The following is a 144,179-nucleotide window of genomic DNA, read 5'->3' as shown; positions in this document are numbered from 1 at the left end:
AGGTCTATCAACAAAATCAAATACGATTAACTCCCTAATGAGATTTCGGAGCCAAATAGCCTAAGTAGCAGCTGAAAAGCATGCTATAAACTCCGCTTGCATGGTAGAAGATGATACCGTTTTATGTTTCTCAAATTTCCATGATACTGCACCACCTGCTAGCATAATGATGTACCCTATTGTTGATCTCATGTCATCCTGATAGCCAGCATAATATGAATTTGAATACCCTATTTGTTGCAAGTTTTAAACATATTTATAAATTAGCATATAGTCTATAGTCCTCTTTAAGTACCTCAAAACTTTCTTGGCAACAACCCAATAATTATGTCCTAGATTTGACTGATATCTGCCGATAAGTCCTATTGCAAAAACAATGTCCGGCCTAGTACAAACTTGTGCATACATGATACTACCAAGTGCACTAGCATAAGGTACATTCTTCGTCTGTACTTTCTTAATATTTGAATGAGGACATTATGAAAGATTCAATTTATCACCTTTGCGGACAGGAGTAATTCCTGATTTGCATTGTTGCATATTGAATCTCTTTAAAATGCGATCAACGTATGCCCTTTGAGATAAGCCCAATATTCGGCGAGAACGATCGCTATGGATCTCAATGCCAAGAACAAAAGACACATTAGCAAGATCCTTCATATCAAAATTTTATAACAACATTCTCTTTGTTTCATGCAGTAATTCTATATCGCTTCTAGCAAGCAAGATGTTATTAACATAAAGAACGAGAAAAAGAAATTTCCTCCCACCGACCTTGCAGTAAATACACTGATCTAACTTGTTCTCAATGAATCCAAATGAAGTAACAACACTATGAAACTTCAAATACCACTGTCTAGAAGCTTGCTTCAAACCATAGATAGACTTTTTCAATCTACAAACCAGATTACATGTGTCATTTGTTGCAAAATCTTCAGGTTGTGCCATATAAACCTGTTCATCATGGTCTCCGTTCAAAAAAGCAGTTTTAACATCTATCCGATGAAGCTCAATGTCAAAATAAGTTACTAAAGCCATGATCACTCTAAAAGAGTCTTTAGAAGAGACTAGAGAAAAGGTTGCCTCATAGTCTACTCGTTCTCTCCGAATGAATCCCTTAGCTATCATTCTAGCTTTAAATTTTTCAATCTTTCCTGTGAAATTTTTCTTCGTCTTAAACACCCACTTACAACCGATGGGTTTATATCCTTCAGATAATTCAACAAGCTCACAAACATCATCATGTTTCATAGACAACATCTCATCATTCATCGTGTCTAACCATAAATCAAACTGTGGATAAGGAATAACTTTTGCATAAGTCACTGGATCAACAACAAAATCGATATCATAATCCTACTCTCCTAAATAAACTATGTAGTCTGGTGATATAGTCGATTGTCTCTGTCTAACAGATCTACTTAGAGGGGCATTTTCAACCTCATTCTGTTTTTTAGAGGCTTAAGGAACTTCATCAAGAACTGTTTCAATAACGGGTTCTTGAGCCTTAACGGATTCAGTCCGTGGAGTAGGAATTTCCACAATTGTCTTTATAGGTATAGAAAACGACATAGAAGTACTCACCGTATCGTTATCTTCAATAGTCTGCGAACAATCACCTTTTTTCTACCACATCAAGCTCTAGAAACTTTTCTGTTTGTGAATCCACAATTCTTATTCCTCCATTGGGATTATAAAATCGATATCCTTTTGAATGATCTGGATAAGACACAAAATAACATAGAGTGATTTTGGAGTCTAACTTACTCAAAGTTAGTTTATACAATTTTACTTCAGCAGGGCATCCCCAAACCTTCGGGTGATTCAAGCTAGGTTTCCGTCCAGTCCACAACTCAAAAGGAGTAAGAGGTGCAGATTTCGTAGGAACACGATTCAAAATATAAAGCGCCGTTTTTAAATCTTCACCCCACAAAAAACAAGTAGATTAGTTTTGCTTATCATACTTCTCACCATTTCCATAAGGGTATGATTACGTCTTTCTGCTACACCGTTTTATTTAGAACTACCGGGTATAGTAAACTGAGCCACAATCCCATAATCATCTAAGTACTTGCTGTCCAACATCGCCATGCCGTCTATAATACTCATCAACGATGTTAGATCCGACAATTTTTATGACTTTTCCCAACTGTTTCTCGACTTCAGTATGGAAAATCTTGAACTTGTTAAGAGATTCAGAATTATCCTTAATCAAGTACAAATAACCATATCGAGAATAATCTACAAATGTGATGAAATAAAAATTTCTACACGACGTTACTATATAGGGTCCACTTATATTTGTATATATGATCTCTAACAAATGAGAATTATGGATTGTAGTTTTCTTCTTTATTTTAGTCATCTTACCTCTACGAGAGTCTACGCATGCGTCTACTTTTGAGAGTGGATAAAATGTTTACCTTTATCAATCTTTCCACTCTTTTCTTGGAGATGTAACCAAGACGTTTATGCCATAATGCGTAAGAATGTTCCTTAGGTAGAGGTCTTTCGTAAACAATATTTTCAACTGTATAAGCGAAGTATATTTCGTTGGGAGACAAACATAATTTGTACAATCCATTGGACATAGTGCAATATCCAATTTTATTTGAATTAAAAGAAATAGAAATTGTATTGTTTGAAATCTCAAAAGAGTAACCACACATGTCCAAACTTGATATGGAAATTAAATTCCGTTTAAAGGAAGATACATAAAATGTATTCCTTAATATCAAATTAAAACCATAATTTAGAATTAAAATGACATCTCCCATGAACTCGACGTCGGCTTTATAGTTGTTTCCTATGGTGAGCTTTGATTTTTCCTTATTTGGCTTTCTCCGGTTTATGAATCCCTACGTGGTAAACGCAACATGATTAGTTGCACTGCTATCTAACCACCGCGAACTGGATGGGCCTTCTGATAGATTAGATTCACAAACCAGTGTCAAAGAATTATTACCTTTAAGTTCACGCTTAGACAACCAATTTTTATACTTAGCGCAGTCTTTCTTTACATGTCCTCCCTTCTTACGGAAGAAACAGAGACCATTCTTACTAGCATTATCGCCCTTTTTAAAGATCGGTTTCATTGAACCCAAGTTGTCAAATGTACCAGCAAATGAATGAGTTCCTTTGTGAGCACGAGTTTTATGCCCCTTACCCTTATTAACACCAGAACTAGAAACAACATATATAGCAATATATGCTTTACTTTTCTTCAGTTTAGTCTCCTTTGACACCACCCTTGCAATCAAGTCATTGATTGTTCATGATTGATCGGCGGTATTATACTGTGTTTGGATAATACCAAATTCAAGTGGAAGAGAGTTGAGTGCAAAATGCACAATTCAAGCATCAATGATAGGAACATTAAGCCCCTTAAGCTTTGATTGCAGATTAACCATCCTTAGGAGATAATTCCTAACACCAACGGAACCATCATACTTCAAACTGAATAACCCCGACATATGTGTCCCAACTTCAGCATTAGGAGAGTCGCGATTTCTAGCCACAAAGGCCTCCATCATCTGCCTAGTAGTAATATCAACAGTAAAATCACTTCTAAGATGTTTCTGTATAGATCACTTCATCGACAGTAAGCAAATCCTATTGCTCTTTTTCCAAACAGCAAACCGTGCTTTTCCGGGCATCTGTACTAGCATTAGTGGGAGCTATCAATCTATCCTCCTTAAGAGCAATATGAACATCCGCTAGATCCATACCAAATAGAAAATCCTCTCTCAACTTCTTAAAATTAGAATCAGTAAGAATCTCAATAGCTATGGAGTTGCCGTTCGCAGAAACGGTGACTAAAAAAATCAATATTTATAATTAGCATAATGTGAAAATTTACCCTAAGAGTTACATACATCATTATATAATCACTTTTGGGTAGAAGACATGATATGCGGTTGTATACTCTCTGCATTGCACCGGCTATAAGAGTTTATTTTAATCTTTGTTAATCACCACCTTTAGGTGTATGAAAGCACTTAGACCAATCAATTCTCAACCATATGCTGTACATGCAATCCTCCATGCAATAATATGCAATTACCTCCTTTGGGAGTATAACTACGCATTAAAGCAGGAGACATCTCAATACTTTATAAATCATTATTTATTAAATCCAACTAAGTATGCCACTTTGGCAGTTATAACCCAATTGGATTTTCTGAAATTGGGATATAAACTTTATATTTCACATTTACCGTATGCATGTAATTTCAGAAACTATGGGCAATTATCTACAAAATTACATGCCGTGCTAATTCACTCAACAATACATGTTAAACCATATACATGTAATTGATAAATTATGCTCTACATATCTATATGTGGTACTTACATGTGAGATTGGACCTATATTTCATGAAACCATATAGAAATACATACGCCAAAAATACCCCAAACAATACACGTATTTAGAGTTCCATAGGCATTTTCCATCTATAAATGCATTAAACATGTAAAATAAATATACCACCTTGTAGAGCATGAGCATACAAGCACGTCGGTACCTGGAACACCTCAATCCGACCTTTCACGCTCCCTCACGCACCACCCGAAGCTTCAGCACGTGAAACCCACACGCTAACACATGTGGGGCACGTGTTCTGCTTCTCGGCCTATTCTGAAATCAGTCCAACCGGTTTATCCGGTCCGACCACTCACCTAATCGAACCGGCAAATCCAGTCGAGCTTAACCAGATCCGACCGGTCAACAACCGGTTCAACCCGAAAGTTTGAGTCAACGGTCAACCGGAGCGAGTCGGGTCACGAATCGGGTTGAGTCCCGAGTTAGGTCGGATCTACACCTCGCCAAGATGACATCAGCCTTGCACGTACCGAGCATGTACGGGGCCCTAGTCGGTGCATGGCACGCTCAATTGGTGTGTGGCCACCACACGCCCTATGGGCAACTGCGCATGGCCGCACGTGGCGGCGCGTCCATCGTCCTCCAAGAGCGAATTTTATATGGTTTTGCTCATCTCGTTGTGTAGGTTGCGAATGTATAATTTTCTTTCAATTTTGATGAAAATAAAATTTCAAAAAAAAAAATACTAGAACGTGATTTGAGATCTAGAACGCGTTGGCTCTGATACCACATGTTAGCTGCGATTAATACTCTTGATGCAGCGACCCTAGATAATCACGTTTAGATACACGAATCACATATACATAAGATAGAGGAATTAACGTACCTTGTTTCGGATCCATTGTTCTTAATGCGAAATTATGACAATCCGATGCTTAAGAGCTTCTCATCTGTGAATCTCTTTTATCACTGTCTTCAATGAGACGGCCCCTCACGTATCGCTCTTGACGACCCTTTATGTGAAGTTATATGGACATTAGAGTTTAGAAGAGAGACTTGAGCTTTATTTATAAAGATTGAAACATTATCCCTCATTATAGATAAGGCTTATCTCAGCCCATACTATCTAATCTCATATCCAATTAGAATTAGGAAATCTTTTATCTATGTTTATTAGACCAATTAATATTTGCAATAACAATTAATAAAGCCCACATTGAATTTTAAAAAATATATTCTAACAAAAAGAAATCGTGAATCTCTTCTTTGTTTGGGTCGTAACCTTTGCGAATTCTAAGCAACCTCCTTTTTGTGATGAAGTTCAACCAACTAGCAAGAAGGAAATGGGTTTAAGACTTTACAGTATTAGACTATTTAAATATTACACTACGCTTTCATCTAATAGCTTGAATTGTTAGTTGGACTTTCTAACATGCATAACTCCCTCCTCTCCTTCACTAATTTCCTTCCTGCACTCAAATTCATTAGATAAGGTGAAGCACAACTGCTGGTTTTATAAATGTCTCGTTGATTCCACGTGTAAGTCTCACAAAATCGATGATTGCGATTCACTTGGTTTATTAGACCTAGATTCAGGGGTATAAAATTTGCCCTTTTCGCCTAGCGAAAAAAAAGGATTTTCTACCGTTATCAAGTACAACTAATTTTGGCAGGCCTTAGATCACTACATGCGCTTCACTTACGTGCCGCAAACATGTGAGCTACTCTCATACATTCGTGGGCGCTGGTCATGCGAAAGCCTTAAAAGGACTTACCGGTCTTTTTATTTTTATTTTTCCCAAGTTCGTTGTTAGACTTTCATTAACCACCACGATAAGCACAAACTATTTTTTTAGCCACGTCATACACATGCTAAAATTTATGTGCTAGATTCGGCGACAATTAATCTCAACTAATTCCTAGGTGCAAATTCAGCGACATACACAGCTGCAACCTAAATACTCTAATCTAATCTCAATTAGAAAAAAGAAAAGAAAAGAGTAAGCTCCGTTTGTTTCGCAAAAAATGAGTGATTTGAAAATTATTTTTTCAAAAAATAATCGCTTATAAAAATGAGTGAACACAAAATTTTTTATCATCTAAGCCAATGTTTAGACATGAATTGTTGTTGGTAATGAAAATATTTTTCATTTACTAATGTTTCAAGCGACACATGCAATTATTTTTTAGGAAAATATTTTTTTTAAATCATTCATTTTTTGCAAAACAAATGAAGCTTAAAAGATGGAGTGGAAGTATAAAGTATTTTAAGACATCTCCCGTTTTTAACTTATTTCTTTTGCCAAACATATTTAACTTATGAACACCGACACAATGAAGACAGATGAAATCAAGGAGAGGAAATGAAAGAAGGCAACGGTCCATCCAGAGACTTGGAAAAGTTACCAAAAAAGTTCTAAACCTATTACAATTGTACCAATTCAGTACTAGACTTTTTTTTTTTTTGGCCAATTGAGTCCTAAAAATTGTACACTTGTGCCTATTCAATCCTTTTGGCCAACCAGCACTAACCGGTGCCGCCGGCATTGACATAGATAATTTTAATAATATTTTAATATTTTTTAAAAAAAATTATTAATTTTGAAGGTTCCTTTTTTCCTTTTCTGTTTTCTTTTCCTTCCACCTTTTTTGTTTTTGTAAGCCATTGTCATTGGTGAGGGTTCACCCAGCCTCGCCCAAGTAGGGACCACTCATACGCTGCCACGGATGAAGGTGGCCTCGCCCGTGGCTGGCGAGGCCATGGCCGTCCTAACGAGGCTAGCCTCGCTCGCGACCACGCCATGGGTGGTCCGGGTTTGTGGCGCAGCCTCGCCTACCGTGAGCAAAGGCAGCCGACGAGCTGGCCTTTCCTAGATTTGGGCAAGGTCAAGCGAGGGCCTCAACCCTTGCTTGCCAAGTGGGAAGAAAAAAAAAGAAATAGAAAAAAAGGGGAAAAGGGAAATAAAAAAATCCAAAGATATTAAAAATTTTAATTATACGCGTCAATGCCGAAAGGTTTAGGAGTGAATTTACATAATTACAATAGGTTTAGAACTGTTGTCAATTTTCGCGAAAGTTTGAGCCTCTAGCCCTTACAAACTTCAAAATTTATGAAGTCTAAATTTATTTTTCACTGTAAATAATTTCCACACTCCAATTTTAGGTCGAGTCTTGGCCAATATTATGCCTGAGAGAGTGCTTGAACATTAGATGTATCTATGGTTATTACTTTGATTGGTATAATTGATGGAAAATTAATAATGAAGAGCTAAGCAATTTGACTTTGAGGATTAAGAAAATAGAAACAAATGAGATTGATTAATGAGTAGAATGTGAATTAACATAGAAAAGGACTTTCTGGTCTTTGTTTATTCCACAAATTTCCGATCTGACCGCTGCCACGTTATTAGGCTTTGATGAACCACCACGATGAGGACAACCTCTTAATTTATATATCCTTTGTCACTAATTTCCACACTCCAATTTTATGTCGAATCTTGGCTGCTATTATGCCTGAGAGAGTGCTTGCATATCAAACATATCTAAGGTTGCTAGTTCGATTAGTAGGATGGATGAACAATTTATGGCGAACAGCTAAGCAATTGACTCTGAGCACCAAGAAAATATAAAAACACAAACGAGAATGATTAAATGGTTATTCTTTATGAATAGAATATGAATTGATCTAGAAATGGACTTTCTGCCTTCCCTTATTCCAAGATTCCTGAGAATGATCCAAAGATTCCGAGTGCTGACCTTTGGTGCGTTACTAGGCTTTCAGGGGCCACCTCGATGGGGACAAACTATTTCTTGAGCCACTTCATACATACATTGAAAATTTCTGTATGAAATTTGAGGACAGTTAAACGATGAATTAGAAAAAAAAAAATTATTTCTAGCAAAAGCGTACACATATGAGGTGTGTGCGAGAAAAGTTAACATTTAAAAAATGTGCAAAATAATATTTTCTCGGAATATTAGAATTATTAGTTCATGGAACGAACATTTTAATGTAATCGAAGTAATTGCACACGTGAAATATCTTAACCTTTCGGTTTGGTCGTTTATAATATAAATTTAAAATGGAAATACGTTTGAGATGAGATAAATTTATTATTAAATTGATAGAATATTAGCAAAATCACTCATGGAGGATATTTTTGGAAGAAAAACATTATGGCCCAGCAAAAATAAGAGATCTCCTATATTCCATATATTATTATTATTATTATTATTATTATTATTATTATTATTATTATGCTTTCAAAGACATAATTGACTTGCCCGCGGCGTAAACAATTGGCAAATAGGTGATGGGTTTAGAAGTTTGGATGACTCCCTCCTCTCCTTCAATATTTTCTTCTTTTGGGACTCGAATTCATTGGACAGGTCACTTCACTATTCGGCTTAAAAATAAGAGATATCCCATATAAGTTTACCTCTCTCCTTATCAAAAGAAGCATTTTTCCCGTTGTGGACTATAATCAATTTTGGCGTGTCTCGGACCTTTAAGAAAGGAATGATTCATCTCTGTGTCATTCTTAATTTATCACCTAGCAGAAAAAAGTAGTATTAGTTCGAGTTCGAAGCTTAACCACCTAAAATGGATGTGAAGGGTTGGTGCATTTGCTAGTTAGGTGAGGGGAGTTTGTCACTGTCAACTACAACGATTCCTTCTGGTTCTTTTCCCACCGAATTAAGTTATATGAGAATGATATTACAATAATTACGTGAGTGGGCAAGTCAACTCTACAATATAAATAATCTTTCGAAGCGGTGTGACAGTCGTTATGATGTGAAATCCATTTTAGGTGAACACAGATGGTATAGACACATGATTGGATTTGTAAATGTGGAATTTCAATATGTAAATTATGTGGGGGCAATTGCTTTTGTTTTTTCTTTTGGATAATCTCAATCCACTAGTCGTCCTCCAATTATAAATCACACTCCTAAGGAAGTGTGATTTGCTACTGGTGTTGAGAAATTTTATTAAATTTTGAATTTAACAAAATAGTTGCTCTTTATGAATATATCATAATGCTTTATATATTTAATCTACTAAATGCTTATATACTGATAGAAGTAGGTTTCACGGACAAAAGTAGATTTTCAAGACAGTCTCGATCATTTGTGGCCGGTATATTCTGAATCTTAATGCGTTGTTCAAAGTTTTTATAAACTCAATCTGAATTATTTTTCATGGTAAAATTTCCATCACCAACGGCTATTGATCTGGTTGGTACTTCTTTTTTTAAGTTGTATTAATTGACTAGCAATCTTAAAGATCGTCTTATAACTTTTCATATGAGAAATTTGGATTGATTGGCAATCACCCCTAAGATAATTTCCTTTCTTAGACCTTGATTTTTTGTGTTCAAGAATTTGATTGTATGGCCGAGTAAATCTTCTCAAATCTCTGATCTTTCAACCTCAATGGCTAGGTGATCTTTGTTCATCAATCCATTGACAGGTAGTTTGGAGATTGATCCACGAAGTGATGTTGAGGAGTTTATAAGGAGCACAGGGCACTGTAGAGCATGAGAGATCAAAAATTCATCGTCCATATTTCGATAGAGCTAGACATATTCTAAATTATCTTCTTTAAGCTTATTATTGAGATCTTTTGAGAGGTGTTCTACGGAGCTCAAAAGTGTGTATAGTGGGAAAGCTTTGCGTAGAAGCAGCACTCGCTTCCGTTGAAGTGCTTGAACATTAGCCATCACATTTTTCTATAATCTCTCATTTGATTATTTAGTGGAATTCACCCAATAAGTTGTTAGTGTGTGAGGGTAGACGTAGGATTATCAAAAATTCAAACCACTATAAACATTTGCGCATTGCTTTATGTTCTCTTACTTGCATTTATTTACAGTCCGATAAAAGCATTGCATTGTTCTGTTCTTTCCGCTCCCATCAAAATTGGAGTCTTTATTTTCGCATTATATTATCAAGTTTGATTATAATCATCTATTCACCCCCTCTAGGTGATAATGTTAGCAAATAACATTTGGTATCAGAGCCTAAAGCTTGCTACTTGAGGAGTTTATTTCTGAGCTAACGATCTTTAATGGCTAGCACACTTGGAGCAAGAATTATAGAAGGTCAAAGTAACACTAGACCTCCATACTTGGATGGAAAGGACTATGATATTTGAAAAAAATAAGGTGAAGGCTTTCATCAGATCAATTGATCCCTTGATGGGGGACATTGTGTTAAAAGAAGCAAACCCTACAGCTACAGCCTCAGCATCAAGGAAAGAAGTTACTGAATAACAGACGCCTCAAACAATCAATCCCGTGGACTTGACTAAGGGAGAAGCAATTAGACGCACAAAAGTAAAAGAAAGAAAGAAAAAAGTAAAAGAAAGGGTATAGGCCTTTTAAATGGGTTGTCTTAAGTATGTTGTAAATTGATTCACAATGAACTCCTTTATAACTCACTTATTTTGTAAACCCATTATACTGGCCTACTAAGTTTGTTATGACATATTTAAATGCATGTGGGTCATTAAATGAGTTTTGGATCCATTTTGACATGTCTACAGGCAAGTACATGAAAGTGCTGAGTGACTATTGAGAAGTGGATTAGGAAAATATTCTAGTCAAGGAAGCCGCAAAATTTGAACACGAAAAAAAAGGAAGTTGCAAAGAATCCCTGAAAAATAATTCAAGAAAAGAAGTGAAACGATAAAGTGTAGACTATATTTTTTGTCATAAGATAATGACTAGCGCACGATAAAATAAATTAGGATAAAAATGAGCGGAACTATTACGATATATTTTTTTGGTTAAACATTGGATATTATATCCAATAAAAGATCTCTGAATAACATCCTAAAACATGAAAAAAAAAAATAGAAGAGAAAATTATGGATGGCTTACCATAGCGACCTACTGTTGTTCCGATGATTAGACGGATGGTGGTGGTCGCATTTGTCTCGATGGTTTTCTCGGACGACAGCCTATTAATATAATCACCCGTCACTCACTTACGTGTATATAAAATGAATTATAATCACATTATTAATATAATCACCCATCACTTACATACATGTGTATAAAATAAATTATAATCACATATATAAGTCATACGTGATTATATTTATATTAACATTGCCCACTCCATTTTTTTATATAAAAAAATCAGATACTTGAGTTGTCATTTCTCTAAGAAAATGTCATGTGATTAAGATGCAATTCTTTTTTAACATTGCGAAATCTGACTTTTTGTCTAAGTAAAGACAAAATGTCCTACCAAAACCATAATATGCAGAATTCATTTATTCCATACAAATGTCTACAACCAGCTGCATTGTAAAGTTAACTGATAATTTTTTTTTTTCCTCGTATGGAGTTGCATCTCATAGATGTGCTTCTTAGAAAACGTTAATTTCTTTGGGATCTGGAAAAACAAGACATCCATTTCTCAAGAAAAAATATGAGACTAATGACGGTCCGTTATTCTCTAAAACCCGGCGGTTTGTGTTGTCGTCGATCAAATTTCAACATGTTTTGTGTTTGCACAATACTATAAAAAATTCAACTTGGTGGTTCTTCTGTTTGCCTAGATATTTTATGTTTGTAGTCGTCACCGGTGTTCTCCTTTACTAAAAAGCCGAAGAACAACTTTCGGTAAAATATATTTTGTCGCAGCAAAAATTCTGGCAAAATAAAAATATATAGATTAGCTTACGAATGCAAAAAGAATAGACAAAAAAAAGAAGAAAATTGTCACTACATTCATTATATCCATATCTACATTCATAACATGACTTTTGGGATGAACTTCGATATCATCTGTATTTGAAGCTGTTGAAATCTAAATTTTGACTATTCATCTAAGATTAAGCTGTGTTTTCGTCTCTTCTTATCAAAAGAAGCATTCGTGGTTGTCAAGTACAATTAACTTTGACGTGTCGGGAACTTCTACGCATGCTTCATATAGAGCATGAGGTCTCGCTCCGCTTCCTTTTGAGGAGATGAAAACGAGTCCGACAAATATACCTTGTATGGGTTGGTTCGGTGGGGCACGTTAACAAACATACTAAAGCATTGACGAGCCTTCACTCCATCTCCTTTAATAAATATAGCATGTGCAAAACGATAAATACTCTATTAGGTGTTCAGTTGAATAATCCTGATTATTATCCATATAACCAACCGCTTTGATGACGAAATCGAAGTGACCTCATAAGGGCTAGGCTACAATCTTATAAAGCTCGTTTTGAATCTCCATGTTGGAAAATTATCTTCTTTGTTCCAATATCCCTAGACATTAGAATCTCTCCTTTTGTTTTGCTCGGACCGACTCTTCGCGAGAGATGGCTTACCCTGTTTTGTAGGCAAAAACCCTGAAGCTGTTAAGTCCTGCTCGATCACCACAGATCGATCTTAAGTTTGTTGATCGACGCTTACCCGAACCTCTTTGGACGAGTTTGCCCAGAAGTTAGTGGCTGAAAATCCCTTCCCCGCAAGGTTATTTTCGGAATTTGGCATTTCAGAAGTCCAGTTGTTCTTATTGTTGGGAGCGCACACAACTGACACGTGCATCGGTTTGCTCCCCTTAATGCAAGTATCTTTCCGTGTCAATTTATCTTAACTTGAATCTCAAAGTCATTGGCTCTATACCATTTGTTGCGGAATGCATAGCAAAAGCCCAATACCTTCACTCGAGGAGATCGTCAAGACCAATATCTTCACTTATGGAGATTGCCAAGTGGGAGCCTAAATCGGAGCACATTACTATATCTAGTTGGAACTATATTTACTCAAAATTTTAAGCCAATGAGTTTTAGGCCAACAAGGATATATTAATTAATGAACACGACATCAATTCTCCGATATGGAACTTCTCCGACACAACTCACACGTGCACCCTAACATTTATTATAAATGAGCAATGTCGTATAAAACATTTAATTACAAAAGTCATGTAAATTTTGGGTCGGAATTTCTCGTCGGTGGCAATAAAGTGATCGATTTTTCTTTGATTTGATACTTAAATGAGCTGACGAAAACTCTTGAAACCGTTATAAATGATGTGGATGTATCACCTTCCATCCTTCCCTCTTCCAATGTATGTTACAAATACATTGATTGCATTGAATGATATGAATGTATTGCCTTCCACATACCATGGGCAGCTTTATACATTCACTCTCTAGCCTATAAATAGAGAGTTTTGTTAATGCGTTCTAATTGGTTCATGGTTTTTGTGTCCGGCAATCCCTTGTCTTTTGGCTCTTTGGAAAGTTATATACATACTTGCTTTACAAAAAAAAAAAAAATAGAGAGAGTTTTGTAAACTTATTGAAGTATGAAAAAAGAGTTAACTTTTGCTCCCACTTCTCTCGGGATAAGTATAATACAAGTGCCATAACTTTTGTATGGTATTTACTTGAGTGACATAACTTTCAAAACGCCCACTTGAATGCCATATCAGAGCAAAATCGCTCACTTGAGTGCTATTTTTGCCGGAAAATCTGACGTGGACTTTTGCTACTATTTTTTTAATTTCTCATTGCCACATGGATTTTCTTAACATTTTTTTAATAATTTATGAAACTTTTTTTTTATTTTTTATTCATTTTGATGTTTTTATTTTTATTTTTTAATTATTTAATATTTTTTTAAAAAAAAAAGAGAAACCCTTAGGTTTCTCGGTGGTGGCCGGCGAGGTCACCGGCTAGGCTCTTGTCGGCCACCACCGGCTAGCCCGGGGGCCGGGATCGGCTTGCCCGGGGCCGGTGAGGCCATGACGGCCCTAGCCCAAAGCTGCTGGGCCTCGACGACCATAGGCAAGGGTGTGAAGCCATTGCTAGATTTGGGTGAGGGCCTCGCACCCCTGCCGGCCACCACCAGCCGATCTAGGGGCTAGGGTCTACTCGCCTTGCGCTAGCGAGACCGTGACGGCCGCAATGGCCTCGACAGTTTGGGCTGCAACGGCCACGGCCTAGGGCAAACTAAGCCTAGCCCTTGGGCTAGCCAGTGGTGGCCGGCGACACCCTTATAGACTACTACAAAGAAATCAAGGGTTTGGCCTTTTTTTTTTTTTTAATTTCAATAATTAAACAAACCAGAAAAATAAAACCTGCAAAAAAAAGAATTAATGAAAATTTCCAAGTGTACATTAAATATTAAAAAAAAATTAGTTCGCGAGTGCCACATCGGCTTTTTCGGCGTCCACGTCAACGATGGTACTCTAGTGAATGATTTTTGAAAGTTATGACACTTAAGTGAACGTTTTAAAAGTTATGGCACTCAAGTAAACGCCGTACAAAAGTTATGGGCTTAAGTACACTACAAGTACTAAAACTTGCGTACGTCGATCACTTTATTGTCAAAACTTTCAAAACAATCACTTAAGTGCGAAATTTTTTTACAAACAATCACTTCAATGCCTAAACTTTCAAAACGATCAATTAAGTGCCAATTTTTTTTAAAAATGATAATTTAAGTGCCACTTTTTTTAAAAAACAATCACTTCAGTGTCAACTTCATCGAACTATGTCAGCTTAAATATTAATAAAAAATAGCACGTGTTGGATTTTAGGCAAGTCACGTCAGCTCAAATTGAAATTGGCACCGAAATGATCATTTTAAAAAGAAGTTGGCACTTAAGTGATTGTTTTTTAAAAAAATTGGCACTTAAATGATCGTTTTGAAAGTTTTGGCACTAAAGTAAGCGCCGTACACAAGTTTTGAAACTTCTAGTGTGCTTTAGCCAAAGTTATGGCACTTGTATTGTACTTATCTCACTTCGCTCTTATCTTCTTCTCTCATATTATATTTCAAGTTGATTTTATTTTTCTGAGTTGATTCAAAAGATCACCGTTTACCTTTACAACACGTTATCAGCACAAGCCGGTTGGAATCATGGATACACTCAAAATAACACATCTTTACCTCTCCATTATCTAATATCTATACAATTTCTTTTTAAGTATGTCAAATGTTACCAAGAGAGAGTTTGCAACGTTAGATATTACCGGAAGTAATTGTCTAACATGAGTTTTTTATGTCAAGATACACTTAGCATCATTAGATCTCAGTCGATCTATTCTCCTAAAATCTAATTATACTCCAGCTTAAAAGGCTAAGGTTCTTATCTTCATCCGCCACCATTTACATGAAGATTTAAAAGCTTAGAATCTGATTGAGGAAGACTACGAAGTTCTATGGCAATCCTTGAAGGATCATTTTGATCATCAACAAGAAGTGGTCATTCTTCATGCCAGGTTTCAATGGATCAACTTACGCTTTCAAGATTTTAAGTTCGAATCAGAATATAATTCTGCTACTCAACAAATGGTATCACAATTAAGACTCTGTGGCCAGGAAATCATAAAGACTGAAATGTTGAAAAAAACATTATCCACCTTTCATGCCAATAACCTTGTACTCCAACAGCAGTATGGAGCAAAGAATTACTCCAAGCATTAGGAATTAATTTCTGCACTACTTATAGTTGAAAAGCACAACCAATTGTTGATGCAAAACCATAATTCTCATTCTACTTGATCTGCACCTGTGCTTGAAGCACATGTCGCACGTCATAAAAACAAGAGCCACGGACGTTGGAAGGATAAAGGGCGTAACTTAAAAAATCAGCTTATAAGAGCTAAAATAGAGGTTCACAAGGGCCTAAACGTGGTCCTCAAAGAAAAGAAAGTCCAGAATAAAGAGAAGTACCTAATCGGGTTAGCGCCAATGTTTTTCATAGATGTGGTTCTATAGGCCATTAGTCTCGCACTTGTCGCACTCCAAAGCACCTAATTGAGCTCTATCAAAGAGAACAAGGTGAGAGAAAAAGAGAAGCCAACGTTGCAACCAAGCCCTCAATAAAGAATAAAGAATCATCTCTTGACAATACATCTCTTGATATTGATCTTTTTTTTATATTTAGATTAAGCAATATATATATATATATATATATATATATATATATAAGTTTATATTAATGTTTATTCGCATGTATTCTCTTAGTTTTGAATAATATTCATGTTTAATATTATAATTTCATTTCTTATTTTTTTTATGTTAGTCATCAATGATGCTAAGCAATTATCTCGAGAAGAACAATGGTATTTTTTGTCTTGTAGACAGTGGTACTACACACACTATCCTCTAGCGGAGGAAGTTCTTTGAGACATTGAAAAAATGCGAAGGGAATATTACCACTATTTCAGGTGATAGTAACATAATTACAAGCTCTGGAAGAGCTCTTGTAATACTACCAATAGGCATAGAAATTTTCATTAATAATACTTTATTTTGCCCACGGTCTAAAAGGAGCCTACTTAGCTTTAAAGATATTCGTTCCAATAAGTTTCACATTGAAACCAAGATTGAAGACGATAAAGAATACTTATATCTAACCCGGATGAGTGGATGTAGAAAACAAATTATGAAAAAGTTACCATCATTATCCTCTGGGTTATACTATAATTACCTACATGTGAGTAATAAACATGTTGCAATGAACCTGAAGTTTACAAACCTAGAAGGTTTTCAATTATGGCATGGCTGTTTGGGCACCTAGGCTAAATATGATATGCCGAATATTAACACATTCAGTTGGACATTCATTAACAAATCGTGGGCTCCCTTCACCCACCGATTATGTATACAATGCGTGCACCGAGAGTAAATTAATTATACGGCCGTCTCATTCTAAAGTAAGGGTGGAATCTCCTATATTTTTTTCATAGAATTCAAGGAGATATCTAGAGGCCTATCCACCCTGCATGTGGACCTTTCAGGTACTTCATGGTCCTAATTGATACTTCAATGCAATGGACATACGTTGACCTGTTGTCAACACGTAATATAGCCTTCACAAAATTACTCACTCAGCTAATTAAATTACGTGCACAATTCCCTAATTACCTAATCCAGAAAATCCGGTTAGATAATGCTGGTGAGTTTATATCTAAGGCTTTTGATAACTATTGTATGACCAGTAGGATAGACGTAGAGCATCCTGTGTCATATACTCACACATAGAATGACCTAGCAGAATCTTTAATTAAACGCCTGAAAATGATTACTAGACCGTTGCTGTTGAGAGCCAAATTACCTTTTAGTTTATGGGGACATGCAATATTACACACTACAGCACTGATTAGAATTCGACCTATTGCATATCATGAGTACTCCCCGATTCAACTTGTACGTGGATGTGAACTTGACATTTCCCATCTACGAATATTTGGTTGTGCTGTATATGTTCCTATACCACCTCCACAGCGTTCCAAAATGGGGCATCAACGTTAACTTGGCATTTATGTGGGATATGGGTTTTCATTTATTATAAAATACTTGGAGCACCATACGGGCAACTTGTTTACTGCTCGGTTCACTGATTGTATATTTGATGAGGCACATTTCCTAACATTAGGGAGAGAAAGCCTAAAACTTAAAGAATGCCGTGAAATTTCATAGAAAGAAGATCAATTGAATTACCTTAATCCACGTACAAGCATGACTGAACTTGAAGTTTAGAAAATTATTAACTTGCAACATTTAGCAAGTAAATTGCCGGATGCATTAATTAATCATAAAGGGGTGATTAAGTCCCATATGAGAAAAGTACACTAGAAGTGCTATAACTTGCGTACGGCATTAACTTGAGTGCCATAACTTTCAAAACGTTTACTTAAGTGCCATAACTTTTAAAAATCATTCACTTAAGTGCTACGTCGGAGCAAAATTGTTTACTTGAGTGCTATAGTAACTTTTCCGACGTGCCACGTCGGCTTTCCGGCATGCTACAGTAACTTTTCCGGCGTGCCACATCAGCTTTCCGGTCGTCACGTTAGCTTTTCCGGCGTCCACATCAACATAGCATTCAAGTGAACGATTTTTGAAAGTTATGACACTTAAATAAATGTTTTGAAAGTTATGGTATTCAAGTGAACGCCGTATAAAAGTTATGGCACTTCTAATGTACTTTTCCCGTCCCATATTCTTGTAGAAAACACACCCCCTAGAGTGGAGACCCTCTTGGGACCAAAAATGTCTGATGAGTTTAGTCAACGTCAAAAGTATGGACGACCCACAGGGGCTAAATACATAAATCCGCGGAAAGGAAAAAACATTCAGTCACTCAATGCCCCTCTTGCAGAGGAAAGCAATTCCGGTGAAATTAGTGCAGTTGCCCCAAATAACAATCCCGAGAATACGAAATGGTCAAATCCTATTGATCTAGGAAACGATAAGGATTTGGTTGATGCTAACATAGAAGTTGCCGTAAATTATATGAATACATGAGTAAGATATGATAGAATTACAACTGTCGTTGATGATTCCTTTACCTCCTCAGCAGCGCTTACTATCTCAAAAGATAATCTGGATCCAAAACCAAAATCCATTCTTGAATACTAGAAGTGTTTAGATTGAAATAAATGGAAGGAGGTGATTAAGGCGTAACTAGACTCTCTTAATAAACGTTATGTTTTTGGACTCGTTGTCCGAACACCCAAAGATGTTATCTCTGTTGGATATAAATGGGTGTTTGTAAGAAAATGCAATGAAAAGATTGAGGTGGTGAGATATAAAGCGAGACTAGTTGCCCGAGGATTTTTGCAGAAACTCGGTATAGATTTTGATGTCACTTATTCTCCCGTAATGGACAATATTACATTCTGTTATTTGATCAGTATGGCAATAAATATGAATCTAGATATATATTTAATGGATGTTGTGACTACATATTTATATGAGTCATTTGATACTGATATATATATGTATATATATATATATATATGAAAGTCCCTAAAGGATTTCTAATTTCCTAGATGGGAAAGAATGAAAATCGCAACATGTACAGTGTTAAATTGCAAAGATCATTATATGATCTTAAACAATTCAATTGCATGTGGTACAACCAGTTAAGTGATTACCTCTTGAAGTAGGAATATGTAAACAATGTAATATGTCCTTATATGTTCATAAAAAAGGTCACCAAATGGATTTGCCATCATATCGGTATATGTTTATGATATGAATATAATTGGAACTCCAAAAGAGCTCGAAGAAGCTCATTCCCGCCCGAAAAAGGAATTTCAAATGAAAGGCTTGGGTCAAGTCAATTATTGTCTCGGCTCATGGATCGAGCACCTCCCAGAAGGAGTTTTATTGCACTAGTCTAATTATACAAAAATGATATTGAAGTCATTTTTTATGGATAAATCTCATCCTCTCAGCACACCAATGATGGTCCGTTCACTTGAAGTGGACAAAGACTCATTTAGACCTAAAGAGGAAAACAAGAATAGGTTAGGACCTGAAGTTCATTATCTTAGCGCCATAGGAGCACTGTTATATCTTGCAAATTGCACCAGGCCCGATATTGCATTTATAGTAAATGTTCTAGCTCGACACAGTGCCAATACAATCCGAATACATTGGAATGGCGTTAAACATATCTTACGTTACCTTCAAGAAACTGTTGGTCTTGGCTTATTTTACCAAAGAAACAAAGATTTAACATTGGTGGGATATTCAGATGCTGGCTACATGTCTAATCCTCATAATGCCAAGTTACAAACTGATTATGTGTTTTTCTATGGAAACACGACAATTTCATGAAAGTCGGTAAAACAAAGTGTAGTTGCTACTTCCTCAAATCATTATGAGATTATTGCATTATTTGAAACTGTACAAGGATGTGTTTGGTTAAGAACTTTGATACACCACATTCAATATTCATGTGGCTTATCCTCAATTCATGATGCCCCCATTATACTTTTTGAGGATAATGCAGCTTGCATTGTACAAATGCGTGACGGATTTGTCAAAAGTGATATAACTAAACATATTTCACCGAAGTTAGTTTACCCGCATGAGCTCCAAGAAAAGGGTGAAATAGATATTCATAAAATTCGCTCTAGTAACAATCTTGCAGATTTGTTCACTAAATCCCTACCTACTTCCACATTTGAAAAACTTGTATATGAAAGAGGAATGCGTCGGCTTGGGCAACTACTTCAATCAGGGGGAGCGAATTAACCATCCATGAAGAATGGAACCCAGAAGGTTTATGGCTATACTCTTTTTTCCTTTGTGAGTTTTTGTTTTTTTTTTCCACAGGGTTTTTACTTGCCAAAAGTTTTTAATGAGGCAGCTTACGTGCAAGGACTATTAAAATGAGGGGGAGTATTATACGCACTGTACTATTTTTCCCTTTGCCAAGTTTTTTTATCCCATTGGGTATTTCTCGGCAAAGTTTTTAATGAGGTAATTTAAACAACATATAATAAAAGGTGAACATTCAAGGGGGAGTGTTACAAATGATGTGAATGTATCACCTTCCATCCTTCCCTCTTCCAATGTATGTTACAAATACATTGATTGCATTGAATGATATGAATGTATTACCTTCCACATTCCAGGGACAGTTTTATACATTCCCTCTCTTATTGAATGTACTCTCTAGCCTATAAATAGAGGCTTTTGTAAACTTGTTGGAGTAAGAAAAAAGAGTTAACTTTTGCTTCCACTTCTCTCTTATCTTCTTCTCTCATATTACATTTCAAGTTGATTTTATTGTTCTGAGTTGATTCCAAAGATCACCATTTACCTTTACAACAGACACTTCTAGTATTCTCATGCCCCAATTGCAACATTCAAGACATGCATTTACTCAAAGAAATCGATGAGCAATTTCACCAATTAATAATCAAGATACTCGAAGTCAGCTTGGCTAATTTGATTTCAATCATGTTGGCTGATTATGTTTTAATTTAATTGACTAACCTAACAAAGTTCAAATTAATTGATTTCTCGCGGCAAATGAAAGTTTTAAGGAGTGTAGTTTAATATTCATTCAAGTGATTAACAGAATTGCAGGGAAAAGTACACTAGAAGTGCGATAACTTTTGTACGGCGTTCACTTGAGTGCCATAACTTTCAAAACGTTCACTTAAATGCCATATTAGAGCAAAAACGTTCACTTGAGTGTTATTTTTGTCGAAAAAGCTGACGTGGAAATTTTACTATTATTTTATTAATTTATCAATGCCACGTGGATTTTCTTTACATTTTTAAATATTTTCTGAAACTTTCTTTGATTTTTTATTCATTTTAATGTTTTTATTTTAATTTTACTTATTAAAATTTCAAAAAAAAGTGAAAATCCTAATTTCTCGGTGGTGGCCGGCGAGGGTCGCCGCTAGCCACCATCGGCCGGCCCCGGGGCCAAGGTCGGCTCGCCCTGGGCCGACGAGGCCACAATGGCCCTAAGCGACGGCCGTCGCGGCCTCGGCTACCGCGGGCGAGGAGGCGAAACCCTCGCCGGATCCGGGTGAAGGCCTCGTGCCCCCGCCGGCCAAAGGCCCCCCAAGGTGAACCAACCCCGGGCCGGTGAGGCTGCGATGACCGGCTACCGCGAGGGGCCTTTGGGCAACGGGGGCGCAAGGCCCTTGCCCAAATCTGGAGAGGGCTTCACGCCCTCACCTGCGGTAGCCGAGGCCACGACGGCCGTCGCAGCCTCGCCGATCCGTGGCGAGCCTTCCCTAGCCCCTAGGCCGAATGGTGGTGGCCAACGCTGAACCCTCGTCGACCACACAAGGGTTTTGCCCCTTTTTTTTTAAATATTCAATAATTAAAAAAATCCAAAAATATAAAATCTGTAAAAAAAAATAAAAACTAATGAAAATTTCCACATGTACATTAAAATATTCAAAAAATTGGTTCGCCGGTACCACGTTAGCTTTTCCGGCGCCCACGTCGGCTTTTCAGGCGTCAACATAAGCGTTGGCACTCAAGTGAACGATTTTTAAAAGTTATGGTACTCAAGTGAACGTTTTGAAAGTTATGGCACTCAAGTGAACGCCGTACAAAAGTTATGACACTTCTAGTGTACTTTTCCCTAGAATTGTGAGACAAATTACCCGTATTTATCAAAGCCCACGGGCCACCATCTCTGATTGACAAGGTAGGTCCAACGTTCATCCAAATCAAGTGGGTTTAATTTAATTCTCTACTCTTGGACTACGATTTGTGCTGATTGAAAGTAAGAAAAGATTAACCCATATAATTCATGTGGGCTTCCTACTATTAAAATGCTCAATGAAAATGCAGTTAATAATATTTGTATCTAAGAGTCGGGGTTGATCCCTAATTTTCTGTTTGATAAATAACTAAATGGATCGCTAAAATTTAGGTGTTGACAACTTATTTAGAATTTGCTAATGCATTCAACTTGCACATTTACTAATAGAAGGGGGGCTAATTTTTAAAGGGGAGAAAACTGAAAAATTTCCCCATTTCTCTTCTCAAACAAGTGTTAAATTCTTCTCCAATTTTCCATACTCACATGCCATTTTTTTCACCTTCCAAACAAAGTCTAGATGAGATATGATCAGGTCACTAAGTGAATATGTTCGTTGATCAATCAAATAAACAACGATTCACGTGGATAGTTTAATTCTTGGTTTGGTGGATAAAAGGTAGTGTCCCCAGACATGAATGATCTCATGAAATTTTCTTCAATAGTCACACGTCATGCCACTTAGTAAATAAGATTTAGGCATGCTACATACATTACTCAATGATCATGTACCCAAAGTACACTTGATTTCGGCTCCATGTACGGACAATTTCTGCAATAGTGTTTTATTTGTTTGTAATAAACTAGCATGAAAAATATGGGGAAAATATTAAAAAATAAAGTGTCCATGAAACAAAATTACTAATTTGATATTCCAATGAGAAGAAAAAAATATAAGTAAAATATTGAAGAAAATATTGCGATGTCATTAAAAATTGTCTAGTTCTGGTCGTGCAATGTAGGACGGTTCGCGTCCTTGTTAGCAATTCCCAGCCAAATTGCAATAAATTTAGCATTAAATTTGCATAATTGCAACAAATTTAGAACATTTTTTTTTATAATTCTCTCTAAAAAATACATATGAATGTCCTTCTTTGGGTACTCAAAGAGCCCCGGCGTAATATTGATAAGAAATTACGAATTTATCTTTCTAGTGAGAAGAGATATTACATAAATATAACAGTAAAAATTTGTCGAAAGGGTAATCAATCCTATAAATTGACCAAAATTCATCTACAAATCATTCTCTTTAATACTACAATGTCACAATCTGAATAATTAAAAAAAAAAACATGAAGCTACCAAGGTATATCGATAGTTAAGTGAGGGTCACCATGAATTAACATAACTTAGCTAGTCTCCGAGGACAAAACAGGAGTCGCTATCGTGACCGCAAGATCGAAGATCTACTACACAACATATAAACAATTAAATGCTCACCACGGAGGCCTAAGCGGGCTCTGCCCCGAGCTTGGTCTCGAGTTAATGAGTTTATTTTTTTATTTTTTTCGAATCGAACCAATGAGTTTACCTATGAGTTTTATTTTACTTTTCTCTATCGTATTAGAATTTTTTCTTCTGTTAGTGTCCTTAAATAATTGAACTGACAAAATATATTTATAACCTCTTTTTCGGTAATATATGTGGTTGGCCGGGCCAGGCCGGTTTAGATTTTTGTCTAGATCTGCCCAGCGGGTCTAAAATGTTCGGTCAATCACGCTCAGTTTATGAGCTGCCTGCGAGCCCACCTTGGTGCCCGAAAAATCAAGCATTCAAAAATTGCACATCATGTAAGAAGGTAACCTCCTACATTTGCAGTCTCCTTGGTTGAATGAGATTATGATTTGTTAGCTATTGCATTTGTAATGTGGTAGAGTCGAAAAAACTATCATTTTATCTAGTTTAATTAATTCAAGACTCATTCGATCGATTGGTTTTATGAATGATGTATCTAATAAGAAGCGAATAGCGTTAAAGTTCTTAAAATATCCCTAAAACCAGAATGAGAGAGAACATAACAGAAATCACTTCAATTGTCAATCATGATCATGATTTTAATGCCCCGTATATGTTATTCACGATATCTGATAGTAATTATGCTCCAATAATTTTCTATATCATAGGTTAAGCATATAACATATTGAGAGTACACGAGGCAAGGGTCACAACATTATTCAGGAAGAGACTATTAGGGTGCATTTGTTTCATGGAAAATGTCATCTTGGAATTAGCTTTCCGAACTTCCCCCGTTTGGTTCGCCAAAAATAACTTAGTCAACGAAAAGCATTTCTAGTCACCAGAAAATTATGATTAAGAAAGTGAATTCCTAGATCTAAAGAGGTGCAAACACTTTTCGGATTTGTTCTTCTTGATTTTAATTATATATTTTTTGAGATTTGAATATTTTGTTTTTATTTTTACTTTTTCTTTCTTTCTTTTACTTTTCTTCTTACTCCACTGTGACGGCCGGCAGCAGCCACGGATGAGCTCGAACTCGCCTTTCGCATGCAAGCTCGAGCAACCTCGTGAATTTTGATGTTTTTTTTCCCTAAGATAAAGTCATGAGATTTAAATCATTTTTCAAATGAGAACCAAACACTATAACAACCTTGCCACATATTACCAAACAAAGGAAAACAAACCGTTTTCCTGAAAATGAGTTCCCAGAAATCAGTTTCCTTTTTCATGGTATTTTTCGTGAAACAAATGCACCATAAATTGCAAAGTAAATATAGCTTCTGCAAACCTTCCTTTGCAACCCTTCCAGTTTAATGTGGAGAGTGGCGTCCCGCATTCAAAGTTTTTTCGAGATTTGCAAAGTTATTTAACACAAACTTCGGTTCATTGTGGTTTTGACGTCCGACGAAGTGCTCCGATTCCGTCCTTTATCGACTGCTAAGAGGAAAACCACATTTTGCCCTTTTGGGAGCAAGGGGTTCGGGTTAAATTTTATGCTCTTTTTCGGTTGCCAATCGATTTGTGAACTTCAATGCGTCCCAATTCTTTCAACTAGGCGTGACATATAACTTGTGTCTTGGATTTAAAGCGTTTTGGATACAATTAATATCGTATCGCCACATCATGCCCTTGCCGCCAGCTCGCCATTAACGCACTCAGGTTTTGCCGGTTTTGCTCAAAAAAATTTGCTAAAAATGATTTGAGTAGTGTATCCCACCAAAAAGGTGAGATAAATGTGAATAAAACTTTTTATATTCATAATATTAACAAACTTATTAAAATTAAAAGGATAAGAATAATATTTGAATATAATTAATATTTGGATTATCATATAAAAATGAAATTCAAAATAACAACCAGTTTCGTTTTTATTTATTCATATTAATTGTATGTTTGAATTTCATTCTATCTTGTAATGAATATTATGTATGTAGTTTATTACAAGATTTAGGTATTTGGGTATTTTAGGTAAATCAATATAGTTTACTTGTTAATAAAATTCTATCAGACAATGATGAAAGGGTAAAAAGAAATCAAAAAGGAAAGGGAAAAAACAAAAAATATGCAAAGTAAATTTCATTAGAGAATTATGGAAGGGAAAAAAGAAATAAAAAAGAAAAGGAAAAAATACAAAATAAGCAAATTAAAAATGAAGTAGGCAAGAGTGGTGAAAAAGTCTTATCATCTCCGTTTGTGTAATTTTTAGGCTCATTTACACTAATATGCCGTTCATATTAAACAACGTACATAATTGGATGTGAAAAAATCTGATTTTATTACTGGGATGTGCCAAATAGCGTATAGGTTATAACATAATCCTTAGATTTCGTATTCTATCATGTCAAATCTTATTCTAGCTAAAAATTCGAATGACCAAATGTAATCTAACATCTTTCCTCGAAGGGTTAATATCACGAAAAATCCCAAACTGGTACACTTGTGACAAATTTACCCCAAACTATTTTTTTTACCATGAAAAACCATCAATTGGTATACCTGTGACAAATTTACCCCAAACTATTTGTTTGACCAACAAAAATCCTAAACCAAGACATCCGTGATAAATTTACCTTAAAATATTTTGTTTTACCACGAAAAATCTCAAACTGATACAAATGTGACACATTTACCCTTCATCAAATTGGATTAATACCACGAAAAATCTCAAATTGATACACCCGTAATAAATAGAGGGTAAAAACCCTAAATTGGTACACCTATGAACCGCCATGTGCCATCTAACTAAGCAATTTGACGGTTAAATTTAACGAAAACTAACAAAGGGTAAATTTATCATAGGTGTACCAATTTGGGATAAATTTGTCACAAGTGTACAATTTTGAGATTTTTTGTGGTCAAAAAAATAATTTGAGATAAATTTATTACAAGTGTACCAGTTCAGGATTTTTCATGATATTAACCCTTCCTCAAATGATGTAGAAGTATATTTCGATAAAGACAGTTTTTAGGTATCATAGGGGGCTATATCTAATTGTAACACACTCTCCGTCTTATTACCATTACTGTTTTGCTAGGCTAAAAGGAACCCGTGAATCTCTCCTTCTTTGGGTGGTAACCTCTGCCAACTCTGAGCAGCCTCTTTTTTGTGATGTAGTTCAAGCAATTGGCACAAAGGTAATGGGTTTAAGATTTTGCAGTGTTAAACTACCTAAATATTAAACCACACCTTCATCTAATAACTTGAAATGTTGGTTGCACTTTCTAACATACATGACTTCTTCCTCTCCTTCACCAATTTCCTTTCTAGACTCGGATTCGGGGAAAATTACACTAGAAGTGTCATAACTTTTGTACGGCGTTCACTTGAGTGCCATAACTTTCAAAATGTTCACTTAAGTGCCATAACTTTTAAAAATCGTTCACTTGAGTATCATGTTGACGTGGCAACCGGAAAATCTGATGTGGCAGCCGAGAAAGTTACTGTAGACTCCGGGAAAGTTACTGTAGCACGCCGGAAAAATTACCGTAGACGCCGGAAAAATGACGTGGCATGCCGGAAAGCCGACGTGACACGCCGGAAAAGTTACTGTAGCACTCAAGCGAACGATTTTGCTCCGGCGTGGCACTCAAGTGAACGATTTTTGAAAGTTATGGCACTTAAGTGAAAGTTTTGAAAGTTATGACACTTAAGTGAATGCCGTACACAAGTTATGGCACTTCTAGTGTACTTTTCCCCTCAGATTCATTAGATAAGGTGAAGCACAACTATTAATTTCATAAACCTCATATTGGTTCCACATTTAAGTCTCACAAAATCAATAATTGTGATTCAATTGATTTATTGGACCTAGATTCACGGGGTAGAAAATTTTCCATTTCGCCTAGTCAAAAAAGGGATTTTCCACCGTTTAATTTGGGGTGCCTTAGGCCTCTACGTGCGCTTCACTTTTGTACCTCAAACTTGTGAGCTACTCCCATACATTCGTATGTGCAGGTCAAGCGGAAATCTTAAAAAGACTTACTGGTCTTTTTTCTATTCCAAGTTCGTTGTCACACTTCCATTAACCACCACGACAAGGACAAACTATTTCTTGAGCCACGTCATACACATGCTAAAATTTATATGCAAGATCCGAGGACAATTAATCTCAACCAACTCTTAGGTGCAAATTCAGGGACACACACAGCTACAACCTAATTACTCTAATCTAATTTCAATAAGAAAAAAGGAAAAAGAGTACACGATAGAGTGGAAGTATAAAATATTCTAAGACATCTAACATTTTTAACTTATTTCTTTTGCCAAACATATTTAACTTATTGAACATTGACACAATGAAAACAGATGAAATCAAGGAGAGGAAATGAAAGAAGGCAACGGTTCCAGCTAATGTTGAAGTTTGTCTTGGACAAAAAAAAAATGTTGAAGTTTGTCTGCAAATCCGACCAAAAAAAAAAGTCTATTTGCAAAACAAACAAAAATGTATTTTCTGTTGTCTCACATAGGAGAGATGAGAGAGTGCAAGTCACTTTATAAGTTAAAAGGCACTTGTAGCATTCTAAATAGAGAAATAGGCAAGTGGGTTTGATCCAACTATACTCGCGTGCTGGTGCGCGATTTTGACGCACTTAGCACTTAGCATGCTTGCGCGGTCGCGGGTAATAATTAGAACTGGACAACAATCATATTTTTTTTCGAAATTAAAATAATAATTTAACCGTAATGTTGTGACATCCTCAAATTCGACCCTATTCAAGATGTAATAAAGTGGCGATTTTAATGGATACACTGTTATTAAATCTCGCTTTGAATTGATCATTCATGAGAGGCTAACCAAAAGGAAAAAGGCTATTAAGAATATAAGTACGCTTAACCTGATAACTCAACCATGGACTCTCGGTTCGACCTTAAAGATTGACGAGGGACAATTCTGAGTCATTAAAAACCGATCAATAAATGGCTATAGAACGTTTTGACAATAATATACAATCGGATCGCAATCGGTTACGCTTGACCGATGTATGGATTGCGAATGATCCTAAACTAATTCCCGATGATCAAGTAAATTGGAACTAGTGATTGACCCCTCGCAGTTACATGACAACCGAGGTCGTCTATAGTTTGAGACAGCTAAAACGTAGATTGATATTGAATCAACTATAGGTCGAATGCACATAACTCCTAAAGCCGTCTGTTAGCTCGAGATGAACTATAGTTGCGATCGATCGATTTTAACCATGAGTTAAAATCCAAATATGGGTATCGAATCTTCGAGAATCTCTTGACTAAACTTTTGGATGTCGCCTTATTGAGATGCCAATTGATCGATTTTCTCAAGAATCTCGATTTAAGGATCAACAAGTTGAGATTTGGAACTTACGAGGAAGCGGGCCGGACGAGGACACATTGGGTCTCAAGTCCAACTAGGGTTCGGCCATTGGGTCCAAGGCAGGCCCAATAAGCTTTCCGAAGCCCAATAAACCATTTTAAAGCCCAAACTCTATTCATTTGAGCCCAATTTCAATTTATATGAATTAGTACAAAATACTAGCTCCGATGTGCGTATACTACTTCATACTATACTTTGTGAAATTACCAAAATACTCTTACCTTGTGAAATGACCAAATTGCCCTTCTTACATTATTAACCAAAGTCAAGAAACCATCATGATGGAAGACTTTTGAGGCAAGTCATTATGAGGGGTTCTTATCTTGAAGATAGGCTTGTTCAATAAGCCATTTGAAGATAATCTCTATTTCCTTCGCTCTTCTCTCTCTCTCTCGATTTTCTGCACGCGCCCGAGAAGAAATCTCTCGTTTGACCTTGTTTAGAGGGCGAATTGAGCTCCGTTTTCTCCTACGCGACCATAAGATCAAGGGAAACTTAGATCCGAAGGCTATTTGTCAAAGAAACTGTTGGATTTTAGTGGGTTGAGCAAACCAGAAGCTGGTCGATGCGGACCCAGTTCATTCGGCCATCCAACGTTGTTCCATGTTGATTTCGAACCAAGCTACGCGTAGCCCTCACCTCCGCCGATGTGCTGGTGCTTGCAGATTCTAAATCAAGTGAGTTATCACTCTAATCCCTTGATTAGTATGTTAAACTGGATTAGAATGTATTTAGATTAGTCTAAATATACTTAGTACTAATCTAATTGACGATGGTTGGGTTGGTTAACCATAATTCGGTTAGTTGACCATGGTTGAGTTAGTTAATCATGTTTAGGTTAATTAACCATAGTTACTTTTGTTAACTATGGTTTGGTTAGTTAACATTAGTCGATAAGCTATAATGATAAGTGATACGTGAACTTCATAAGTTGTCAAAAATGTGATAAACTATTGCATATTTTAATGATAAGTTATCGAGGTTTGGATGATAAGCTATCAAGGTTTGGATGATAAGTCGTCGATACTTTGATGATAAGCTATTTCTAGTTTTCCGATAAATTGATTGGCAATGTACAAGGATGGTGATTGAATTGCGTGTATTTGGTCATGTGTAATTTATTTACTGAGTATTTGAACACGTGCAATTTATTTACTAAGTATGTGGTCACGTACAATTTATTTACTAAGTATTTGGTCACATACAATATATTTGCTGCGTACATAACATGAGAGTTGAGTTAATATGAGAATACTCGAATGAGTTGGAAGACCCCCGTAGGAAGATGGGCATGCCCTCAATCGGCCGTGATTGATCGAAAAGATAAATACCCGAATGAGTCGGAAGACCCTCGTAAGAAGACGAGCGTGCCCTCAATCAACCGTGATTGATCAAATGGATAAATCCCCGATATAGTCATAATACCCCCGTAGTAAGACGGGCGTGCCATCGATTGGCCGTGATTGATCGAATGAATAAATAATCGATAGAGCTTAAAGATCTCCGTGTGAGAACGAACGTGTCATGAGTGGTCGTAGTAATAAGAGTATGCTTGAGTGCATTGTGCACGAGAAAGTGACATATGTTCTGATCATGCACTTATTTATTGCAATATGTTGCTTATAATGAGTTATAACGTGCAAGGCGCGTGCTAAGGCAATAAAGGTTGCCTATGATCATGTGATGGCATACTCGTATATATATACTTTGTTGCATTGCGGGCTCTAAATGCATCCGAGCTGAGTTGACCTACTAATCGAGGCTTAGGCTGTTAAATTACTGAGATTTTATATCTCATCCGTTGTCATTAATCATTTTTCACGCCCTTAGCTTGGGAGAGTAGCTCTGAGTTGACCTACTAATCGAGGCTTAAGTCGTTAAATTACTGATATTTTATATCTCATCCGTTGTCATTAATCATTTTTCGGGCCCTTAGCTTGGGAGAGCAGCTCTGGCATTGAGAAGGACATGGATCTATTTTGGAGTAGCTGGGAGTAGTGTTAACCCCTAACCTTGATTTGGTACTTCTAAGAGTTATAGGAAGTATCCCCGAAATGGGACTTATGTGTAAAACGTACTTCCCAAGGTTAACGAATAAATATTAATAAAATAGAATTTTACTGATGTGGATTGATTGGATGTCCTGCTGTCTATCCCTATTATTATGTTTGTTTGGGGAAGTGAATCGCTTCCGCGTGCATTTAATTGAAACATAAAATTTTAAATGGGTCGATGACGCATTATGGGAGGTCACAACTTAACAACCGAGAAGGGATGTTAACGTGCTCGATGGGTATGGGGCCCGACATCCTAGTTTAAGTGGTATCAGAGCAAGGTCACTTGAACCATTTTATCGTGGCCTGGAGTGATAAGATGTGCTAGGAATTAGGATAGTTAGTAGGATCAAACCTCGTGCTTGTGATTGTTGAGTGACCTTTGGGTCATTATTCTTGAGATCTCTTGGGGTTTTGACTTTGCTCAAGCAGAGTTCCGTATGGTTCCTACAAGTTGAGTAATCATAAATCGAGAGTGCCTAGAGGAAGGGCAACTCGGGAGGATCCTAGAGTGAACGGGATTCTATAAGCATTGGAAGCCTTGGGAGATATAGTAGGGCAGCAAGTGAGGAGCCAAGCTGAATTTCACCGAACTGTCGAAGTATACACTAAGGATGGTTAAGGAACCTATGGATAGGACAAGGAGATTTCGGGATGGACTGAAACTCGAGATTAAGGATCGGGTGATGCCACTAAATCTCAAAGATTATGGGCTTGAACTTTTGTTATATTCTAATGATTTTAATATCAACTTTAATTGATGATCCCGAGTGGTGATATGATTGAGATTCGCAAGGAAGCAAACAAGAATCGGGAAGTTTTAAGCATAGATTTGAGCTAGTAAATGTACTTGAGGTTTAGTGAATTGCTTATGAACAAAGGGCCAGTTAGACTATATGATTGTGGTCCTAGATTGTCAATGATCGGACATGAGGTTATAGATTGATTTTAGGCAATTGATCTTTGAGGTGTGATAGTAGCTTGTAGAATTAGAAAGTTTCGATTGATAAAGATTGATGTGGAAATGAGTATTATGTGATGAGTAGCGAGGAGATCATGCATTGCACATGTTTGTTGTATTAAAACGAAAATTGAGAAATGTGCATGCATGAGCATATCATTATTTTGTCAAACTTGATAAACCGTCGCTTGGTATGGGACAAGCTGTATGGGATGCCTACAAACCGTAATGAGATGTGGTATGGGACATGTCGAATGGACCTTCTTAATAGGTGCCTAACTTGGGGACGAACTAGACGAAAGCTGGTGGGCTCGTAACAACCCGATCTAATGAGGGCGGGATGTAACGCCGGGGCCAGAATGGCTTGAGCAAGGAGCAACTTCCGGCAAGCTTCTAAGATGGCGATGGGGGCAGGAATGAACCAAGTTACACATTGAAATGTGGGTCTAGGCACTGTGCTAAGTTGAACCTTTATTAAAAGATACATTACATTAAAGTTGATTCTCAAAGTGAAAACTATTTTTTCGAAAATGCATAGCACTGCATTTCAATAATCGGAGTGGTGAATGAGAGAACGATGAGTGGATTGAAGTGCCATGAACAAGGATGTGGAAATGCCTGGACTGCCTGGTGGGAAGTTGGTGAAAGTCTATCGTGATACCTCCGAGGTTATTACCCGAGAAAATCCCGTTTGTGTGAGGGATGTATTGTTTGTATGTGCCTGCAGTGAAGTATCCTGCAGAGGTCTAGATTGCATCACGGAATGACTGGAGATTGATTCCCAAAGATCCGAGGATTGCATCAGACTTGTTTGAAATTGTGTTTTGTATGAGGACTATAACCAACAAAACCACAAGCGGGTATGTGGAACGAAGAGTTGTGGAGACGAACATAAAAGGTTCGTAATGGCAAGTTATGAGTGAATGATATGGTGCGGTTTGCCAAATGAATCCATGAGTTACAAAGGTCGGTGATGACCTATAATAAGATTAAGATTGCAAGATGTGACGATTGAGGAAAATAAGTTATTAGAGTGTGCAAAGGAAGTGTAGTGGAAAGATTGATGAATTCTACGCATTTCATCGCAAGGCGAACAAATTTCGCTTTGGATGGATGTGCAGAGTTGTATGTGTGACATATAACACATCTTCATGGGGTGCCAGTGATGATCACATTGGATCGTGATTCCAAATTCATTGTCACATTTTGAAAAAGCTTGCAGATTGCGTTGGGAACGAAGCTGCAGTTTAGTACAACTTATCAACCACAGACGAATGGCCGGTTAGAAAGGACAATTCAAACACTAAGGGGCATGTTGCAAAATGCGTTTGTGTTTGGTAAGGGAGATAGTAAAAACCTCTATTGTTTGATAATTAAGAAGTTACTGATCGCTAAGTAGGGAGTGCTGATTTACGTGGTTAATTGTGATTACAATACAGCGATCAACAATTGGAGTGGATAGCAAGTTCATATGGTGACAATTTCGGTTTGAATCATTGAAGTTGGACGACTTAGCCTATTTAAATGGATTAGGGATATGGAATTGTGAAGGATTGGTATTTGAAAATTGTAAGCTTGAATCTGACTTGTGTATTGATAGTCGATTCGTGGTTTTAATATGCTAAGCTAAGATAACGATTAATATGAAGTGAGTGTTTATGTTAAGCAGCGAGAAACGTCGCGATTTGGCAAGAAAAGGGAAGTTAAACCCGAGATATGTTGGACCGTTTGAAATTTTGGAGAGGATTGGAATTTTGGCCTATCTTCTGACTTTGCCGCCAAAGTCGGCATAAATACATGACGTCTCCCACGTGTCCATGCTAAGAAAATATGAGCCCGACCCAACCTACGTGTTGAATTATACGGAAATATACATGGACGCCGTGGTGTTGTAAGTGGAAAGACCAATACGAATTGGAGATAGAAAAGACCAAATATTGCAAAACAAGATGATCCCTATGGTCATGGTGATTTGGCAACACCTTGAAAAGGAGGGAACCGCTTGGGAAAGTGAGGAAATAATAAGACGACAGCATCCCCATCATTTTGAGTATTATAGCTGTTCTAAATTTCGAGGATGAAATTTCTTTAATGGGGGAAGAGTTGTGACATCCTCAAATTCGACCCTATTCAGGATGTAATGAAGTGACGATTTTAATAAATGCACTGTTAGTAAATCTCGCTCTAAATTGATTACTCATGATAGGCTAACCAAAAGGGAAAGGCTATTAAGGATATAGGTACACTCGACCTGATAACTCAATCATGGACTGACAGTTCAACCATAAGGATTGACGAGGGACAATTATGAGCCATTAAAGACCAATTAAGGAACGACTATAGAACGTTTTGACAATAATATACAATCGGATCGCGGGTGGTTCCGTTTGACCGAGGTATGGATTGCGAACGATCCCAAACTAATTCTTGATGATCGAGTAAATTGGAACTAGTGATTGACCCCTCGCAGTTATATAACAATCGATGTCGTCCATGGTTGAGACAGCTTAAGCGTAGATTGATATTGAATCAACTACGGGTCGAATACGTGTAACTCCTAGAAGCCACCTGTTAGCTCGAGATGAACTATAGTTGCGATCGATCGATTTTGACCATGAGTTAGAATTCAAAAATGGGTATCGAATTTTCGAGAATCTCATGACTAACCTTTTGAACATCGCCTTATTGAGATGCTAATTGATCGATTTTCTCAAGAATCTTGATTTAAGGATCAAAGGGACGAGATTTGGAGCCTACGAGGAAGCGGGCTGGACGAAGGCACATTCAGCCTCAAGCCTTATTAGGGTTTGGCCATTGGGCCCAAGGCAAGCCCAATAAGCTCTCTAAAGCACATTATGTCATTCTAAAGCCCAAACTCTATTCATTTGAGCCCAATTTCAATTTATATGAATTCGTACAAAATACTAGCTTTGATGCACGTATACTACTTCATACTATACTTTGTGAAATTACCAAAATATCTTTACATTGTGAAATGACTAAATTGCCCTTCTTGCATTATTAACCAAAGTCAAGAAACCATCATGATGGAAGACTTTTGAGGCAAGTTATTATGAGGGGTTCTTATCTTGAAGATAGGCTTGTTCAAGAAGCCATTTGAAGATAATCTCTCTCTCCATCTCTCTTCTCTCTCTCTCACCATTCGGCCACCTTTCTCTCTCGATTTTCTATACGCGCCCCGAGAAGAAATCGCTCGTTTGGGCTCGTCCGGAGGGCGAATTGAGCTCCGTTTTCTCCTATTCGACTATAACATCAAGGGCAACTCAGATCTGAAGGTTGTTTGTTGAAGAAACCTTTGGATTTTAGGGAATTGAGCAAACTAGAAGCTGGTTGGTGGAGACCCAGTTTGTTCAGCCATCCGACGTTGTTCCGTGTTGATTTCATACCAAGGTATGCATAGCTTTCACCGTTGCCAATGCGCCGGTGCTTCCAGATTTGAAATCGAGTGAGTTATCGCCCTAAACCCTTGATTAATATGTTAAACTTGATTAGGATGTGTTTAGATTAGTCTAAATATACTTAGTACTAATCTAATTTACCATGGTTGGGTTAGTTAATCATAGTTAGGTTAGTTGACCATGGTTGAGTTAGTTAACCTTGGTTAGGTTAATTAACCATAGTTACTTTTATTAACCATGGTTGGGTTAGTTAACCTTGGTCAATAAGCTCTCATGATAAGTGATAAATAGACTTGATAAGTTATCAAAAATGTGATAAGCTATCGCATATTTTAATGATAAGCTATCGAGGTTTTGATGATAAGCTATCAAGTATTTTATAATAAGCTATCGGCATTTTGATGATAAGCTATTTCTAATTTTCGGATAAATTGATTGGCAATGTACAAGGATGGTGATTGAATTGCGTGCATTTGATCACGTACAATTTATTTACTGAGTATTTAGTTACATGCAATTTATTTACTAAATATGTGGTCACGTGCAGTTTATTTACTAAGTATTTGATCACGTACAATTTATTTGTTAAGTATTTAGTCACGTGCAATTTATTTACTGTGTACATGACATGAGAGTTGAGTTAATATGAGAATACCCGAATGAGTCAAAAGACCCCCGTAGGAAGATGCTCGTGCCCATGATCAACCCCGATTGATCGTAAGGATAAATACCCGAATGAGTCGGAAGACCCCATAGGAAGACGGGCGTGCCCTCGATCGGCCATGATTGATTGAATGGATAAATCCCCGGTACAGCCGGAAGACCCCCGTAGGAAGACGGGCGTGCCCTCCATCGGTCATGATTGATCGAACGAATAAATAATTGGCGTAGCTGAAAGATCTCTTTGTGAGAACGGACGTACCATGAGTAACCGTAATGATGAGAGTACGCTTGAACGCATTGTGCACGAGAAAGTGACATATGTTCCGATTATGCATTTATTTATTGCAATATGTTGCTTACAAGGAGTTGTAATATATAAGGCGTGTACCAAGGCCAGAAAGGTTTCCTATGATCATGTGGTAGGATTACTCGTATATATATACTGTGTTGCATTGCGGGCTCTAAATGCATCCGAGCTAAGTTGACCTCCTAATCGAGACTTAGACCGTTAACTTATTAAGATTTTATATCTCACCCATTGTCATTTACCATTTTTCAGGCCCTTAGCTTGGGAGAGCAATTCTGGCATTGAGAAGGACATGGATCTCTTTTGGAGTAGCTGGGAGTAGTGTTAACCCCTAACCCCGATATGGTACTTCTGAGGGTTATAGGAAGTATCCTTGAAGTGGGGTTTATGTGTATAACGTACTTCCCAAGGTTAACGAATAACTATTAATCAAATAGACTTTTGCTAATGTGGATTGATGGGATGTCTTACTGTCTATCCCTTTTGTTTTGTTTGACTCGGGAAGTGAATCGCTTTCACGTGCATTTAATTAAAACATAAAATTTAAAATGGGTCAATGACGCGTCCCGGGACATCACAACTTAACAACCGAGAAGGGATATTAACGTGCCCGATGGGTGCGGGGCCCGACAAATGTCCTAGCAAAATAGTGTGACTGTTCACTTAGGAGTTGCGGTTATTTTTTTAAATATAAATTTCGAATTTTGATTGATTAATTTTGTCCAAGGGGTTGCAGCTCTTCAACCTTGATAGTTTCGGACATGAAGAGTTGCTTTCGTCCCGGGTAGTAGTTTTTTAATACTAAAAGATGCAATCTTTCAGACATAAACTATTTTTTGGACAAAGAAAATGCACGATCGAATAAACTATTTTTGAACATGCAGAGTTGCATGAGAATTAACTACTTTTCAGACGCAAAAAGGAGTGTTCCTTTCTCATTATATATTCAACTATTCTATTCATTTTCATACTTCAATTCTTCAATTTTTCAGATTTATGTTTATTTTCAAAAGAGATACATGCTTCTTTTCTAATTGTTTTATAGAGAGTTCTTGGAGAAATATTAGAATTGCTGTCTAATATTCTCCCTTGAGACCTTGTTTTATCTTCAAGGATTTTTGTTAGTAATCATAAGCAAAATTGTGGGGCAAATAGTTTTTTAAAGAAAGTGCTATCACGCCTCAAATTATGATTTCATTGTTCATCCCATTTGCTATATTTTCTCAACATTTAAGACTTGGGGAAATTACAAAAAAAAAAATATTAAACCTAGTGCAATTGTGTCAATTCAACCCTTTTAGCCGGTCATCGCTAAGTGGATAATATTTAATAATATTTTAACATTTTTTTGTATTTTTTTGTATTTTTTTTCCTTTACCTTACTCCTTTTCTTCTTTTGTAACTAACTGTTATCGGCGAGGGTTGCAAGAGGTCGTGAGCCACTAGGTGAGGGTCGCGACCCTCTCTTAGAAGTGGGCGAGGCGCGCGCGGCCAAGGGGGAAGGTGGCCTCTCCTGTAGCCGGCAAGGCCATGACCACCTTCGCTGGTAGCCAGCGAGGCCGGCCTCACTAATATCCGAGTTAGGTGGTCTCGCCTGCAGCCTCAGCCCGCATTGGTCTTAGTTCGCGAGGTACCACCGTTAGGCAAAGGTGGCTTCGCCAGGGCCTCACCAATCGTTGGCAAAGGTGGCCATGGCCCCGCAGCAGCGAGCAAGGCCGCCTTCGTAAGCGAGGGACCCCACCCTAACCAGCCAATGGAAAAAAAAAAAAGAAAGAGAAAGAAAGAAAAGAAAAAGAAACAATAAAAATACAAAAATATTTAAATATTATAAAAAAAAATTATCCAAGTCAATGTCAACCGGCTAAAAGGACTAAATTGACACAAATGCAAGAGGTTTGGGACTCAAATGGGAAAAACAAAAAAGTTTATGACTCTTTTTGTAATTTTTCCAAAAGTTTAAGCATGTAGACGTTATAACCTTCAAAATTTATAACGTCTATATTTAATTGTCACTCAAAATGATTTCCACACTCCAAGTTTAGGTCAAGTCTTGGCTACTATTATGCATGAGAGAGTGCTTGAGCATTAGAGGCATCGTAGGTTGTTAGTTTGATTAGTATAATGGATGGACAACTAATAATGAAGAGCTTAGCAATTTGACTTTGAACATTAAGAAAAAAGAAGCAAACGAGATTGATTAATTGCTCATTGTTCATGAATAGAAAATGAATCAACCTAGAAAAAAGACTTTCTGGTCTTTGTTTATTCCACAAAATTCCAAGCTCTGACCGCTGCCATGTTATTAGACTTTGATGAACCACCACGAGGAGGATAAACTATGACATGAGCCACATCATTCGTATGCTGAAATTCATGTGCGAGATTCTAGGACATTTAATCTCAATCTAACTTTTTTTGTAATTTTTCCAAAAGTTCAAGCCTATAGCCCTTATAACTTTCAAAATTTATAAAGTCTATATTTGATTTTCACTCAAAATAATTTCCACACTCCAATTTTAGGTCAAGTCTTGGCTACTATTATGCATGAGAGAGTGCTTGAGCATTAGAGGCATCGTAGGTTGTTAGTTTGATTAGTATAATAGACGGACAACTAATAATGAAGAGCTTAGCAATTTGACTTTGAGCATTAAGAAAAAAGAAGCAAACGAGATTAATTAATTGCTCATAAGAAAATGAATCAACCTAGAAAAAAGACTTTCTGGTCTTTGTTTATTCCACGAATTTGCAAGTTCTGACCGCTGCCATGTTATTAGGCTTTGATGAACCACCACGAGGAGGACAAACTATGACATGAGCCACATCATTCGTATGCTGAAATTCTTGTGCGAGATTCTAGGACAATTAATCTCAATCTAACTCTTAGGTGCAAATTAAGCTAAATATGTTTCTAAAACTTAATTTCCCTTATTGAATTTAAGAGAGAAAAAGGAGTAAAAGATAGAGTGAAAGTAAAAAAAAAAAGTTAAGACTTCTCATATTTTCAACTAATTTCTTTTGCCAAACATAGTTAACTCTATAAACGTTTTGAAAAATAAAGAGATGAAATCAAGGATGGAAAATTAAACAAGGCAACAATGTGCTTTAAAAGTTTAAGCCATCAGACGTTCTAATGAAGAGAGATTATGTTGAGGAGAGGATATTAAGGAGGGCAAAGATTTTATTCTAAAATTTTAAGCCGTTAGATCTTCAAATGTTCAATTTTGTTTTTTGAACTCTTTATTATGTATCGTTTTGTTACTAATTTCCACTCCCCAATTTCATGACGAATCTTGGCTGCTATTATGCTTGAGTGCGCTTGCATACTAAACATATCTAAGGTTGCTAGTTTTTCGACAAAAAAAAAAAAGGTTGCTTGTTTGATTAGTACAATGGGCGAACAATTTATAAGGAACAGCTAAGCAATTGGCATCGAGCGTCAGGAAAACATAAAAACATAAATGAGATTAATTAAATTTTTTTTGGTCAGAAGTTTAATTAATTGTTTATTCTTTATGAATAGAGTAAGAATTGATCTAGAAGACGACTTTCTTTCCTGCCTTTATTCCAAGATTCCTGGGAATGATCCAAGATTCCGACTGCTGACCTTTGGTGCATTATTAGGCTTTCAGGAGCCACCGCAACGAGGACAAACTACTTCTTGAGCCACTTCGTGCATATGTTGAAAAATTTCTGTGTGAATTCAAGGACAATTAAAGAATGAATTAGCAAAAGAGATGTTATTACTAGCAAAAGCGTTCACACACAAGGTGTGTGCGAGAAAAGTTAACATTCGAAAAAAGTGCAAAATCATCTTTTCGCTAAATGTTAGAATTATTAGTTAATAGAACAAATATTTTAATGTAATCGAAGTAATTGCACACGTAAAATATCTTAACATTTTGGTTTGGTATTTTATAAGACAAATTTAAAATTGAAATATCTTTGAGATGAGACAAATTTATTATTAATTGATAGAATATTAGCAAAATCACTCATGGAGGATATTTTTGGAAGAAAAAAATTATGGTCCAGTAAAAATAAGAGAATACTATATTCCACATATATTATTATTGTTATTATTATTATTATTATTATTATTATTATTATTATTTGCTTTCAAAGACATAATTGTCTTGCCCGCGGTGTAAACAATGCCACGTGAATCGTCCACTCATTTGACTAAGCCGCGGCCTCCTTTTTGTGATGAAGTTCAAACAACTGGCAAAAAGGTGATGGGTTTAAAAATGGAATCACATGTCGATCCCACACGATCAACAGCTGCGATTCACTTGATCCGGTGTCGACTAGAATCAATTTTGGCGTGTCTCGGACGTCTAAGAAAAGAATGCTTCATCTCTGTGTCATTCATAATTTATCACCTAGCAGAAAAAAGTACTATTAGTTTGAGTTCGAAGCTTAACCACCTAAAATGGATGTGAAGGGGGCATTTCCTAGTTAGGTGAGGGGAGTTTGTCACTTTCAACTACACCGATTCCTTCTGGTTCTTTTCCCACCGAATTAAGCCGAACAAAACTTCATTCCATCTCCTTACATTAGAACGATATTAGAATAATTACATGAGTGGGCGAGTCAGCTCTACAAGATAAATAATCTTTCGAAGCACTGTGGCGTAAAATCAGCTTTAGGTGAACACAGATAGTGTAGACACATGATCGGATATGTAAATGTGGAATCTCAATAAGTAAATTAAGTGGGAGCAATTGCTTTTGTTCTTTCTTTTGGATAATCTCGATCCACCAGTCATCCTCCATTTATAAATCACGCTGCTAATGAAGTGTGATTAGTTATTGTTGTTGAAAAACTTTATTATATTTTGAAGTTGACAAAATAGCTAGGCAAAGGGAGACTTAGAGTGTCAATAATTGTGTACGGTACTCACTTTAGTGCCAATATTTTTTTTAGATCACTTAGGTGCCAAATCGAAGAAAAAACGAACACTTAAGTGCCAATTTCGGCCAAACAATACACATAATATTTTTTATTAATTTTTTAATATTATGTGGAATTTTTTAAAAAGAGTCAATCCACATCGCAATTTTTTTTTTTTAAAATTAGTCCATGTAGACGCCACATGTAATGTCTTTTTACAAAACAAGCTAAAATATTTTTCATAAATTAGCTAAATAACTAAAAAAAAAATTGATTTGTTGCAGCGGCGAGGGTTTCGCCACCGCCAAGTGGCCGGTGACCCCCGCCTCGAGCAGGTGAGGCCGCGCCAAGGTCGGCGAGGTCGGCCTCACCCAACCATGGCGGGCGAGACCTCGCAGAACCGAGTGAGGTTGAGCCTCGCCTAGATTTACAATGGTGAGGCCCCGTCGATAATGGGGAGGCCTAACCTGTGGCCGGTGGGGGTCGCTGGCCACTCGATGACCCCCACCGGCCATCCCCCCCCCCCCTCACCGGCCATTGTTGGCGATGGTGGGCTACGGCGGTGAGGGCTTCCAAGCCCTAGACGTTGAAACACGAGTTTTTCTTTATATATATATATATATATATATATATATATATATATATTTAGTTTTTTAGCTTTTTTTTAGTTTTTTAATTTTTAAAATGTTTGGCTTTTTTTTTTATTGCTGACTTGGAAGCTCCTACAAGCCACATAGATGCCACATCAGATTTACAGGAAAGCTCACTAGAGTTGGCATTAAAACAACTGTTTTTTTAGAAAAAGTAGCACTTAAGGCAACTATTATGATTTGAAAAAGTGATTCTGATTAAAATGACTTTTTCTAATTCCGTTCCCTGGATGAGTTTTGGAGGATCAGAACGCGTTTGGTAACTGAATAAAATTTTTGTTCCCGGAACGAAAACACATTTGGTAATCGCATGTAATTTCTCTTCCCGAGAATAATTGTTTTTCTCAATTTTTGTCATTTAAGTCAAATAATTACGTAATTACTCTATGAAATTTCATCCTACATTTCAAATTAACTGAATATTAATTCATATTGATTCTTTTATGTAACATATTGCATATTGAAATATAAAAGTAAATATCAAGAATCATCACGAATCATTTTCGCCATTTATTGTTGGATTTCATCCAAATCTTTTGAGCGAGTGGGCAATCGATACAAGCAACACCTTCATTTCTACAAGAAAAATGCACTGCACCGCACTATATTTGTGTGCTTTTTTGGTTTTAGAAAATCAAATCTCAGTCTTGATTCATCCAAAACTTAAGAACGAGAGCTTGCTAAGTGTTCATGCTAGTTATTTCCATCATTTTCCAAAATTTTTCAAAACTAAACTATGTCTAAAGCACATAAACATAGACAAATCACAATCAACAAAATCAAGTACACAACCAAGGAATCGTGGCATTGATAAATTGCATCACAAAACCCTAATGAAGCCATAAGGGCTTAGAGAAATGTGGTTCGAGTTTAATTTCAAAGGTGTTTATGATTTTCCTAAAAAAGAACAAAATCTATGAAATCTAGAAAATCTAAGCCCAAATTTAAGAAAATAAGGTCAATCTACCCTAATCTAATCTTCTTCTAGTTTTAGGGATTTTCTAAAAATTTTCTGATCTTTTAGAATTTTTCCAATTTTTTTCAAATTTTTTTATTTTTTATTTTAATTTTAATTTTATTATCTCGTATATTTTTCTTTGAAAATGAGATCTCATTCTATTTTAGGTCTAGCAAAAAGTGAGAATTGTGAGATTTCATTCTCTTTTGTGATTCTCAAAAGTGATTCTTTTTTCCGGAACCAATTTTTTTTTTGTTCTTGTTTTTGCTTCAAAACTATTTCTAAAAACAGAATCGGAATCAATTACGTTACCAAAGAGGATTCTCATCTTTTTTGTTCCGGAGATCAAAATCAGAGAATCAAAATGGTAATCATACAAGTCCTAAGTGATCCAAAAAAAAAAATTGCGGTTAACACCATGAAAAGCCATCAACTAGTACAACTATGACAAATTTATCCCAAACTATTTCTTTTACCACAAAAAAATCCTAAACTGGTACAATTCTGACAATTTTACCCTAAAACGGTACACCACAGACAAATTTACCCTCCAATAATTTTCGTTTAATCTAACCATCAAAATTTTTGAGTTGGATAGCATGTAACAGTTGACGAGTGTACCAATTTGAGTTTTTACCCTTTGTTTGTCAAAAGTGTATTAATTTGAAACTTTTCGTGGTATTAACCCAATTTAACGAAAGTTAATGTGTCACAAGTGTATCAATTTGGGATTTTTGGTGGTCAAAAAAATAATTTTGGATAAATTTGCCATGGATATACCAGTTTAGGATTTTTCGTGATATTAATCTAAAAAATATTGGTACTAAAGTGACATCGATACACAAATATTGACACTCCTAATGTCCTTCTACCAAATAAATGCGTTGAAAAAATTTTGTGTAGTACTTTGAGGACTCTTTATGAATATATCATTATGCCTTACATATAATCTACTAAATGCTTATGTACTGATAGAAATAGTTTCATGAGCAAAAACATATTGTCAAGACACTCTCGATCATTTGTGACAAGTATATTCTGAATCTTCATGTGTTGCTCAAAGTTTTTATAAATTCAATCTGAATTATTTTTTATGGTAAAATTTCCATCACCAACAGTTAATGATCTAGTTGGTACTTCTTTTTTTAAGTTGTATTAATTGACCAGCAATCTTAACGATCATCTTGTAACTTTCCATATGAGAAATTTGGATTGATTGGTAATCACCCCTAAGATAATTTCCTTTCTTAGAACCTTGATTTTTGGGTTCAAGACTTTGATTGTATGGGCGAGCAAATCCTCTCAAATCTCTAATCTTTCAACCTCAACTGCTACATGATCTTTGTTCATCAATCAATTAACCCGTCATTGATAGCTATTCTTCGAATGCTCCTCTAACCCTACATCAACACTTTCCCCAACCAGTGAGCGGCTAGTTTGGAGATTGATTCTCGAAGTGATTCTATCCAACGGGGCGCTTGGATGTTGAGGAGTTTATAAGGAGCACAAGGCACTATAGATCTTGAGAGATCAAAAGTCCATCATCCATACTTTGAGAGAGCTATACATATTCTAAATTGTCTTCTTTGAGCTTATTATTGAGATTATTTGATAGGTGTTCTATAGAGTTCGAAAGTGTATAGAGTGGGAAAGCTTTGGGTAAAAGTAGCACTTGCTTTTGTTGAAGTGCTTGAGTATTAGCCATTACATTTTCTATAATCTGTCATTTGATTACTTAGTAGAATCCAGCCAGTAGGTTGTTAGTGTGTGAGAGTGGACGTATGTTTTTTAAAAATCCGAATTACTATAAACATTTGTGCATTGCTCTATATTCTCTAACTCGCATTTATTTACAATCCAATAGAAGCACTACATTGTTCTGTTCTTTCCGCTCCCATCAAACTTGGAGGTTTTTTTTTTTTTTGAATTATTTTATCAAGTTTGATTGTAATCATCTATTCTCCCCCTCTAGGTAATAGTGTTAGCAAACAACAATTGGTATTATAGCCTAAAGCTTGCTATTTGAAGTGTTTATTTTTTACATACAATTTTCAATGGCTAGCACTCTTGGAGCAGGAATTATAGAAAGTCAAAGTAACACTAGACCTCCATACTTGGGTGGAAAGGACTGCGATATTTGGAAAAATAAGATGAACGCTTTCATCAGATCAACTGATCCCTTGATGTGGGATGTTGTGTAAAAAAAAATAAACCCTATAGCTACAGCCTCAGCATCAAAGAAAGAAGTCACTGAAGAACAGACGCCTCAAACAACGAATCCCACAGACTTGACTAAGAGAGAAGCATTAGATGCAGAAAAGGAAAAAAATTAAAAGAAAATGCATAAGCCTCTTAAATGGGTTGTTTTAAGTGTCTTGTAAATGCATTCACAATGAACTCATTTATAACTCACTTATTTTGGCCTCTTTATTTTATAGACCTATTATGCTGGCCTGCTAAGTTTGTTATGACACATTTAAATGCTTGTGGGTCATTAAATGAGGTTTGGACCCATTTTGACATATCTACAGGCAACTACAGGCAAGTTCATAAAGTGTTGAGGCTGCGTTTAGTGGTCAAGATAAAAATTAAGACATGATAGAATTTATTATATCATGTGTTTGGCTACCGCCTAGAACTAGATAAAGTGGGATATAAAGAGGATATAGCCTGGATAAAATTATCCCATGGGGGAGGTGGGATAAAGGTGGATAGAATTTCTTATGTTCGTGATATAAAAGCTGTTTTTTCTACTTAAAAAAATAATAATTAAGAATATGAATTATATTTTAATTATAATATTAAAATTAAAATTAAAAATAATTTTTTATTCTCATATATATAAATTTTAGTTTCTTTCTACTTTACAATATATATTATGTGCACATATCTATATACACTTCATATCTATGTCATTATGAATTGAAGGATTTTTTATTGGGTAAGTTTTTTTTTTTTTTTGCAAACATTATTGGGTAAGTATAAAGAAGGATTTTTTTGGTACTATAGTTATTATTTAATAAAAAATTTATGAGGAAATGCTGGAACAGAATAAAAATAACAAAAAAAGTGATATAAAAATAAAAAATAAGTAAATAAAAATGAAGTATAAGAACCCAAATTTTAAATGAACAAATTCGAACTTGAAAATGATCTTTTGAATTCTTCAAGAATGTGGGGCAATGAAATTTTAAAAAAAAAAAACTAGAAATCTCCTTCTTCTATGTATCTTTGATTCATGTTGAAATTTCACTACTTCGTTGTAATTTTTTAGTTCACATCAAAATTATACAAAAAAAGCGAGAGAGTTGAAACTTCTTCTCCTTCGTAGGTTTCTGGTCCACGTAAAAGGTCTATGAAAGGAGAAAGAGAGTCAAAACTCATTCTCCTCTGTAGCTTTGTAGTTCATGTTGAAATTTAACGAAAGTAGCAAGAGAGTCGAAACTTTTCATAGTTAAAAATGCAAATGATCATATTTTCTCTCTTACTAAAGATGGCAGTAAACTATGAGAGATTATTATAGTCTCCATTTGTGCATTTTCGTGTTCATTTACATCAATATATATAAATTCCAAACAACAACCGTAATTGGATATGAATATAATCGGCTTTATTACTATGATTCACCAAATAGTGGATAAGATATAGCAAAATCCCTGAATTTCATATTATATCATATCCAATCCTATCTTGACTAGAAATCCTGACGACCAAACGCAGCCTTATTGACTATTAAGAAGTGGATTAGGAAAATATTCTAGTCAAGGAAGCTGCAAAATTTGAATACAAAAAAAAAAAAAAGGAAGCTACAAAGAATCCCTGAAAAATAATTCAAGAAAAGAAGTGAAACGATAAAGTGTGTAGACTGTATTTTTTTTGTCGCAAAATAATGACTACGGCACGATGAAATAAATGAGGATAAAAATGTACGGAATTATTACAATATATTTTTTTGGGAAAACATCGGATATTGTTATCCGATAAAAGATTTCTTGATAACATCCTAAAAAATGAAATACAAAAAAAAAATTAGAAGAGAAAATTGCGGATGGCTTGCCAGACAGCCAGAGCGACCTACTCTTGTCCCAATGATTAGACTAATGGTGGTGGTCGGATTTGTCTCGATTTCCTCGGGCTACAGCCTATTAATATAATGACCCATCACACATTATTAATATAATCACCCATCACTTACATACATGTATATAAAATGAATTACAATCACATGTATAAGTCATACGTGATTATATTAACAACATTGCCCATTCCATTTTTAAAAAAAAATCAGATATTTGAGGTGTCATTTCTCTAAGACTCCGCTTGTTTCACGAAAAACAGCTTCCCGAAAAATGTTTTCCAGATTTTCTAGCGATTGGCTCACAAAAAAATAAACTAGTCTAGGAAAACATTTTCTAACCATGAGAAAAAAAATTTCAAAAGTGAGGAAAATATTTTCCTCTTTTTGAGGAGAGGTAAACATTTTCCTCATCTTTCCTTCCTCCTCTTTTTCACACTTCATTTCTTGATAACTATTTTTTTTTTTTACTTTCTTTTAATTTTTTTATTTTTAAAAATTCAAAAAATTATTTTTTTCTCTTTTAATTTTTATTCTTTTTCTTTTTTTTTTCTTTTCTCCTTCTTCCTCCTCCTTCTTCCTCCTCCTTCTTGCTTCCACCATTGCCACTCCTTCCTCCTTCCTTCTCCGATCGCGGACCTTGGCGACGACTAGCCACCCGGCAAACAGCCATGACGTGGGCCGGTGAGCTCCAGGCTCGTCCGATCCCAACAAGCCATGTGAATGCCAGCCAAGTGAGCTCGAGCTCGCCCAAGGCCGGTGAGCGTGAACTCGCCACGTCATTTTTTCTGACTTCTGCTATAACAGGACGATGGCATGATGTCGTACAACAGTTTGAGGCATAAATTATTATATGTACTTTTGTCATCTGATTTTGTTTTCAAATTTTTTTGTCATGCACAAACCATGTATATCCCTTTTCTAGCTGCTCTGATCTATTTTCTTCGCATACATTCGCAGTTCCCACTCTTGTCCATGAGCTATATCGCATGCAGAAATTAGTGCTGAAGGCTAACGAGGAGAATTCTGAAGAAATCAATTGGGTTAATTTTCCTGGAGGACCAAAAGCTTTAGAGATTTGTGCAAAATTCTGTAATGGGAGATGGTTACTCTTAGCTAGATTTGGCGAGCCCGAGATTGTAGAGACCAGCAGAGCCTCGCGCCTGCTTGTGGTCAGCGACCGACCAAAACTAGAAGGAAAAAATAAAAAAACAAAAGAGAAAAAAGATAAAGATAAAGAATTAAAAATTCGAATTTTCTAAGAAAAATAAAAACTGAAAAGAAAAAACAGAAAAATAAAATATCATTAAAGGATTTTTTGGTGGAAAATCAAATTCGATAATTCATACCAAACGACGGAAAAAAATTTTCGGGTCATTTTCATAGTTTAGTCAAACACCGGAAAACATTATCATTTTCCTGGAAAAAAACTTTCCGGATAATATTTTTCGAAAACCTCACACTTTCCGCGAAACAAACAGAGCTTAAGAAAATGTCATGTAATCAGGATGGAATTATTTGTTAATAGTATGAAATCTGACTTTTTGTCTAAGTAAAGGCAAAATGTCAAACCAAAACCATAATGCGCAGAATTTATTTATTCCATACAAATGTCTACAACCAGCTTCATTGTAAAGGCAACTGAGAATTTTTTTTCCTTATATGGAGTTGCATCTCATAGATGTGCTTCTTAGAAAACAATTTCTTTGGGATCTGGAAAAACAGGACATCCGGTTCTCAAGACAAAATATGAGGCTAACGACGGTCCTTTATTCTCCAAAACCCGGCAGTTTGTGTTGTCGTCGATTATATTTCGACACTGTTTGTGTTCGTACAATACAATCAAAAATTCAAGTTGGTGATTCTGCTGTTAGCCTAGATAGTTTATGCCTGCAGTCGCCACAATTGCTGTTTTCCTCTACTAAAAAGCTGAAGAACAACTTTCGGTAAAATATATTTCGTCGCGGGAAAAATTCTGGCGAAATAGAGACATATAGATTAGATTACATATGCAAAAAGAAAAGAAAAAAAGAAGAAGAAAATTGTCACTACATCCACGTCTACATCCATAACATGACTTTTAGAATGAACTTCGATATCATCTGTATTTGAAGCTGCTGAAACCTAAATTTTGACCATTCATTTAAGATTACGCTGTATTTCCTCTCTTCTTATCAAAAGAATCATTCATGGTTGTCAAGTACAATTAACTTTGACGTGTCACAAACCTCTACATATGCTTTAGATAGAGCATGAGGTCTCGCTCCGCTTCGTTTCGGGCAGATGAAAGCCAGTCCGACAACTCTACCTTGTATGGGTTAGGTGGGGCATGTGAACAAATATACTAAGCTTTGACGAGCCTTCACTCCATCTGCTTTAATAAATATAGCATGTGCAAAACGATAAATACTCTATTAGGTCTTCAGTTGAATAATCATGATTATTATCCGTATAAACAACCCTTTTGATGACGAACTCGACGTGACCTCATAAGGGCTACCATGTTATAAAGCCCGTTATGAATCTCCATGTTGGAAAATTGTCTTCTTTGTTCCAATATCCCTAGACATTAGAATCTCTCCTTTTGTTTTGCTTAGACCGATTCTTCGCGAGAGATGGCTTTCATACGTAACATGTTGCGCGTCAATCTTCGCAAGGTCAGAATAGCGGTATCAGTACGCAGGAAGAAGTCACCCTCCAATGCGCCCGCAGAGTTAATAGCTCACCACCACCGACAGCAACAACAGCCTCGGGACAACCGGGTCCACAACCTACAGCAAGAACCTTGCGAGGCTCTCAGGACCGTGGTCGAGAACAACGGGGGCAAAAACGTCCCCGAAGATGAGCCGAGGTCGCCGGAGCCCCAGTGGGTCGTCTCTATCAAAGAGAAGCTTGAGCAAGCTCGCCAGAACGATGTTGGGTGCTCATGGGAGAAGCTCTCCATTCACCGGATCCCGCACTATCTCAAGGATGGCAAGGGCAAGGACAAGGCCTACGTCCCTCAGATTGTCTCCCTGGGGCCGTATCACCACGGTAAGGAGCGCCTACGCCAGATGGAGCAGCACAAGTGGCGCTGCCTCCACCGCGTCCTCATGCGTACCAATCATCGGATAGGCTTCTATCTAGACTCAGTGATGGAGGTCGAGGAGAGAGCTCGCACCTGCTACGAGGGGCCGATATCCATGAGCAGCACCGAGTTCGTGGAGATGATGGTTCTTGACGGGTGCTTTGTGATCGAGCTGTTTCAGGGAGTCGCCGAGGGGTTCGAAACACTCGGCTACCCTCCCCATGACCCTGTCTTCTCGATGCGAGGACCCGTGAACGCAATCCAGCGGGACATGATCCTGCTGGAGAATCAGATCCCTTTCCTCATACTCAACCGGCTGTACGGCCTCCAGCACGGCCACCTGGACCAGGAGGGGGTCTTGGCCAACCTGGCACTGCAGTTTTTCGACCCTATGAAGCCGACGGAGCCGACGGATGAGCATTTGACCATTAGCAGCAACAGGCTGGAGTCCAACCCGTTACCCGACCATGGTGAGCTCCATTGCCTCGAATTGTTTCGGCGAAGCCTCCTGCACCCGGGCCCGAGCCCGGTGGATACCAAGGAGTTGTCACACAAGCGGCAACAGCTCATCCACTGCGTGACGGAGCTTCGGCAAGCTGGGATCAAGTTCAGCAAGGGGAAGACGGACAGATTCTGGGACATCCAGTTCGAAGGCGGGAGCCTCCAGATTCCCCAGCTTGTGATCCACGATGGGACTAAGTCGCTCTTCCACAACTTGATAGCCTTCGAGCAGTGTCACTCAAATTGCACCAAGGACATTACCTCCTACGTAATCTTCATGGACAACTTGATCAACTCCCCCAAGGACATCGGGCACCTCCACGATCGCGGGATCATCGAGCACTGGCTTGGGAGCAACGCCGAGGTTGCTGACCTCTTCAACCAGCTCTGCCAAGAGGTGGTCTTCGACGTCAGCGACAGTTATCTTTCGACACTGTCTCAGCAGGTCAACGAATACTCCAGCCACAGTTGGTATCGCTGGCTGTTCCTTCTCAAGAACGAGTACTTCGGCAATCCCTGGTCAATCACTTCCTTCATTGCTGCTGTCGTTTTGCTGGGACTTACTTTCGCACAGACCTTCTATGCAGTCTACGGCTACTACAGGCCAGGTTCCTGATTTCTCTTATAGTGAAACTTGTCTGATTAAGGCTTAACGAGTGAGTGATAACATTCTAGTGAAAATCTGGGAATTAAGATTGTGGCTAATTGACTATAACCAGCCAATTTGCAGACGAATGCTCGAGACTGTTAGCAATTAAACCAATTTCATAGATGTTGCTGATTACTATAGTAGTTGATGTCGATATTCTAGAAATGATGGCGATGTCAATCACCGTTCGACTTCTAAGACTGGTTCGAGAATCAACAATTCTTATTGTAGAGTCATAATTTGGTTTATTTCTGAAGAGTTTGTTTGTATTTCTATGTCTAATAAATGTCTTGCAAATGCATCGCAGCTGTTCATGTTTTTAGGAGTCTATCTCCTTTGAATGTTAGATATATTTATGAGTCATTTAAGAGTAAGTTTAAGAGTCATGTAATAAGCCTATATAAAGGCAAGTATTGTAATCATTTTGATATGGGAAACGCTTACATGACAGTCTCATAGTGTCGATCGTTTCTGACCATAGATCTACATACCATCACCTTGTGTTTTGCATAAAATACTCATCAATCGAAAAATCGTAGTGCCAAGAATAATGATAGTATTATCATGCTGTCATGGTAGCAAAGCTGATATGGGTGAATGAAGGTGAGAATACAAAAAGTTTATTCATCTCCTTCGTTGGTTATATGAGTTGTGAGCATTTCACCTTCGCCTTATCACAGATGTGGTGGCCTGACCTCTTGGAAAAAGGAAAATGTCATGGTCAAACTCAAACCGCAAAAAATATATTTGTCCCGCAATTTCGAGTTCAACGTGGCAATACATTTCACGAAAACCATCTTGTAAATTTTACATGTCAAACCACAACTTTCCACTCATTAATCTCCCGATACTTTTCTGCTTTTATCGAGGCTCCATTTGTTTCATAAAAAATACTTAATTTGAAACACATTTTCTAAAAAAACGATCTCTTCTATCGGTTGAAATAATAGTCAATAAATAAATGTTTTAACTATCGATAGCAATTTATATCTAAACATTTCCATGGATGATGGAAATATTTAGCGTTTATTCATTTTTTTAAGCGGTACGAAAGATTATTTAGAGAAAAATATTTTTCAAATCATTCACTTTCTACGATAAAAACAGAGCTTAAATATTCAAATTACGTAGCAAATCTGAAATTGAGGGAAAATTCTAAAGCACTCTTTGAGAAGGTGATAAAAAAAAGGCTATGAAAAAAGAGAAAGAGAACTTACAAAACAAAAAGAACCTCTAAACCTCTCCTTTTACGGCGGCAACGCATGCGTACGTCGAGCAACCTCCTCTTTGTGGTGAAGTTCAAACGATTGGCAATGAGGTGATGGGTTTTAGAAGTTTGCAGGACCTCCTCGTCTTCTTCACCAACTTCTTCATCGGACCTGGGTGCATTACTCATTGGATAGGCTAAATCACAATAATTGATTTTATGGGCCTTACATTATCAACGACTGTGATTCACTTAACCCATTGAACCTGGGTCCTGACAAGAATTTCTCCTTGTCATTTTCAAAAGAAGCATTTTTTGGAAAGGTTAAGTACTATTAATTTTGGCGTGCCTTGGACCTCAAATTGCCCTTCACCCAGTGCTTTTTAGGCCTGTGAGCTGCTGTCACTAATTCTCTGAGATTTATTCCTGATTTATCACTAATTCCAAAAATTGCTTTCAATCAGATCGCTAACCAGGCAATTCTTGTATTCTTGGCGAGTGCAAAGTGTAGCAAGAGTTTCCAAAGTTAATAAATTCAATTTTATCTTTCATTATAAAGAGGCCGTAGCTTGAGAAAGTTATTCTAGTTGCATTTGTTCTAGCTAATTTGTTTCCACAAATCATTAGCTATATATTGTACTTTTTTCTTCCTTTAGATACATGTAAGGAATAGGGTGAAGCTTTTTCCACTCCCATTATCGCTAAAATTCTCCCTAGTATATTATTTTGACGATATTAACCTTTGTGGGTCCCATCTTTTTTAAGCATTTCATTTGCTTTTCTTCTTTTTCGCTTTTGTGTCACTTTCTCTGTTCTCATTTACTTCTTTGTTCTCTGTTTCTAAAACACACCTCTCATGCCAATAATAAACAAGTTTTTGACAGCCCAACGTCCTTCATTGGCAAAAAAAAATAATGTTCGCAATTGATGTAATTGAACCCCATATTTGCAAAAACATATTCCTCACTCAACTAGTCGTCTTCCATATACACTTCTTCAATTCAAAGCTCAGTTGTATGTAAAAAACGCATCTCATATCTCTTCACTGTTCACCCTCATTCCCCCTTTCACTCAATGTGTTATTCGTTTTCTCATTTTGCATCAAACACTTCGATTAATCGATCATGAAAATAAGAAAAACCCCCACTGAATATTCAAATCTAAGAGTTGAAGCACCGTCTAAATATTCAAGATCATCGGTAATGTTTGCTTCTTCATCTTCATCTTCTTGGTCTTGATCATGTCGTCATCGCTGATTCGCCATGGCTCAAATTTTCCCCTGCCCTCACTAAGTTGTTTACACAAACTGAAAATGTCGTCTTCGGGAACAACAACCCTCTAGACCGGCCAGGATTAGCCCTCCTCGCCCTACGATCTCTCCTACTTCCGTGTCATTCTCGATCGCTGAGTTTCCACCACGGGCAATTAAGAGGGTTGAAGAGGTTATTGCAAACTCAGCCCTCATGTGACATCCCGAAATTTTGAGGTTCGTAATAAAATAAATTCGATAGATTTTGGTCTCGAATTTCAGCCTGGTGAATGAGATTGGATTTTTGATATTTAAGGGACAATGGTTGGGCGCAATTGTAATTGATCCGAAAAGGGATTTGAATGATCCAGTGGGATCGATCGGAGAAAATCAAGCCCGGATAGTCGAACCGTCGAACTAAAGTGTCGAGATTATTCGCGCGCGAGGGTAGTCCTGGTCTAATGTTAGAAGTGAATTTACCATTTTGCCCTTAAAGGTAAATTTACTATTTTACCCTTTTACCTTGAAATGACCATTCCACCCCTTTGCAAAATTACCATTTTACATTTAATGTTAAATTACCAAAGTACCCTCAATCATTTGTGCCAAATGACTAACCCGTCCTTGCTTGTAAAATTACCAAATTACCCCTAAATATTGTTCATAAAAGAAGAAACTCATTGATGTGGATTTCACTTGTGGGCCACACATTTTTCTTCTTCCTCAAGCTAGTCGTGACCCTCTCTTTCTCTCCTCTCTTCCCTTTCAATTTTTGTAAAAAACCTTTCCCCATCCCGAGCTCCCTCTCTCTCTCCATTTTACGTGCATGCTCGAGAAGAAATCGCTCGTTTGAGCTCGTCCGAAGGGCAAATTGAGCTCTGTTTTCTCCTAAGCGACCGTAACATCGAAGGCAACTCGGATCCGAGGGCTGATTGTCAAAGAAATGGTTGAATTTTCATGAATTCATGATAGACAGAGGCTGGTTGGTGGAGATCCGGTTCGTTCGGCGTCGATTCAAGTTCTGATGTTCGTCATTCGTTGCCGCACGGCCACGGGTTATCGTCACCACGAACCTCGCCCACCTCTGCGCCCGTGTCTTGCTCAAATCATAGCCGCTGATCGTTCGTCATTGCTGGCCGTTGAGTTTGTGAGTTAACTCCTAAACTCTGATTAGGACATTAATTACGTTTAGAGAATAGATTAATTAGTGTTAATGACGGATTAGTTTAGTTAACCGTGGTTGGGTTAGATTAGAGGTGTGACGCCACAGGGAATCCGATCTTTTTTGGTAATAGAATATAGTTCATGAATCGTCTGTGAATTCTAGTTTGTTGCTTGAGAGTGAATTGCTGAAAATTAGATAATAGAAATTGAGAATTTCCTGAATCACCGATCGAATTAGTTTATAGTTCAATCGATTGATCGTTTCATGTTAAGATTGAAATTCCTGAACCTAGGCTTTGTTCTAACCAAACTACATTGAGTTTGGACGAGAATATCCTCCCTAGAATTGCTAATTGCCTAAACTACCCTTAGAATGACAAAAAAACCAAAACGCCCTTCATATTTTGAGAAATGATGATTTTGCTCATAGGGTTAATGAACTAAGAGACAAAGCATTGATGACGATGGGCCTTACCTTATCTCTCTCTCCCTCTTTGGTCAAAAAGGGCCACCGCCCTTATCTCTCTTTTATTCCCCCTCATCTCATCCAACCGACCCCCCTCTCCTATATATATATATATATATATATATATATATATATATATATATATATCGGTTTCTATCCGGTTGAGCACCCGCAGCCACCGCTTCACCCTCTCCCTAACCTCTTCAGCTTCCGTCGACCACCACAGGACTACCGCACATCGCCGAGATAAGCTCTAACCTCCATAAACAACCCCGACTCCCGGTTCTGCCTCCACCATCATTGCTGCTGCTCCTTCGGTCCTTACAGCTGCTACTGCTGTTCTCGACGTGTACCAACCACCAACAACCACCCACGACCCTCACCGACCTTCCTCCGACGCCTCTAGCCACAACGATCACCGGAGAGCCCCGGAATAGCCCCGGAAAGTTACTTATGTCGCTGTCCCGCTCTGCTACATCGCCATCTGTTCCACCTTTGTACAGCCACCTTAGCCGCTACCCCCACTTCCTCCAACCACCTAAGCTTTCCTTTGACCCCCAACTACCAGCATCGACCACCGGTTACAACCACAGAATCATTGGACGGACCGAAATAGCTAACGACCTCCCCTACCCTATTTTGGTCTTACATTATGTTCTACCATTGCTTTTGTTTATGGCTGCCCGCTACTATTATGACCACCACCAGTCACCTCAAGATTTTCCCAAGCTCTCCGCTATCGCCGCTACCTTGCTTGCCGCCGAACGAGCCACCACGGCCTGGATTACCCCCGCTTGTTGCCTATCCTATTTTGGCCAATTCTGCTTAGGCCTCTTTGGTGGGCCAACAAATTGGGCAGAGGCCCAATCTATTCCGGGTTATGAAGTTGGGCCTGGTCTCGAGCCCGTGGGCCTATTGGGCAGAAAGTTTGTGCCCATTGTTGGTGGTCTTGGGCCGCAATCCAATAAAGTTCAATGTTCGCGCCTAAAGTTATCAAGAACCGCCGTTGCACTCGCCTCGCCAAATTAAATATGAGTTAACCCATAATCCATGGTTAAGTAGCTAATTACGTTTGGAATTAGTGTGATTAGACTATTTAGATATTTAGGTAGATCGATTGGGGTCGGTTTAGGTTAAGAACCGAAATTAGGCTAAATGGTCCTAATTGAGGAGGTTAGTCGATTCCAATTCCTTAAGACTTGATTGCTTGGTTCCGAGACCCCTTTTATAAGAATGAAGTTGGTTCTCAAAGTGTGTATATTTGCTATCGAGTTGGCTATTCATGTCAATCATGTGATAGGGTGATTTGATTTATTGGTAGCTGAAATGGATGGACAGTTGTAACTACTTGCCCTGTATTTACCTAGAAAGTAATGGGGGTAGCATGGCGCATTCGGATGACCTCGTGTGACTCAAGATGCATGTTTTAGCATGAAAATGGCCGAGGGCTGAGTCTTGAGCATGTTAGATGAGCATCCGACCACAATTAAAGATAAGAACCGGCTATTTGTCGAATGAAATGAATGGTCATATGATGGAATGATGATGTGACACCTAATAAGTCTATGCCATGCTTACAACATGAAATCACACGACTTGTTAGATGCCGGACTCTCTAGGTACGGTACACACCTGGTATGGAGTATGGATAGATTGTCGGATGCCGATTGTAGCTTGTAAAGGGCCGATACTCCTTTGGGAATGCCTACTCACTGTGTTTAGAGTGCCACGTGCATGGGGTCACCACTTGTAGATGTCATTGCTGATAGGTTATGGGACAATGCCTTGTTTACGTGAAGACACCGTTAAGGGCGGTATAGGTTTCATTAATTGTCCCGGATCATTAATTAATAAATGGACCTCGTATGGTGTCCAATGTCCGATCGATGCTCGGATGCATTACGATTATTTAACCGATTATTGCTTTGATTTGACACGATTATATGTTGCATTCACGTTGCATTATGCATGATATCTCAATGGGTAAGTTGCACGTGATTGATATACCTATCTGGTGCCAAGTAATTGATTGATAGGACGTTCTAGATGAATTAACGCCTTAGTAGGGCTTAGGCGTTGACTCACTAAGATTATATCTTACTCCATTATGGGAACATCTTTCGGGTCCAAGGTAAGATGTCGGATCCGCAATGTCTAGTTAGGTATCGGATTCCATCTCACATTGGAATTCGGGTTACCCGTCACCCAGTCCCCGGCATGAATAAGATCCGAAAAGAATGTATCACAACAATCTACGTAGAGGAAGGCTTTGATGATTTGGTGCCTCATCCCTTTAGGGCATGGGTTCTTCATGATAGCAATCAAGCCTTTGGTCCTCGCGAAGATCATTCCGGTTTTATGGGTAACCTCGATAGCAAGATAGTAGATCCCGACCCTAAACCTAACTCGAGTGATGATGACATAGTGGAAGTTTCTTCTGACCATAACCCCTAAGGTTGACTTTTGGAGTTCATAGTCTTTGGAGCTATATCTTTTGGAGTAGATAAACGACTAACCCTACCCGACCTTTTTTGCCTCTTTTTGATGGTCTTAGAGAGCCACCCCGAAGTGTGGGGTTGTACTTAACGTAGGCTGTATAGGGTTACTATGATATACTTTTGATATTGTATTGATTGCAACGTGTTTTGACATCCTACTATTACGAGTGTTTATATTTAACTATCAATGTTGTTTTATGTATTTGGGAGTTATACATTTCCGTATGTGCATTATGGTATCATGGGTCGATAACGTATATAGGACGTTATCATTATGACCTAAGGCGAATTGGTAGGGATAGTGCGTTCTCGAGGATCGGGACGTGACATCCCCGCCCAAGGTGGTATCAGAGCAAGATCGGCCTATTCACCGGGTTATGAATCCGGAGTGATAAGGAGCTTTGGAAAATAGGATAGTTAGTCGGATTATACGATTCATGCATGTGATTGCTGCTTATATTCTAATGCTTTTGAGTTGCCTTCTTATCGCGCTTTGCTATGGGGTAAGCGGGATTCAATATAATACCTACATAATGAGCAAGCGCGATGGAAGAGCACCCCAAAGTAGGCCTGCCTAGTAGAATCCAAGGGTCAATGAAACCTTGGGAGGTGAAGGAACATCTCATGGACTTCCTAAAAGGGATCCGAGAATGATCGATAACATCCTAAAAGGACTAAGATATTTGGTAGAACAACGGACGAGAAATCAGAATGCCGCCGTCGCTGAGGTACCCCAAGTAGGTCCTTTAGCCGTGAACATCAATGAAGGCATGCAAATGCACAAGTTAGTGGAATCAATTTTGAAGTTGAAGCCACCTAAGTTTGCGGGAGAAGGAGACCCTAAAGCTGCTACCCAGTGGATTAAGGAACTTGAGAAGGTGTTTGCCTTGCTAAGGTTCATTGATGAGAACAAGATTACTCTAGCCGTCTATCGGATGCGGGGTAATGCAAGCAATTGGTGGGAGGCATTCAAAGGACAAATCTTTCCTAAAGGCGCAATTTTGAGGTGGGATACATTTGTGGAAGCCTTTTATGGCAAGTATTTTTTAGATTGCGCTCGGGAACGGAAGTTGAATGAATTCATGCATCCGCGTCAAAATCGGATGACGATGGACCAATATGAGGCAAGATTTACAGTGTTGTCTCGATATGCTCCAAGAATGGTTGAGAATCTTAAGGATAAAGCTAAGAGATTTCGGGATGGTTTGGGACCCAAGATAAAGGATGTATTGGTGCCCTTTAACCTAAAGGACTATATTGAGCTATATCAGAGCCCAATTGGTAGAAACGAATTTGATGGAAAGGGCTGCCACTACTTCTAGTTCATGTTTTGCCCGTTCGAACATGAGAGATGTTCGATAAGGAAAGAAACCGATGTCTAGTAGCAAGACTCATATTCTGCCGAATAGGGCAAGTGCGATTAACAAGCCGACATATTGCCAAGGCGAGGAGTGTCGTATGTACATTCGGAGGCATGGACCGGGATAGCGTCCAATGAAGACTGGAGCATGTTACGAGTGTGGTCGGTTTGGTCACCAAGTGAGGAATTGCCCTCAATGCTAAGGAACATTCCGAATCGATCTCCGGCACAAGGAATGGTGTTTGTGGTCACCCAAGATGAGGTGAAGGATTCGCCAACCGTAACAAGTACGGTTCTCTTACGTGACCAAGTTGCCTATGATCTGCTTAATCCTGGTGCTACACATTCATTCATGGCTGAACAATTTGTTAAACTCGTTGGTTTGAGTCTAAAACCATTGGGCACTATGTTTAGAATTTCTACACCCCTAAAGGATAGCATAATAGCTGTTGTAGGTAGCCCCGATTACGGACTTGTTGTGGGTGGTCATAAGGATAAGGTAGATTTGATTATGTTAGAAATATATGACTTTGATGTGATAGTTAGAATGGACTAGCTAAAGAAGCAAAGAGCTACAATGGATTGTTATCATAAGGTGATTCAGTTTAGTCCATTGAATGGTGCTAGCTTTGAATTTGTGGGTAGTCAAGGAGGAACCTCGACGATGATGATCTCATCACTTGAGGTGACTCGTTTACTAGAGAATGGTTGCCAAGGTTATGCAGCGTCCGTGGTTGATGTTTCTATTGAGGAACCTAAGTTGGCGGACATTCCAATCGTGCGAGAATTTCTCGATGTCTTTCCTAAGGAATTGCCCGGTTTACCACCAAAAAGGGAAATTGAGTTTGCGATTGAATTGATCCCTGGAATGGAGCCAATTTCTAAGGCACCAAACAGGATATTGTTATCCGAGCTCAAGGTTCGGATGCAAGAGTTATTGGAAAAAGGATTTATCCGTCCTAATGCATCGCCTTGGGGAGCACCTGTATTGTTCGTGAAAAAGAAAGACGGATCATTGCGATTATGCATTGACTTGAGACAACCGAATCGGGTAACGATCAAGAACAAGTACCCTTTGCCAAGGATCGATAATTTGTTCAATCAATTGCAAGGGGCTTTAGTATTCTCTAAGATAGATCTGCGAATGGGATATCGTCAATTGCGGATCGGGAAAGAGAATATTCTCAAAACTACATTAGGATGCATTATGGGCATTATGAGTTTACGATAATGCCGTTCAGATTGACAAATGCTCCCGCTGCTTTTATGGATTTAATGAATAGAGTATTCAAGGATTACTTTGATCGTTTTGTGATCGTGTTCATAGATGACATTCTAGTGTACTCGAGGAATCCTGAAGATCATGAACAACATTTGAGGAGAGTGTTGAAAACTCTTAGAATGAGTCAATTGTATGCCAATTTTAGTAAATGCTAGTTAGCTCACGTGGCATCCTCTAGCTATGTAGTATCTAGAGAGGGTATTGCCGTCGATTCATCAAAGATTGAAGTAGTTATAAACCGGCCAAGGCCAACGACAGTGACTAAGATTAGAAGTTTCTTCGAGTTAGCGAGCTATTACAGACGATTGTAAAAAGATTATCAACTATAGCCTCGCCTTTGACGCAATTACTCAAGAAGGACGTAAAGTTTGAATGAATGGAGAAATTCGAGCGGAATTTCAAGAGCTTAAGCATAAACTAACTACAGCTCCTGTTTTGAATATTCTGTCTAGTTCTTGAGGATTTGAGATCTACGGCGACGCCTTGCTCAAAGATTTAGGTTGCATCTTAATACAACACGAAAGAGTGGTCACCTATGCTTTTCGCCAATTAAGACCCCACGAGATGAACTATCCAACACATGATTTGGAATTGGCTGCGATTGTATTTGCCTTCAAGATTTGACGACATTATCTAATTAGAGAGAGATTTCAGGTGTATATCGTTCATCAAAGCTTAAAGTATTTATTCTCGTAAAAGGAATTGAACATGAGGCAACATCGATGGATGGAGTTGCTTTAGGATTACGATTGTGAGATTTTATACCATCCGGGTAAGGCGAATAGGGTCGTGGATGCCTTGAGTAGAAAATCAATAATTGCTCAATTACAGTTCGATGAATGGCATTTACTAGAGGAAGTTAGAGACTCTGACTTCAAGTTGGAAGTTAGTCACTTATCAAGTTTAATTGCGACCTTGAGGATTGAGCCAAAAGTACGGGTAAGGATTAAGACCTTGCGATCGACGGACCCCACCGTCCAAAAGATCCTTCAAGATAGCTCAGCCAAGAAAAGCGCCGATTTCCAAGTAACTAACGACAAAACTCTAAAGTTCCGAGGACGTTTAGTCGTACTCGACAACGAGAAGTTAAAGAAGGATATCTTGTCAAGAGCGTATTGTAGCAACTATAGTATTTACCCGGGAAGTACAAAGATGTACCGGAACCTAAAACAACATTATTAGTGGAGTAGCATGAAAGCCAACATAGCTAAACATGTGGCAAAGTGCTTGATATGTTAGCAGGTTAAGGCGCATACTGTAAATCTGAAGGATTGCTACAAACCTTAGAAATCCCGGAATGAAAATGGGAACACATCACTATGGACTTCATGATGGGCTTACCGAGAAGTCAGAAAGGACATGATTCAATCTAGATCATAGTCGAAAGATTGACAAAGTCGGTACATTTCATTCTCGTTAGAAAGGATTTTGCCTTAGATAGGTATGCAGACTTGTATGTGAGACATATCATAAGATTACATGGAGTTCCAATGATCCTAAATTCACTACAATGTTTTGGAAAAGCTTACAAAATGCCACGGGAACAAAATTGCAGTTCGGTATGGCTTCTCATCCGTAGATGGATGGTTAGTCCGAAAGGACGATTCAAACACTCGAGGATATGTTGCGAGCTTGTGTCTTGGATTTCAAAGGTAACTAGGAGGAACAATTACACATAGTTGAATTCGCTTACAATAATAGTTATCAACGTAGTATTCGGATGGCACCATTCAAGGCTCTGTATGGTAGACTTTGCGGGACACCATTTTGTTGGGTTGAAGTTAGAGAAAAGAAGATTACGGGTCCCGATTTAATACCACAATCGATAGAAGCCATCAAGATCATTACGGATAAATTTAAGGCGGCCCAAAATCGTCAAAAAAGCTATGCTGACAAGAGATGTAGGCCTTTGGAATTTCAAGTTGGGGATCATGTGTTTCTAAAGGTATCACCTATAAAAGGAACATCCCGATTTGGCGAAAAAGGGAAAATTGAGTCCAAGATACGTTGGATCGTTCGAGATTTTGGAACTAATTAGGATTATGACATATCGTCTTGCATTTCCACCCAAGCTTGCTCAAGTTCATAATGTATTTCACGTCTCGATGTTGAGGAAGTACGAGCCTAACCCCGCTCATATACCAAGCTACAAAGAGATCGAATTGAATGAGCGAGCGTTGTATGTAGAACACCCAATCGGGATCGTGGATTGGAAAGAACAAGTGCTCCGTAACAAGACGATTCCCTTGGTCAAGGTGATCCGGCAACACCATGGGACGAAAGGAGCCACACGGGAAAGTGAAGAAATTATGAGACGTACTTATCCCGATCTTTTTTAAGACAATTAGTAGCAGTGTAAATTTCGGGGGCGAAATTTCCCAAGGTAGAGAGAGTTGTGACACCTTGGAAATCCGATCACTTTTTGGTAATAGAATATAGTTCATAAATTGTCCGTGAAATCCAGTTTGTTGCTTGAGAGTGAATTCCTAAGAATTAGACAATGGAAATCGAGAATTTCCTGAATCGACGATCAAATTAGTTTAGGGTTTGATCGATTGATCGTTTTGTGTTAGGATTGAAATTCTTGAACCTAGGCTTCGTTTTAACCAAACTAGATTGAATTTGGACTAGAATACCCTTCTTAGAATTGCTAATTGCCTAAACTATCCTTAGAATGACAAAAGACCAAAACGCCCTGGATATTTTGAGAAATGACGATTTTGCCCCATAGGGTTTATGAACTAGGAGACAAAGCATTGATGAGGGTAGGCCCTACCTTATCTCTCTCTCTCTCTCTCTCTCTCTCTCTCTCTCTCTCTCTCTCTCTCTCTCTCTCCAATCGAGCACCCCTAGCCACCGCTTCACCCTCTCCCCAACCTCCTTAGCTTCCGTCGACCACCACACGACCACCACACACCATGGGGATAGCCCCGAACTACAATAAATAGCCCCAAGCCTAGTTATGCCTCCACCGCCATTCTTGCTACTCCTTTGGTCCCGGCAGCTGCTGCTGCTGTTCCTGGTATATACCGAGCACCACCAACCACCCACGACCCTCACCCGCCTTCCTCCGATGCCTCTAGCCACTACTAACCACCGGAGAGCCACGAAACAACCTTAGGAAGCCACTTCTGTCGCTGTCCCGCCCTGCCCTTCTACGTTGCTTGCTGTTCCACCTTTGTGAGGCTACCTTAGCCACCACCCCCACTTCCTCCAACACCTAATCTTTTCTCCGACCCCCACTACCAACCCCGACCACCGAAGCAACCAGCAACCCCCTGCCCTATTTCAATTCTCTATTCTATTATGCCACTGCTTCTATTTGTGATTGACGGCCACTATTCTAACCACCATGAGCCATCACCGACTACCACCATTCACCTCAAGATTTCCCCAAGCCGTCTACTGCTCGCCACCATCTTGCCGCTCGTCGGACGAGCCACCATAGCTCGAATTACCCTGTCTTGTTGCCTATCCAGTTTTAGCCGATTTTGCTTGGGCTTGTTTGGTGGGCCAGCAAATTAGACCGAGGCCCAATCTATTCCGGGCTGTGAAGTTGGGCTTAATCTCAAGCTCGTGGGCCCATTGGGCCGAAAGTTTGTGCCCATTGTTGGTGGTCTTAGGCCGCGATCCAATAAAGTTCGACGTTCGCACCTAAAGTTATCAAGGACCGCCGTTGCACTCGCCTCGCCCAATTAAATGTGAGTTAACCCCTAATCCATGGTTAAGTAGCTAATTACGTTTAGAATTAGTGTGATTAGACTATTTAGATATTTAGGTAGATCGATTGGGGTCGGTTTAGGTTAAAAACTGAAATTCGGCTAAATGGCCTTAATCAAGGAGGTTAGTCGATTCCAATTGCTTGAGACTTGATTACTTGGTTCCGAGACCCCTTTTATAAGAATGAAGTTGGTTCTCAATGTGTGCATGTTTGCTATCGAGTTGGCTATTCATATCAATCATATGATGGGCTGATTTGATTTATTGGTGGTTGAAATGGATGGACGATTATGACTACTTGCCCCGTATTTACCTACAAAGTAGTGCGGGTAGCATGGCGCATTCGGATGACCTCGTGTGACTCAAGATGCATGTTTTAGAATGAAAATAGCCGAGCCGAGTCTTGAGCATGTTACATGAGCATCGGACCATAATTAAAGATAAGAATCAGTTGTTTGTCGAATGAAATGAATGGTCATATAATGGAAAGATCATGCGACGCCTAATAAGTTCATACTGTACTTACAACACGAAATCACACGACTTATTAGATGTCCGACTCTTTAGGTACGGTGCACAGCCGGTATGGAGTATGGATAGTTTGTCGGATGCCGATTGTAGCCTGTGAAGGACCGATGCTCCTTTGGGAATGCCTACTTGCTGTGCCCGGAGTGCCACGTGCATGGGGTCACCACTTGTAGATGCCGTCGCCGATAGGATATAAGACGATGACTAGTTTTGTCACGCCCGCGTACCCTAGTGCTCGCCACATCCCTTTACGATCGTCATACTCCAGGATCCGAACGATGATAAAACTCAAATTAGATGTACACGCGGAACTAAATAAATAACCACGACAAACAAAAGGTACATCGAGGTACCCCACACATAATTAACATATGCATCAAAGTCTTACAGGAAGGTCGGGTCAAAATACAACGGACATCCACTTGGTCTCGTCAAAAGTCTCTAGCAAAAGACAACCAAAATCCCGGAGAAATAACACCACTACACTGAACTATCGGTCTCATCCTCATCCTCGTCTTGGTCCGCTCTGGGGTCGTAATCAGAAGAACTGTCAGATCGTACCTCAATGGCATTCTCCTCCTCCTCCTCCTTCTTCGAGTCAGAAATCTCGATCACTTCTATGTCCTCCTCGGCTTTATGAGTACTCTCTAGGATGTTCGTCGATCCAACCATACTAATTTCCAGCTCTACGTCATCTCGGATAGGGTGACACCGGTTGGGCACTACTCCTCTAGGGACTTACGTTGGCTTTAGTGGACCTGTTGTAATGTTCCTAACTCGACGATACCACGCCTCATAACGATGAGGTACTAACTGTTCCTTTCCTTCATCCACCCGGACGGCAGTACACTTCCTAATGTATATAAACCCTCTACCATCGGGAAATTCATCAAAAGTGGAGGTCATCTCCTTGGGATCTCCCGTGCGAACCGGTAGCATCTTCGAGTGCAGGGGTCTAAAAAAAAGGATCCCACGACGGGGTGAGAATAAATCTCGAGAAATCAACCCTAACCCTAGACTAAGCCACTAGTACCTCCAAACTACTTCTCAAATCAAAGACGTCCGAAGACGTCAATAAAATCAGTATAGATATGATGCGAGTGCAGACATAGACATTGGCAATTTAAACAATCACAATAACCAGGCATTCGGTGGTTCAGAACCAAGCTCTACGTCTTGGTATAGTAATCTTTTTTTTTTTTTTTAATAACAAGATCCGCGTAATAACGCATCGGGCTATCTTGAGGTACTTGGCAAGACCCGCGTAATAACGCATCGGGTTATATATATATTTGCCGGGACCCGCGTAATAACGCATCAGGTCAAATCCCGCGTTTAACGCCTCGGGATAATGTCAAAACCCCGCGTTATAACGCATCAGGGTACAAATAATCTCATAACCCGCGTCATAACGCCTCGGGTTACCATAGTCCATGACTTTGCAATCCAATCGATCAGACTCAAATTCAGTCAAAACCTTCCCATTGGCCAAAGGTTCACAAATACAATTCTCATTTTGTAGACTTCATGATCGAGTATAGCTCGACTTAGCGAACAATTAATCTATCACACGAGAATACTCACGGCCACATTACACTAGGCCCGGCACAAATTGCACCACTATGCAATCAAGTTAACAAGTATAAGTCCCGCCAATTCAAGCATAATTTATTCTCGTATCATACAGATGATTAAATACCATATAATCATTCAATGCAATCGATCATGCATAACTTGCCTCATAATTCACCCAATTGGATCACAAATTGGTCCCTTAGTACCCTAATGTCTTAATAAAGGGTTAAGGGCAATTTACCTTTTTAATTGAGCTAGCCACAACCGCTCAGTCAAACGTCCAAGTCCAAAATCAATTCTATCCAAAACAGGGCAGAGTACGATTTAGGTTCATTCGCGCCGTTTAGCCACAAAACTACCCCTAATCGTCAATCCACTGCATATACTCCTCAATAACACATGCATATACGTCGTAGCATGTCTAAACAAAAAATTCAAGCCAAGGCGACACCAATTCCAGCCTTGAACAGAATCGGACAGCACCCTCCCAGAACAGAGCAGAAACCGGTTCTGCTTATACCATTTACAACAGTCCTTAATTTCATCCTACGCTCCAAATTAATGCGAAATCAACTTGCTAAAACCTTATTCTGTATGTCTCATGAGTTCACCGAAAATTTGAAGTCAAAATAAAACTTTGAAGATCTCCAATTCATCCAATTCTCTCAGACATGCAAACAGGCAGTTTCTGCTCCTCAAAAATCATCTCCATTCAGCCATGATTACTCATCAATACTCAACTAAATTTGAGATCCTAACTCAGCCAAATCAAGTACTATATGTCTAGAACATCCCACAAAAATTTTGAAGCAAAAATGAGTTCTTAAAACCATTGTAAGCGAGCTCTCTCTCAAACCGGGTCAGATTCAATCCCGACTGGACCTTTGTCCATTCAATCGGACCTACAGGAAAATCTACTGGGCCAAATTTTACTCATAATATGTTCCTAGAAAGATAAGACGATAAGCTTTCAAATGGAGGTGATCTCACCTTAAACCGATGTCGGAAGAAGAAGTTATGGCCGAAATAGTAAAGGGAATCGGGGCTTGTCGGGCTGAGCAACTTTCTGTGGAAGTGCAGAAAGTGAAAGAACAGCAAGGCAGGAACGTGAAGAGCAAGAGTGGCTGGTCAACTGAAGTCAAAGAGTGTGTGAGAAGCTTGGTCTCCATTATTGGTTTGGTCCAAACAAAATAATAGAGCACATGGGTCAAATGAAGTCCAAATATCTTGGTTAACTCTTATCCATAAATTTTCTCTAGAAGCTTTGACTTCCATTGACCCCTTTCTCATCCAATTTTCGGTAGCCAAGGGGAAAGAAAGACCAAAATTGGAATTCTTCATTTCCATTTTCCCCATTTCGAGAATTCATTTCCTAATTCATTTTCCTTCGAACGTAATTTCAGTTCATCTCAACCTGACGGGCGGCTTTTGCAGCGACCTTACACTTATTGACTCAATGATTTTCATCACTCTTAGGCTTACTCAAGTCATGACCATATTGGTTGTCATGAAATTGCGAAATTTTATTACTAGTCCCTTAGGTCACGATCGTCAAGATCCAATTTAGGAAAATGTCGCAAATTATACATTGGTTAAGCAGAATCACCCGCGCTCCAATCGTATAACGCTAGTAATGGATTTCATAATCGTCCTTAGATCGACCTTTACTAGCTCTAAATATTCCCTCAGCAATTCTTATGGTCAAAATGTCAATTCTCATTCGAGTTTCCTAGGTCCACGTACATTGTCGTGCCTTAGCCTTTCCCTTTTTGGTCGGTATAAACGGGATTGATCGGATCCCTGAGAAATGAAAATGAAGTACATCGGTAGATAATCTTCATTCAATAGTCTCAAAATGGTACGAAATTCAGAATGTCACAAGTTTACGTAAGACACCGTTAAGGGGTAGTGTAGATTTTAATATTTGTCGCGGATTATCAATTAATAAATGGGCCTCAAGTAGTGTACAATGTCTAATCGATGCTCGGATGCATTATGATTATTTGAATGATTATTGCTTTGATTTAACCTGATCATATGTTGCATTCACATTGCATTATGCATGATATCTCGATAGGTAAGTTGCTTGTGATTGATATACCTATCTAGTGCCAAGTAATTGATTGATAAGACTATTTGGACGAATCAACGCCTTAGTCGGGCTTAGGCGTTAACTCACCGAGATTATATCTCACCCTATTATGGTAACATTTTTCAGGTCCAAGGTAAGATGTCAAATCAGCAATGTCCGATTAAGTTTGGCATTCCATCTCACACTAGGTTTCGGGTTACCCGTCACCCGGTCCCCGGCACGAATAAGGTCTAGGAAAAACGCATCACGACTATCTGCGTAGAGGAATGCTTTGATGATTTGGTGCCTCATCCCTTTAGGGCGTAGGTTCTTCGTGATGGCGATCGAGCCTTTGGTCCCTACCGGGATCATTCCGATTTTGTGGGTAACCGCGATGGCGAGATAGTGGATCCCGACCCCGAATCTGACTCAGGTAATGATGACATAGTTGAAGTTTCTTCCGACCATGACCCCTCGGCTTGACTTTTGGAGTTTATAGTCTTTGAAGCTATAACTTTTGGAGTAGATAAACAACTGACCATGCTTGACCTTTTTGGTCTTTTTAATGGTCCGAAAGAGCCGCCCTAAAGTGTGGGGTTGTACTTGGCTATGGCTCTATAGGGTTACTGTGATATACTTTTGATATTGTATTGATAGCGGGATGGTTTGACTTCCTACTGTTACGGGTGTTTGTATTCAACTATCCATGTTGTTTTATGCGTTTGGGAGTTATACGTTTCCACATGCATGTGATGGTATCGTAGGTCGATAGAGTACCTAAGATGTTATCATTATGACCCGAGGCAAATTGGTAAGGATATTGCGTTCCCGAGGATTGGGACGTGACAAGAGGCTATGGTTAAGTTAGTTGGCCACGATTAGTTTAAGTCAACTCTAGTTAGTTAAAGTAACCATAGTTATTTTTAGTTAACTATAGTTACTTTTCATTAACCGTATTTACTTTTAATTAACTATAGTTACTTTTCGTTAACCGCAGTTACTTTTAATGAACTGTAGTTGCTTTATGTTAACCATAGTTTCTTTTGTTAACCATGATCGGGTTAGTTAAATTTGGTTGATAAGTATTAGTAATTTGGACAATAAGCTGTCGAGATTTGAGCTATAAGCTATTGAGATTTTGATGATAAATTATTGAGAATTTTATGATAAGCAATCGATATTTTTACGACAAGCTATAGATATTTTTATAATAAGCTGTCAATAATATTGTGATAAGTTATCAATATTTTTACGATAAACTACCAATATTTGCATGATAAGCTGTTGATATTTATGTGATAAGCTATCGAGAATTTTATGATAAGCTATCGATATTTGCATGATAAGCTATCGGTTGTTGAGTACTAAGCTATCACTATTTTGGTGATGAGCTTTCATTAATTAGTGATAAGTTATCGCTATTTAGGCGATAAGCTATAGGTTTATTTGACATATTAAATTGTGATTATTTATAGTTGAATTGTGATGTCGATATTAGGATTACCCATATAAATTAGCTTATATAACTAAATAAATTGATCGGCAATTCTCAAGGATGTTTTGATAGAAAGCATGTCGAGTCCGTGGTTGAATTGTATGTATGTAATCATGGGGGATTTATTCAGTACTTATTTAGCATGAGAGTTGCATTAATTCGAGAAATACCCGAATGAGTCGGAAGACCCCCGTATGAAGACGGACGTGTCCTTGATCGGCTGTAATTAATCGAAAGGATAAATACGCAAATGACTTGGACGACCCCCTTCGGAAGACGGCGTGCCCTCAATCGGCCGTAATTGATCGAAAGGATAAATATTCGAATGAATCGGAAGACCTCCTACGAAGACGGGCGTGCCCTTGATCAGTCGTAATTGATCGAACTAATAAATACCCGGTACAGCCGGAAGACCACTATGAAGACAGTCGTGCCCTCGATCGGCCGTAATTCATCGAATGAATAAATACCCGGTATAGTCAGAAGGCCCCCGTAGGAAGGCGGACGTACCTCGATCGGCCATAATTGATCAACTAAGTAAATGCCCGATAGAGCCGAAAGACCTTCGTGTGAGAACGGGCATGCCATGAGTAACCATAATAATGAGAATATGCTTGAGCGCACCGTATACGAGAAGTTTACAGATGTTCTAATTATATTAGTTATTTATTACATTGCATTGTATACATTAGTTGTTGTAATGTCTCAAAATTTCAAGGCCCGTAAGAAAATAAATTCGATGGATTTTAGCGACAAAGTTCGGTATGGTGAATAATATTGGATTTTCCGAGGAATTAAGAGACAATAGATGATAATTGGTTAGTCCTAAGACGTTGATTAGAGAAAGTCAAACTTGAATAGTCGAGCCGTTAAGTCATAGTACTAAGATACTTTGCACTATAGCTTAGCCCCGACCGAACCCTAGTTGTGAGGTTATTTTACCTTCAGTGCGCCAAATTACCTTTTTATCCCTAGATATTAATCATATAAGATGAAAACATTAATGGGGTTTGACCCGTGGGCCCCACCCCCATTAATGCTCTATCACCTCAAATCTCTCTTTTCTCTCTCTACCCTCTTTTCGCCTTTCCTTTCCCTCATAGCCGACCCTTCCCCTTCGTCCTCTCTCTCTCTCTCATTTTTGCGCCACCCCACCTTCTCCTCCTCCATCCGTTTTCATCATCAACCGTCCCTCACCATCGATCACTGCTATGCCGTCCATTGTCGCCGTGTAGAACTACCACGAGTCGAGCCGAGCCAAACCGCCGCTGTCTTGCCCAAAATTCCCCCACGCTCGAGAGCCCGTCTTCTTAGTTTTTTGCGCATGTCCAAGAAGAAATCGCTCGGTTGAGCTCTTTTAGAAGGCAAATTGAACTTCATTTTCTCCTATGTAACCGTAAGATTGAGGGCAACTCGGATCCGAGGGCCGATTATCGAAGAAATTGTTGAATTTTCATAGATTTGAGTAGGACGAGAGGCGATAGTTACAAACTCGGTTCGTTCGGCATCAATTCAAGCTCTGCCATTCATCGTCGTGCCGTTGCGGGTTGTCACCGCCGAGGACTGCCGTTTTCGCCCCCGTGCCCGCGAGCCTCGTGCCGTCCACTACGCCTGTTCGTGGATCGTTGTTGTGCCCACGAGTCACTCCCGCGGTCATAATTGAGTCGTTGCCGGCCATTGAGTTTGTGAGTTAATCCCTAAACTCTGATTAAGATGTTAATTATATTTACGAAATAGATTAATTAGTATTAATGATGGATTAGTTTGGTTAGATTAGAGATTATGGTTAAGTTAGTTGACCACGGTTAGTTTAAGTCAATATCGGTTAGTCAAAGTAACCGTAGTTACTTTTAGTTAACTATAGTTACTTTTCGTTAACCTTATTTACTATTAGATAATTGTAATTACTTTATGTTAGTCATAGTTACTTTTGTTAATCATGATTGGGTTAGTTAACATTGGTCGATAAGCTATCGATAATTTTAACGATAAGTTATCGAGATTTGGACGATAAGCTATCCAAGATTTGATGATAAGCTATCGAAAATTTTATGATAAGCTATCAATATTTTGTGATAAACTATTGATATTTGCATGATAAGTTATCGCTATTTATGTGATAAACTATCGATATTTGCATAATAAGCTATCGGTTGTTGAGTACTAAACTATCGATATTTGCATAATAAGCTATTGGTTGTTGAGTACTAAGCTATCGCTATTTAGATGATAAGCTTTCATCATTAATGATAAGTTATCGCTATTTAGGGGATAAGCTATCGGATTATTTGATATATTAAATTATGATTGTTTATACTTGAATTATGATGTCAATATATATATAAATTGGCTTATATAACTAAATTGATCGGCAATTCCTCAAAGATGTTTGGATAGGGAAGCATGCCGAGTTGGTGGTTGAATTATGCATATGTAATCATGTGCAATTTATTTGCTACTTATTTGGCATGAGAGTTGCATTAATTCAAAAAATACCCGAATAAGTCGGAAGACTCCCGTAGGAAGATGGGCATGCTCTCGATCGGCCGTAATTGATCGAAAGGATAAATACCCCAATGAGTCGGACGACCCCGTAGGAAGACGAGCGTACCCTTGATCGGCTATAATTAAACGAAAGGATAAATACCCGAATGAGCCGGAAGACCCCCGTATGAAGACGGGTGTGCCCTCAATCAGCCGTAATTGATCGAATGGATAAATACCCGATACAACCTGAAGACCCACATAGAAAGACAGGCGTGCCCTCGATCAACCGAAATTGATTGAATGAATAAATATCCGGTAGAGCTGGAAGACCCCCGCATGAGGACGGGCTTGCCATGAGTGGCCGTAATAATGAGAGTATGCTTAAGCGCACTATGCACGAGAAGGTTGACATGTGTTCTGATTACATTATTCATTTAATTACATTGTACAATTGTTCATAATGTGCAAGGTGCGTGCCAAGGCAAAGTAAGATTGCCTATGATTGCAAGTTGGCATACTCGTGTATATAGTATTGCATTGCACATGAAAGTTGTAATAAGGTTTCTTCCTGGGTACCTTGGTTATATGCAATTGATTGCACGTTATACATATACTGTTCTTTGTGTGGACCAAAGCGGGGTAAAATTGCATGTCATTGAGGTTTGACTGTTGGGTTGTGTCCGATCTTGTGGTGGATAAAGCGTAGCGATAGTCGTACGCTATTGGTCCGTTGTCAATAGTTGTCCTGTGTGTTTAGGCCATCCTAGCTCGTTGCTTGGATTTAGGAGTTGATCGACGAAAATTTTATATCTCACCCATTGTTGTTGATTAGTTTTTAGGTCCTTAGCTATGGAGTAGCGTGATGTTGGATCTGAGTGGAGAACATGGACATTGGTCTCTTTTTTTTTTTTTTAGAATAGCTTAAAGTAGTGTTAACCCCAACCCTAACCCCAACTTGATATTTCCAATGGTTGTAGGAAGCCGTCCTAAGGTAGGGCTTGTGTATGCATATAAACTTCCTAGGGTTAATGAGAAAAATAAATAAAAGTAATCTTTTCCGAATGTTGATTGACTTGATTGCCCGCTAGTCTATCCCTATTATGTGTGTGTGTGTGTGTGTGTGTGTGTGTGTGTGTGTGTGTGTGTGTGTGTGTGTGTGTGTGTGTGTGTGTGTGTGTGTGTGTGTATTGTCTAGGAAAGTAGCACGTTTCGCATGCGCTTAATCAAAGATAAAAAAAAAAAATGAATAGGTCGATAACGTGTCCCGGGACATCACGACTTAACGACCGTAAAGGGATGTTGGTGTACCCGATGAGTGCGGGGCGTGATAGTTGTAATGTGTAAAGCCCGTGCCAAGGCAAAGTAAGGTTGCCTATGATTGTGTGTTGGCACACTAATGTATATTGTGACGCATTGTGTATGAAAGTTGTGATTACTGTTCTGGTTATGAGCATTGATTTATGTGTGGTTGAATGCCATGTTGAGTACTATATAATATGTGAGCTAAGGCGAGGTAAGCGAGAGCGAGAGCGTTGCGAGAGTCACGCGCGTTATTGGTCTGTTATCGACATTGGCATGTGATTAATGGTTAACTGTTGAGTTGTACGTAATCATGTGGTAACTAGAGCGTTGCGAGAGTCGCGCACTATTAGTCCGTTATCAATAGTGACCCGCATGTTTAAGCTGCCCCGAGTGAATCAATGTCCCGCTTGGACTTAGGCGTTGACTCATAGAGATTTTATATCTCACCCGTTGTTGTTAACTATTTTGCGGGACCCTAGTGATGAAGAGCTTGTTCTGAGATGGACATGGACATTGATCTCTCTTTGGAGTAGTTTTAACCCTAACCCTAAACCGGTATCTTTCGTGTAGTTATAGGAAGTGGCCCGAGGTGGGGATTGTGTGTATATATACTTCTCAAGATTAACGATATAAATAAATAAAAGTAATCTTTTGATAATGTTGATGTGATGTCTTACTATTCTATCCCCGTTGTATATTTATTGTTTAGGAAGTGGCACGTTTCACATGCGGTTTATTAAAAGATAAAATGAATAGGTCGGTGACGCATCCTAGGACGTCACAACTTAACGACCGAGAAGGGATGTTGGCATGCTCGATAGGTGCGGGCATGACATCCCCGTTTAAGTAGTATCAGAGCAAGGTCAGCCTGAACCATTTGGTCATACCCTAGAGTGATAAGGTGCGTTGTGTTTTGGGATAATTAGTACGATTGAAACCCCGTGCTTGTGATTGTTGAGTGATCTTTGGGTTACTATTCTTGAGTTCTCTTGGCGTATCGACTTTGGTCGAGCGGGGTTCGAGAAAGTTCCCGCAAATTGAGCAATCATATTACGAAAGTGCCTAGAGGAATGGCAACTCAAGAGGATCCTAGAGTGGACAGGATTCTAGAGGCATTGGAAACCTTAAGAGATATAGTAGGGCAGCAAGTGAGGAACCAATCTGCATTTTGCCTAACGATCGAAGTATGCACCAAGGATGGCCGAGGACCCCTTGGCCGGAAACAGGAATGGAGTTCAACCGATTCATAAGTTGGTGAAGTAGTTTCTAGAGCTTAAGCCCTCGAAGTTTTTGGGAGCTAGTGATCCAAAGGCTACAACCTTGTGAATCTAAGATTTAGAGAAAGCCTTTGCCCCGTTGAGATGCTTTGAGGAAAATAAAGTGACATTGGCTGCTTACCAACCGCAAGGTATCACTAGCATTTGGTGGGAAGCCTCTCGAGGAAGTATTTTTTCGGAAGATACGGTCCCGGTGTGGGATGTCTTCATGGAAGCTTTTAGTGGGAAGTACTTCTCAGACTGCACAAGGGAACAGAAGATGGTAGAGTTTCTGGTTCTACGTCAAAATCAATTGTCTATGGATCAAGACGATGCCAAGTTTGCAGAGATGTCGTGATATGCCCCAAGATTGGTGGAAGACCCTATGGATTGGGCAAGGAGATTTCGGGATGGACTGAAACCCGAGATTAAGGATCAGCTCATCCTACTGAACCTTAAAGATTACAGGCTTGAACTTGTATTGTATTCTAATGGTTTTAGTTATAGATTGTCAATAATGGCCTAAGTGGTGAAATAATTGAAATTTGCAAGGAAGCTAACTAGAACCGGAAAGTTTTAAGCGTGGATTTGAGCTGGTGAATATGCTTGAGGTTTAATTCATTGTTTATAAACGAAGGGCCAATAGGAGTATATGATTGTGATTTTTGATTGCCAACGACCAAACTTGAGGATATAGTGTAGTGATTGATAGGTGAACTAGATGACAAATTCGAAAGGTGAAGATTTAGATTTGAATTGTTGGAGTTTGGCGGATAGCCTATTTGGAACAATTATGGATATGGAATTGTGATGATTGATAATTTTGGATCATAGGTCTGAATTTGTGTGGCACTTTGATGGTTTAAGTTATTGGTTTTTATTAACGGCCATGATTGATGAAAAAAGGATTCGCAAGAAAGTGAACAACAAACGTTTGGACTAAAATGCCAATGCGATTGAATGTATATGAGTTTTGTCCGGACAGCAATCAGACATAAAGTTATAGATCGATCCGAGGCAATTGATCTTTGAGATGTGATGATTGCTTATAGAATTAGAAATTTTTTACTGATAAGAATTGATGTGGAAATGAGTGATATGTGACGAGTAGTGAGGACGATCGTGCATTGCACGTGTTTATTGCATTAAAATGAAATTTGAGGAACGTGCACGCATGAGCATATTATATTTTGTCAAACTTCATAAACCTCGCTTAGTATGGGACAAGCTGTACAGGATGCCCATAAACCATAATGATATATGGAATGGGACATGTCGAACAAGACCCTCTTAGTTGGTGCCTAACTTAGGGACGAACCGGGTAAAGGCCGATAGACCCGTAACAACTCGGTCCGATGAGGGCGGGAAGTGACGTTGAGCAGAATGGCTTAAGCAATGAGTGGCTTCGAGCAGGCTTCTAAGATGGAGATAGGGGCAGGAATGAACCAAGTTACGCATTGAAAGGTGGATCTAAGCGTTGTGCTAAGCCCGACATTTATTAAAAGAGACATTGCATTAAAGTTAGTTCTCAAAGTGATTTTTTTTTTTTAAATGCATAGCATTGCATCTCTAGGATCGGAGTGGTGAATGACAGAACAATGAGTGGATTGAAGTACCATGGACAAAGATGTGAAAATGCCCGGGCTGCCTAATGGAAAATTGGTGAAAGTCTCTTATGTACCTCCGAGGTTGTTGACGGAGAAGATCTTGTCTGTGTGAGGGATGTGTTGTTTGTATGTGTCTACAGTGACGTGTTCTGCAGAGGTCTAGGTTGCATCATAGAATGCTTGGAGGTTGATTCCCAAAGATCCGAGGATTGCGTCAGATTTGTTTGAAATTGTACTTTGTGCGAAGACCGTAACCAATAAAACCACAGGCAAGCATGTTGATCAAAGAATTATGGAAATAAACATGAAAGGTTCATAATGGCACACATATTGTGGTTTGTTAGTTAAATCTATAAGTTACTAAGGTCGGTGATGACTCAAAATAAGGTTAAAATTATGAGATATGGCAATTAAGAAAAATAAGTAATCGTAGTGCGTAACGAAAGCGTAGTAAGGCATCATAGTTTAGTGAAATGATGCTTATAAGGGTTTTGCATTTGATAAGGAAAGAGTTTAAATGTCAATTTTCGAGAATAAAATTTCCTAAAAAGGGGAGATTGTGACATCCCAAAATTTTGAGTTCTATGAATAAGATGGGATTTTTTATATTTAAGGGACAATGGTTGGATGCAATTGTAATTGATTTGAAAAGGAATTTAGAAAATTCAGTAGCATCGATTAGAGAAAATTAAACCCAAATAGTCGAACCATCGAACTAAAGTATCAAGGTCATTCACGCCCGAGCCTAGTTCTGGCCGAACGTTAGAAGTGAATTTACCATTTTGCCCTTAAGGGTAAATTTACTGTTTTACCCTTTTGCCTTAAAATAACCATTTTACCCCTTTGCAAAATTGCCATTTTATTCTTGATGATAAATTACCAAAGTACTCTTAATCATTTATGCCAAATGACTAACCTACCCTTACTTGTGAAATTACCAAATTCCCTTTGGATATTGTTCATAAAAGACAAAACTCATTGAAGGAGATTTGACTTGTGGGCCCCATCTTTTTCTTCTTCCCCAAGCCAGCTGTGACCCTCTCTTTCTCTCCTCTCTTCCCCCTCAATTTTTGTGAAAAACCTTTCCCCATCTCGAGCTCCCTCTCTCTCTCTCTCGCTTTTCTTTGCGTGCTCAAGAAAAAATCGCTCGTTTGAGCTTGTCCGGAGGGCAAATTGAGCTCTGTTTTCTCCTACAAGATCGTAAGATTGAGGGTAACTCAGATCTGCGGGCTGATTGTCAAAGAAACCATTGGATTTTCATGAATACATGATGGACAAAGGCTGATTAGTGGAGACCTAGTTTGTTTGGCGTTGATTCAAGTTCCGCCGCTCATCGTTCACCGCCATGCCGCCGCGGGTTGTCGTCGCCGCCGACCTTGCCCACCGCAATGCCTCTAGGCCACTAGAGTCGTCGCCGCAAATCATTCGTCGTCGTCGACCGTTGTGTTTGTGAATTAACCCCTAAACTCTTCTTAGGACATTAATTACATTTAGAGAATAGATTAATTAGTGTTAATGACAAATTAGTTTAGTTAACTATGGTGAGGTTAAATTAGAGACTATGGTTAAGTTAGTTGAACACGGTTAATTTAAGTCAACCCTGGTTAATTAAAGTAACCGCAGTTACTTTTAGTTAACTATAGTTACTTTTCGTTAACCGTAGTTACTTTTAGTTAAATATAGCTACTTTTTGTTAACCGTAGTTACTTTTAATTAACTGTAGTTGCTTTATGTTAACCATAGTTACGTTTGTTAACCATGATTGGGTTAGTTAACTTTGGTCTATAAGCTATCGGTAATTTTGATGTTGAGCTATCAAGATTTGGACAATAGGCTATCAAGGATTTGATGTTAAGTTATCGAGAATTTTATGGTAAGCTATCGATATTTTTATAATAAACTATCAAAAATTTTATGATAAATTATCGATCTTTGTATGATAAGCTATCGATATTTTTATAATAAGCTATCAATAATTTTATGATAAGCTATCAATATTTGCATGATAAGATATCGATATTTATATGATAAGCTATCGAAAATTTTATGATAAGCTATCGATATTTATATGATAAGCTATCGGTTGTTGAGTACAAAGCTATCACTATTTAGGTGCTAAGGATTTATTAATTAGTAATAAGTTATTGCTATTTAGGCGATAAGCTATCGGATTATTTGATATATTAAATTGTGATTGTTTATGCTTGAATTGTGATGTTGATATTAGAAATAGCCATATAAATTGGCTTATATAACTAAATAAATTGATCGGCAATCCTCAAGGATGTTTGGATAGGGAAGCATGCCGAGTTGGGGGTTGAATTGCGTGTATCTAATCACGCGCGATTTATTTACTGCTTATTTAGCATAAGAGTTGCATTAATTCGAGAAATACCTAAATGAGTCGGAAGACCCCCATATAAAAACGAGAGTGCCCTCAATCGACCGTAATTGATCGAAAGGATAAATATCCGAATGAGTCGGAAGACTCCCGTAGGAAGACCGGCGTGCCCGCGATCGGCCGTAATTGATTGAAAGGATAAATACCCGAATGAGTTGGAAGACCCTTGTAGGAAGACGGGCGTACCCTCGATCGGCCATAATTGATTAAAAGGATAAATACCCAATACAGGTGGAAGACCCCCGTATGAAGACCGTCATGCTCTCGATCGGCCGTAATTGATCGAATGGATAAATACCTAGTACAGCCGGAAAACCTCCGTAGGAAGACGGGTGTGCCCTCGACCGAGTAAATGCACGACAGAGCTGGAAGATCCTCGTATGAGAACAGGCGCATCATGAGTGGCCGTAATAACAAGAGTATACTTAAGTGCACTGTGCACAAGAAGGTTGACAGTGTGTTCGATTATATTAGTTATTTATTGCATTGTATTGTATACGGTAGTTGTAACGTGCAAGGCACGTGCCAAGGCAAAGTTAGGTTGCTTATAATTATGTGTTGGCATACTCGTGTATATTGTAACGCATTGTGCATGAAAGTTGTGATCAGTATTCTGGTCATGAGACTTGATTTATGTGTGGTTGAATGCCATATTGAGTATTGTATAATATGTAAGCTAAGGCGAGGGAAGCTGGCATGTGATTGATGGTTAACTGTTGAGTTGCGCTTGATCACGTGGTAGCTATATAGTTGCAAGAGTTGCACATTACTGGTCCGTTATCGACATTGACTTGCATGTTCAAGCCGCCTTGAGCGAATCAATGTCTTGCTCGGACTTAGGCGTTGACTCATAGAGATTTTATACCTCATCTATTGTTGTTAACCAATTTTTAGGACCCTAGCGATGAAGAGCTTGTTCTGAGATGGACGTAGACATTGGTCTCTTTTTGAAGTAGTGTTAACCCCGACCTTAAATTGGTATCTTTTGTGTGGTTGTAGGAGGTGGCCCCGAGGTAGGACTTGTGTGTAAATATACTTCTTAAGGTTAACGATATAAATAAATAAAATTGATCTTTTGCTAATATTGATGTGATGTCCTTCTATTCTACCCCTATTGTATAGTTGTTGTCTGGGGAGTAGCACGTTTCACATGTGCTTAATTAAAAGATAAAATGAATAGATCCATGACCCATCTTAGGACATCACAACTTAACGATCGTGATGGGATGTTGGCATGCTCGATGGGTGGAGGGCGTGACACCTCAAGTACAAGCCCTTATACAATGAGGAGGCTTTGTTGCCTATCAATTATCCGAATTCCCACGTTCTAATTGCCATTAAGAAGTTCAATACGATAGTCTTTAGGTCTATTGTGATCATGGATATCAAACTCCGGCTAAAGATTCAAAAACCAGAGAGTGCGGCGTGGTCTGGACGAAGTGATAGAGGAAGACCACGAAGGAGAGTATTCTTCTTTTTTTTCCACAGGTACTACCATAGCTTGAAACATGATTAGATTAAGAAAGAACATATTAAAGTAAAAAAGAAAGGAGAAAAATGGGACCCACGAGAAAAGACGAAGAAAACAAACGGGACATCACAAGCAAACAAAAATGATGCTTAAAAGAGATGAGACCCACAAGGGCTAATATTGTCAAAATACTGTAATTAGGAGTATTTTAGCTATAGTGGGAGTGAAAAAAGCGACACCTAAGAAAAACAGTAAAGTGCTTCTTGTCCAAACCGTCCATGATAGGTGAACGATGTTAGATTAATTTTGTGGGTGGATGAGTCATCACTACATGTTAAATGATCATTCAAAGCATTGTGAAATTTGTTGAATTGGCTAGGTATATTAATTGTTTGACAAAAAAAAAAAGTCATATACCGAGTCACACCAAAATTAATACCTAGCCAATTAAAAAAAAACTAATCATAAATCCCTAACAAAGAAGAAAAATAAACTCATTACTGATATTTTTGTATATACATAATAACTTTTCATGTATAAATAAAAATATACATTTAATATAAAACATGTCCCAACGTGTCAGAGTTCCTCATTTTTTGAGAAATCACATGTTGGCATGTCGTGTCGTGTCGTGTCGTGTCGCGTGTCACATGTTATGTTCGTGCTACATAGGGTTGGGCCTTCACCTTCAATCGTACCAAAGATATGCTTAAGTGTCCCTGTGGATGTTTGAAAGTTTCCTTTTTTGGCTTTGAATTTGGCTACCGCTGGTAAGTGTTTTTCTTCTTTTTTCCCGGTCCGTCACCGTTGGTAAGTGTTGAAAAGTGACATTTTTGTTGTGTTTTGAGTTTGATAGACTTTTCGTTCCGATTCATGCCTAATAAATTGAAATGAAGTCAGAGTAGTGAAATAATGCGGACACATGAATTGAGATTTTCCTTCTAGGATCTCAAGATGTTGCCCTTCTTTATGGTGATTTCGTTCAAAAGTCCGCCTTAGCTCGCACCGTCATTGTGGACCTATGTGTCGGTCCCAATCTTGTGGAACGTCTCGAGAGCAGGGATTGTTTGTACAATTATGAATTGGCCTGACTAGATTGTGAATTGGTGAAGATAATGATCTCGTTCCTAAGTCCAAAAATAAACTAGTCAATGCCTCCTTTCTTCTTCTTCTTCTTCTTTTTTTGTTTCGGGGGATTGGGGTGGAGGTAATTCTCTTGTTGTTCTTGTTCTGATGCTAGGAATCATGTTGCAAATTACAATTCATGCTCAGAGAGTCTGCCTCTTGTTGGATGGACACTAAAAATGTTTTATGTGGTTTAAAAACGTTTTCAGTGTTATGGGATGTCTCGAGAGGAGTGACATTAAGTGGGAGATGAAGCTGGTTGGTGATATAAGGTCTAGTTTTAGGTAAAACAAATTAGGATACAAATATCACGAGCTAACAGATTATTGGCGTCAAAATAGCCCATACGATGCCCGATGAGTCCAGAGTTTTTTCCCTTGGTTCTATATTCTTGGGTTTTCTTTTGTCTCTCTGCAAAAATGAATAAAGAGAAGCTTTTGTGAGGGAATTTGTATGTGTGTGTGTGTGTGTGTGTGTGTGTGTGTGTGTGTGTGTGTGTGTGAGAGAGAGAGAGAGAGAGAGAGAAACAAATCTGTTGGTGACGATCAGAGCCGCGTGCTTCAACGAATTTAATTTTCCCTTGAGAGACCAAAGAGAGAAATGGAGAAGGGAGAGAGAAACCCGGGCCTTTCACTTCTCTCTGGACCTTGAGATTCCGGGCCAAGATGAATTTCCAATTCAACTTAGCTTGTGAGCCTTTCACTTCTCTCTGGGCCTTGGTTGTGCGAATTCCATTAGGCTCAAGAAATCAGGTTAAGCATTTCCAGTTGACCGAATTAGATCCCTTTTTCTTCTTAGGATTAATACCAAGAAAAAATCTCAAAATTGGTACATCTGTGAAATATTCACTTCAAATTTTTAAAAACCCCAAAACCGGTACATCTATGAAATATTCACTTCAAATTTTTTTTTACAACAAAAATTAGTACACCTTTGATAAATTTACCCAAAGTTATTTTTTTGACCAAAAAAAAACCTTAAACCGATATATCTATAATAAATTTACTTCAAATTAATTATTTTGACAATAAAAAAATTCAAACTAGTACACATATGACAAATTTACCCTCAATGTCATCCAACTTAATAGTTTTCTAATAAAATTTAATAAAAACTAACAAAGAGTAAATTTGTCACATGTGTATCAGTTTGGGGTAAATTTATTAAATGTGTATTAGTTTATGATTTTTTGTGATAAAAAAAATAGTTTGGGGTTTTTACCAAAAAAGAAAAATAGTTTGGAGTAAATTTGTCATAGATGTACCAGTGTAGAGTTTTTCGTGGTATAACCATTTTTCTTCTTTTTATTCTCTCATTCTTTTACTCTTCCACTGTTATCACTATTTGTTGATACCTAAATTTCAACTGCCATTTTCATTCATAAAAATCAATGATTATTTACTAATGAGAATAATTGGATCATTTTTAATATTTAATTTAGCATTAATGCACTATTTGTTGACACCTAAATTTGGGCTTTTTTCCAAATTAGGTGTAAAAAAAAATAATTACTGAATCAATTACAAAAATATATATATTTACCGGACCAGGTGCCGCTCGGCAGCCTTACCGCCGAGCGGGAGCTAATGCGAGAGTCCTACTACCGTGGGGGCCACCGCGAAGTCCGCTCAACAGTTTGGGTGCCGAGCGAACCACCACTCGGCGTTCTAGGTGCGAGCAACTCCCGGCCATAACTGGTTAATTTTTTTTAATATCATATGCTTTTTACATTTTTATATAAAGTTTATTTTATTTATAATTTTGTTCTTTTGAAGTTCATTTTTATAATATAATTATTAATATTTAATTACTTAAGATATGTAATTATAACATTATGATAAATTCGCATATGTAATGTAGACATCGAACGGAAGAACTCAAGAAATATCGCGAAATTGAGATATTGTAATATTACAAAAAATTCACACATCTACTATAAAATTCATGAAAAAATTATTTTAATAAATATGATTGTTAAACGATATTATAACATTACAAAAGTTTCATCAAACTATTCTACATAATTGATATAATTATGATCTATTCTCGAGCCGATCCGTGCGCACATTTTTGCTTATTCCGCCTTGATTTTCCAAGTTTGTACAATGATTACACGAATCGCTACCGCTCGGAGTTCTCCAGTCCATCTCATTACGTATCCAAGATGCACGAGGCCTTGCTAACACAGCTTGGGTTTGGCACTAATGGTAACTCATCGGGTTTATCCCAATAATCATGATGCCATAACAGATGAAACATGTATTGATAGCACTAAAGGTTTTGTCCAACATATAGCATTCATGTACAAACCTATTGTAATCAATTGCATGTACTTGACATACTACAATTACGTGGAAACAAGGAATTTTCAGCTGTTCAAATTTTCCACATGTGCATGTTTGCATGTCTAGGTACACTATATGTTTGTTATCCTCAAATCCTTTGGTTCTATCACGTCCAGTTTTCACTTTGTAGACCCTTCTTTCAGAGTCGAAACATCTCACTTGATGCTTATTTGCTTTTCACTATTTTTCAGGAGTGTTTCACCTGCAAGTTGCATATATACCCATCTGTTGGCCTTCTGCATTGTGTACATCGTTCTCCTCGTGTCGAAATAGTAGAATAACTGGTAAAATATATTCTCGATCATGGCTGTTATTGATAGACCACGAACGGGTTTCAGCATCCCGTTGATCGATTTAACTAAATTTGTGTTCATTGATCCATATCTCATCATTTTATCATAAGCATTTGTCCATTTCTTTCTTGGAATCTAATCACATCATGCGCTTATGGGTGGATCGAACTCCCTAATTCGGTTGATCATAAAATCGAACTTCCGCTGTTGATTCGCGTAAGCTGTACATTACAATAATAATTAGTACACTATTGTAAAATTTATGAACACGTATTTTCTTGGAATTTATGAATTTCACTGTTTACCCGCCATCTCAACATGTCTTACGCCATCGTCATTTTTCAAATATTTTTTATAGTTGATGACAATGTGACAAATGTAATATCTATTATGGGCATGTGGAGGACGCCGCCGTGCTATCTCCATTGCTTGTTGAATCCTAAAATGCAAGTCCGATATTACACAAATATCATCCCTTCAGGTGACATATCTCAGCAACATATTCATAAACCACAGCCAATTGTCGGCATTTTCCCGATCGACCACAGCAAATGCCAACAGGAAATTATGATTGTTGCCATCAAGTGAGGCCGCACAAAAGAGCGTTCCCCGGTATTTCCCGTACAAGAAAGTACCATCAATAAATATCACAGGACGACAACTTTTGAAACCTTCAATCATTTGCTTGAAAGTCCAAAACATCCGGTCGAAAACCTTTAATCGTCTATAACACTCATGAATGGCGCTGCAGCCGCCTACCCCTCACAGGCGTTGCGGCGGTACAAGGGGGCGGGCCCCCGCTCAGCGATCATATTATTGAGCGGAGCATGGGAGCCTCGCCCCCAACACCATTATTGGCACCGCAGGGTACGACAATAGGAGGGGCCCCGCTCGGCAGTGTGACCGCCGAGCGGGGCCCCCCTCCCGCAACGCCTTCAATGGGCTGTAGAGAGCCCTTCGGCTCTGCTTTTTTAAATAGTGCCGAAGGCTCTCATCCCTTACCCTCAACTCTCCTCCCTCGGTTACTCACTCAACTTTCGCGCTCTCCCTCGATCACTCACTAAAGTCACGAAATTTTATCGATTTCTCACAATTCTATTGATATGGCACGGAGGAGTCACATTCAGCTGGGGCATGAGCATGGTTCATTACTTATTGGGCGGGCCCGACATAGATCACAAGCCGTATGGGATGCTAAGATAACTAAGGAATTTAGCAGGTGAACTGTCATTTGTAACGACATTATGAAAATTGTCACTAATAGTTCATGTGACATTTCACAAATGCCTGCGATTGCGGTCTTTAGATGTCAACGAGCGGCGCTATACATAAGTGAACTTGATCCGTGCATAGTCCATTATCTGCAAGATTTAGGATTTTACGGTGTTTATAAGATAGGATTTGTCCGGCTTGATTGACATTTGATTACAGCATTGATTGAGCGATGGAGGCACGAGACCTACACCTTCCATATGTCGAAAGGTGAAGTTACGATTACGCTGCAAGATATTACGATGATCACAGGGCTTCCCATCAATGGGCTTGCGATTACTGGCCCTACCGATTGGAATTGGGGCACTCTCTGTGAAGAACTGTTTGGTGTTCACCCAGCTCAATTGCATGGCACGCAGATAAATTTAAGATGGTTGAGTGAAAACTTTCATCATCCTCCGCAATATGCCGATGACATCACTGTATTGCACCATGCTAAGGCATTCATTCTCCGCCTGATTGAGAATCTATTTCTCGGACAAATCAGGTGCCCCGGTTAGTTTGTTGTTTCTCCAATTATTGGCGAACATCGAGGCACCTACGCCATGTGATTGTATCGAGAGCTATGCCATGCAACCGATCCGGATGAGAAGCAAATGAGTAGTGCCCTATATGTATTGCAGATGTGGACGTGGGAGCGTTTCAAATGTGTCTCCCTTAGTCCGACTTCCGATGCTCCTTTTCCAAATGCACCTTTCGATGCTCGGTATGTGATATATTGTCTTTTCGGTTCGTGCATCATTAATTCTTTGCATTGCGTATAATACATGAAAATCTAAAGTTTTATGTTTGTGCAAATGGAATCGAGGCCGAACTACAATTGATGTCCCCACATATACTGTGAAACATCTGCATTACCAACTTAATCGAAAGGGATCCGAATATGTAAATAATGATAGCAACGAGCGAGTTCAATTTCATGTTACTTTTTAAATTAATTTTTCATTTAATTTGATATGTTTCACTACGATAACGGTTTACTTGAGAGCCTTATGATAGCATTGAAGAGGATGTACCATATTACTGCCTACATGGACAACACTATTTGAGGGCGAAAGTCCCACTCATCCGTCACTGGATAGTTTAGTGGCACTATCCGGACCGAGTACTTCGATAGTTTGGTTTACACCAGCCAATACCTAAGGATCCCTACAATCATACTGCCTTACATGATATTGATAACACACCACCTAGAATGGATTGGGTGAATAAGCACAGACGGTGGATCGATTTGTGGAACAGGCGTGTCGAACGTATAGTCCATGATATAAATACAACAGAAGTACTCCACTTTCATTCAAGATATATGGAGTGGTTCCGTCAACATACACGAAAGTGGATTTCAGTTGCGGGAACCGCAATGGGTTCAACGGTTCGTACAAACAGTTTCAATTTAATTCATTACTTATTTTTAAGTAACATAACTTATTGGCATTCGATAACTTTTGTTAATTTTGATATCATTACTAAGGTAATGGCGTCGAACGGATCGTACATATCATAGATTCGGTCAGTCCATCTCCCGAGGCTTGGACAGAAGTGAAGACGATAGCTAGGGCAATGCTATATGCCTAAAATGAGGAGAGGCGGTTAACAATGGTACCGGTAACTACAGAAGCACCCGTTGGGCCGAACAAGAAGAATGACCCCCTAAGACTGTTCGGCTGACCCAAAGGACTCATCGAACTCATCAAGATGATGATGTCATCCCCTATTCCATGAAATACCATAGGACGAATTTTGCTCCCGAGTTCACTCGGGGGTTCAACCAACATTTCTATACATGGTCCACCCAGTTTGCTAGAACATTTAACGATCCAAATCCGCATCCTTTGTCTAGTTCTTCTTCAGAATATGGACCCGATTTCTCTTATTTTTATCTAGTCCCTCCTACAATAGGATATGGCATATTTTCCCAAAATATGCCTTCGTCATCAACACATCCTACTCAACTGGATCCTCGTTCTCGTCAGCACACTACTAGACCTCCCGATCAACCGAGAAAACTTCATTTGCTGAAAATGAGGTCATGTAGGAAGACGACATCATTAGTATATGTAATTGCAATTAACTTGTTGTCTATTAAGAAGATCCCATGTTTTTTTATATATCTTAAGTAATTAAATATTGCTAATTACATTACAAAAATGAGCTTCAAAAGAACAAAATTATAAGTCAAAAAAATATAAACATAAAAAACATATGAAGTTAAAATGAAAAAGAATCAAATAAACAAGATTCTAAGTGTGGGGGGCGGACACCCCGCTCGGCAAGTAGAATGCCGAGCGGGAGCCCAATCGGCACTCGAACCGCCGAGCGAGCCCCCCGCCGGTCCCCTCGGCGGTGTGACTATCGAATCATCTCCCGCTCGGCAGCAAGACTACCGAGTGACACATGATTCGATAAATAAAAAAATTTCACACCTGATTTGATAATGACATTTTTTTCCACTTGGTTTGGAAAAAAGCCCCCTAAATTTCACCTACCCCACCATTGCTGCAACAGCCTCCACCGATCCCTACCGTTGCCGTTTCGCTCGGACGGTCTTGTCTTGCCCCTGTCCGGCCGAGACTCAAGAAGCAGGTCCGAAACTTTCAACACTGCTCCTGCCTTTCCCTCTGTTCGAAGTCACTGCTGGTGGTTGAAGATCCAAAGGGTCGTAAGTCCGAGTCACGGGCTGAGAAGCTACCAACGCCTCGGTTTTGCCGTCGGCACGGGTTTTGGATTTCTTGCTAGCACTGGACCGAAGCTGCTATTGCTATTGCACTACTTGTTGCTGATTTTACAGGTCTAAATTGTTGTTTCCCTCCTTGTCCAACCCGTATTGCGAGTTGATGAATTGTTGTCCACATAGGTGATCCGTCACCGAATCGCTAGCGATACTTCACCAAACGTGAATTGTGAATTTAGATCCATGAGAAATATCAAGTCGGCTTCGATTTAGTTCGAGTTTGGCAATCAAATTCGTCGAATTAGGTAACATTTCTCACCTTTAAAATATTCGAAAATTATGTTGCCTAAATTAATTGAGTTGAATTCTGAGCATATTTTATTGAATAATTGCATATATTGTGAAATATCTTTGTGAATTGCATATTTTTTAAGATGTGATTGCTTGTGGATAGGGCAAGATTGCCCTTTAAAATTCAGCACCCCCAATTTTAAGTCAACCGAATTTTTTAAGCATTATCTTATCTTATTTTTTAACTCAAATAATTTACAATTCATGCTCCCTTACGCCTAAAGTCTAGATGAATATATGCAATAGGATGGCTATTCAACTTCAACTTAGAAGTACGATATCATCCACACATTGAAATTGGTCATCAAATCCAATGCCCTTTGGATCGGATCGACAATTTCATGAAATTGAATTTCACTATCCAACCCATAACATTTGGATACAACTTTAATACAATACTTTAATTCACCATCCAACCTAATCCCCTGGTACGATCGAATACAATTCCCAATCCAACCCGAACCATTGGGTATGAGGCGAATTGAATTTGAAAATTTAGATATAAAGGTGTATTATGCTCAAGCCATATTATTTGTTTATTTGATTTGCAATTTTTATTTTAAAAAAAAAACATCAATCATGGTCTAGAATGGAATTTTCATGGAATTGAATGTTAAGAAGACCCTTAATTCAAAACTAGACTTTGAGGAATCAATTTCTTAACTTATATTAATCGTTATCAATCTTTAGACGAACTTTCATTTTAGTAATTAATTTATCTCGAAAATTCATCCAAAAATTCAAAAGAAAAATGACATTCATATGCATATAGGATAGAATACATTCTTGTACGTCACGTGCCATGTTTTTCTTGTCATTCATGCATGATTTTCCACATCATATAATTTCACCGCTCCTTGTCGCATGTCCTTTAAATTAGAATTCATGTCGTATTCATCATAACCACCGTATGAGCAGAAACGCAAAGCGCATATTCACGCGCGACAGGGAGATGGTGACTTTGACGGGCACAGAGATATTGTTTTTTTTATACTTTCAATGGTTAATATTACGGAAAACCCTTAATTGTTACAACGGTGACAAATTTATCTCAAATTATTTTTTTGACCACAAAAAACTCTAAACCGGTACACTTGTGATGAATTTACCACAAGCTGGTACATCTATGACAAACTTACAATCCATTCATCAAATCCCGAGTTGGATAACACGTAACAATTGATAGTGTACTAATTTGAGATTTTACCTACTGTGTTGTCACAAATGTATCAATTTGAGATTTTGCATGGCATTAACACAATTTAATGAAAGGTAAATTTGTCACAGGTGTATCGATTTATTATTTTTCGTGGTCAAAAAAATTAATTTATGGTAAAATTATCAGATATGTACCAGTTTAAAGCTTTTGATGGTCAAAAAAATAATTTGGGATAAATTTATCACAGATATACCGGTTTAGGATTTTTCGTTGTAAAAAAAATAATTTAAAATAAATTTATCATAATGGTACCAATTTGAACTTTTTTGTGATATTAACCCTACTTTCAATTGGGTGCTGATGAGGGATGGATGACTCAAGAAATGCAGATGTGGGTGGGGAACTTATGCCAGAAAAGGTAGTAACATTACCTAGAAGTTTCAACACAGATCATTCTTTATGCTATTGCGGGGTGGTCCACATGACCTCTCCTCCGCCCAATTGATAAGCTTCACCTAAAATAATCAATAAAGAAGAATACATGAAGCTCCTTTTGGATCTCGTCGCGGGAAAAAACTCTCCTTTGTTCCAGCTTCCCTGGACATGGACCAATACCACTCCTCCTGCTTCTTTTCTTTCTTTTTTACTTTTGCGTGCGTGTTGAGAAAGCTATCAGTTCAAAGATCAAAAACCAAGAAAGGCAAAGGCAGAGAAACATAGGCAAGAGAAATGGTTGCTGTTTACAACAAGGAGCTCTTGAGTTGGTATTTGATCACCCTCAAGCTCAGAGAAACCGTGGAATCTGGACTCCCCAAGAAATCAGCCACCAATGCATCCACAGAATTGATACTTCGCCACCACCAGCAACAACAGGAGCAGCCTCAGGACCAACATGTTCGCAAGCTACAGCAAGAACCATCCGAGGCTCTCCGGATCGTGGCCGAGAACAGCGGAGCCGAAAACGTCTCCAAAGACGAGCCGGGCCCTCCTGAGTCCGAATGGGTCATCTCCATCAGAGACAAGCTCGAGCAAGCTTGCCAGGACGACGAGGCCTGCTCATGGGCGAAGCTCTCCATTTATCGGATCCCGCACTATCTCAAGGATGGCGAGGACAAGGCCTACATCCCCCAGATTGTTTCCGTCGGGCCGTACCACCACGGGAAGAAGCGCCTCCGCCAGATGGACCGGCACAAGTGGCGCTGCCTCCACCGCATCCTCAGGCGCACTGGTCACGAGATATGCCTCTATCTAGACTCGGTGAAGGAGGTCGAGGAGAAAGCTCGTGCCTGCTACGAGGGGACGATATCCATGAGCAGCAACGAGTTCATGGAGATGATGGTTCTCGACGGGTGCTTTGTGATCGAGCTGTTCCGGGGTGTCACCGAGGGGTTCAAGGAACTTGGCTACCCTCGCAATGACCCCGTCTTCTCGATGCGGGGATCGATGCACACACTTCAGCGAGATATGATCATGCTCGAGAATCAGATCCCTCTTTTCATACTCGACCAGCTGCTCGGCCTCCAGCTCGGCAACCCCGACCAGAAGGGGCTCGTGGCCAAGCTAGCGCTCCGGTTCTTCGACCCTCTGATGCCGACGGATGAGCCTTTGACCAAGCTTAGCCGCAACAGGTTGAAGTCTCTCGGCTACGCCACCACCTTCGACCCATTATCAGACCAGAGCGAGCTCCATTGCCTCGAAGTGTTCCGGCAGAGCCTCCTCCGGTCGGGCCCAAAGCCAGAGCCGAGGGCGTGGATGAAGCGATGGTCGCACTCCAACCGGGTTGCCGACAAGAGGCGGCAGCAGCTCATCCACTGCGTGACGGAGCTCCGGGAAGCCGGGATCAAGTTCAAAAAGAGGAAGACGGACAGATTCTGGGACATCCAGTTCAAGGACGGGATCCTCCAGATCCCGCGACTTCTGATACACGATGGGACAAGGTCACTCTTCCTCAACTTGATAGCCTTCGAGCAGTCTCACTTCGATTGCAGCAATGATATCACCTCGTACGTAATCTTCATGGACAACTTGATCAACTCCCCCGAGGACGTCGGGTACCTACACTACTGCGGGATCATCGAGCACTGGCTTGGGAGCGACGCCGAGGTCGCTGACCTCTTCAACCGGCTTTGCCAGGAGGTGGTCTTCGACATCAACGACAGTTACCTCTCTACGCTGTCTGTGGAGATGAACAGATACTACAACCACAGGTGGAATGCCTGGAGAGCCAGCCTCAAGCACAATTACTTTAGCAGTCCCTGGGCGATCATTTCCGTCATCGCTGCTTTCGTTTTGCTAGTGCTTACTTTGACACAGACCTTCTATGGAGTCTATGGCTACTACAGGCCGGCTTCTTGATTTCTGCAGTTTTTCGGATTACTTCTCTCTCGGTTTTCCTCCCAGGGAAAATGCCCCTCAAAGATTTTACACAGAAAATTTCATTCAAAGTCTGTTGATTTTTCTTCTATTTTTTCCCTTGGATTGAAATAGATTCAGTAAGCTGCACAAAGGGAAACAGCTAATATGTAGTTTGTCCAGTTTTGGCTTAGATGCGAGTGCTGTCGGAATGTCAAAACGGTTTGTATGCAAATATGTTTGTTTTACCAATGCCTAGAAGCCTTGTGCCATTTTACCCAAAAAAAAAAGCCTTGTGCCATTAGAACAAACCTCAAAGCTTCCTAACAACTCCACAAGCATCTTTAAAGCAGCTTTCTGGTAACCCCTCCCATCTTACATAAGAACAAATCACAGCTGACCGTGTATATGACATGTGAACTCATGAAAGGCAAACAAGAGAGGGACTCTTGAGCTGGCCAAGGCTCACAATTTCATTGTCTATACGAGAGCAGAAGCAATCTTAGCTTCCAGCAAGATGCCGTCGTCTAAAACAACACCATTACCAATTAATGATGCGGAATCCTCACTCAATGAACCTGCAAGTACAGACATCCGACACTGATAATCCTCCTCTTATCCGATAAATAGTGTTTGACTACAGATATCATGGGGATATCAAAGCTAATCCATGTTACAACAGCACGTCCTCTCGGTAAATCGGTCATGCAACCAAAATGGGCAAGGGACAGTCAATAAAAGACGAAGAGAAAAACACAAATTAGGTAATAACAAGGGAACTAAGAACTTCAGCTATATTAAAATGACAGCAGTACAAAAAATGCCATGTCTGAAGAACAAATTGGGACTACCCCTTACTAAAGCTAAGATGGAAATAGTACAATACTTCACTCCTCTTGAGAAGTTTCCATGACAGTTTATGGAGGCTTATCTATAAGATCTCTGTCAGAAAGGTGCGAGTATCAGGCAACAAGCCAAAATAGTCTTTTAGCCAGTCTTTTGCTGTTAGAAGGCTCCACCATCTGGCATGACACCGGGGATAAGAGAAGCCTACTCGAGACCTATAGATAGATCATACTCGAAATATTTAATCACTCTGAAGGCTCGCACTATCAGTTGAGGATGCTCTCTTTTTATCGTAGCGCTGATGAACAAGAAATAGAGTCAGAAGGCAAAATAAGCATACATACTAAAGAATTGGAGAAGCAGAGATGTAGAAAAAGAAAGAAAATAAGGTTCGGCATACCCGTTTGCCGAAAGAAAATGGAACATATTTGTATTTGACCATGAGCATTATCTGCCTCCTCATTGTAAGCGTAAACAACATGACCCAGTAGAAAAGGAGTACTGGCCAGAAGACAGGTACGTCAAACACGCTGAAGAATGTCATCATGAAAGCAATCACAAATGCCCATGTGATTTGCAACCTTCCATTGACAGACGAGAAGAATATGTTCAATAAGCAACCAACAATTTAAGAAGGAAGTCAATTTTTTATCCAAAGCTATCTTAAAGGAACCAAAGTAATCAGTGGATCAAAATTTCAATCTTCAAAAGCATAAGCATTAGACCTATCTATAGACACTGATGAGTCAGAACAATTATTGTGTGACATTCTCGATTTCGTGCGAAAGATCGGTTGGTTTTGAATCAATTAAATGACAAGAATATTGCCATCAAAGATTGTTTAAGGAAAGGCTATACATCTGAAAGGACATAAAAGACTAGACATCTGAAAGGACACAACAAGGAAAACATATGATCGCAAGGAGAATCTCAGCTTCTCACTTCACTCCTGTAGTTAACTTTACATTGTCTGTTTCAAACGCCCCTCATGAATAAACTCAAGCATCCTAGTGTAAATGGAAAGAGAGTCCGTATACAGAAGCAGATCAAGAATGCTGGAGACAGTAAAATATTATGAAAGAGGTATTTTAACATCATGGCAAGAATTTTTAAAACCAGTCTCAAGTTGAACAAGTGACTGCTCCGTGATAACAAAATGCAAACACGAAACCAAGACAACATGATGCTTCCACACTATTCAACTTCTTCAGTTGCAAGATTTTGAATCTAGTCATGAGACCTCCAGCGCCTCTTTTTCACCCCAAGCCCAGCAAAAAAACATCACATTATTAAAACTTAATAAACGCCAATTTCACCGATCCCTCACAGATTCAAAACTCTTCCATTTCCTCCAAGAAATCCATATTGAAGGCAAAAATCATCAAAGCCAATCGAATCATGCCACTCAAAGTCAGAATACCTAGAACACACAATTCCATCTTTCTCCTCCAAAATGAAGCAGATCATTTCCACCAAATCCCAATCAATAGCAAATCGTAACAACCAATACCAAAGTGCCCCCAAAATCAACTTCCACTGAGAAAAACTAGGATCAGTTTTCGATTGAAAAGCATCACAAAACACTCCCTGAACGTTAAAAACGCGAACTTTACCAATCCCTCACAAATTCAATCTATACGGTCTGCCTCCAAGTTATCCAATCTTAAAGGCACAAATCATCGAAGTACAACGAGTCTTTCCACCCCAAAAATACCTCGTCTTCAGAATACCAGGAACACGCAATTCCATCTTTCGCCCCCGAAATGACGCAGATCAAATCCACCAAATCCAATTGAAAGCTAATTGCATCTACCAACCGAAAATATAATGCGAAGCGATCCCAACCGCAAACCTACCAACACTTGAACTCGGGGAGGCGGCGGACGAAGGGCCTGAACTCGTCGGAGCCGCGGGTGGGGAGGGATGGGCCGCCGCCGTCAGCGAGTTCCTGGAGCTCCGGGTCGACCTGAGGGGAGAGGAAGCCGATGAGCAGGTTCAGCATGTAGATGCCCAGCGCGTACGTCACGATGTAGAAGCCCTCCACGAAGTAGACCCGGACGAGGTACACGCACGCCACCGCCAGCGTCGCGATCCATCGCCGCGACACGTGCGGCACCGACTTGTCCAGCAGGTGCTGGTACCGCTGCAGGACGGTGCTCGTCCACCGCGACGGGGCGGAGGAGGCGGGGTTGGAGGAGAGTCCGTCGGCGGAGGTGGAGGTCCCCGGATCCATCATGGTTGTAATTTTTTTGTCCCCTAGTGGGTCAACGTGATTGACGGTCCCTTGTTTTTCTCGTGCGTGCTTTTGATGGGAGCGGTGTAAAGGTTTTGAGCGTTTCGAGGATCTCTCTTTCTTTTATGTCGGGGTCTGGCGTCTGTGCATCGCAGATTCTCCACGGTCCTGGTTTGGAGCGGGTATGGACGATGCAGCCCGATTGTTTAACCCACGGGTTCGGGTCGTGGATCTGGGCCGGTTTCATCACTTGTTTCTCCCCATACCGTGTAGCATTACTATTTTCTTAGGTAACGAAAGAATAAGATTTCTTCAATAAAAAGAATTAAGTATTAAGTGCATTAGAAGTGTTAGAAGTTATCGCGAAAGTGCAATTGAATCATAAAATTTTAAGAAAAATAATCAAGTTCTAACACTTATCAAATTAATACAATCAAATTCTTTCGTTAATATTGTCAATTTTTCTAATGGAATATCTTGACGTGACATTTTATAATTAATTTCTCTCTCCTACGTAGCATTTTTGCATTATGTTCTTCTTTAAATCCTATTTAAATAAAATTAATAAAAGGCTTAAACGTAATTTTAATAAACTATGAAGAATAAAACAAGAGTAAGGCACGGCCGCCACTGCCGCCGCCCATCATTGGAGGGACCGGTAGCCTGGGAAGGGCAGGCATTGCCTAGATCTTGGTGAGCCTCGCTTGAGCCTAGCAAGGGTCACTAGCCCTCCAATGATGGACAATGGCAACCACCCCTCCCCAACAAGGCCCTGCCATGCCCTTCTTCTTCTTCTTCTTCTTCTTCTTCTTCTTCTTTTCTAGTTTTAGCTTTTTAAAATTAAACTCTAGCCTTTTTAACTTTTCTAATGTAATTTAAATAAGATTTGGAAAAAGAAAATGATAAAAAAAGTCACGTATGAGAGAGAAATTAGTTTAAAAATGTCATATCAACATATTCCGTTAAATAAATTAATGATATTAATAGAATGACTTAATTGCAACAATTCGACAAGTTTTTAAGATTTAATTTCACTTTTTGAAAGTTTTAATACTCAATTACATTTTCACGATAAGTTTTAAAACTTCTAATGCACTTATCCCAAAAATTAAATATAAGTCGTATGATGAAGTCAAAAGGGAATATAAACTACTGCTCAAATTGAGAATAGCAATTTTTTCAAACTTGTCGAAGCTTGATTAGCACATTCTATATGGGCAAAAACCATTATAACTAGATGGAAATGCACAATTGGGTCTCTAAATTTATTCTATATTTCTAATTTGACCCTTAAAATTGTGATTTGGACAGTTGAGTTCTTCAACTTACAAGTCGTTTTTGGTTGCCCCACAAGAGGTAGACTAAGCAATTCCGTCTCTTAATGGGGTCACCTTTCCTCGTTTCTTGAGAAAAAAATATTTTGATTCAATATTTAAAAATATAACATAAATATACTACTCGACAATACAAAACTAATACTTCGAAATTATAGCAAGAAATTATAACGAATAAGGAAAACACTAATACTAAATTATAATCTAAGCCATAATTAAAAAGTATTAATCATTATACCGTTACATTGTAAACGATAATCAATAACTCAAACATTTTAGCTAAGAAATATCGATTAATATACCATCCACTTATTATTATAGTTATATTTTGCCTAGCATCGATACTGTGTCGGTTTCAATTTGCCGTAATCACAAGCTAAAGGATTTTATTGGAAGAATTTTGGAAAAATTATCAGTTCAATGACTATATTTAGAAAAAAAAAAAAAAGAATGCAAGTTCAAAGATGAACATGCTCTTTCTCAATCTTCAATTAAAGGATTGCAACTAAGAATGTGCATTGTTCATATTTTCAATTAAATATTGGCTACGATCTGTGTTTTTTTTTTTTTTTTTAAGTATAAACTTTTGGCGTCAATTGTTTTCCTTTAATTAAAAAAAAAAGGAATTCCCGGGAAAATGGCTTAAACTGGGAGTGACCAGACTTGAAGTTCGCCATTTCTTCGTGCCTGCATCTCCTCGGGAAAGAGAAAGCTCTCTCGCTCGCTCTCGCTCTCGCTCTTTCTTTGTCTCAGTGGATCTCAGCATTTCTTGTCAAGCAATCTGCTCGTAAGTATCGTTCTTGTTTCTCCATATCCACACGCATTTTCGAAAATGCGTGTCGATTCTTGATCTGTGTGGGTTGATGTATGTGCCCTTTAGCCTTCTTGTCCAGATCTCTCTTCCTCTCTGTTTTGTTCGTCTCTGTGGACCGTCGATAAACAAGCTTTTAATGCTTCGCAAGATCAACTTGGTTGGGCTTGGCCTCAACCAAAGAAATGGTGTTTAACGTGTTTATGCGGACATCATTACTTTATGTTCTTGATAATTTGCCCGAGAGATCCCCCAAGATTTGTTGTTCCTCATGCCCTGATTATCGAATGCTTGTTAGTCAATGAGGAAGGGCCTCTTTTAACTGTGTTGATGTATGCTACTTGAGAATTGGGTGCTTCAAGGATAAGGGCTACACAAGTTAAGTTAATCTGAATACCCACAAATGAAGTTTCAATTTTAACAAAGATTGGTCGTTTGTTCTTTATTATTGTTTGGAAAGAGCTGTTTATAATTTGTGAATAGGAAGGCTAGATCTCTGGTGACATAATCTTATCAGGGAATTGCTTGTGATGCGATGCACCGACCACAGAATGGAAATTTATCGCACGTGTCACTGCACATTTTACTTTGGAGCAATCTTGTGGTCGAGCTGCCTATGAGCATCACTTCTCATTAATTTCCTTGAATGCTGACTAATACATCCACAATGTTATGTCGGCTCTGAGGAGTAGGTGCTCATTGCTGATAGTGATGTAAGCCTAGTTTCCTTTCTCTTCGATTATCTCTATGTGTTGTTCAATGTGACTAGCTATTAGCCATCTTGACTTATGGTAGTGACCGTTCTTTTTCTCCAAAATATTTTTTTTGCCTCTTATATTCGAAGGTGTTTAGGTAGGATGATGGTGGTATGCCCTAAGAGTAGCTTGTTGGATGCAAACTGTACATGCTTCAAATTGCTAGTGTAACTTGGATGAGTTGCAGCTTTTGATCATTGCATTTGGGTGGCAAGATGGATGCCAAACCAGTGGATTCATCATCTCAATCTCCTTCCACTTCTTCTGAAGATAAACCCACTGTCCCTAGCGTTTCCCGGACAGAGACCCCTTCCTTGCCATCTTTCTTCTCCGCCTCCAGCATATCATCTTGGACACAGAATTTGAAACTTCCGCAGCAGGCAGCATCTTCACAGGACAGTTCACAGAGTCCAAATTCAGGGATTGCAACACTATCAAGATTTGCCAATGGCATGAGATTTCGATTGCCTGCAGGAACCCCAACAACAAATGAGGCTGTTCAGGGCACCTCAGAAAATGCTCAATCTGGTGTCCTTGGATCAGTTGCAAAAGGGTTGCTTGATTCGTCCCGCAATGCTGTGAAGGCTGTGCAGGTCAAGGCACGTCATGTTGTCTCACAAAATAAGAGGAGATACCAGGTAAGATGAATATGTTTTGTGGATCATTTCAAAGTCATCCTAGCCTTGAAGGAAATAAACAGAAGTACGACATGGTGGAAAGTTACAAATAGGGGTCTTGCATTTTGGTCGAATTCCAGGCAAACCCTGTCCAAGAAACCTAGGCACTGGCCCCAATGTTAGGTGTTTATATAGCAATGTTTGTATTTCATGGATGCAAATTAAATCTTTAATCTTAGTATCTAAAGGAATGAGTTGAGTCAATACTAGCCAACTGTACAGAAATATGCATTTGAGAACGCAAAAGTTGGGTAGTAATCACCTTTCAGAAGAGGGGTGAAGGTATTTTGAATGGAGGTCTTGTGTAAATTCTCACATAGAACTGGTGGAGAAGAGCTACGGATACTCCTATACTTATGCTCATTATTCTCTGTTACGAATTCATAATTTATCTACAGCATTTTGGCAGTCGCTTTATTGAACGTAACTTCATGTTATTTTCGCTTTGATGCTGTCACGTACATTCTTTTTCTCTCTTTACACACCTATTTGTCTGGTAATAACTCTTATATATGCACATTCAGTGGTATGTTTAGTCTTTCTATTGTGCTAATCATGCCATGTACTTAATAGGAAGGAGGATTCGATTTGGATATGACTTATATCACTGAGAATGTAATTGCAATGGGATTCCCAGCTGGAGATATAAGCTCAGGTCTATTTGGGTATTTTGAGGTGAAAAGCTCAGCCAGAATTTACTATATGTTCGACCCCAGACTTTCTGACAATGTAGTAACTGAAGCTTTTTTCCCAGGGCTTTTATCGTAATCATATGGAAGAGGTGATTACTTTTTTTGAGACGCATCACCAGGTAGTGTTATCTTTCCAACAACCCATTTCTATGAGTTATTTTTTTACTTTTTTTTTTTTTTTGTCGTGCTCTTTTCCCCCCTATATGACACAGTTCTAGTAATCGGTATGTTGATCTACGCTGGGATCTGTAAATCTTCATATAGTTCATGGTAAGACATGTTATTGAGGAGTCAGATGAGTTAGATAACGTTTGCTGAGTTTGCAGATAGTTCTATTGCCATCCTTTGAAATTAGCTGCTGTGTAACAAAGCTTATATGTGAACATAGGTTTGTTCTGTTACATCAGACATTTTCTTTCTAACGAATTGAGATGGTATCTAGAAATGAGATGATGGCCCCGAAATTTGTCCGTTAGTTAAGCAACTACTTTTTTTAGCTTCAATATCTAACAAGGAAAAGAACAGATAGGCTGTCACTTTCCATTGTTTGAACTTCTTATCCATGACCTAGTCTGCTTCTTTTTCCAAGATGTGAGGAATTGCGTAATTTCATCTTAATGGTAGATATAGTAGATCCACTCCATTTCAAATTACTGCTAAATGCTACTGTCTATTCCTTTTCTCCAACATGAATGTACTGGCTCAGTGTTTTCTGTGAGGTAGCATTTTAATTGGGCAACTTAAGTCAGCAGATTAGATTGTTGAGAATCTTGAGATGAGATCAGTTCGCTTATGTGCTTCATTCCTACAAAAATGTAATTACTGTCTAATTTGCTTCTACACTGAACTAGTTCAGCAACTGATCTTACCTTTCCTTCTTTAAGAGATGGTGCTTGGGAAGATTAGTTTGACATTCTGATTGCATTGTTTCCTATTACTACCTTTGTTATTGTCTTAATTACTGCTTCATACAAACATTTTATCTGCAGGGAAAGTACAAAGTCTATAATCTCTGTTTAGAAAGGCTATATGATTCATCACTTTTTGGTGGGAAGGTAATATTTATACTCTCTCTCTCTCTCTCTCTCTCTCTCTCTCACTGTGGGTGGGGGAGGTTGTGACCTATCAAAGTCAAAGCTAAGCATTTGTTAGTGCTGTGATCATTATGGCTTCCTGCTACATATCTAAGTTTCCCGAGTATGAGCTTTTGACTTTTTGGATGCATCATAGGTGGCGACTTTTCCATTTGCTGATCACAATTGCCCACCTATGCCACTTATACTATCCTTTTGTCAAAGTGCGTCCTCATGGTTGAAGGAGGACATAGAAAATGTAGTGGCCGTTCACTGTAAGGCCGGCATGGCTAGGACGGGGTTGATGATCTGTAGCCTTCTCTTGTTCCTGAAGGTAATCAGATAGAGAGACGTATGGTTCATCTGCTGTGCACTCGTATTTGTTCATGGAACTGAAGTATGTTTAGTATTTACTTTACTTCCTTTGCTCCTCTGTTTTGTATTTGTTTCATGATGCAGATCTTCCCTACAGCTGATGAGGCCATTGCTTATTACAATCAGAAAAGATGTATCGATGGCAAGGCTCTAGTTCTTCCGAGTCAAATTGTCAGTCAATATAACGTGAACAAAAATTTCTAGTGTGAGGTGTCAATCACCATTCACCATCACATCTTTCTGACAATTTTTTTTATTCTGTGAACAGAGGTTTGTCCAGTACTTTGAGCGTGTTTTAACTGGCTTCAGTAGAGAAATTCCAGCAGCACGTAGGTATGCTTCTTTAAATCAGTCATAAAATAACATAGATTGGTGTCATCCCATCCTAAAATTGAAAATTCATCAGATGCATGCTTAGAGGATTTCGGCTTCACAGATGTCCTTCCTGGATAAGGCCGGCAATTACGATATCTGATCATAATGGTATGTTTTGTATCTCTTTTCCGCTTGTATTTTTCATATTGTCTCCCTATGTTTTGCGAATTGGAGACATAACGAACATCTTTGTCTCTGGTTGTATTCATGTTGCTTGTGGATGCTCTTTATAACATACCTCACACATCAGAATCTGGTCTGATGTCAATACATACCTCTACTATATCAGGATATTTTTGTTATTTTCACCCATGAAGATTTGTGGCCAATATGACTCATCTTAATATGGAGTGATGTAGCCATCCCTAAAGTAATCAAAACAGGTGTTGTTTGCTCGAGGAAGACTTCTATGCCTCTGTTACATGCCCTCTTCTCTGTAATCTTCAGTAAACGCATTTCTCAATTTGGAGAGTTTTTTTAGCTTATACAAGTTTTTCAAGCTTTGCTACTTTCTCGAAAGGAAAGGAGAACCAAAAGAATAAGCAAGGCAATATGTAATGCAAACTATTAATTTGAACCAGAAGTACTGACAACTGGACTGAAAGAACTATCACAGAGAAATTAAGTTGGAAATGATTATTTTGCAACATTATTGTTTGTAGAAAAACCCAATAGGCAATAAAAAATGCGGGAGCTGGATAGTTTCACATTTAAGTAAGTGAACTTCAGCCAAAAAATTGGATTTTAAGCTACTTTTTAATTTTCAAAGTGGCTTTTTCTGCATTTCTTGAGATCTGATATGTGTAGTCATGGCTGTTTGCTTTTCCTTGGACGTTTGAAATTCTGATGCTTCTGAAATGTAGTAGAGAAGACTACTGAAGTAAGTCCAGATGTCCATGGCAGCAGGATGTCAATAAAAGAGTTTACTTGGCTATTCATTTGCGTACTAAATAAACAAAGATGTGAGAAAGAAACATAGCTTTCTCTTAAGCTGAAGCATTAGCTTGTTCAGTATTTCATGTCAAACCTCAAGAAATATTATCTTCTTCAGTTTCTGTCGAATTCTTTTCGTTTGCTAATTCCTCATACATTCTGCCCTCATCACTAAATTTAGGACCAGGTTAATGCTTATTTGGAGGACTCTAATGTTTGGTGACCTAGGAAGAGTTGACTTCATCAGGCTTTCTTCTTTGAAGTGCTTCTTTTTATTCATTACTTGAAAAGCAGTCTGGCGATTGAAACATGTCTTTTCACCATTTCATTTGTACTCTCCGTCTATAAATATTTTGTGTTTCATTGCATCTGTACATGGTAGCATAGATTTCCTGTCCACAGGTACCATCATGTTGGTCTTGAAGCATTTGATGTCTAGTGAGATCTTCAGTGTCAAGTTGAATAAGTCAAATTTCCTGTACTTCATTTATGTCGTCGTGCAAGACTCGAAAGGAGAAAATTTTCAGCCTCTGGAATTCAGTCTTGACGCTGTGTTAATATTTCTTGTTTGCTTCTAACCAATTACCATTATCACATGTTACATGAAAGACTACTGACGGATTTCTCTTAAAATGATAGGTGTTCTCTTCTCCTCCAAAAAGCATCCCAAGATTAAAGATCTAACGGTAAAGCCTATATTTGAAAGTCTTCTCTAATTCTATTTGAACAACTTCTTGGCAACTTCATCTACATCAGCCTTCATAGACATCTCTTCTTTGTGGAGTCATATTAACCTGAGCTATTATGCATTTGAAGCCGCAAGATTTCTGGATCAAACCACCCAAGAAGGGAGTGGTCGTTTTTGCTATACCAGGAGAGCCTGGGCTGACAGAGTTGAAGGGCGACTTCAAAATCCACTTTCATGAGCACCAAGGAGATTTTTACTGGTTTGCTAATTACCTTTATTTTTCTCCTTATGGTTTTTTTATCGGATGATAGTTCACCTGGATCGGAAATGACAATGGCTCAATATTGTAGCCAAGGCCACATGATTGTTATAATGACTCAACGTAATGAATAAAGCAAACAGAAGGCTCAATGCAATGCTATGTAAACAACTACTATCAAGCGTATCCTAAGTGGGGTAGGCTCAAATCTCAAAGTAGTATTTCGGTTGTACAGATTGCTTTACTTTTCCATGATTCTTTCTGTCCATGAAAATGCAACAGGGATTGAGGTCGATAACCGAAAAAGCTTATAAACCACGTGCAAAAAAGAGCATTTCTGCAATACATGGTTTATGGGATATATTTGAAAGATATTTGCAAATTTTCATTCATCATGGACACAGTTTCCTTATTTCTTGTGCTGGCTTGGGGCATATTTACCATCTAAATTACCTTATTTTTTATTCTCTTTCAGTTGGTTAAATACGACAATGATGGAAAACAGAATACTTTTAAGCTCATCTGATCTTGATGGCTTCGACAAGGTAAAAGATGTAGTTATTACCTGTGTGCTTCTTTGAGCATATGTAAATTTCTCCATGATTTTGTTCTTTCCTCATTCAAGAACTACTGCTAATCACCACGCAGAGAAATCTTCCTTCTCCTGGATTCCACGTGGAAGTTGTAATGATAGATTATGACGGCACCATGCCAGCGAAGGCCAATAGCGACTCCACCAGCAAGGAACCTGAGACTATGTCAAGAAGTTCAGATACAAATGGTGAAGCCGCAACAAAATCAAACAGTACGAAGGCATCTCAAAAAGATGACAACGACGATGATGTTTTCTCTGACAGTGAAGGAGAGGAGTCTCGTCCCTCAAATAACAAGCAAGTACGACCTCTTTGTGGTGATGAGCCGACTCTTGTTCCTGATACTAGGAGTGCCTCGGTGAAGCAAATGGAGAGAGTGACGCAAAGTGCTGATAAGCTGTCACTGGGCAGTGAGCGATACTCAGAGAGTTATGCTAATAAGGAAGTGCGTAGTGATGGAGCTGAGAAATCTGCTTCTGGGCTGGATATGCCTAAGCTGGACTCTGGTGGAGTCAGTGACTTTAAAGCCATAGCAGCCGATGCCTCAGTTTTCACATTCGGAAATGAAGAAGATTACGAGAGCGAATGACAAGTTATGGTCCATTGTTGTTTGAGCTTGAACGCTACAAAGAATCTCAAGTCATGGACTGGAAGAGTACAGGAGCATCTGAACTGGAGAAGAGTTGGTTAACAGGCTTCGATGCGTATTTGTTACATTCATTTGTTTCTCGTCCGTGTCGGGTTCCATTCCTATTCTTCTCAATTGTTTACGGTTCACTTTCAGATGTCACCTTGAAAACATCTTCCTGTTTCCTTTCTTTTGTTCTTTTTCTTTTTCTTCTAGCGTAACCATAACTTCATCGCCTTCGAAAGGCTGAGAAAAGTACTTCGCTGTAATGGTCATAACAAAATACAAAAGCCGAGAGTCGAATGCTTACTTCACATTTTAGTGATGCGTAGACAAACCACCTTGGATGCTGAAATTTGCAATACATACTTCATGCATATGTCAATGGGAAAGCGTGCGTGATAAACTTGCTAATGTCTTAAGCATCGCCATTTCCAGAAAGGCAGATCATCGGCAAGAAATTTCGAAGACTTCAAACCGTGCAACTCGTATAGATTCTTCCATCTAGATTGACCACCACTTTCTAAATGTATCAGAGCTTAAGAACCAGCAAACAGAGTGAAAAGATCAGCCCTGCGCCCACATAATTTAGTACGCTCTTTACATTAATGTGAGGAAACAACACAGTTTTAAGCATGTCTCTTGATACATACTACTTCAGAAATACAAACTCCATTTGAAAAGCGCGGGAAATCAGCTCTGAGAGGCGACTAATTTCCATCCTCAAAGCAGTAGCAGCACCAAGATGATTTCCTAAGCCTAAAGAACAAAAGCGGGCCAATAAACCACCTAACTTTTCTATGAATTAAATGGTCCACACAGTTCCATCATTGCCCAAAATTGGAATTTCTGCACCATTCTGGTGCAAAGGCAAAATGGTAAGAGCACAATTAATCATAAGCGTAAGCCATCCACTTTTTCTTAATCAGATCCTGATTTTGAACTTCTTTGACTTTCTCTGCAGCTCTTTTTCCTTATGTTGTTGCACAATCTTGTTGAGAACAGAGATCTCAAGATCCTTTTGGGATAACTCGTGCTTTAATCTTTCAATCTCTTGCAAGTGGTCTTCACGTCGACTTACTATTTGAAGATCCTTTTGCCTCAGCTCCTCCTTCAATCTCTCGATCTCTTTCAAGTGATCATCGCACTGATTAGCAACTGCCATCTCAATCTCTCCGATCTTGCTCGCCTTCATTTTTTTCAGTTCCCCAGAGTCCAACATCTCTGCTGCTCTCTTCTTTAACAACTGGCCGAGGGAGTTGTCGTGCATTGCTTTACGGACACATAAATTAGCCTCAGTACCGGTACTGAGATGAAATGCAACAACTTTCTGAGACCGTCCATATGAGTCCTTTAAAGAACATTTCAATCAGTTTTGGAAATCAAGAGTGAAATGAGCAATTATCAAGAGCCTCCATCTAGAAAGAATAGAGAAGAAGCAATCCCCTCATGGATCATTTATAGGATAAGAATGTACCTTCTCCAAAGTGCCCTCTAAACTTTCATAGACTCGATGTGCCTCTTCCATACTGCTGAAGACGGCCAAAGCTGAATATGTATCCCCACGAGCATTCTTAGATGGCTGCAGGAAGAAATGATCCCCCACTGAACAAACATAATGAAAGCGACAACAAGGTGTGGCGTAATAGCACGTCAAGCCACACATCTAGATACGCAGCAATATACCAGTACATCTCATTAACTCCCAGACCACTTCAGCAAACCATCAGATGTAGCAAGCTTAAAATAATTTAAAGGCTAAAATTAAAGTATAAAGATTGAAATCTTGCTGTATAGAGCTCTTTATCCAATAGCCTACCACCGAACAGCTATTACTTATGCAAACTGCAAAATTCTTACATCCAAACCTTTTTTATTTTCCTGAGGGTGAGGTGACAGTACCGTTTAGAGAATATTCTCTAGTTAACAAGTTTGTCATAATAAATATTAAATACATGCACTGACTGTTCTGTCATCAGTTATTTCCATAATTTCCCATGTCTGTAGAGAATAAAAGGAATTAGCTGAGAATACCAATATAGGAACAGTTTTGCTCACCAAGTTAAACTTGTAACCTGTCTCAACATTTAGTTGGGACAAGATAGACCATGCTATTTTCTCTAACTGTTCCACAGAAAACAAGCGACAAGAGAAAGCCTACACAGGTAAAACTCTCAGGGAAAGCATCACCAATACCCAACAAGGTGGGTTTAACTACTACATTAGATGGCGCAAATATTATAACCATATCATTACGTATACTGTGTCTCAAATTCAAACCTTTGGTTCAACTGTAAATTCCCCAGGTATTGCTCTATGTAATTCTCCTATGGGCACAATTTTAGGTATCCTGTGAAGCAGCAGCTTTGCCACTTCGGAATTAGGTACCTAGAAAAGGAGAAAATCAAGAGATCAAGAAAGGAAGTTTAGCGATAGCAACATCACAGAAACTCAAGAAGCAAGTATAGAAACTCACGTCATCATGGAGAGACAGAATATTTGTATCACATCCACGCTCAATAACAGCAAGAACAAGCTTCATTGCAGCAGAAGCATCATCTACACAATTATGTGGTGCACCCTTCTCTCTAACTTCATAGCCCAGAACAGACTGCCAAAATGACACATTAAACTCATCAATAATGCACAGAATGCATCCTCTGCTTGCTATAATTCCGCAAAAGGGATGTCCAAGATAGGACTTGTAACAGGTATACCATATCCAAAAGGCAGAAAACTAAAACATAAGCATTTGAGTGGAAACTTCAGAAGAACTAGATGCTTTGGCCTTAAAACACTAGAAAGTAGATGTAGAAACTTTTACTGGATAGGTACAGAAAGTGGACACGATACATCAAAATTTCGAGTTACTTGCCTTACACAGATTATTTAAAGATGGCTTTCTTTGAAAACATGCATCAGGATACTTGAAGATGTATGAGGTATCAATTACTCTCGCATGATCCAGCTTCAGTGCTGAAACCAAAGATACAGAATGAAAGTAGAAACTTAGGATATACTGCAACCAGATGGAAAACTACCACTACTAAATGATTTCTCAAAGTTCTAGTACTGGCAGAGAGCAAAATGTTAATGTATCAAATCAAAATGCTCAATTACCTCGCAAGTCACTGTTCAAACTGTGGCCAACTAGAATAGTTCCATGTGATAATAGCTTCTTCATAGATTTCTGCAAAATAGGCCAACTTTGTCTCAGTGAAGTAGCACTCAACTGTATAGACTAAGCATGAGGTGTGCAATGCCAAGCAGAGGATGCACCTGTACATCTGATAATGAGCATTTAATTACATCCAAATCTGCTGCAACGATTCCTGTAATCTCAGTTCTGTAATCTGCAATTGCTTTACCAGGATTCACAAACTCATTAAGTTTGACCTGCAACGACAAAGGTCCCAATAAAGCTCAAAATGTACGACAACAGATCTTGGAAATGACTGTTGAACCTTCTGTTTTGGGAGAGCCTGTTTTTTTCTCTTCAGGTGAGATTATTTCTAGAGTGGAAATTGCATCTCTCTCCCTCCACACAAAAGCGCCACAACAACAACACCGAGGCCCTCCCCCCCCCCACCCCCCACCCCCCACACCAAACACCCCCCAAACAAAAGGAGAAACAAATAGAGAGAGCTAAAAGTGCAGCAAGTTAAAACTAAAAGGAGAGAAATACAGCATGGGTTTATGTTTCTTTCCTTCTTCAAAAACCCATCAGCCATCATGCTACATCATCCAATGTGGTCATGAACAAACAAGTACCTTCAGACTGCGATCCACAACACATACTCTCACACAAGCTTCAGTGCCATCTTCACATAGCACCATCTCACAGTCGACAGCAACCACATCGGTTGATCTCATCACCTTGGACTTTTTCTTGAGCTTTGTAACCACCCATTCCTGCCTCACCATCTAACCATGTTAGGGAAAAGACGATGCAGAAAAGCATAATGTACATATCCATCATGCAGCACATTTAGCAACAAAGTTGCAAACTCAGATCGTCTAGGTAATGGAAAACAACTTAAGTAATAACTTCATTGGTCTCAACATCACCCAGCATGAACTTGACAATATGAAATAACATAGTTAGCCAAACAAATTAATTGATCAAAACAGCATATTACTACAATTTCTGGCTTCCTAACAACAAATAACCTGTTGTTCCTTCTAAAACTCACATTAAACTCTAACTTTCTCTTAGTTGCAGATAAGTGTAATGACAGTAAATTTCTAATAACTTACACTTAGTAATCCCTCGTGATAAAAATTAGGCTACACATAAAAGTACCCTTAGACAGAACTTAACCCAAAAAAGGCACTCTTTTCGTCATCACTAGTGGTCCTGCGCTTAGATTAAAAGTGGAAGGTCTTCATCAACAAAGTAGATAGCTATTAGAAATATTTACATAGGAATTTGGGGCAGCAGAGTGAGCTCTGCCTCCAAAGGATCTCGACCCCAACAGCTTATCACAATATAGCAATTTCATGGGCGTTGCCCAGTTTGAAGGATGCAAGGATAACCATGAGGATGGCAATCTGCATTACAGCAATTCCATTGCGTTGGCTAAGGCAACTAAGGAAAAATATCACTAAATTGAGGGACAGCAGTTAGCTATCTCATCATTTTTGTCCCCAAAATTTGCGAATAATAAATTATCCATTTGATACTTGAAAAATGTCTGTGCTTTAGACAATATTATTCATATAGAATGATTCTTGATTCTCAATGCAAGCGTCGCATGAAATGCATCAAAAGAAGGTTGTTTCGCATTAGATTTGACGCAATTTTCATTCTTAAATTTGGACAGACAATTGAGAAAATGCATGATTGACATGTGAAGGAGGAGATCCAACAAACCCATCCATGCATCAGCATCTCTCTATTTCTTAAACAGATATTCCTATAGTTCCAGTTCATGTTTACCAACTGAAAGGCCCACAAGGGTACACACATAACGAGATGCCCTGGATAAATTAATCCTGCAACTTACAATGATTATTTTATGACGTCCACACCCATTCTCTAAGCCACACTCAACTGGAAGCCTCAAATCAAAGGAATTAACACTGCAGACGTGCTAACTTATAGTGATTTTTAGCAGATCTTCCAAATCTAAAACTACTTGGATTTTTAATTTCCCTTCTCATATCTTGAGCGGAAGAAAGAATGAGAACTGAAATATAAAAGGCTACTGCTGCTACCATCCATAATGGTCAGCCTAGATGTTAATTATGCCCAACTGAGCCCCTGATGTCAATGGAGCCTTCCTTACCATACTAGAACTAGTTGTTGCAGACAATATGTCCCCCCATATAAAGCCGAGGTTTGACACTTTAAGGCAGGATTATTGCAGATTCAAGTGTTAAACTAGGAAACTCAATTCAATGAAGAACCTCATTGAACGTCTCACTAGGCAATATTCTATACCACTGCACATAACTCATTATATTGCAGCAACAAATGATAATGTGAACAACAGAATATTTGCTGTCAAGTAGCACTAAAAGAAAACCGGCAGGTATGATAACAAACCTCTTCATATGATGGGAAAGAATATTCCAACGGGTATTGTGGATGTTCCAGAGTGAGACAAACTAATCTCTGCACTGCCACCATCCCAATTAACAAGTATTAAAACATTTCTAATTGGATTCCATGAAGAAGATGAAAGGCTAAAGGATGTATAGCAGAAGTTATAAACACTAGACATAGGAAAAAGAGTATATCAAGATTCACGATACTTCACTAAGAAACGGCAATAGCATGAAAAAATGTAATTATACAAATTCACGAGTTTAGCTTACATCTGACATTAGAACCAACGAAGCAAAACAAGTGAAAATAAAAAGATAATTTGCCACTCATAACCATATACATTAGCCACTGAAAAAAGACAAATAGAATCACCTAAGAACGAATAAGCGACTTACTGCATTTGACATGAATGCAGTCGTGTGTCGGCATACTTGAAAGAAAGAAAATTGTCAAACCATTATCAAGAATCTAGATGCATAGCAACATCACCAACCCTGAACCAATAGGTGCAAATCATTCCACAGCAACAAAGATTACCATCAAGCAGAGTTACAGGAAATAGAACAAGAGAAAGAAAATTCACTTCTTGCATGCAATTTGAGAGAAAAAAGATCCAAGAAAAAATGCACATAAAGAGAATAACAACTAAAACCTTGGACAAGATGGAAAATCAAATAAAGCAACAGTAGGCAGAATCCAACAATTGACGGAAAAAGTAAAAACAAACAAAATAGTGTAACTTCTACTTCTAGCCAAAAGAGATGCAGTGGCTCAATGGCGCATTATCCACTAGTTAGGACTAAGATCATCGAGATGCAGCCTTCATCTTCAGACGAGAACAAAGCACTAAAACCCACAATTACCAAATCATACCTGTTCTGGGGACTCAAGCTGTGGAGATTCCTCTTTGAATAGCTCCGTTAGGGCACGGTTCGAATGGCATTGAATAACTTTCGCAAAAAGCTGCAACACCAAATTATAATCAGCGGCCATCTTAATTGTTCTCTATATTGTGGAGGGCTAAATTAAGCCTCAATAAAGGGATCCTCCAACATTAATTACCTTCAAATCGTTCTCATCAGTGAAAGTCTTCAAGAAAGCAACCAATACCTCCTTGGACCTCCTCGAGGGATCGCTCAAAGAGGCCCCTAATTGCTTGTCATAACTGTTCAAAAAATCCTTCCACACTCCTTTAGTACCGCTCATACCCCGCTTTTGGGCTAGTTTCACGACTTCAACAAGAACCTGCCAACAGTAGAAAAACAAGAAACTTGACACTTCCAGGATACAGAAGCTAGGTTAATCTGAATTAACCATCCCAAGAATGATTTAACTATGCAAAATCATTCTTTTAGAAGAAATTCTTCGAACAACCGGCACACACACGCATTGCTCAGAGCCAGACACGGCTTGAACTGGTGAATTACTTTCAACACCCTTTGTTCAGGTAAAGTAGTTTATATTAAACTGCAAGTATCTGGGCTTCAGTTTGCGAATTATAGCATCCCAAAAGACTCGTAAAAGACATAGCCCGTGTTCCGAATTACAGTTTAACGTGCTAAGAGAGGCGCGAAGCAAGAGAGCCCAGATGATGTCACGCGGATTCACAGCAACGGACTGCCGCGGAAGGGCTCGCAGATGCAGACAGAACCAGAGCAACACAGACAAAGAAGAGCAAGCTTACTTTTTTCTCTGCGACGTCGAGTTGACCTTCCATCGCTGCGAGCGAGCGAACGAGAGAGAGAGGAAGAGGAGAGGCGCCAAAGAAGAGGGACGGTGGCGAAGCAAGAGATTCAAGTAGGGGTTGCAAAATGCGGCGGCCCAAGTGGCTTGAAACAATCAACCTTGTCTTCCGACATTTTCATAAGAGCAGTTTAGTTTTTTTGAAACCCATTGTTGTTTGGGCCGACTTCTTGCAAATTTCATCACACGTACTTTTATGTTTATTTAATGCGAAAAGCAAAACATCCATAACTTCTCGAAATAATCATTGATCGTAAATATAAATTTTTGTTTCGTGGACTTTCGGAATTATTATCTATCTATCTATCAGTTTAATATTTTGAGAGAATGTCGCGAGTAAATCGAAAACAAGTTGCCCCGACACACAAAAAGTAATCACTCCTCGTTATCCGCACATTTGTAATTACATTTATCGACTAGATCATGCGAGCATGGCATGCTTTTTTAGACCTTGTTAATGGGCGAAATCGTTCAAGCCGGACTGCGATGCCTAAACGAAAAAGTCCTTAACCAAGGCTTGCGCTATATAAATGGAAAACATATTTCCACCATGAAATGATTAGGCCTAGGTGGGCTAACTTGGGCTTAAGTGGATAGGCCCCAACCACCGAATGTTCAACCTTGCTTCGAGCCCAGTAGTCCTAGGCAGGCCCAGTAAGCTCTTGATCAGGCCCACGTGCACTCAATCGCGAGAAAAGACTTTTGCCAGTTGATAAAAGACTGAAAACAGTCTTATGTGATTAATGACAAGCTGTCATGGCCTAGAGTAAGGGTGATCGGTTTTCGAGTCGGAACAATTCCACCTTAGAACTGGGAACTCGACCGGTAGGGCTGGGAACCAGATTGGTAGGTCTCAGTCCGGTTTTCGAGTTGGTTTGGTCCGGTCTGGTTTAGAATTTTGGCAATTTTCTTTTATTTACTTATTAAAAGAAAAGAAAAATTTTAAATAAAAAACATGTAGGCGGTTCGATTCCGCACTTGGAACAGGAATCGGTCTGCCTGGTCCGGTTCTCGTGCACACCCCTAGTCCAATACATGGATCCTGCTAGCATGCAAGTCACCGGGGTACCAGCCTTTTTGCTCGAGGTAGGGCATTTGTAAACAGGAGAAAACACCCAGTTAGAGATTGGATGATAAACGTAATACTAGTGGAGCTTCTAAGAGCAATCTAGGACGCGCGATAACTAGTGGATCAATTCGATGTTCGTTTCGACATTGGTCGCTTGATCTTGCGCAGAGCACGGATAATCGTTCCGCATACAAAGCAAAGCCAGGTGCGGTACTTGGTGGGCTTTAGTTTGGGTTGGAAGTCGAGATTTCGGGTAGAATATTCTTGAGCTAGATTCTCAAGCGATGGCAAAACTGCTTGAGAAGGAATTGCTTGTGCTGACTGGTTGGCAAATTTTTCCTTTTTCTATTTATACTAGGAACTTTTTCAGCTAATAATCTATCTTTGAATTCGATTCCTTGATTTAAGTCGGGTATTCTTGTGCGAAGCCTTTGAAACGATATTAAGTATTGCCCGGGTTTAGGCCCCATTTTATAATGAAAAAACAAGTACATGGATGACAATCACCAGACTGAAAGTGCAAGGTAGGGGTAAGCAAATCGGACCGCCCGAATCGGGGCCGCCCGGACTGGACTGGGACCGGTGGTCCGGTTCCCGGTTCTAGAGGGAGCGGTCCGATTCTCGGTTCTAGGGTCCGTCAAGACCGGATTGGACCGCCCGGACCGGACCGATCGAATTTTTTTTTTATTTTGATCATGAAAACTCCATGCGCATGGAGTTTTCTCGATCTTGTCTTTTTAGTCCCCAAACGAAATCGCCATTTCGATCTTGCCTCAGCTGGTTCTTGGGCCTTTTTTGACCCGAAGGGAGATCGTTTCTGTTTGAATTCCATGTGCATTTTGAAAACAATCATACAAAAGAATTTCGGCTTTGCCTTGAAAGACCTGTTTTAGGAAATGAACTCGAAATTTTCTTATGCCCAGCCTCTATATTTGCTGGACCGGAACCGTCCAGGAATGGTGCATTCTTTTTTTTTTTTGGGCATGTGTCCAATCCAATAGAACTGCCGGGGACCGAACCAGGACCCATGGTCCGATTCCTGGTTTTGGAAAATTGAGAACCGGGACCACCGGTCCTGTTATCAATTCTTGAGGAAAACCGGACCGAACCAGAAACCGATCACCCTTAGTGCAAGGGATAACTCCATAAAATTCGCAAAGTATAGGGGGTTCGGGACAATTTAACTAAATTGCCCCCCCGGGCCAGATAATGGGCTTGATGGAGAGGCAAGTAGTGCTTCATTTGGGCCATGAATTATGGGGGCCCGTTTGATAATCAAATTAAGTGCGGTTGAAAATTATGATTGATTCTGTTTATTGATCTTAATTGGCATTGATTTAAAAGATTCCATTAAGTCAGACATCCACTTAATTGTGGTGACTAAGGGGAGAGGTTTACTTAATTTATTCAACTGAAAAAAACAATTGATCCGACCTAGAATCTTATCAAATATGCTGATTAAACCTTAACAATAATGATCGTCATGCTTCCTTGGTAAGAAATTAATAATGTTCAACCAACTTTTTAAAACGGCCTCTTATCTGTATTTTCAGGTACTTAACATTGCCAATATTTGAAACTTAGTAATTAAGTTTCAGCACTTGTTTTTTTTTTTTTTTCAGCTTTATCGAACAAAATATAAACTGAACTCCTCTCACCATTGAGTAATACCTAAGGTTTTCAATTTGAATCGGTCTTTCGTAATGTGTCATGTCAAAATTGAGATTTATCTTGAACATAACATGGGTGCTAACCGCGTCATGTCCTTGAAATCCATATATGGCCCTAAAAGGTTACACGACGGGTCATGTTTAATAAATTTAAGATATGTGAGTCTCATATAGACGTGTAAAAAATGTAATGAAATGTGTGGTAATGGGCATCTAACATATTTAGATGTGCTCCGTTGGCGGAAGTAAGTACGTTGAAAGGCTCGACCCGTGAACACATTTACTGAGCATAAAAACGGGTTATGATTTGACGAAACAAACATGATTAAACTTAATCAAAACACGCTTAACCACGTGTCGAGACTACAACAGCCGGCCACTAAATGTAAGTAAGTAAGGATTGTCGGACGAGTGATTCGTGAATGTTCATGGAAGATTACGCATGTAAGGATGCAAAAACATAATTGTACTTTGTAATAGACGAGTAACTCGTGAATTTTTCAAGAGTATACGCAATTGTTCAGACAGCCTCTTCTGGCTCTCCCTACTCGAGTAGTGTTACTAACCGACTAGATTTTATGGATACTAACCAAACATTAAATCAAATCAAAAGTTAAAAGAATTGTTTTCGGCTAAATCTCTTCGAAAGTCGGTGAAAGTGAAAATCGGCACCAACAATCATCAACGTTTTGTTTAATGCGCAATGTGGGCTGCATATGAAAGAATTTTTTTTTTTTTTGTCTGTACGGAGAAAAATGTTCAAAAAGCCTTCTCTCTCTTCTAATTTTGGATTCTTTTTTTTATCTTTCTCCTATAAAATTAGTTTTACTTGTTTTTACGAGATGCCACGGTAGCTCAAAAAACTTTTAAAAAAATTCCTGTGGAATTTTTGGCGTGCCATATCACGAATTTTGTTAAGTGAATTTCGGAACGGCTTGATTGTGCCAGATTCAAAATATTTAAGATTTAACTGCACTTTTTTTTTTTTAGATGTTTTCCATTTTAGAAAAAATGTTTAGAACTGTTGATACAATTTCATTTTTATAGAAATATTGCAAAGATGTTCGCACATTAAAAACTCAGCTCGAACCCACATTGACCTAAGCACATAAACTAATGCGCAATCTAGATACAATCTGAAAAACACCGAACTAACTAGATAGAAAGCCCTAAGACTTTAGCGGTGAACTGCAAGGACAGAAAACCCTCCCACTGTAAAAGTAGATGTGACATTTGACAGAATAAATTGGGTGGACGATATTATTCATAAGTAAGATCCCCACCAGTTAAATCAACCCTGTAGGAAGCTTCTTCGAGACCCCAAAAAAAAAAAAAACATGAAGAAGAAGAAGATTTCCACCGGTTACTACCTAGTATGAATTAGAGCTGAGCATGACGAGTCAATTGAATCGAAAATCGCATGGACCGGACAGAACCGGCTGGTTGGGTCAAGTCCGATTCTCAATTTCAGAGAAAATCGAACCGCTCAAACTGGATTGAATTGTTAAATGTAAATTTAAACCTAAAACATTATGTGCCCGTCATCCCTAACTAAAACATTCTCCGGCTTGTGGTCTCTATAAATGATCCAAAGCATATGCAAATGCAAGTACTCCAAAGCAAGGAGAACTTGCGCCACATAAAACCCGAAAGACAGAGGGTTACTATACTTGGCAAATGATATGATGTTTGTAGAGAGGGAGAAGTAGTAATTCCACAAATTTCATAGGACCGCTCGAGAACTAGATCGGTATGGGCAGATCCAAGACCAACCAGTCCTTCCGGTTGGATTCCCAATTCCTGGTGGGATCAGACCGGATTTGAAACCGATCACCTCTAGTGCTCAAATATATTTTTTGGATACTTGGCTCATGTGTGCTATCGTGAGTTGTATCAGCGTATCAAGGCAAGACCACCCCCAACAGATGTGTGGTTCAAGTACCAATTAAGTCCACACCCAAGTTAACTATTGATCGAGGATCCATCCCAATTGACATTACATCGTGTGGTTGCTCAGAACGCTCATTTTGGAGAACGAGACACGCGGAACGGATTGTGTCCTTAGAGAAAAATCGTACAACCGCGACGAAAGAATCAATTATTGCACTTCAAAGTCCTAAGCGTGAGCATCTGCAGATGATTGCAGACGATGGTAATCCATGATGGGTCCAGCGTGAGAGCGATCCATCAGCACTTTAGATGGCTAACACAGCACTCAACACACGTTGGAGCGCAGCAGTACAGTGAGCCATAATTCATCAGTCGATGGTGGGCTTCCCCTCGGATTTCTCTGGAGATATAAAAACAAAACAGAGAGAGTCGAAAAGATTGAGTTGGCCTTCGGCAGGTGCAGAGAGCTAGGAGACAAACGGAGGGAGGCCCAGGAGCGGCGACCAAAAGGAGGCGCAAGGCCTGCGATTCACCAGACGCAGACGGCGGAAAAATAATTCATGAAGAGGAAGACAAGCTGCTCTCCATGGCTCCCACCCCTGCTGTGTTCTTGTGGCCCCTCTCCTGGTCTCATCGCCAAAATCATTTTAGGATGTGTTCGGTTAGCGGGAATAGAACCGGTCGAACCGGAATGAGATTGCCGATTTCTGTTTATCGATCGGGTTTTGGCGACACGGAATGAAGGGGTAATGGATATCATAGCTGGGAAGTTTTTGTGAGAAGAAAGTTTGATATGACTAGCGCAATTCCAAAATGTATTGATCATATGTTTAATTTCGAAGTGACGGCAGACACGATTATATAGGGACTAATCGCTATTTGCATAAGGTTTTTTTTTTTTTCCCTCTCATTTTGGTTCCTTTATTATACTCTCATTCGCTTGATCCCCTTGATCTCAAACCGGAAAGTACTTTTCACATAATCTGTGACCACATGCCGAATCAGTCACCAATTGTCAAAACGATATTAAAATGTGATCATCCGAAGGAAATTAGATAAGCCAGTAACACTTAGGCTCGGTTTATTTCGCGAAAAAATGAGGCATTTCTGAAAATTATTTTTCAGAAAAATCATTTTTTTCAAGAAATTGACAATATTTTTAGGTATTTGACTACAACATAAAAGTGAATAGGAAGATTGAATTTTTAGTTATTTTTTATTTTTTTTTCCTTGTTTTCTTTATTCTTCTGCAGGTCGCCGACAACCGGCCTTGGGTGGGCCGGCCATCGCTGAGGGATGGGCTCCCCCAAGGTCGTCGAGGTGAAGCCTTGCCGGCCTCGGGCGAGGCTCCTCCTCGCCGATTTGTTGAGGTCGCGCTCACCTGTGGTTGGTGAGTCTCGAGCGAGCCTCACCCGAGGCCGATTAGGTTCCGGCTCGCGGGCCACGGGCGAGCTCCGCTTCTCCGGATCTAGCGAGGTCGAGCCTTAATATTTCGTACTTTCGCAATAGCTAAGAAAAATCGTGAAAAGGATTTTCTATAACTTTGCTGCAGGTACAACAGCTTCCAATGGCATTTAAGGGCGCGCATGACAACACTTCTGAAGTAGAAATTCGTTTGATTATGCAATTTTATTTCATTTTATTTTGACTTACGGAATATTTTTTTTTTTCGCTAGAGAAGTAATTTTGGAGTCATTTGAAGAAGTAAAAAAAAATTACTTTTCTCTAGAAATAGAAAAATCAATTTCCGTTCAAAAGCATAAGTAGAAAAATAAACTTCCGACCAGAATTTGATCTATAAAGCAGAAGCGTTGCCATGCGCTCGCCTAAGAAACTGGTCCATTCAGTTTGTTTGTTTGTTTTTTTTTTTTTCAGGTGTTGCAATATTGAAATATGCATTACCAAACGCACGAACCATAAGACTTCACGACACGACCAAATTACAGCACGGTTATGATTCAATCATGTCGAAAACGTTCTCTCGATTGGATGTGTGAAAACATGTGAAAATCTCCCAATGAAAGATTTTATTAGAGGTGGTTTCTGGGTTAAACCCCAAAGGCATTTTGGGGGGGTGCATCTCTCTGCTTTTTCGCCACCTTTCCCATCCCATCGTACCTTCTGCTCCTTCACACACCCGATGACCAGTCCCTTTCGGGGCCCCTCTAATTTTGGTACGCCTTTGTCCTTCTGGCGTCCTTCCCCCCCACGTGACATTCAATCCTACTTTAGGGTTGGGGCTTGTGATTTCATCCACCAAAAAAAGAAAAAAAATTTTACCAAGCTAAATTTATCATCAAGAACATTACATATATATATATATATATATATATATGTGTGTGGCAATGGGTTGAAAAAACACAATTGCATATGAGAGGCTCGATTTGATGATTGATATGAGTGGCCGAATGATTAAGTCGCGAAATGATGGAAACGGCCGAATTGAGAATTCATTTGCGTGTTAGATTCGTAGATTGAACAATAAACAAATTGATTGATGTGTCGGACCGAAATCCTGTTGAAATTTTTTGAACGAAACGAGTCCTCCTTTTAAATTGTACACTCCCTAACGAAGCAGAGATGCATATTAGGAAAAAAAAAAAACCTTAGGAATTGTAGCTTTTGTGTGCCAACTTTATTCCTAGATTGTTTTCCAAGGTCGGAGTGGTTTTGAATGTTCAATCTATGCCGGGAGTACATGTGTACAGGTACGGGGTAGAGAGGAATAGTTTCCCTATCGCGAAGCCTAGCTCATTGGCATTGCTTCTCAATTTTCGGAACATGGGGCCTGGTCGATAGGGTTCTGGAACATATTCAAACCTCGTATTGTAGATTCTCAGAATATAGGTTATCTTGTACTTCCTAAAAAATTATTTTGAATCATATACGTCGCAGCTCTACTAATTAACACATTCAATACAAAATGACAAGTCCAATCACAATGATATAAATACATTCGTATCTGATAGTAAATGTTATCCTGCAACATAATAACTCCGAAAGCAAAATTCGAATCATAAGTATGCTTCCTCCCATGTTCATATATTTAAACATGACTAAGAAGGAAAATAAGAAAGTGTGTGTGTTTACTTAATTAAACAGTTAGATTTCACAAGGATGGTAGAGATTAACAAGATGGGTATGAACCCTAACTCCGAAATTCGCCATGTATTCACCAATGCTGAGCATTAGAAACCTGAGATCGATCTCATGCCGAATTTCCACATTTGACCTCTCTTTATGTAAAATTATTCCCATTGAACATTTTTCCAGATGTAATTTCGAGGTTAATGGTAATTTCCAAAATTAGGAGAAGAGCTCTCGACAGGCTTGCCTTCGTGACCGTGCAATACATTCCCATTGTCGTCATTCGTGCTCTTTCTGCGTTGTTGCTCCATGTTTTTTTGTTTCTTGTTTTTTTCGTCCATTTTTTTTTCTTTGTTTCCTTAAAAAATTGTCCTTCACGGCTTCTTTTCGCCTTTCAGAAACTTCCCACTCCGTACACGGTAAGGTTGCGTTCGATCATCGGGATATAAGCTAGGGTATCATATCCTGTGTTTGATAGCTGTCTAGGATAGGATACGGGGGGATATAGGGGAATATAGCCAGGAAAAAATAATCGCAGGGGAGAGGATGAGAAAAACTAGAATAAGATTTCTCAAGAGGGCAAACATGATGAGAACCGGATTTTTCTCACAACCACGACCTCTCCTCGGAGTCGAGCCGCCTCTTCCCTGCGTCGGGCTGCTTCTCTAGCACGGGGGCCGCCTCTCCGGTGTTGGCAACCGTCAAGTGTGCCACCTCTCCATCAACGCTAGGCTGGGGTCTCCTTCTGCAAATCCTTTCAAAAGGGGTTTTCACATTCGAAAGGGCTTTTTTGGACGACCTGAATGAGTGCATTCTCAACTTGCGAAAAGAGGTCAAATAATTAGATTGTTCATCACTTTTTTACTCACTAGACAAGACAATGAACAAAGCCAAATGGTCACTCTTAAAGGATTCGACTCCAAATTAAGACCTCTAGATTCTACAAGATCCGATTCGTCGATGTTGTGCCCAATTCGGATGATACAAACCTCTACTCGAGAATAACTCATTCATTAGAACTCATCATTGAATAATTTCTAAAGCATCTTGATGTTTCAAGAAAATACAATCGATCTCGATCGTATTTTGCGTCTACTTATTCGACTTTAAATCATGAGTTCACCAAACAGTAGATAGGATATGACAAAATCCTTGGATTTCTTATCCTATTTTATCAAGTTTTATTTTGATTAAAAATTCAAACAATCAAACGCAACCTAAAGGACGGACGGGTTTCAATTGTAATTAATCGTCTAATTCTCCTGTTCTAATGGTCGACGATGCGGCCAATTAGGACTAGGAGTTTTCCTCGAGAAGGCTACTACCGTGACCGACACATCTTGTCGTTAGAAACTGGGAGAGAGTCGGACATGCCGCGGGTAATTGGAGAGCCGGGGGACTCGTGAGTGCGAATCGGATGCAATTTTATAGATGATGCTTGATTGTTCTCTCCTAAGTGCTAACTTAAGTTTTTTTCTTTTTTTTCCTTTGATCGGAATAAAGTTGCTATCTTACTAACTCAGAAGTCGGAACTTGAAACATAATAATATAATCCAGTGTCCTAACATGATAAAGGCCAAAGTGAAAGCGGAGGTTTAGAAAGCCAATACGGGCCGAGGAAGTCATTCCGGCGAGCCTTCCGGTGACCCTTCCTTGAATTAGACCGGAGGCCGGCAAATCCTATGCATGGTTTTCTTCTAGTCGTGTCATCCTTCGTGTCGGGAGAGTAACCGGAGAGTTCGAGCTCAATTTCTCTCATGCCCTTTTTACTCATTCGTATGTATTTTTCCTTTTTTCTCCAACTAATTTTGGATAAAGGTAATGGCGATGTTGTATGTATTTTTTCTTTTTTATATTCCTTGGATCATCCGGTTCTTTTGTCCACGTCTCCAGGGTTCATAGCAGCGCGAGTGGGCTTGTCGAGATATAAAACACGTTTTTGGCATCGTGCTCTAATAGTCAAAGCTTTTAGATGGTTGCACACTTGACTTTTACGGGTAGAATGAAACATCAACTGCGATCGATCTTGCTCGGCAATTGGTTTAATTCCTTTCGGAGTATAACCAACAGTTTAACTCCTTAGATAAGAGAAATTCCTCGTTAATTAGAAGGGTCTCGATAACTTTTTATATGGTATTGATATTGTAGTTTAACAAAACTGAGGAGTGCCATAATACATAATTTAGTTCAAAATCATCACAAAGCTAAAAAGCTATTTATAAATTAAAAAAATTATAGAGAAATCTGCGTGACCTATATGACTTAAATGTTAATATTCTTTTGTAGCTACTGGATAGGGATTTCACAGCTTATTCTCATCATTGATGTTAATAAGAGATTTAATGATAGGCTGTGTTTGTGCTTTGATACAATAACAAATCTGTCTTTGTGGAATGTGGCGAGACTCTTGTGGTCTGTAACAAGTTGATTTATTTTTCAGATTTACTTGTTTTACTCGCTTTGTGAAATTTGCATCTTTTTCTTGAAGTTATGTACTTCTCTTTTATAAGAAATGAACATTTTCATTTCGACAAAAAAAAAAAAAAAAAGATAGATTCTCAAACTCGAAAACATTTTCAGAGTAAGCTTTTTGTGTTGTTAATGAAAATCCAAAAAATCAAGTCCTTTGATGCCAACGTTTAAGGATGAATAAAACACTTCACTTTGCGCAAGCACGTTGTAATTGCAACTTCAAACTCCTAAATAGAACAATTGAAATGCTAAGAATGGTTTTGGTATAGGTATAGGTAATGTCACGGTAAGGTAACACTCAAGAAAATTAACGAGTTAGAAATTTGAAAAATTAAAGGAGATAAGTGTCCAAAAAGCTATAAATCTATGTACAATGGCCAATTCAGTTATAAATATTTTAATTATGCAAATTTAGTTCAAACCTTTCAATTGTGTCAATCTACTTCTAATTCTTTTAAATTTTTGCCAATTCAGCCCCAAACTTAATTTTTGGATAATTGATCAAGAGGACTACATTGATAAATTGATAAAAAGTTTATCACTAAATTGATAAATTATTAAAAGAATTAGGACTAAATTGGCGCAATTAAAAGGTTATGACTAAATTGACAAATCATCAAAAAATTATGATTAAATTGACACAATATAAATGTTTAGAACTGAAATGCTCTTCGTACGGTAGATTTAAGATTTTTTGGCTAATTTTTCAAATTAAATAGAGGGCAGAAAAGTAAAAACCAAGTGGTGAAAATGAATCCACAGCTTTTTTGGGTGATGGGACGAAACTACCCCTCGAAATGACCGTGGGATTTTGGCGTGAAGATCAAATGGCTGTGGGCCCCGCACCTGTCTTTACTTTCTTGTATCGGTTTTCATGTCGAAATAGAAAATCATGTAAAAAAAGTAATAATGTAAAGTGTTGGGGACTCTCGAAAATTTTTCTAGTCAAGCGAGAAAAAATTTTAAATATGGGCATGAAATGCCATCATTTTCTTAAATAAGGATATGGAGTGGACATTATTTTAAATAAGAACTTGAAATGCTCTTTTTATTGCAAAGGACATGAAATATCAGTATTTTCTTAAATAAGGCTTTGAAGTAGACATTATTTAAAAGAAAAACCTGAAATGCCCTCTTTATTTCAAAGAATGGTCCGATCGAGGGCATTTTTGTCATTTGCTCTTTTTCATTTTCCCCTTTTTATTTCTTTTTTCCTTTGTTTTTTCCCCTTCATTTTTGTCAGTGGTCGGTCTCATGACCGACCTTCCCTTGCCGAGGCGAGAATCGCCTCGCTTAGGGCTAGCAAGGTGATGTCGCCCTCGCTCTACCCGGGTAAGGTCACGTCGCCTATGCCATCAAGGCGAGGTCGCCCTCAACGATTGTGAAGGATGGCCTCGCCCCACCCGAGCAAGGGTCGCCTCGTCGCTATCGAGGGCGGCCTCCACGGCCTCATAAGAAATAAAAAAGAAAAAGAAAAAGTCAAAAAAGAAAATAATGTAGTTGCTTTTTTTGTCAGAAATGAAAATGCCATTGATCAAGCCCTTTTTTGAAATAAAAATGCACTTCAAATCCTTATTTGAAATAAGATTCACTTTATGTTCTTATTTGAGAAAATGATGGCATTTCGGGCTTTTATTTGAAATACTCCGTTGAAAAAAAGTCAAGTTTTTCAATTGACCTTTTAAATCATTTCACAATATCCTTGTGTTATATTGGGATTTAAATGTTATTTAATTACAAAAATTGTAATATGATTTGAGATTATCTTACTCATAAATGATAAGAAATTTCATCTAAAACAGATAAACTTAAAAGCTCACACATGTACAAATACATGTGTATGCACATGCATTTATACAATATAAGGGGAAATAATAATTATTTGTGCAGTCATAATTTTACTGTATCAAGAGTTTAAGAACAAAGTTACTAATTTTGTATAACTTATTTTCATAATAAGTAGAAACAAGTTTGAGATATATATTATTAAACAATATTGAAACTGCTTTGTAATTAAGGATTCAATGATTAAAGATGGACAGTTAATTTAAGAAACGAAATGAAGGAAACTCATAAACAATTGCAATTTCTTTAAAGCAACAATCCATTAATTTTAAGCTTTTAAATAGAATTGCTTGGCCACACATCGATGATATCAATTATGAAGGTGTAGAACTACATGGACTAAGATAGTTTCTGAAATAAGATCAAGAATTTTCAGGTACGTAATATCCTAGAAAAATTGTCAAAAAAGTCCTAAATTTATTGCACTTTTACCAATTCAGCCCTAAACTTTTTAATTTTGTCAATTTAATTCTATACCTTTTGCATTAGTACCAATTCAATCCTAAACCTTTTTTACTTATCAATTTAGTCCTAAACCTTTCACATTTATGCCAATTCAGTCCTTCCGGCCAACGAGGATATCGAGCCGGCACCGACATGGACACTAGGGGTGAGCAAACTGGATCGGACCGAACCGGTCGGATTGGTTTGATCCTTGAGGGGGACGGTACAATCCCCGATCCCAATAAATAAGACCGCCTATAGTATATAAAATTATAAGTTAGGTTTAAGTTTGACGAGAATAATATTCTACTACTAGCAATAATTAGAAAAAAATTAGAAATTTTTGAAGAACTAGTTAACTAATTTTTCCATCTTCCGCTCGACACTCGTTCATCTCCTCTCTCTTGACGCTTGCATCTCGCCTTCGTAATGCAGCTCCGCTCGGCACTCACTCCTCTTGCCTTCGTCTCTCCGCTCGTTGGTCTCACGGTCCCGCCTCTCGCTCATCGGCATCGTTGCTCTTCTCGCATCTTGCGGCCACTAGCGAAACCTACCGCGGCCACCGGGGTCGGCTAGTCGTTGCTTCATCTCTTCGTCTCTATCCTCGCTCGATTGATTTGATCTCATGTGGTGGTTGTACAATGATTATGTATATGTTTTACTGGGTTGGATGGTGAAATTTGAAGTTGTTAGTTTAGATCAAAAGGTTAGATTTCTATAAGCTGTTGTTATTAGCGATCCCACTTGGACCAGATTAGGACCAAACCAAATTGTCGATCCTGGTTTGGTTTGGCCCCGATCTCGAAAATTTGGGTATCGGGACTACCGGTCCTCGATTCCATATCAAGACCGAACCATGCACACACCTAGTAGATAACGATGTTGACGTAGATATTTTTAATAGTATTTTATATTTTATGAAATTATTTTCTATTATTTTCTTTTCTTTCTTCTTTTTCTTTTCCTTTCTTCTTTATTGAATTGGTCACCGGTGAGACTAAAACCGACGACCTCCGCGCGAGCTCGCCCTCGCCGGCTACTACCTGGGGCGACGCTTGCCGGCGTTAGGCGACCCTCCCCCACCCTAAGAGGGCTTGCCCAGCGATGACGTGCCTGCTAGATCTGAAGGTCAGACCTTCTCGGAATCATGGGCGAAGTGAAATTGAAGGTCAAATTTTGGCTTTGATACTACGAAGCCTTGCCTTTTCATAGCTTTTGGAGATCTCCGCGCTCTCTCTCTCTCTCTCTCTCTCTCAATCTCGATCTCGATCTCGATGCGAGGAAGAATGCAGATCCCGCATAAATCTGAGCTCGTCAAATTCATGCTCGCGTCACTCTAGCCTAGATTTAAGAAATTCCCAAAAGTAAAAATCCCTCCTTTTCGTCCCAGTAGATCGAAAGGAGCAATTGGGGACAATGGATCTGTCTAAGATCAAAATTCGTGCCATCTCGCTTAGATGGTAAATCTAGGGCCGCGAGGGCACATCGTCGCTGGGTAAGCCCTCGCGGAGGTGGACAAGGGTTGGCCAATGTCGGTGAGCATCGTCCCACGGGTGGCCAGCGAAGGTGACATCACTCGAGGTTGCCGGCCCTAGTTTCACCAGTAACTAGTTCAACAAAGAAGAAGGAAAAAGAAAAAGGACAAAGAAAAGAAATTTTTTTTTTTATAAAATATTATTAAAAGTTACTCACTTCATCGTTGGCGTGGCAGGATGCCGTACCTGTTGAAAGGACTAAATTGGCACAAATGTAAAAAATTTAGGATTAAATTGGCAAGTAAACAAGGTTTAGGACTGAATTGACACAAGTACAAAAGGTTTAGGACTGAATTGGCAAAATTAAAAGGTTTATAACTTAATTGACAAAAATGCAATAAGTTTATGACTTTATTAACGATTTTTCCATAATAGCCTTATGAATATTTTTAATATTAATCATGTCCAAAGATAGTAAAAGTGATATATATTGGTATTTATCCATTATATCTTATCAACGGTGCAACTAAATGCTAGGATGTTGCACAGGCGAGAAATGAATATGTCTTATAAACAGTGTAATTATGTCTTATCAACAGTGAGTTTCTTGAAGCATAAATATACTCATTTCCTTATTTAAGCGTAAAAACAAAATCATATTTGTCGATCTTTATAGCTTATAATTTTGACAACATTCTTTTGTTTATCACGACTCGGCATAGTGCCAGGCGACCATCGCCGACCCTCAATAGAAAAAAAGAAATTACATAAAAGAAAGACAAAAAATTATTAAGAAATATAAAAAATATCCACATCAGTGTCGGCGGTGTCACGTGGGATGATTGATGTCTACGCCAGCAATTTCCCATCAAATTTGATTGTATTGACTCAATTAGCATAAATGCAAAATGTTTAGACTCGAATTGGCAAAATGCCATACATTTAGGAATTTTTTGACACTTTTCCTACAGAAAAAGCCACCAGCATGAATTTCAATTTTTAGAATTCGAAACCTCTTCATTTTGTTTGTGCCATGAAACTCAAATGGCCATCAGCTTGGTTCATTCTTGGAATTTCAAACCTCTTCTCCGGTGGTGTGTTTGTGTTTGGGATGACTACGAAATCATGAGAAATAAACACGATAAGTTTCAAGATGGGTATTAGAGATCAAATGTCAAATTTCAAGTTCAAACATTTGGAAATCGGTTAATATGATAAGTTCCGGTACTAGAGGCACATGTGGCCGTGCCTCCAGGACCTTGTATGGTACTTGTAAATTTCCCAATGTGCGATAACTGGACATGCTATGGAAGACGTAGTTTTTTTTTGATTGAACACAAGGAGCGGAAGGGCAATTAGCTTAGCTATCTCTCTAGGAATTATCATAAGAATCGCACGCCTGTTATAAAATGTCCGATTCGAGTTGTAACTACTCAGTTCATGTAGAAAATGAAGGTATGAGCCTGACAAGCTGCCCGAAGTTGGGAATTTTTTTTTTTGGCCCTTTAAGATAGCAAATGTTAAAGGCGCAAATTGGTTAGAGACTCACACACAACAAGTCTCGATCTTTTGACCTCAAACAATGCGATGCATCTACTGTACTGGGCTACTACGTTAGGTGGTGCCTTGTAAATAGAAAATTATCACAAATTATTTGTTATTCCATGGCCTTCAAATAAAAGTTTAAGCTTAGTGATTCTAGACTGTTTGTATGTGCAATGTTGCTATGATCCATGATCATATTTACTAATGTCATAGTGTTATCATCAATTATACAGTTCACTTGGTCTTCTTCTTTTAAGATGAGCGTGCTAATGCGCAAGTTTCCTTACTTGATTAAAAGAACGTATATAAGATTTTAGGCTCCATCTGTTTCACGAAAAATAACTTTCAAGAAAAAAATTTCTAATTTTTTGACGTTGGGTTCATAACAAACAAACTAATTAAGGAAAACATTTTCGATGAATGAAAAAATACCTCCAAAAGTGCGGAAGATGATTTACTCTTTTCAAAAAGAGGAAATCATTTTTCCTCCTCTTTCCTTCTTGTACTCCTTCACATCCATTTTCCTTTTTTCTTCTTCTCCGCTTGTCACCAGCCATGGCGAGGGCCACCGACCGGCCATAGGCGAGGGACGAGCTTGCCCAAGGCAAGCGAGCTCTAGCCTCACTCGAGGTTGGCGAGCCTTAACCTCACTAGCCACGGGCGAGCTCATCCCTTGTCTATGCCCCGTGATCGACAGAGGAAGAAAGAACAAAAAAAAAAATATTTAAAAAAACTAAAAATTCAATTTTTTTTTAGTAATTCTCTCTAGGCAAAATTTCCGTACCAAACTGCGAAAATGTTTTCCCATTCATTTTCAAGTTTTAGCCGAAGACTAAAAGATATCGACATTTTCTTGAAAAATGGCTAACTAGAAAATATTTTTAAAAAATATTTTATTTTTCGCAAAACAAATGGATCTTTAGAAATTATGAAGACATAAGTTTTTTAAGTTGAGGGTGGTGAAAGAGATATATATTTTTTTAATGGTCAAAGGTGAAAGAGATTAAATGGTAGATTTCAAATTTAAATTACTATTCGATACTCACGCGGTAGGTTGGGAAAGACAAAAGTAACTTTCTAAATAGCATAGCGGCAAAGTGATCCCATTAGGGGGTGCCAAATGGACCCGTGGGCCCGGAACCGGCCCGTTGACCGGGCCCACGGTTCCAACCCGGAACCGGAACCAGCCCTCAAGGGCCGGTTCCAGTTCATAAATTGTTGGAACCGGGCCGGAACCGCCGGTTCCGGGCCGGTTCCAACCCGGTTTTAAAAAAAAAAAAAAAAAAGAGGAGTAGGTTTGATAAAAAGAGTAATTGGGCTTTGGAACCGGCGGTTCCGAACAGGAACCGGAACCGGCCTGGAACCGGCGGTTCCAAACCCGGAACCGGAACCGGCTCTTCAAGGGCCGGTTCCGGTTCCACCTTTTTTTGGAACCGGAACCGCCGGTTCCCGAACCGGAACCGGCGGTTCCGTTGAACCGGCCCCCTCTAGATCCCATTCAACAAGTGTCAAATGCAAAGTCCTCACAAAAATTGGGGTTTATAATAGCTTTGATTAACTTGTTTTTGTCCATATAAGGATTCTAGTCTTTTTACCTAGTCTGTTCTTTTGGGGCTTGCGTGACTTGATGAGCTTGCCCATCTTGTCGAAAACTGCAAATTCTTGTCATTAGGCTTGAGTCACCTCGGTTTAATTTCAACAACATCGAGGCGGGCTTTGCAATAGTCTCTCGTCACGGAAAAAACGTCTCCACTCGACTAGATTTGACCAAAACCCAATCTAACTCAATGATGTATAGACGACATGTGAGGAATCTGAAGTCGAAACTCCATTAATTGATCATCTCTACTAGACAAGTGGCCGGGTAGTATGCGGGTGTGGTTTGTACTCCTCGTCAACTAGATTAAATAGGTGCCCCGTACCGCTATATATAATCTCTTTTTTCTTGTAATTGAGAGTTATCATACTAATTTCTCTTTCTCGCTTTTATTTTTTACTGTGGTTTGTGTGCCTAACTAGAAAGCATCGACACTCTTCGAAAGCCTTCGTATCATATCGTGTCCGACACTTCGTCACTCTTCGATATGCGTTCGACGCGTGGTCGTAGCTGTAAACATGTCGGCGACACGCGAGTTCGGTATCCCAACATGCCGTTTTGACATGCACAGAGTCAATATTAACTATTTTAAATAAACGAGGGGTCAAAATGTAAACTTATCAAAAATATATATTAAGTCATATATCCAGCCATTCTAAAATTAATATAACCAGTCAATAAAAAAAATAATAATCGTGAATGCCTAATGAAAGAAGAAACTCACCGTTGCACATTAAATGTATGTTTTTATATATATTAAAAATTCTTTACTTTTTGATAAATGAAGTGTTAGCGTGTCGGTGTCGGTATCGGTATCGGTGATGCCTAATTCTAATAGGCGGCACGTGAAAAGAGATGTCACCTAAGCGATGAATTTTGGATTAGTGATTTCGAGCTTACATATTGATATTAATATTAAGGAAATTTTTAGAATTTAATTTATAAATTGATACGGTAGACTCTTTATTAGATACTAAGGGTCTGTTTGGCGGTGATTCTGTTCTCAAAAAATGATTCTGATCAAAATCACTTTTTTTGATTCTGTTCCCTAAATGATTTTTTTAGAATCAAAACGCGTTTGGTAACTGTTTAAAATTTTTGTTCCTAGAACAGAAACGCGTTTGGTAGCCGCACAAAATTTCTGTTCCCAATTTTTCATTTAAATCAAATAATTATATAATCACATTTGATGGCAAAGAGGGAAAATAATCAAATAGTGATTATGGAGCAAAAAAAAAAAAAAAAACAAAATTTCCGTTCCCAATTCGTTTGTCGATTTTTCATGAGTATGCGATCGTTTATATTGTTTGAAAAGTAATTCGTATTACATTTACAGAATTTGTCTAAATCATTTGTTTGTTATTATTTATCGTGACTTTTAGATTGATTACCCAAAAAAAATGAAAGAAAAGCTCCTCATTGTGCAACCGCCTATAGTTTTGCACTCTTGTAATTACACATCGTAAAAGCTTACAAGACCCGTAACTCAACTACATTGATTTTTTCTTCACCCGACTCGACAAAATTTTTGTGCGGCTCGAAAAATGGAGAAAAAATGGAGATTTAGTTGACGACGCGGAGAGTTGGGTCCAATCTTTAATTAAAAAAAAAAGTTGAAAAAACATAATAGGAAATAAAAAAATAAAAATTAATTAGAATAAAAAATAAAATAGCTAAAAATTTGAAAAAAAAATGCGTATTAGAGGTCCCTTAATATAAAAAATAAATTAGATTTAAAATTTTTCTAAAAACTAATTTTTTAAATATAAATATAAATTTAAATTGAATTTAAAAATAGGCTTAAAATTTTACAAAAAAAACTAATTTAAAAAAAAAGGAGGGGGGGAGGGGAAGATCCGATGACGAGAATTTTTTTTCAAAATTTTAGCTATTTTCAATCTAAATTTTTTTAATTATTTTTAAATTATTAAATTAAAAATCTAAATATTTTTTTATTTCCCCCATTTCTTAAAATTTTAATTTTTTTTATTAAATTTTCCTTAAATAAAATTTTTAATTTAAGAAAATTAGTTTTTAGCAATTTTTAAAATTGAATTTTAATTTATTTTAATTTATGTAAAGTTGAAAATCCACGTGGACTTTTTTTTTAAAATAATACCATTTTATATTAAAATTTTAATTATAAGTATGAGGGATAAGTCATAAGTATATTCTGTAAAAAAGTGATCCTCAAAAGTGTTCCAGAACACTAGAATCATCTTTTTTTTGCTTCCGAAAAGTGGTCCAAAAGTGTTCCCTTAATTTAATCAAAATCATTTTTTTTTCCATTACCAAACATGTTTCTGATCCTTTTTTGTTTCCGGGAACAGAAACAGAGAATCAGAATCACCGCCAAACAGACCCTAACATGACGCAGTTATTAATCACTTTGTGATTGATGATTTTATTTTGTAAGTCAATTACATAAAGTCTAGCCAGGCCATGCCTACTGCCTAGCAGTCAGCAGTACCACTTGCCTTTAGTCTTTTATCAAGCTCCGACCGAAAAAACAACAATGGAAAAATCTTTCCGAGGAGAAATTGAACAAATGTGCATCAACTTTTTCTTAGATATGAACAAATTTTTCTCGAAATCTTTCGAGACAAAAGGCCCCTTCGTCTCCTTCCTCACGCAATCACTCGGAGCTCTCTCTCTCTCTCTCTCTCTCTCTCTCTCTATCCCACATTCCTGAGAGAGACGAATCACAAGCGCAGATATGAATCTGGGTACCAGCTCATGCTTTTTACTGCTCTAGCTATAATGAGCAAAGCCTTCACTCTCTTCTTCGCGGAAGAGGATGGCTCTGCAAGAGGACGAAACCCACCACCAGTACAGCAACGCTTCGTTTTCGCTCGACGGGCTCTACTGTGAGGACGAGACCTTTGATGAAGATCTGGCAGACAATGCCGGTGGAAATGCCTGTGAAGAAGCGGGAGATGACCTCTACGAGATAAAGGACTCGACTTTGCCTCTGTCTTTGCTCGAACAGGACTTGTTTTGGGAAGATGGGGAACTCGCCTCTCTGGTTTCGAGAGAAACCGAGACCCATCCCCGTTGCGACGAGCTAATCTCTGATGGGTCTGCGGCGCTTGCCCGCAAAGAGGCGGTTGGGTGGATTTTGAGGGGTCGTGCGCATCACGGGTTTCGTCCATTGACTGCTATGTTGGCCGTGAACTACTTCGATAGGTTCATTTTGAGCTTCAGGTACCAGAGAGACAGGCCTTGGATAAACCAGCTCGTAGCTGTGGCTTGTCTCTCGGTTGCTGCCAAGGTGGAGGAAACCCAAGTGCCTCTTCTTCTTGACCTTCAAGTATGCACATTGTGTCATTGTTCTTTAAATGTTTGGTGAAATGTCCAACTGAAAAGTTCTTGGACACTTCCTGTTGCATTTGCGTTGAAAGAGCTCGTTTTGGTGTGCTTTTTGTAGGTGGCTGATGCGAAGTATGTGTTTCAATCGCGGACGATTCAGAGAATGGAGCTCTTGGTGATGTCTACTCTTGGTTGGAGGATGAACTCGGTGACCCCGATTTCATTCTTTGATCACCTCCTTAGGAGGTTTGCCTTGACCACTAATTTGCACAGGCAGTTTTTCTGGATGAGTGAGCGTTTACTTCTCTCTCTGGTTGCAGGTGAGCAGCCAATTAGCTCGGTGTCTCATTACTCAGCAAGTGCATAGACAATATGAATCGTTTTCTGATGATCCCACCCAGTCTAAGAGTACCAATTAACACTGAATTTTGTTTCCAGATGCGAGGCTCGCGAGTTTTCTTCCTTCGGTTGTTGCCAGAGCTACAATGTTGTACGTTAACAGGGAGATAGAACCGTGTATATGCGGTGAATTCCTGGACCAGTTACTGAGCGTGCTCAAGATCAATGAGGTCTGGTTTTGTGTGTATATTTACTGTCATTCCCTGATTCCACATGCTCTAATATTGTCTCCTGCAATAGGTTCTAGCGGTTTCATTGATGATGGCTTGTTAGTTATGTTTTTCCGGTGTGCTTGCTCTTGGGCAGGACCAAGTAAATGAGTGCTATGAACTCATTCTTGAATTGTCAACTGACCATCCTGAGATCCTCAACTACAAGCACAAGCCTAAGAAGCTATCAGTAGCCAGTAGCCCCAGTGGTGTGATTGATGCTTCTTTCAGTTGTGACAGTTCAAATGATTTGTGGGGTGTGGCATCATCGGTTTCTTCTTTGCCGGAGCCTCGGTTTAAAAGGAGCAGATACCAGGATCAGCAGATGGGCCTGCCATCTGCGAGCGTTTCACCCATGGGTGTCCTTAATAGTTCCTATTAGTCTTTTCTTATTATCTTTGATTGAACATGCTATAAAGCAGTCTTTCCCTTGCTTATATCTTGCGGCATCTAATCTTGTGGTCTATAATCTAATGGTTTGGAATTTGATTGCATCGCTTTATTCGATAGATATGCAAATGCATAACGATAAGCCAAAAAAGGGTGGACTTGGAATTTCCTCCTTAATTCAAGACAGGGTTATTGAGACTCTTTTGAAAGAGAGGTGAGAAATGATGGTAGTTCTTGGTTTAGAATAGCACGTGTTTCTCCTAATATTTCTTTCTCAATTGATTTGGTTTGCCATTTTGAAAAATTGGCATCAATAGTCTTTGTATAAGTAGTCAATGCAACTGTCTGGACTAGTTACTGTGGGAGAGTAGCGGTGGATATGGAAGGCAAGATGTTAACTTTGAATGGATAGATTAATGTCTTGGGTTTCTCGAATGGATGACAGTTGCATAGTTCACATTTAAATATATCTCTGTTAGAGAGAGGAGATGTGTTGAAGTTCTCATACTCTTGTTAGACCTATGTGTTGTATTTTAGAGCTAGATTAGGTAATTGATGTGGAAGAGCTCTTTCATCAAGGTCAAACAAACGAGGCAAAGTCCTTGCTAGGGACAACAGAATTCCCGCTGGCCGACAAGTTCATCCTGTCCTCAGGACATCTCTCCGCATCTCTAGAGCTAACTTAAATGTGATTAGTTCTTTTAACTTAGTCCTCTTGGACTATGCACATCTCCAATTGCCTGAACTCTTTTTCAGCCTTTCTCAGATGTTGCACTTAGTCGTTGCCTTCCTTTTTTTTTTTTTTTTTTAAATTTTTGTTCTTTGTTCTAAGCGCCATAGTGAGATCTGATAAAGGCGGATTGGATGACTGGTTCACTCCTCTCTTTCACACTTATCAGGAAGAAAAGAGGGATGGAAGTTGGAAAAAAAAACCCTTCTTTTCTCTTGAGAGCAAGGTAAGGAAGCATGTCCATGAGGTGCATTGATCGAGATGAATAAATAACGATACTTAATATTATAAGCAAGCATCTCATTCCCTAGACAGACGGTAGTTGTGACTTGTTTGAAAATGTAGGTTCTTTAGGTTCCAGTTTTCCACACAAAGTCAGCTAACTTGGAGCAGCTGGGAAGTCTCACAGTTAGCACCCCACCCAGTTGTCATGTGGGTCTTTTTTGGACAGGTCCACCAGTTCTTAGTCTATGTATGTAGATAATAAATAGATTGTTGGATTTGCAGAGAGTCGGTCATTAACAAAGCTCTCTTTCTCTCTCTGTCTCTCTCTCAAGGCAGACTTTCGTCTACCGATTCCAGACATGTCGACAACTTTCTTGACTAAATGAAGATTGTTGGTGTAGGTGATAACTAATTTAATGTGCTCTGAGTTGGTGATATGTACTTGTTATATGAGTAAGTGCTTATGCTTCTGTAGCATGTGTCATTGCTGCTTAAGTATTTGGTACTCCGAATCTCACCAAGTTCCTAAGGATACGGCGTTGATTTCCTTGGGGGTGCTTGTTTGTCGTTCGAGATTGATCTGAATGCGCCATGCCACCTGTTAAAATGATAGGAGCCGTTCTGATCGAATGTTTGTAGTCTTGAGAAGCCCTGGCCTTTGTGCTTCATATCAGAAGCCATTGACCACAGTTCCTCTGTAGGAGAAGTAGCAATAAGCACAGGTTCATGGAGAGGGCGCTATGGGCAATTTTGGAACCGTCATTGCTCGAGGTGAAAACTGCTCCTTTGTTTGTTCTCCATATTTTGAAAGCGGGAGTAGGTAAAATCTCGGCGAGAAGTTTGACGGTGGTAAATTGTTCCGTCGTCTTGCCTCCGCAGAGGAAAGGCAACTCTTTTAGGGCCTTCATCCATTTCAGATCCTCTGTGTAGTCGTCAATGACTATCATATTTGGCACTTGAGTGGAGCATAAGGTCGAATGGTCCTACCTTTTGGGATGGCATGGACACTTAAAACTTTAGTTCTAGTGAATTTCTATGGTTAAATCGACGGATAGTGTCTATGATGGTAATCTTCTCGATGTTTTTATGTTAAACTTCCCGGTCATGGGTGTCAAAATTCATGTTGTGAAACCTCGCATAACTCTTTCAAGATTAGTCAATGAAACCCAACGTGATTAGTTCGATCAGAGTTTTCTAAGGCGCTTCAAAGCTACGTGCTGTGAGGCCTAATAAATAAGCGGCACAGTTGTTATATATATGGTATCGACATGGCATTTGTGAACATATATGCTCTAAATAAGGAGTGTTCTCTCATTTGTGGTACTATGGTACATTCTGCGACATCCGAATAAGACATTACCATTCCGGTCTTTCCTCAGAAATGTTCTTGGGGGCAAACATGCGCCTTTAGTAATAAATGTCGAAAAGAGATTGAGATCGGACGAAAGCAAAATTACAATCATATCAAATTGCTGATCAAATTTTAGATTTTTCACGAAAATACCATTTTATCCTAAAAAGCACATGAATGGATTAAGATCGATTTTAGATCTTTTGATCGATACCATTTTACCCGGAAGAGCACGATTGATTAATATGTATGTTAGTTCATGCATAATGTTCAAAAGAAATAAGTCAATCAACTCTAACTTGAGGTGATTATGTCAGTTTCTATCTTTGTCCCGGAACCAAGTATGGTGACAACAGCGCCAATGAACCGAGCATCTCTTTGAGATAACTACTGTTGTGTTGTGCTCGATGTTGTGCAGCGTTGCAAGTTACATATTTGGTAACACATGCTTTAAAGTTGCAGGACCTCAAAACTGAGAAAATTCTCTCAAAGTTCCAATGAATCACTACGGTTACGAGGGCGCTGCAGTTGTGAGGAGATCGTCAAACACCTTGTAAGAATCACAACAACATCCATTGCCACGGCCGCGACCACTAGGGAAAACAGGCGGATGGTGCCGACAAAGCTAACACGCGACGCTAACCGGAGCACAGAAGAGATGGTCGGAAGCAGCTGGGCAGGCTCGTTTCCTATACCGTCTTGGAGAAAACGTCAAAACTCAAAAATGTTCGTTCTCATTTGCTGAATCTGAAACAGGGATGAACCAAAGATTGTATAGCTATTAGCTATGGCCAGTGGGTGAAAATTTTCTGCGAAGTCTCCAGCATTCCCCCAATCAGAGGGAAATGCTAGAATATGAAAACCAAGAAAGGCAGAAAGAAAAAGCTTGATGTGGTCAATGAGGGCAAATGCATTGGAAGGGGACAAAGGGTGCACAGGTTGTCATGAATCTCTTGGCGTAGCACTTTTCTTTAAATATGTGCGAGTGTCTGAATTGTACATCGGGAGGTCTGATCATGTTCTGCAGCAGCAGTGTTTGGCTCAAACTATGAAGAGCCCTCTTATGGACCCCATAACGCCATTAGGTTTCACCTACTCATGTCATGTTCTGAAAAAATGGTTCAATTTCCAGCATGGTCCATTCTTCGAGATATACACATATACATACATACATATATATATGTATTATAGTTTTGTTTTTCAATTGTCCTTTAGCTTGGCAGGCTTTAGGGTTCTCCCATGAAAGGTGACCCAGCCCCGATCACCGGAGGTAAAATCTATCATCTGTGAATTTTAGGATAGAGATGAGATCGCTCTATCCCGCGCGTAGGGGGAGGCAAGAATAGATTGGGCCACATTTGTCACATAATCCTTTATTTATCTGATTGTTTATTGAGATGAAAGCGCGAAATTTTTTCAAAAAGTCCTAAATTTATTGTATGACAACTAATTCTGTCCTAAACCTTTGAAGTAAACCAATTTAATTCTAAATATTTTGACGAGTTGCCAATTTAATCCTAAACATTTTGACAATTTATCAATATATTCATTTCGATCAAATATCCAAATAATAGTCCGAAGTGGATCTTATCTCAAGTAAGGATCTAAAGTACCATTTTTATTTCAAAGGGTATTTTCTTCATTTATATTATATTATATTTTTTCCTTTTTCTTTATTATTTTTCTTTCCTTTTTCTTTTTTTCCTTCCTTTTCGCAAGTGGCCGATCTTAGGCTATGCCAGGCATTGGCGAGGGCCGGGCGATGCCGGCCCTTGCTAGATTTAGGGGAGAGTCGCCTCGCTCGCAATCGGCAAGCCCTCGCCTAGTGATTGGCCGGGCCCCCACCAGAAGCAACATGGGAAAAAAAAAAAGAATAAAAGAAAAAATAAATGACAAAAATACCTTTGATTAGACCCCTCTTTGAATAATAAGGATATTTTATACCCTTATTTGAAACCCGTCCAACGAACTTCCCTATTGTTCCAACCACCTTCGTGCCACTATTGTCGACCTTTGTTGCACCACTATTATTAGCAACATTTCTCTCTCTCTCTCTCTCTTATATAAATAACATAAACGACCATATACTATTTGAAAGAGAAAAAAGATGTTAATCTTGGTAACATGGTTCCTCAAATTCGAGTTTCGTGTTTCCTAGATCGCATCAAATGTTATATGTGGAAATAGTTTGTAATCATGAAAATAAATGATTGTTGGACCTAGAAAGACATGATTGTTGGATATGAAAAGAAGTATTTGCCGACATGAAGAGAAGTGCTATTGATCATGAAAAGTGGCTATGGTTAATCATAGAAAGTGGTGATGGTGGGGATAACATAATGTTTTGTTCGGTTATTCGTAAATAGGGATAATGACACAAATATTTCATGAACTTTGACCCAATGTATAATGTAGTCCGTAAACTTTTAATTTGACCAATATAGTCCATGAACTTTAACCCAATATGCTATGTGGTCCCTAAATTTTTATTTGATTAATATAGTTCCTAAACTTTTGGAACATGTTTGACTTAGTCCTTGAACTTGAATCAGCAATCAAAATTTTCCCCAACACTATAGGGTTTCAAGAATGAACCACAGGGTTAAAGGATATGTGTGTTATCCCATTAGACCTAGCCCACTGCCACGCCCAATGCCACCGCACCATGACAAGAGATGGATAGCTGCAAGACCTTGGTTTAATTCAAGCCTGGCAAACTGAACTACCTGTCCAGTTAAGTCGGGTCGGATCGACCCCATGAATCTGTGTCCCCCCATATGCCCGGCCCACTTCTCTGACTTCCGTCTTGAAATGGTCGAGTTCGTTTCTCTCTTCTTCTTACATCAAGTAAGAAATTGGGCCCAAGTTTTTAGTCTTAAAATTTTTTTGGCACTCCTGATTTATGTCAACGGGGATAGCTGTTCCTTATGCAACGGGGACCATCTTCCATTTCATACTTCAAAAATGACCTAAGGTTTTCTTTTATTAATAAACTATGTTTACAATAAACTAGTATTACTATATATTACTCCCATTATTATGGAATTTGGATAATTCCATTTTTGATTGATACAATTGATTAATAGTGTATCATATCATGATACTATACAGTCAGATACTAATTCACAAAAAACAAAATAATATAAGTAATTAAATTGAGTTAATTATGAAAGCAAGTTCAATTATACGTATAAACAAAAGTGTAATAACAGTAATCAAGAACATAAATTGTATTAAATATAACGTTTCCGATCATGATTAGAGTTTAACCAATGATGCAGCCAGGCGTTGAAGGTGGGGGAGGGAGGTGAAAATGATTAACGAAACATGGGGTCAAAAGAAATCTTAACATGGTAATTTTGAATAAACCTGCACATTATTCAATGAGTAATAGATAATAAAATTAAAAAATGTACTTCAATTCAAACTCTGTAAATGTTGTTCTCAATTTTTTCATACGTACATAAATGAGGGAGCAAAGATGAGAGAAAATATTTGTCTCTTCTCAAAAATAGGAAAATATTTTCCTCAGTTTTGAAGGAGTTTTTTTCATGGTTGGCAAATATTTTTCTTGACTAGCTTATTTTTCACGAACTAAACACCGGAAAATCTGAAAAACGTTTTTCCGGAAGTTTTTTTTTTTTTAGGAACAAACAGAGCCTAAGTTTGGCGGGTTTAAGCATTTAACACTTATTTGGTAGTTGCGCAAAGATTGCCTAATTTGAAACTCTCCTATATTATTGCTAAAACGCAAGCGCTTTGGGAAGTCTCATGTTCATTTTTTTTCCTGCTTGATTCCCTCTTTTGGAAAAGTTTGAAAATAAAGTGTGGCTTTCGTTTTAATATGCAGAGAGGTTGTATAGTTCCAAAATAATTACTTTTACGTAGTGTGATCACATAATGAGTTGGTTTTTACATACGTGTGGTCATTAATACTTCAACCTATTCCCTTAATGCACCATAATATTAAAGTGGAAGATTTTATTTTGTTTTCGAAGAAGAGTTTTGATGACATTGTACCTACATGCAGGTCACAAAGCTATCCACGTCCTTATCTCATTATCAATACAATAAATTAGCTAGTCATGGATATTGATATTGTTATATGTATATATGTATAGAAATGAACGCCAAGAAATCTTCATCTAGTAACTAATGTTCTTGGATTAATTGACAAGATCAATAACAGCAACTGAGTTTTATCTGCTTATCCTACGGGCCTAATCCGAAAATAACTTGGTTTCTTCGGACATAAGTTCCCATCACAACTCTCACCCAGGCAATCTCTAACTTTGCATATTTGATAGTGAGATCCTAAGAATTGCCCGCTTGTTTATCCTATGTTTATCACCACATTGGGTCGCGGCTTCATTCTTTCCGTCGCTCCTGCTCTCTGGAAACCCACGATCATCACAAACCCTAACACCCAAGTTGCTGATCAAGGGGTGGAAAGAAGCACTGAGTCGGGTGGATCAAAGTATTTCGATCACGATGGTCTGTTTACGGTTCACAAATCATCTGTCGATGGGGAGAGAGAGTTCGGAACTCGACCTCTCGTCTCTTCGTCTCTTGGCAGACACGGCTGCTCTGGTTTCCGAGGGAAATCTCAGTTTGACTCCTTCCACCGAAACCCGAGAAACTTAGAAGATAGGCTTCGCGACTCTAATCGGATCAAGCGAATTGTCGATAGACTGCATGGACAAAAAACAGGAGATGCGAGGTCGGGATGCGACACTCGTGGTGGAGAAGAAACTCATTGTCACCGACGTGAGCCGGGCCCAAAGCAGGCTCTCGTGACCTAAGAAGTAGATGAGAGAAAAATTCCTGAGCGGAGAAGAGACCCGAATCCTAGACAAGAAGGGGAGCATTACGGTTTCCCTCATCAAGCCGTGTCTCGAAGTATCTCAGGGTTGCAACTCAAGAAGTGGAATTGCACGAGCAAAAATTTTTCCTATGTGTTGACAGCGAAGTGGAATGGGGTCGCACGTCCATGCGAGCGGAATGAACTCATAAAGGATGGGTCTAATCCAGCTTTGGTCCTTTAGAGTGGATGACAACTTTTACTTTTGCCTCATGAAAGTTAAAACACCGGGCAGTGGAAAATATAGCTACTCATGAGTGATCGTCATTCTTATTCGTGAAGAAATTCGATTAAATTTCTTTTGAGTTAAAGTAACTTTGCAAATCTTAAATTCATAATATATTTAGAGTATAAGGACACCGTAGATTGCATTATGTCCATACGTCACTTATTGTAATGCCATAAATTTTGTTATCAATCACTTAAATGTCAAACTTTTATATAATTCACTTAAGTGTCATACTTTTAATTGATCACTTAAGTACCGTAACTTTAAAAAGCGCTCACCGTAGGTACCGAAAATCCAACGTGTAATGGCACTTGCGATGAACTCTTTTTTAAAAGGTTATTGCACACAAGTGATTGATAAAAAAGTTATAATATTTAAGTAAATGATATCAAAGTTCATGCTCTCAAGCGATCGATTGCAATTGATTGAAAAATTATGGTACTTGAGTGAGCGTCGTGCAAATGTTATGACATTTAAGGTGTCCTTTTTTTCCTTCTATCTACATTCCTCAAAATTTTGGTGTCGAGGTAGTTTTATGCTTTCATTTTTTAGATATAGCTCTTGAAATCTCTATGAAGTTAGGACGCGTACCTGTAGTCGTGGAAGCTTAATTTCATTGATCAACGGTGGTTCTCCTTGGCCTTTTGACGGAAGATTTTGGGGCTCTTGAGTTTTTTCTTTATTCTTCCTTTCCTTTAATTGTTGAATTGTGCATTAATAAGTTCATATGACAAGCGTATATAGTGCTGTGTAATTGATGATCATTGGAACATAGACCCTAATGTGTCAATTTTGGTTCTGATTAGGTTAGTCCCTAAGTGTACTTAGGAACTTCCTGCACCCATTGTATGCAATGAACTTCCACATTTGTCTGTATTCCAAAAGAGAAACTGGTTCTAAACATACAAAAGAAATTATTTAGTCATAGTTTCCTACGATCAAGTTGAGTGCAAGAGAATATGTTTTACCCCGCATGCGGCTAAGAGACATAAAACGACAACAAAAGGAAGACCGATCGGCTCATGCCGGTGCATGTTTGATGTTTTTGACCACTTGAGGTGCTTTAAAAACAAGCATTCTGTTTGTGAAGGAAGTCAAGAGAATCTCTTCATCAAAATTGATCATAAGTTCAAGTATGTCGATGCTCCACTCTCAATAACTTGTGGGTGTTGCTTCCCATCAACTATATATTGATTGTAAATGGAATTGTCCACGTTTTAAACATATTATAGTCAAAATAATTTTATCTTGATTTATTCTTATGATCATAGTATGTGATGTACTTTTTAGTAGGAAACTTAGTCAGTAGGCCTGAGCGCACAAAGAATTGTATATGAGCCGATTTCATGTACCGACGGTACGACAATGCTTGAACCATCACAAAATTGCACTATAGAAAAGAAATTAGGCAAGCAAAAGCTACTATCAAATTCTTCTTTATGCTCCATTTATCTCGCGAAAAATGAATAATTTGGAAATCATCTTCTTAAAAATGATTGCTTATATCGCTTTTAAAAATATACAAAAGAAAAACATTATGATCTATGAAGATGCTTAGACATAAATTGTTTTCAATAGTAGAAATATTTTTCATTGACTAATAATTTTAGGCGATACCAAGAACCATTTTTCGGAATATGTTTTCCAAATCATCTATTCTCCACGCAGTAAAAGAAGCCTTAATGTAAACTCAATGCTTGATCTTACAGAGCCAATTAACGTTTGAAATAAGTTATGTTTTTGAATGAGTTAAGACGATACGACTAAGATGCAAATCTTGATCAAGTTTGAATCATGTTTCCTAAGGAGCATTAGATTGCATTTTTTTTTATATTTAATCTCTCTTTTCTGTGTACATGATTTGACATTGCATCATTTTTTACATTCAATAACCATATACCTGAAGTTCGTTTCACAGTTAATATTAACATGATTATTTTCTTCTCCTGAGTCCATTGGTTAATGTAGTGTTTAATAAAAGTAGAAAATTTAGTCCGTTTCTTTCTATTTGTAAAGTGAAGCGCTAGAACCATAATAACCATTGCTTTTTAATTTGTGTGGTTTACTATTTATTGTCAAGACCCCTAATATCCTCTGCTCATATAATTTGTTAATTGTCTGTTAATGTTTACACTGTCATCAATATCAAGTATTGTCGGACATGCAGGCTATAGATTTGTCCATTGTTTTAGAAATTTGATAAAATCAGAACGTTTCATTATCTCTATCGATGTATTGCTTTTCAAAAAAGCTAAACTGAAGTAGAGTGACAAATTTATCTAACTTATTAATCTTTTATATTTTGTTGTTCCTGATCTCAAGTTTAGTTATGAAAGTCTCCATAATCCACTAGAGCAACAAAGTGTTGATTAAGTAGTCAACACGAGAGAATGGAAGCAAGATTTCGCATTCTTTCGGTTAAATCCTTACGTATTTTTTTTTTGGTCGAACTTTTTTGATGTGATTAGCTAATTTTAAAGTGTTTCTCCATATTGTAGTGCTCTTCTTGCCTGCTTTAATACGTTTTTCCTTGGTAGCATGTTTCCTAAATCTTCGATTAAGTCATATGAAATTGGCGCTGTTAATTAATTTCCGACCTTCAGTTTCTGAATTTGAAAAGATAGGGGGACGTAGTTGGGACATCAAACCAAACTAATTCTGAAAACGGAATTGATAATGACATTGTAAGGGGGAATGTTGACATATCGCACGTCGCTTGATAATGATTTTTGTTTTGGAGGTTAGTAAATGGAATTTATACACTCGTTATATTCGTGAAGTCTCCGATCACCTATTAGTTTGAATTTTTGGATTGGACTTTCTAATATTTTATTAATTTTTCTTAGCTTTTACATATAACATCATGACCGAAGGGAGAACACGAAACGTTTCGGCAGTTGCTTCATAACCACATAAAACCGTTATCATCAACTGACAGATTGTCTATCACATGTTTACTGTTAATTAACTTCTCTTTAACCCCGTCAAGAAAAAAAAAAAAAAACCATCCGAAAAAGCTCTCTTTGACCCACTCAATTTCACATATCTGTGGAGTGTCCTCAACAAGGGTTGATCTTTTTTATTACCTAAAATGGAGATAGATAGACCCCTAATCCTGTATTTAGGTACTAGATTAAGTTGGATTGCCTGAGATTAACACGGGCTTTTTAAATTTGAAGTTGATCAGGTTCATGACCGAACTGGTTATTGAAGTAGCGTATTTTAGACCTTTTGCTTATGAAGTTGACACGATTACACACACCCAAGCAAGTCCTCACGTCTCGTGTCTAACTCGTTGCCTTAGCATTTATATTAATAATTGATATTATGAGTGCATTTATGTTTTGAACTTTTTTACTATGCCGGAAATGCATGAAACTCTTTAATGGGTAAAAATTGAGAAAAAATCGATATCCTATTTTTTGCTGCATTGCATATGAAAGAACTTTGTTTAAATCTAGATAACCGTGTTCCATTGCGGATAAAATCACGTACAATATGTCTCGACAAATTTGAAGACTGACGTGTTCAATTCAGAGATTGAAAAAAAAAAAAAAATCTTTATTATCATCACTCATCCAACTTTCCTAGGACGAGTGTGACAATTTGGCAGTTAGCACTTAACCGTCAAAACGGTCATATAATTGCCGGTTGCACAAATATTGCCTAATCTAAAATCCATCCAAACATTAAGCCACATGAAAATAAAGCTAAAGAATCGTGTTCACGCATGATTAAATCACGTACAATTTTTTGTGATAAATTTGGAGACCGACAGCAATTGGGGTTCAATTCGGATGTTGAAGATAAAATCTTTATTAAAATCACTTAGTCCAACTCTCCGAGTACGACAATAATTCGGAAATTCGCACTCAACCGTCATAACGGTCACACATAGTTACCAGTTGCCCAAATAAATTTGAAACTCTCGTATCTCATTTATGATA

The 144,179-nt window shown here is 38.6% G+C and overlaps 7 protein-coding genes across 11 annotated transcripts; 5 read left to right on the top strand and 2 right to left on the bottom strand.

The window, feature by feature from the left end:
- The first annotated feature begins 49,560 nt into the window (after nt 1-49,560).
- On the top strand, nt 49,561-51,238 carry LOC115742114 (UPF0481 protein At3g47200-like). The gene has a single exon (XM_030676227.2). The coding sequence runs from the start codon at nt 49,561-49,563 to the stop codon at nt 51,127-51,129; it is 1,569 nt and encodes a 522-aa protein (XP_030532087.1). The 3' UTR covers nt 51,130-51,238.
- Nucleotides 51,239-58,396: 7,158 nt separating this feature from the next.
- LOC115742113 lies at nt 58,397-59,068 on the top strand. Its single transcript, XM_030676226.2, has one exon. It carries the CDS (start codon nt 58,397-58,399, stop codon nt 59,066-59,068), a length of 672 nt encoding a protein of 223 aa, XP_030532086.2.
- A 9,526-nt stretch (nt 59,069-68,594) lies between these two features.
- Nucleotides 68,595-92,096, top strand: LOC115742070 (UPF0481 protein At3g47200-like). The gene is made up of 3 exons (XM_030676163.2): nt 68,595-68,605; nt 85,547-85,551; nt 90,194-92,096. Exon 3 carries the CDS (start codon nt 90,247-90,249, stop codon nt 91,870-91,872), a length of 1,626 nt encoding a protein of 541 aa, XP_030532023.1. The 5' UTR covers nt 68,595-68,605; nt 85,547-85,551; nt 90,194-90,246; the 3' UTR covers nt 91,873-92,096.
- Nucleotides 92,097-92,487: 391 nt separating this feature from the next.
- LOC115742072 (protein RER1A-like) lies at nt 92,488-95,107 on the bottom strand. Its single transcript, XM_030676165.2, has 3 exons — nt 94,572-95,107; nt 93,116-93,296; nt 92,488-93,013 (listed from the first exon to the last, which is right to left on the bottom strand). The coding sequence occupies exons 1-3, from the start codon at nt 94,949-94,951 to the stop codon at nt 92,957-92,959; spliced, it is 618 nt and encodes a 205-aa protein (XP_030532025.1). The 5' UTR covers nt 94,952-95,107; the 3' UTR covers nt 92,488-92,956.
- Nucleotides 95,108-96,901: 1,794 nt separating this feature from the next.
- Nucleotides 96,902-104,340, top strand: LOC115742069 (phosphatidylinositol 3,4,5-trisphosphate 3-phosphatase and protein-tyrosine-phosphatase PTEN2A-like). 5 transcript variants are annotated; one of them, XM_030676156.2, is made up of 13 exons: nt 96,902-97,069; nt 98,036-98,486; nt 99,099-99,200; nt 99,280-99,336; nt 100,207-100,272; nt 100,448-100,624; nt 100,750-100,836; nt 100,934-100,998; nt 101,072-101,148; nt 102,613-102,659; nt 102,790-102,920; nt 103,396-103,465; nt 103,569-104,340. In XM_030676156.2, the coding sequence occupies exons 2-13, from the start codon at nt 98,064-98,066 to the stop codon at nt 104,100-104,102; spliced, it is 1,836 nt and encodes a 611-aa protein (XP_030532016.1). In that variant the 5' UTR covers nt 96,902-97,069; nt 98,036-98,063; the 3' UTR covers nt 104,103-104,340. The 5 variants fall into 5 exon arrangements, with proteins under 5 accessions (XP_030532016.1, XP_030532019.1, XP_048127988.1 ...); XM_030676159.2 differs by having other exon boundaries at nt 96,913-97,069; nt 98,056-98,486; XM_048272031.1 differs by lacking the exon at nt 96,902-97,069 and adding an exon at nt 97,280-97,471 and having other exon boundaries at nt 98,056-98,486.
- Nucleotides 104,341-105,015: 675 nt separating this feature from the next.
- On the bottom strand, nt 105,016-111,529 carry LOC115742071 (small RNA degrading nuclease 1). The gene is made up of 12 exons (XM_030676164.2): nt 111,377-111,529; nt 110,755-110,937; nt 110,566-110,655; nt 109,690-109,758; nt 107,913-108,053; nt 107,421-107,537; nt 107,262-107,331; nt 107,017-107,117; nt 106,618-106,752; nt 106,422-106,529; nt 105,619-105,723; nt 105,016-105,492 (listed from the first exon to the last, which is right to left on the bottom strand). The coding sequence occupies exons 1-12, from the start codon at nt 111,407-111,409 to the stop codon at nt 105,067-105,069; spliced, it is 1,578 nt and encodes a 525-aa protein (XP_030532024.1). The 5' UTR covers nt 111,410-111,529; the 3' UTR covers nt 105,016-105,066.
- A 19,598-nt stretch (nt 111,530-131,127) lies between these two features.
- On the top strand, nt 131,128-133,140 carry LOC115742151 (cyclin-D3-2). The gene is made up of 4 exons (XM_030676275.2): nt 131,128-131,839; nt 131,957-132,158; nt 132,277-132,407; nt 132,544-133,140. Exons 1-4 carry the CDS (start codon nt 131,327-131,329, stop codon nt 132,826-132,828), a joined length of 1,131 nt encoding a protein of 376 aa, XP_030532135.1. The 5' UTR covers nt 131,128-131,326; the 3' UTR covers nt 132,829-133,140.
- The last annotated feature ends 11,039 nt before the right edge of the window (nt 133,141-144,179 follow it).

The sequence above is a fragment of the Rhodamnia argentea genome, chromosome 11 (genome assembly GCF_020921035.1).
Source record: "Rhodamnia argentea isolate NSW1041297 chromosome 11, ASM2092103v1, whole genome shotgun sequence".
In the NCBI taxonomy this organism is placed as follows: Eukaryota; Viridiplantae; Streptophyta; class Magnoliopsida; order Myrtales; family Myrtaceae; genus Rhodamnia; species Rhodamnia argentea.
This window is presented reverse-complemented; position numbering and strand designations above follow the sequence as displayed.

Excerpts from the sequence above, each read along its gene's own strand:
- LOC115742113 (XM_030676226.2), top strand. The coding sequence starts at position 58,397 with ATGATCGATAACATCCTAAAAGGACTAAGATATTTGGTAGAACAACGG.
- LOC115742071 (XM_030676164.2), bottom strand. The coding sequence starts at position 111,409 with ATGGAAGGTCAACTCGACGTCGCAGAGAAAAAA. Across the intron at positions 106,753-107,016 it reads CTTTAAATAATCTGTGTAAG|TCTGTTCTGGGCTATGAAGT; the intron begins GCAAGTAACTCG and ends TCATTTTGGCAG. Across the intron at positions 106,530-106,617 it reads TTCTGTCTCTCCATGATGAC|GTACCTAATTCCGAAGTGGC; the intron begins GTGAGTTTCTAT and ends CTCCTTTTCTAG.
- LOC115742151 (XM_030676275.2), top strand. The coding sequence starts at position 131,327 with ATGGCTCTGCAAGAGGACGAAACCCACCACCAGTACAGCAACGCTTCG. Across the intron at positions 131,840-131,956 it reads CTCTTCTTCTTGACCTTCAA|GTGGCTGATGCGAAGTATGT; the intron begins GTATGCACATTG and ends TGCTTTTTGTAG. Across the intron at positions 132,159-132,276 it reads ACTTCTCTCTCTGGTTGCAG|ATGCGAGGCTCGCGAGTTTT; the intron begins GTGAGCAGCCAA and ends TTTTGTTTCCAG.
- LOC115742070 (XM_030676163.2), top strand. The coding sequence starts at position 90,247 with ATGGTTGCTGTTTACAACAAGGAGCTCTTGAGTTGGTATTTGATCACC.
- LOC115742072 (XM_030676165.2), bottom strand. The coding sequence starts at position 94,951 with ATGATGGATCCGGGGACCTCCACCTCCGCCGACGGACTCTCCTCCAAC. Across the intron at positions 93,297-94,571 it reads CTCCCCGAGTTCAAGTGTTG|GTTGCAAATCACATGGGCAT; the intron begins GTAGGTTTGCGG and ends TGTCAATGGAAG. Across the intron at positions 93,014-93,115 it reads CATTTTCTTTCGGCAAACGG|CGCTACGATAAAAAGAGAGC; the intron begins GTATGCCGAACC and ends CTTGTTCATCAG.
- LOC115742069 (XM_030676156.2), top strand. The coding sequence starts at position 98,064 with ATGGATGCCAAACCAGTGGATTCATCATCTCAATCTCCTTCCACTTCT. Across the intron at positions 99,201-99,279 it reads GTCTATTTGGGTATTTTGAG|GGCTTTTATCGTAATCATAT; the intron begins GTGAAAAGCTCA and ends CTTTTTTCCCAG. Across the intron at positions 101,149-102,612 it reads TACGATATCTGATCATAATG|GTGTTCTCTTCTCCTCCAAA; the intron begins GTATGTTTTGTA and ends TTAAAATGATAG.
- LOC115742114 (XM_030676227.2), top strand. The coding sequence starts at position 49,561 with ATGGCTTTCATACGTAACATGTTGCGCGTCAATCTTCGCAAGGTCAGA.